Here is a 144,179-nt window from a genome sequence, read left to right as displayed (position 1 = left end):
TGAGGAGGACATGACAACCCCGTCAAGACCACGCCAGGAGACAACACGGCGACCAAGACCGGAGGAAAGCTTCCTCCCAGACAACCTACCATCGCCCGTCGCCTCAAGCACACCCGCTCCCAGAAGACCTACATTCGCTCGCATCGATACGGTGCCCGACATCACCCTGCGCGATCTGCCACCGGCACTCAGGGAGAAGTATAGGGTGATGCATGCTGGTGCACCCCACAAGTATGCCTGTAAGACCATACTGTTGTGCTGAACTGTATTGTACATGTTTTGACCTGCTGTACTTAAATAAAGGAGATGTAGTTGTGTGTTTTTTAACTTGTATTTATACAGAAATGTTTTAACTTGCTGTACACACACACAGGACCTGCACAATTCCAGTCCCTGAGGGCCGCAAACAGACCCGGTTTTCAAGGTTGTCCTGAAAACCAGGCCTGTGTGGTGCCCTCGAGGACTGTACTGGTTGGTGCAGACTGTTTTGCACACCATCCCACTGTATATGTTTTGACTTGCCGTTCTTTAATAAAGGAGATGTTGCGTTTTGTATATTTTATGAATAAAGAATTTGTTTTTATAGCATGTGACTGTAAACCATACTGACTGACTGTAAATGTTTTTACTTTCTGTACATAAATGTTTCCACTAGCAGTAAACCATACACCTGTTGATGTTTTGAATTGCTGTGCACTTAAAATGTTTCTACATTGTACAGTATTTGTAAATAAATGTTTTTGTACTTACTACACCAATAAAAGAACATGTTGATTTTTTTACATTGTTCCATTGGCTCCTTTGCTACTGTAACAAAATACAGTGTTTCTAGAATGCACACTACTGTCCAGGCACACTGTACTGTATACTGTAGGCATGCTCAGTACAAGAGTATTAAAAAAAATAGAAGACACATACTGTACTGTATGTACTGGCACTGTATAGAAGACACAGACTGTATGTACTGTACTGTAATACATGTAGAATAAATGCATAGTTTTTATTTTTTCGGGTTTATTACACAGTATACTGTATATAAAAAAGTATTGTATACTGTACGGCCGGAAAACATCAGCATACTGTTTCAGGTACAGTATTCTATCCTAATCAATAACAACGGCCACTAAACTGAAGACTCCGGTACGTGGGTTTTTAAATCCGATTCAGCAATGTGCAGGCATTGTTACACAAAGCGATATTATCCATCGAAATCCCTTCATTAGCCGTTTTCTTTTCTGAGGAAAAACAAAAAGAAAAGTTTTACTGTAATGGTCAATCGCTTGACTTTTGAATCGCGCCGATATTGATACTGTATTGTCAAAATAAAAAAAACACAGAAAATAATACGGCAACAATACTCACCATAGAATTTCCCATTCAGCTGGCGCCAGTGCCAGGCCACTGCCTGTCCAGCGTTCTTGATCATCCACGTCAATAGTTTGCAGCGGGACTAGTATACCTGTAGTGAGCTGATGAGGCTGGAAATTGCTTAGGTACATGCAAGCTTGATCGAAACTGCACGCGAAATCCGGCTCAGGCTTGCTGGATAGACATAAACAAATAAGGAGACATGGGTATTTGAACCCTAATTATTTTCAGCCTTGTTGTGGAGTGCATGGGGATCTTCTTAGGAGAACCCTTGTCTCCTTATTTGTTTATGTCTGTTATCCCTATCCCCTTTGCACCGGCTGAAATTACACTTTCTATCAATTTATCTACTATTATGGTGAGCGGTATTTCACAAGTTATGTAAATATTGCTGGATAGACAGCAAGGGTTGTCACTGACGGTGGGACCGTTATTGGAAGCCGGTGCTGGTGCTGGTGCATAGCTTGGCAGCGACTGTCGTTTCTTAGTTGGTTTTAACACGACCTTTTGCCTTTTGCCAGCTGCATGATCATAGATACAGGAAAAAGCCGGTGATACACACCAATACCCTCCAACAAATTGTGGCTCAATACGATAAAAACAGGGATTGCTACATAACCTTTTCCTTATTGCACGCTTCCACGTATGAGGAGTTGGCGAAAATTTGTAAAAGTCATAGTTTTCGATAAAATACTGATAAATTTGCACAACTGTTGCCATCTTATCATCTGTTGCATTAATCGCGGCCCATATCAAATACGCGTAACTTCTGTTGAGTTTTTGGAAAACGGGCTGCACTTGAACACTCATGGCGACGGCTCTCTGGAGAATACTGTAACAGAAACTGGTCTTTGTCTTTATTTAATATGAAAAGCCTAAATTGATACATTTTTGCAACCTCTTCCTTCAGTCTCAAGGCCAATTTACAATAGCACACTGTGGTATCTTTTTTTAAACGAAACACCTGCAAGTCGACACATTACTGAAGCGCATGCGCATTACAATTCATGAATATCTGCCATCTGGCGGACACGTGAAGAATTGCAACCTATTAAATCCGAACCATTCTCAATAAACGCATCAACAGTGCGTCAACCGCGCATGACCCGCGCACGACCCGTGGCTGAGAACGCAAAATGAATGCGGCATGCTCCCGGTGAAGTGAGTCGCGTTCCAGGAAAAAGCCACGGAAAAACCGGCGATGTGTTAGAATAAGATGCGCCGCAGCAGTATGTGAAATCTTGGCTCTTCTGGGTGCTCTACTTACAGTGTGTAAGTTTCAATAGGGCCTACCTCCAACTGTGTCTGTGATGTTTTCTTATTATAATGATGCTGGGACTTTACCTCAAGGTAAAGGATTGAGAGTAAACATACTGTTGTGCAGATCAAACATATATTTATAGTCAAAAGCATGTACTCATTGTTCTAACATTTTGTACATGAAAACGGTGCATACGTGTATAAAATACACTGTATATAGTCAATGAGGAAGACTGATGGTATCGCTGTAGAAATGTTTTGGGGTCTGTGCCTCTGTATTGACCAATTAGGAATTGATCTGATCGTGGTGTCTCTCCACTGGTATCCCCCTAGGGCTTCTTCGGTGTCTGACTTCGCCTTGATCGTGTCACTTCCGGTAAGTCTCTAACGCGTCACTTTCGGGTATCGCTCTGATAGTCTCCAGCAGTGTTTCTGCATCCAGTGATGTGGCCTCTGTTTCTCTCAATGACTGGAATCAATCTCAAATCTGTTTTACTGTTAGCACAGCTTCATCAGGATATTTTCACCCAGTTGTTATACTTCATTTTTTCACTTTAGTCAAGTGAAAGTACCATCCAATATCACTTTTGGTGCATACAAAGACATAAGTAAACAAAATTAAATAAAATTAAACATTACTAGTTGTAAACTATTTGGCTTTGGACAATGAATATCCAATATTCACTACACCACCAAACAGTACAATTAAATGTTTTGTACACATCTAATTAAATAGTGAGATGTTTAGTTTGACACAATAAGACTGGTCATACAACAGTTTAAAGGAGAGTCCCGTCCCCTCCTTTGTTTGTTTGTACATGTACAGTATAGGAAGCAGGTGGTCTCCAGAGCTGAACAGCATTAATTTCAGCTCTAGAAACCGCCGGGTTCCCCAGATTCTTACCGGGGAAAGTGTTGCCGGTTTCTCCAGGTAGGTGAAACAAAATAGAAGTCTAAGGGCCTCATGCAGAGAGCAGCGCTATTTACAATCTCGCCATTTTCCGGAGAAAATCGCGCTAAAAATAGCTGAAAATGGCGAGGTAGGAAAAAAGCGCCATTTTTTTTTTCTATTTGAAAATCTCGCCGCGCGGCTGGCGAGAAACTACATCTCGCCAGTCTGAAAAATATCCGAATTCAGAAAGGCGCGCTCGCCATCTAGCGGCTGTTTTTGGCGCGATTTTCTCCAATTTTCTCCGCCAACTAAAGTTGTCAAGAAGCAGCAGCTCGCCGGCTATAGGGAAACAAAAAAAAATGCGCGATTTTTTTTTCCCTTTCAGCTGCGCGCATCTCCTCATTTACAATTCTCCACATGCAGTAATGCTAAAAATAGCGGATTTCGCCCATTTCTGCATATGGAGAATAAAACTCTCCATTAAACCTACTTTTTATTCCCCTCTCCAATTTTAAATAGCGCTGCTCTCTGCATGAGGCCCTCAATCTCCTGCAATTATTATCCGGTGCAGCTTCTTTTGACCAACGTGAAGTGGGGGATTTAAACCTTCATGACTGTAAGCTCCTCGGGGCAGGGACTGCTCTTCCGAAATGTTACTTTTACTGTATGTCTAAAGCACTTATTCCCATGATCTGTTATTTATATTATCTGTTACTTATTTGATTACCACATGTATTACTACTGTGAAGCGCTATGTACACTAATGGCGCTATATAAATAAAGACATACAATACAATACAATGAAGTACCGCACGTTCACTGGTAAGCAGAGGCACAATCAGAATCTCTGATTGGGGCAGGCAGGTAAACACTGCACCCCCCATCGACATAGCGTTATTATGTGATATAGTGACGTCACTGTCACTTGCTACAGAGGCTCTGCTCTTTCCCCCGGAAATCAGTTCATTGCTGTGGGGAAGAGCGCCGGGCCTCTGTAAGCGCTATACGAATTCTTGGTTGGTGCAAATGCACCCTTGCACCCCCCTGGTTGCACTGGTGCTAGTAGGTATACAGGGGATCCCCGGAGCTGAAATGAACGTGGTTCAGCTCCAGGGAGTCCCAGCTTCTTATATATATGTGAAGACTGTTTAAATCTAGAGTCTAGAAAAGGAGAACAAAGAAACAACACTTAATTTCGGTCACTTTACTACTCTTGTTGCCCAGGGCCGGCACCAGATTGCTCTGGCAGTGATGGTATATTACATACATGTTCGTATATCTCAGTGTGCCAGTCACGTTGTTCACAATATTGTGGAAAAATATAAATCAATAAATCACTTAATTATATTCCATAGCCACCTGTTGAGTTAGATCAACTCCAGTCCCCAACAAGTCAGGTTTTAAGGATATCCCAGCTTCAGCACAGGTGGCTCAATCAGTGGCTCAGTTGAAAACTGCACCACCTGTGCTGAAGCAGGGATAGCCTGAAAACCTGACCTGTTGGGGGGAGGGTCTTGAAGAGTGGAGTTGAGCACCACTGCATTAGATAACCGAATACACATAAAAATGTAAAAAAAATCACCTAATCATTATTTGTGGTCAATAAATCCCCAAGTTACTTATTACAATAAGCTGAATAACCATCACTATTCTCCTTGTATAATCTGTATATTAAACATTTTAGGGAAGATGTGGCATACCTTTTTACTGCATTGTAATACCAATACAGCATATTTTGCTAAGGGATTTTGCATTAATCAAGCACCTAAAAAATAGCTGTGTGTGCTGTGCACGCGCATAGTAAGTGAAACTTCTTTGACTTTTGTCGCAGAAATTGACTTATAACGCGCGTGCTCGGCACACATGTGTCAGTCAGTGTATGTGTCAGTCAGTGAGTATGTATGTGCGTGTGTGTCAGTCAGTGTGTGCATGTGTGTCAGTCAGTGTGTGTGTGTGAGTGAGTGTGTGTGTCAGTCAGTGTATGTCTCTCTCTCTGTGTTGTGTGAATGTCTCTCTGTGTCGGTCAGCGTGCGTGTGTGTCAGTCAGCGTGTGTGCGTGTGTGCCAGTCAGTGTGTGTGCCAGTCAGTGTGTGTGCGTGTGTGCCAGTCAGTGTGTGTTCATGTTTGTGTCAGTCAGTGTGTGCGTCAGTCAGCGTGTGTGCATGTGTGTCAGTCAGCGTGTGTGCGCGTGTTTCAGTCAGCGTGTGTGCGCGTGTGTCAGTCAGCGTGTGTGCGCGTGTGCCAGTCAGTGTGTGTGTGCGCGTGTGTCAGTCAGTGTGTGTGCGCGTGTGTCAGTCAGTGTGTGTGTGCGCGTGTGTCAGTCAGTGTGTGTGTGCGCATGTGTGTCAGTCAGTGTGTGTGTGCGCGTGTGTGAGTCAGTGTGTGTGTGCGCGTGTGTGAGTCAGTGTGTGAGTGTGAGTCAGTGTGTGTCAGTGTGTGTGTGTGTGTGTGTGTGTGTGTGTGTGCGTGTGTGTGTCTCTCTCTTTGTGTTGTGTGAATGTCTCTCTGTGTTGTGCCCCCCACCCCTCCTCCTCCCCCCCCTCCCACTACCCCAGGCGGAGCTGCGGACACAGCTGTGTGTCCTGCTGCAGCCAGCCCCCCCGGCAACACGGTGGTCCCGTTACTCCCCTCCTCCCGACTCCCACTACCCCCGGCGGAGCTGCAGACACGGAGCTGCGGACTCCCAGCCCCCCCGGCGACACGGTGGTCCCGTTACCCCCTCCTCCTGTTACCAAAGCAGGAGCGACAGGGCAGGGGGTGGAGCCTCGGCCTCAGATAACTACCCCACCACGGAGCAGCGTACTCCACGGCGGGCAGCACCGCAGAGCCCGTGCCGGATGAGGGGAATTAAGGGACCCCTTAACTGACTGACAGCCCCTCAACCAATCGTCAGCGGCGGGACGCGACAGCCAATCACCGGTTGCCTCGCAGCAGCGCCCTCTGCCAACCACACCACACACACGAAACCTGCCATCCACAACATGGCTATGGACAGAGCCTCTGCGCATGCGTTGAGGACGGCTGCCGGTGTGGAGCAGCGGGTGAGGGAGAGCGGCGCCGCAGCATGTCAGCGGCTGTGAGGGGGATGCGGCGGCAGTTAGATGTCAGCAGGCGCGAGCAGCGGGAGGGGAATGGTGTGTGGGGAATGGTTGGAATGGCGGCCGTTAGGAGCGGCGCCGGCGCCGGCCGCATATGTCATCGGCCGTGTGGGGGGAGCTGTGCCTATTAGGATCGGCGCTGGCGGCTATCGCCGCCGCCGCCGCATGGGATTTGCCAGAACACAGCCCGGCCTTATCTGCCAGCACTGTGACGTCAGCACTTTGACGTCACATCCGTTTCATTTTCTGCCCCTACAATCCATTTTTGTCCCATTAGGGATGAGGTGCCACTAAAGAAGTTTCACTTCAAAAAAATAGTAGTAGATTCCGATATGAGTTAAGTGATTTAACCCTATTTACAGACAGAGAGAAATGCAACCCACCTGGCAGCAACATTATAAAGAGAATGGAATTATTATTATTAATTATTACAAATGGAAAGGTTTTAGGCTCAGCTGTGAATCATTTCATAGTGTTGAACTGGTGGGGAGTGGTGTCTCCTGTTTTGAACGTTTGGAAAGTGGGCTATTTTTAGATAGGGTTACTGTATAAAGCATTACTGAAATAAACTAAGTATGGGAGGATTAGATTGTATTCCCGTCCTAAAGATTAGGAACCGTTTTGATCTTTTCTTGAAAATGAGCCACTGATTAGTGAAGCCAGTTGCTTCCGGCAGATTGTATCTGTCAAAAATACAGATAATGAGGTTGATATACTATGGACATAACGGTGTTGTTTACTTCTGACATGTGAGTTGCATTACAGGGCTCCAAATGCACAAGGATAAGCAGCTAAATGTTTGACTAGGGCACAGGAAACATAAACAACAAAATAGACCAGTGGATTTGAACCTTTTTTTGTTTAAGGAACCCTAGAATTAAATTGTGAAATTCTGGGAAACCCTAGCTCTCCCCCCCCCCCCAACCCATCTCTCTCCCCAGTCTGTCTCTCTCATCCCCCCATTTCTGCCCCCTTTACACTACCCCCTCTCTCTGTTCCCCCTTACGCTCTCTTCCCCCTTACACTCTCGTCTTCCCTTTACACTCCCCTTCTCTTTCCCCCTCACCTTACTCTCTCAGTCACTTACAGTACACTGCCCCTCTCTTCTGCCCTTACACTCCCCCTCTCCCTGTCCTCCCTTACACTCCCTACACCCCCCCCTTATGCTCTCTGTCCCTTACAGTACCCCTCTTTTCCCCTTACACTCTCCCACTTTCCTCTTACACTCCCCATCTCTGTCCCCCCTTACACTCCCTCCCCCTCTATCCTCCCCACTTACTCTCCCCCTCTCTGTTCCCCCTTTACACACTAAGCCCCCCACAAACACAATATCCCACCTCCCCCCATAAAACACATAAACCTCCCACCCCCATAACACACACATACCTCTTAGAGTAGAGCCAGAGGAAATGAAACCATTGCCAACTCTCAGTTCGCTATATTTACATTATAACTGAAAATAATTAAAAACAAAAGGTATTGGTGTCAGTTTGGGGTAAAAGGGCATCAATAACCCAGATGTAACCCCCTAAACTGGCATTTGTAGACCATGTCCTTGGAAGGACTGCCCCTTTGAGAATCATACATGTTCTGTTGCTACGAATATAAAAATCCTATATATCCAGAATACTACAGAAAAAAGGTAAACATATGACAGATTATAGTAAGCTTTTCTGAAAGATGACCAATAGAAACACTTGGTTTTCTAACCAGAAGTTGCTTTTAAGGGTACAATCCCCTCCTAGCTTGTGAAAGAAAACAACCTTACATTAAAAAAAAAGTAACACACTAATTGGTTTCCTTAAACTAATCTAAAAGCAAACATTTGTCTTATTTTGTTTCTCGGGAAATTGATTACAAACAGTATTTCTTATGAGCCTCTAAATGGAGGAGTGTCAATCTAGTGGGTTTGTTTTTACCTTTATCCCACCTAGTCCATATCAGGGAACGAATAAAAGTTAAGTGAAGGGTTCTCTGGCTGCGTAAATACTCATTGAATACGCGGACATCAGACTAAGAGGAAGTAGCCAGAGGTAATGAAACTCCTCCCAGGTCTCCGTTCACTATGTTTAAAAACCAACATTAAAAACTAATTTAAAATACTTATGTATGATACCAGATGTTGGTAACAAAAACATGCAATTACCTAGATGTAGCCCATTAAACACGTTACTGGCGACTTTGTTGAGCCCAGACAACCGAATCAATGTATAACTGATACGGAGGCAGTTTGCGTGAAGTTTGGCTGCCGAGATGTCACAACAGCTCATTGTTTATGGTATTGTGGTAATATCAGGTGGTTTTGGAACAAAACATGACATTATTTAAACAGGTTGCTCCATTTAAAGTTGCCTTTGGATTATAAGGCATTGCTGTTCGGCTGCGTGTAGGATTGCAGGACTCAAATGGATAGCCTGCCCAGGTTTCTGGGAATGAGGAAGTTGGCGGCTCATACCTTAATATTGGTAAATTGGCTATAACCATTCCCACAGACGACAGAGAAGCCCAATGCTACATCCAACATGACAAAAATACACAGTAAAATACTTATATACTCTCTTGAAAAAGGGTCATTTAGTTTAACCCTTTGGCCAAAGCATTGTAAGCCTGCAAGCCACAAGGCATACACCCGTTCGCAAGTCCTAACACTACCAGATAAAATACATATATACCTCTATTAGGATTAAAATTCTCATTTACTACTCTATTAGGAGGGAGAAAGACCACATTGGATCATCTGGTTCCAAGAAATGTCTGACTGCACCTACAGTACACCCTTGTGATGTTTAAAACACGTGTAGAGTGAACCACCAAATGTGTTTCTCTTTGGATGGTAACTGTTCTTTCAGCTACCGTCTTGTTTTGAAAATAACGTGTAGAGTGAAGCCATGTCACATGTAGCCCAACGGTACGTGTCTTTCCAAATAATCTCGGAGGTGAAGTCAATGACATGCAAAGTGTCCCTCAAATAGGATCTTAACTTGACCACATAAGGTTGTAAATAATGGTCTACATATTGGGACACATTCGATGTCATTGAGTCCACCCCCGAGACTATTGGCCTACCAGGAGGATTGTCCAGAGTTTTGTAAATTTTCGGGATATGGTAAGGCAGGCGTTCACGGGTGCTGTAAGTACAAATACTTAAACTCTGACAGGTTAATGATACCCAGCCCCTGTGTGCCCATAAGGAGATCTATAAAAAAAAGTTGGTAATGGTCAACCGGATCATGTTTAAGGGGAGCATAGGAGGCACCGTCACATAACAGGCGATATGTCTCCACCAGGTAGTCAGATCTATCCTGTAGGATACAGAAAGTGAATCCCTGCGCTTCTCCCATAGGGATAGCAATCAATGGGGAATATATATATATATATATGTATGGTGTAAATATCTATAAGAAAAAAGGAGACTTTTGGTATACATCCTTTGATCAAATAATGCCAAGCCTGCTAACCACGTCAAGGCAAGTCTCTTCAGCAGGTCCCTACGCTAAATGCATACTAGTGTTATGTGAAATAAGCCCAGAAGGGGTTAAAATATCAAAGCATATGCTTGTATAACCTAGTGCAATTAAAAACTGGTATATACCAGTACAGATACTCACATGTAAGTGAAGTGGAATAAGGGGACCTTGCTAGGAGATTATATACCTAGAAGAGGAGGGGCTGGCCTGCCACAAACTGCTCAATAAGCAGTTGCAGGTGATTGGCTAAATATATTCAATTACACCATAGTAGTGTTGCCCTCTAGGAGCGTGCTGCAAAGGATTAAAATCGGCCCAACAAATAATGTAAAACAAATATAATCACTGCGCTTCTCCATGTAAAGAGCATGCAGCTAGTGAAGGAAATGGCCATACAAATGTGCAAAACAGAAAGTGAATCCCTGCGCTTCTCCCATAGGGATAGCAATCAATGGGGAATATATATAATCTCCTAGCAAGGTCCCCTTATTCCACTTCACTTACATTCCACTTTGCCATAATCGGACATACCCATCCATGACATGTCTAGTGCCTGGTACCTGCCCATCTTGCCGGGCACACTATTCTAATAAAGTAATCATTAATGCTTAAGTTGTGTCGAATAGAATTGTTCCAGCCTTTTTGTTTGTTTTTGTTTGTAGAATGGGTACTTTGTAGTGATATACTGATAGATGTCAGATAGAGTTAACCTCTTATCTGTACTGTCTTGAATGGCAGAATAAATCATATATGCATAACTGCAGGCCAGTTTAGTACAGTAAGTGCCATGCCATGTACAAACGGACAGAGACAAATTTGTTTAATGCATAGTGTTTTGAGTAAAGTGTGATACTGCTACATTACAGTCATTCTGATGAAAAGTACAAGGTCATTAAACAAAGGAAGGTTGTGTTTAAAGCGAGACATTTCTACATTGTTTCTCGTATTGAGAAACCGGTGGGGTTCCTGGCATGCAAGGGTACAGATACTGTAAAATGTGCAATGTGCCATCTGCCGTATGTAATAAATAAATTCAAAAGCACTTTAGGAACAACATTGTTTTAAGTACTGTATACAGTAATACAGATGTAGCAAGACTTACTATTCTCAGTGCCGCAAACCAAGAAGTGTAAATCCCCAGCAGTTATTTGTAATCTACAGCCCCCTTGCTCCTCCCTTAAGGCTACAGCGTATCAACGGCAAAGATATTCAGTGCGCCAGCTTCTGGCCACACATACTGAACTGCAATAACATAAATAACTGAACAAATTACTATTCCGGCTGACCGTAGTGGAGCCATGGACGAGACGCAGACAACAAAGTGTTCATGCAGATGTCATCTCACACCTTCTAGTGGTCACGGTGGAAGCAAGTCTTACTACATTTGTACATCACCTCTTTTTGTCACGCATCATTGAAATCCTTATCATTATGACTTGTCATTTCTTACATAGCATTTTCTTCTGGTGGGATATCTTGTGATATCATGCCTTGTGTAACAGAAAACTCATTTAGGGTACAGCAATCTTGATATAAATCCATAACCAGTTAATTAAGTAAAAGAATGCTGTGGGTGTTTTTGGTTGTAAGGTTCTACTTTTTGTATAGTGTATACTCTCCCTGGACAGAATCTAAAAATACATGTTACATTTACATCATGTGGAGTAATGAAAAACTATTTCATATCTAACGTTATTAAACTATTCTTATGTTACTTTTTCAGGAAGCATGTCCAAGTATGATTAGTAAAGCTTTATAAACATAAATATCTCACCCATAACTGCATTAGAGATGATAAACTCAACAGACATCACCGTTTCCAGGTTACAGTACCATGTAGACAACCTGACATCTAATATTTTCCCTCATGACTGTTACAATCACAATGCTCTCTATTACAATGAAGGATTCTCATCAATGTCTTCTGCATTAGCCTGGAATGTTGTGAAGGTCTCCATTGCTTGGTTTTTCATCAAGCTGGAATCCCACATTGGTCTCTGCGTAAGGTGACACTTGTTTACTTTCTTCTGCAACGTTATTCCCACAAAGCCTTACGTATAACCTGTAGCCTAGGAGTAAAAGTGTGCTTGTTAAATAAAGTATGCGGTCAAATAGTTTCCATATTGTGTGCCTTCTACTTTATAATTACACCCTCCTGCACTTTTTAATTACAATTAAGTTGGTGCTGCTATCCATAGAACATCCTGGCTCAAAATAACGTTAAGGTGTCACATTTGGATTGTTGAATTCAGGGTTGGGTCATGACTCATACTGTCTATGCCTACATTTGTCTATTAGAAAAATGGATGATATTATAAGTGCTATTAAATTACTTCCACTTTAAATACTGTACATAGAATGATAACTTTGTATTTCTACTTTTATAGTGTATAAATGTTGGAGCTCATAAGACTGCAGAAAAGCAGATTTTCTTTGCAGATTGGAACATCATTTAATATACTAACATAGTTATTGTTTGAAACTTGGTTTTTAAGACCTCCAAAGTGTCTTCTTCAGAAGCCTTTTGAGGTCTCTGAAGTTGGTAAACAAACAAAACGAGCTTATGTTTACTTCTATAAGAAAATAAGGTTTGTAAAGGGGAAAGCTACACACAGAAGGGGGAGCCCCCGCACAGCTGAGAAGTAACAGAGTGAGGTGCTCACTAGGTAAGGTAGAATTGCATACAGGAGAGAGAAAAATAAAAAAGAAACCTAGTATGTGAGCACTCAATCACAGCAAGAGGGTTGTGATAATATTAAAAATATTCTTTATTGTAATCATGGGAGATAATATGACAAGTAATCAGAATCTCATACTGTAGATTAACAGCCTATTATGAAATAGAGTATACGGGGCCAATAATAGGATAAACACTTTACCTGGTGATTCCCCGCATGCTCTTTATGCAGGACAAACACTTTACCTGGTGATTCCCCGCATGCTATTTATGCAGGAGAAACACTTTACCTGGTGATTCCCCGCATGCTCTTTATGCAGGAGAAACACTTTACCTGGTGATTCCCCGCATGCTCTTTATGCAGGAGAAACACTTTACCTGGTGATTCCCCGCATGCTCTTTATGCAGGAGAAACACTTTACCTGGTGATTCCCCGCATGCTCTTTATGCAGGAGAAACACTTTACCTGGTGATTCCCCGCATGCTATTTATGCAGGAGATACACTTTACCTGGTGATTCCCCGCATGCTCTTTATGCAGGAGAAACACTTTACCTGGTGATTCCCCGCATGCTCTTTATGCAGGAGAAACACTTTACCTGGTGATTCCCCGCATGCTCTTTATGCAGGAGAAACACTTTACCTGGTGATTCCCCGCATGCTATTTATGCAGGAGAAACACTTTACCTGGTGATTCCCCGCATGCTCTTTATGCAGGAGAAACACTTTACCTGGTGATTCCCCGCATGCTCTTTATGCAGGAGAAACACTTTACCTGGTGATTCCCCGCATGCTCTTTATGCAGGAGAAACACTTTACCTGGTGATTCCCCGCATGCTATTTATGCAGGAGAAACACTTTACCTGGTGATTCCCCGCATGCTCTTAATGCAGGAGAAACACTTTACCTGGTGATTCCCCGCATGCTCTTTATGCAGGAGAAACACTTTACCTGGTGATTCCCCGCATGCTCTTTATGCAGGAGAAACACTTTACCTGGTGATACCCCGCATGCTCTTAATGCAGGAGAAACACTTTACCTGGTGATTCCCCGCATGCTCTTTATGCAGGAGAAACATTTTACATGGTGATTCCCCGCATGCTATTTATGCAGGAGAAACACTTTACCTGGTGATTCCCCGCATGCTCTTTATGCAGCAGAAACACTTTACCTGGTGATTCCCCGCATGCTATTTATGCAGGAGAAACATTTTACATGGTGATTCCCCGCATGCTATTTATGCAGGAGAAACACTTTACCTGGTGATTCCCCGCATGCTCTTTATGCAGGAGAAACACTTTACCTGGTGATTCCCCGCATGCTCTTTATGCAGGAGAAACACTTTACCTGGTGATTCCCCGCATGCTATTTATGCAGGAGAAACACTTTACCTGGTGATTCCCCGCATGCTCTTTATGCAGGAGAAACACTTTACCTGGTGATTCCCCGCATGCTCTTTATGCAGGAGAAACACTTTACCTGGTGATTCCCCGCATGCTCTTTATGCAGGAGAAACACTTTACCTGGTGATTCCCCGCATGCTCTTTATGCAGGAGAAACACTTTACCTGGTGATTCCCCTCATGCTCTTTATGCAGGAGAAACACTTTACCTGGTGATTCCCCGCATGCTCTTTATGCAGGAGAAACACTTTACCTGGTGATTCCCCGCATGCTCTTTATGCAGGAGAAACACTTTACCTGGTGATTCCCCGCATGCTCTTTATGCAGGAGAAACACTTTACCTGGTGATTCCCCGCAAGCTATTTATGCAGGAGAAACACTTTACCTGGTGATTCCCCGCATGCTCTTTATGCAGGAGAAACACTTTACCTGGTGATTCCCCGCATGCTCTTTATGCAGGAGAAACACTTTACCTGGTGATTCCCCGCATGCTCTTTATGCAGGAGAAACACTTTACCTGGTGATTCCCCGCATGCTCTTTATGCAGGAGAAACACTTTACCTGGTGATTCCCCGCATGCTCTTTATGCAGGAGAAACACTTTACCTGGTGATTCCCCGCATGCTCTTTATGCAGGAGAAACACTTTACCTGGTGATTCCCCGCATGCTCTTTATGCAGCAGAAACACTTTACCTGGTGATTCCCCGCATGCTATTTATGCAGGAGAAACACTTTACCTGGTGATTCCCCGCATGCTATTTATGCAGGAGAAACACTTTACCTGGTGATTCCCCGCATGCTCTTTATGCAGCAGAAACACTTTACCTGGTGATTCCCCGCATGCTATTTATGCAGGAGAAACACTTTACCTGGTGATTCCCCGCATGCTCTTTATGCAGGAGAAACACTTTACCTGGTGATTCCCCGCATGCTCTTTATGCAGCAGAAACACTTTACCTGGTGATTCCCCGCATGCTATTTATGCAGGAGAAACACTTCACCTGGTGATTCCCCGCATGCTCTTTATGCAGGAGAAACACTTTACCTGGTGATTCCCCGCATGCTCTTTATGCAGGAGAAACACTTTACCTGGTGATTCCCCGCATGCTATTTACTGTATGCATAATTCATCTATTCCTTCTGTTAACATCTTGGGTTTTTTTTTGCGGGTAGCCGTCAAGTGTATATATTCACTCTACGGATGTATTCACGAGACCATACATCTGCCGTCGGTCCGCTTCTACTACCAGGTGGGAATTGTCGGGTGATTGGACGTAATCCATAGTTACTCCACGGCACAGCCGCTCACTTACACTGGGCTACGATGCTGCTACATGCAGCAGGGATTTAGCAGATCAAATACATAAGGGCAATATTCTCCTGTAGATACTTACAGCCTCCTTGATTCTGACATATGATTTATACTCTCACATGTCATACCTTCCGCAGCAGTGATTATATCTCTATCCCTGCTGAAGGCACAGCGGCTGTGTGCTCCCACGGAGGGAGACATTCTCTGCTGGGCAGTGCCCAAATATTAATTGGACACTGCACATCTGCCGGATTTGTATCGCCTTACACTCTGAGATGTATCTGCATTTACCATTATTTGTAGCAGTTTCACCTTCTCATTGTAGCTCAGTTACTTAGCTACATTTATATTATATCATTGTTACTACAGGCTTTTGAGGCAGTTAACATACAGCAGTTTCAATTATTGGCCCCGTATACTCTATTTCATAATATGCTGTTAATCTACAGTATGAGATTCTGATTACTTGTCATATTATCTCCCATATGTACAATCAACAGAGCTGGTACAGCAATGTTATTTTGATCACAGTCACAGTCTATGCTGTTTGATCTGATTTTAAACCCCTTTATTTTATATTCATTGCTGACAATAAAAAATATTTTTAATATTATCACAACCCTCTTGCTGTGATTGAGTGCTCACATACTATGTTTCTTTTTTCTCTCCTTTTAAAGGGGAAAGAGAGTTAAGGAGACTGAAGTAAGTGTATCAGTCGTTGCAATACTACAATACAAAGGTTATTCATATTGTACATACAGTATACAGTATTACATTTGGAAAATAAATTTGGGCAGCAATTAATTTGCTTGTTTCCATTGTTGATTACTGTTAACTTACCTCCTAAGAATATGATTGCCACCACAATTTGGAAAATACTGTAGATGAGTGGGAAAGTAAATATCAGATTAAGTTGTTCAGGTGTAAATGAGAGCTGGACTATGGTTGAGCACAGCTGTGTGTTTTGCAAACCAGTTTCCAGTGCCACTGTACGACATCTACAGTAAATCACAAAAATAGGTTAGTTTTTCCATTATGACAGAACACAATATAGAGGAATAAGCCAAATAAAACTGTTGCTGAAATATGCTTACGTGGAAATACTAGAGGCAGCTTGAGGAAGCTTTATATAAAAAGGAATAGAACTCTCTGCTTTTGATTTAACCGATTTAAGCCCCCTGAGCATATCACTATCGCTTAGTGCCTGCAGCCCTACAGGAATGGGACTTGGAAATTTGTACGCTATATGCTATTGTGTGCACTGCAATGTATTCTAAAAAATATTATTAGTATTTGTATTCCACAATATTCTTTGCTAAAGTAATTTGCATTGCTTGATGAATCATTTGGGAATGTGATTTTTGAGATTACTATGATTTTTTAAACTTTATGCTTTAATTGAAGACAACAGGAAAGGGCATTTTTATTTAGGTGCACGTAAATACACACCCTTTTATATCTATTGTTATAATAATAATAGCATGTTCTTGTATAGCGCTGCTAGTTTTACGTAGCGCTTTACAGAGACATTTTGCAGACCCTGCCCTGTGGAGCTTACAATCTATGTTTTTGGTGCCTGAGGAACAGGGAGATAAGGTGACTTGCCCAAGATCACAAGGAGCGACACTGGGGGCCCCTGCTTCAAACTCAGTGCCAGAGTCTTTACTCACTGAGCCACTCCTTCTCTTGTTATTTTACAAGTTGTACTAGTTATTCACTTTTTTGGTTTTATTCATACCTGCACCAGGACAGATTGGATATGCAAGCCAAGGAAAAACCAAAGATGAAACCAATAACTGGGAATATTGACCCTAAAATCCACAACTTTGGTTCAATATTCCAGGATCCTTTATACAGAACTCCACCAATCACAGCTATGAAAACTATGAGAATGGCTCCTGTAATAGAGCCAACCTACAAAATAAAATAACATGAATGTTAACATTAAAAATGAAAGCATTTGTATGGCTAAATAATAATAATAATACAAAAATATGTTGCAATGACATTGGGATTTCAACTGCTATGGCATTAAACATCACATTGCCTAACTATATAGCTAACTAGCTGAGAGACCCGGCGTTGCCCGGGATGTAAATGCGTAATAGGTAGTATTATTTATAAATGGTGGAACAATAGGTGAGTATTTGTTGGAAAGGTTGGATAATAATGTTGAAAAGAAAGATGGAAGAAAATGTAATACGATGTTGTATAAAAATGGTTTATTGTAAACACACCACAGTACAATGTATATTTTGGTGACATAAGTGATGTGAAAATGTGAGGCGTGTGTCCTGCTAGGGTGTGAGCGTGTGTGAGGCGGCGGGTGGGTGTTCAGTACGGGTGGCCGCTCACTCACCCGTCCGGCCGCTCACTCACCCGTCCGGCAGCTCCCACGTGGATATGAGGCGGGAGGCAGCGTGTTGTGGCCGCTCCCCCGCTGTGTCCCTGGCGCGCGCTCACTCACTCCGCTCCCCCGCTGACTGTAGCGGCGCCGGGGGGGGGGGTGTGGAGGGGAAGTGAGTGAGGGAAGGTGAAGGGGGGTAAGGGGGGTGAGGGGAGGTGAAGGCCGCTCACTCACCCGTCTGGCAGCTCCCTCACCCGTCCGGCAGCTCCCTCACCCGTCCGGCAGCTCCCACGTGGAGGGGGGGGGGTGAAAGCGCGGGAAACAGGAAGAGGCGGAGCCTCCGGGACCGGTGGGGAAGACCTAACAAGCTCCTATTGCCATGCTCAGTAGCACTCCTCTGTGACACTCATATGCTTATATATATGTTGTGGTCATTTTGGGGGTTCAATAGGAGCTTGTTAGGTGTCCTGTATGTTTTACAATTCTTGTCCAGCTAGTCATGGCTGATTGGAGGGTGGCAACCTCCTTCCTAATTTAAGCTCACCCCCTCCCACATTTAAATGGTTATGGGCTCACTCCATAGCATCTTCCACTCAGGGGAACTTGCCTGCTTGCAGTTTGGCTGTGACATCTCTAATACAGAGTGCTTTTCCTGGTAATGTACAGGTTAATAAAAGCTTCAGTCAGACTCAGAACTTTGCAACTAATATTGACAGATTTACTATAAATCATTCTTCCTGTTATTACACAGGTTATTAAGAATTTATATTAGCGTTAGGGACCCCTGATATGTGGTCTGCCTTGGCGTTGGCTCAGGGGCTTACAACAATTTTGGCCAAAAATGTCAAACTAAAAGACCATTTACTTATTAGTTATTAGAGATTTATCCATATATATTTAGGCACTGTACCGTGTATGAGTCTCACTAGATGTGCTAAAAACTGAGCTCTGTCTGTGTTTTATGTTATGTCTCTGGTTTTAATGCAAATTGCCATGCTCAGTAGCACTCTTCTGACACTCATATGCTTATATATATGTTGTGGGTATTTTGGGGGTTTAATTGGAGCTTGTTAGGTGTCCAGTATGTTTTACAATTCTTGTCCAGCTAGTCATGGCTGATTGGAGGTTGGCAACCTCCTACTTAATTTAAGCTCACCCCCTCCCACATTTAAATGGTTATGGGCTCACTCCATAGCATCTTCCACTCAGGGGAACTTGCCTGCTTGCAGTTTGGCTGTGACATCTCTAATACAGAGTGCTTTTCCTGGTAATGTACAGGTTAATAAAAGCTTCAGTCAGACAGAACTTTGGCTTGCAGTTTGGCTGTGACATCTCTAATACAGAGTGCTTTTCCTGGTAATGTACAGGTTAATAAAAGCTTCAGTCAGACAGAACTTTACAGCTAATATTGACAGATTTACTATAAATCATTCTTCCTGTTATTAAACAGGTTATTAAGAATTTATATTAGCGTTAGGGAAAAAAAAAAAAAAAAAAAAAAATACATCTTTTTTCTCCCCTGTGCTTTCCCCTTGGTATTAGTTTTATTCATTTTTTGTCCTAGAGACCATTGCATGTGTCTAGGTTTATTATATGATATATTTAGATGTAGTATTCTTTATTTAGCTAGGGTTTTTTTTGCTTTAAGGGTTTTTTTCTGTGTATTTAGTAACTTAGATTTTGTGTAATACTTTAATTATTTGGACACATCATAGTTATTAGATTATCAGTTAGCATTTAATATATATTTTCCAGTGAGTCATTGTCTGTTTATCTTTTGGAGCTGCCATTTGTGTGTTTATGTTTTTAAGGTAGTACTTATTGTTGTTCTATTAATAATATCTTTTTCATTTTCTGCACTTGAGGAGCATCCAGTTCTTTTCAACAACAGTTTTACATTAATATTCTTGTGGTATATTTTAGAGTGCTATTCAAGGGATTGTCTTTGTTCTTCTTTGTGTGTTTTATATATATATATATATATATATATATATATATATATATATATATAAAATGTGTGTGTGTGTGTGTGTATATATATCTACTATATATTTCTGAAAGTGTCATATGTTTCTGTGTCTGTATGTTTCTCCCTGTGTCCCTCCCTGTGTCCCTCGCGGCAATCCCATTGGACCTTGGGCCAGGCCAATGAGATTGCTTCCTTGGCCCGCCCGCCCCCTCACACCTCTCATTGGCCTGAGGCGGAGTGACGGGCCAAAGGTCACACACACACACCACCTCCCCCCCCACGCTCTCTGCGGCTCTCCCCTAACATAGGCCGCTCCCCCAGCTGACCATCCCCGAGAGCACTCCCCACGGCTCTCACCACCCATAGGCCACTCCCTCACCCGGCGCTCTCCCTCCCCCTCCCACCCCCCCGCTCTCCCCCCTGCTCACCCCCCCCCCCCCGTTTACCCCCCGCTCCGCTTATCCCCCCACCCACACACACAGAGCACGCTCTCTGCGGCTTTCCCCTCACACAGGCCGCTCCCCGTCCCAGAGGCCGCTCCTCCGGCTGTCTCCGCCTCTCCCCGCGAAAGGCACAGCACCTCCTCACCGGAGCGTCTCAGCCTCGCCGCTGAGGAGCCCGAGGTGGAGGAGGAGGGCGGCCGGTACCCGGAGGAAGAGGAGGAGCGCGGCCGTGTGCAAGGTGAGGAAACGCAGGGGAATTACCGCGTCCCTGACTCCCCCTGCACTTTGCCCCCCCCTACCCTCCCTTCCCACCTGCCCCTTGCCCTTTGCCCCCTGCCCTTTGCCCCCTGCCCTCCCTCCCCTGCCCCTCCTCCCCCTGCCCCCCAGCCCTTTGCCCCCTGCCTCCCCTGCCCTTTGCCCCCTGCACCCTTTGCCCCCTCCCCTGCCCTTTGCCCCCTGCCCTCCCTCCCCCTGCCCTCACCCTCCCTGCCCTTTGGCCCCCCCCTTTGGCCCCCTCCCTGCCCTTTGGCCCCCTCCACCCCTCCCTGCCCTTTGGCCCCCCCCGCCCCTCCCTGCCCTTTGGCCCCCCCCCCACCCCTCCCTGCCCTTTGGCCCCACCCAGCCCCTCCCTGCCCTTTGGCCCTGCCCTGCCCCTCCCTGCCCTTTGCCCCTCCCTGCCCTTTGCCCCCCCCTGCCCCTCCCTGCCCTTTGCCCCTCCCTGCCCTTTGCCCCTCCCTGCCCTTTGCCCCTCCCTGCCCTTTGCCCCTCCCTGCCCTTTGCCCCTCCCTGCCCTTTGCCCTGCCCCTCCCTGACCTTTGCCCCTCCCTGCCCTTTGCCCCGCCTCTCCCTGCCCCTCCGTCCCCTCCCTGCCCGCACCCCCCCACCCCTCCCTGCCCCCACCCCTCCCTTCCCCCACCCCCCGCCCCCGCCTGGGCAACGCCGGGTATATCAGCTAGTAAAAAAAATATATATATATATATATATATATATATATATATATATAAAGCACACATAACAAAGTGCTACATAACAAATAACAATGTTACATGACAATTGATGCAATGTTACCGGGTTTCCCTTAAAGCGTCATGAACTGATCTTTGTTTTCAATAAGAAATTCGCCAGATTATAGAATAATGATAGGCAGCGCACTGATGGATCGTAAAGCCGGTAGGGAAGGCACCCGCTCCCGGTCTGATGCAGATCGTCAACTTTCTTCTAAAGTTTGGAACGTAAGTTCAACATAGCTCCCACCTCCGATCGTCTCGGCAAGCAAGTACCCACCGCACGTCAGTTGAGGATTGTCTCCGGTTAGGGAATGCACCCGCTCCTGGTCCTCTGCATTAGTCTCCGTGTATCACCGTAGTATGGGTGAAGAGGGAAGACTAGCTCGCCGTCACGTGGATGGAAGAGGGCTGGCTGACCATCACGTAAGTGAAGGATAGTTGGTGCACCGTCACCTAGTAAAAAATGGTTGAAGCTCTCAGACCGCACCACAGCTGTGCATAAAATCAACCTTGTTTTCTAAGTGAACTAAGGGACGACCCTGATGAAGTATTTTTTGATACAAAACGCGTTGAAAAGATTGTGCTGTTTCTCTACATTTTGCTTATATCTATACTTGGCTCTTTATTGGTATTTGAGGCATTTTGTCTCTATTACAAATTATTCAGTCCACTTAGAAAACGAGGTTGATTTTGTGCACAGCTGTGGTGCGGTCTGAGTGCTTCAACCATCTTTCACTACATGATGGTGCACGAATTATCCTTCACCTACACTGGCGACACACTTTATTCGAGCTCGGATAGTCCCACGAATTCGGGTATACCCGGGTGTATTGAGGTTTGTGACTGTTTTCTGCCCGAGTGCATTGAGGTATTTTCCAGGCAGGGATTTAAGCATTTTATTCCCACTGGCTGCAATACTGCACAATATATATATATATACTGCATTACAATTCATGAATTTATGCCATCTGGTAGACACGCGAAGCATTGCAGCCTATTAAATCCTAATCATTATCATTTAACAGATCAGCCGCCCGTCAGCCAGGCATGAACCCAGGCTGGGAAGGCAAACGCAACGGGGCTTGTCAGAGGTGAGGAGTGGCGCATTCCAGGTATCTGCCAGGTACATACTGGGTATTTGCTCGAATAAAGTGTGTCGGTGCAGTACATGACGGTGAGTCGGCCTTCTTCCATCGACGTGACGGTGAGCTAGCTTTCACCCGTACTATGATGATACACGGAAACTAAAGCAGAGGAGCAGTTCCATGTTCTTTTTTTTTTTTTATAGATATCTATATCTCCAGAGTTTTTTTTAACTAAAGTTTATTCTGGAATTCTTGCGCTGGTATCCTCTATTTCACTCATAATATAAAAATACAGTACTAACATCCCTAAGTTGTTCAAAAACATTACTTTGCTGTCATGTATAGTATAAATAATAGTATAAAGTGATGTGACATCAAGTGTGACCCAAATGTATTTCTGAGACCAAGAAAAATGATGTAAAGCATTGAGAAACACCGTGGAGACCACAGATATGATGGTAATGCATATACCATTGGCTGCAAAAAATAATCAATGTACCTGGAGAGACCATCTCCCAAAGATCCAATGCTCGAAATGATTGGTCTACCAGGAGGTCTGATCAGTCTTATGGATCGTTGGGAGATGGTAAAAAATCGGGATCAGTGATGTACATGGTACACATCCCTGCATACCTTATTCCTTGTCTATGTGAACACATGTTTAGGTTCATGTTTTCTAAAGTATTATGTCTTAGCCTTTGTTACTTCAGTTACAGAGTTTATATCCTTTATATCCTTTATTTGCTTTACTATATGTATTTTTAGCATAGGTATCTTGTGTGTGTGATTTTGTCATAATATCTTGTTAAACATACTGGACACCTAACAAGCTCCAATTAAACCCCCAAAATACCCACAACATATATATAAGCATATGAGTGTCAGAAGAGTGCTACTGAGCATGGCAATTTGCATTAAAACCAGAGACATAACATAAAACACAGACAGAGCTCAGTTTTTAGCACATCTAGTGAGACTCATACACGGTACAGTGCCTAAATATATATGGATAAATATCTAATAACTAATAAGTAAATGGTCTTTTAGTTTGACATTTTTGGCCAAAATTGTTGTAAGCCCCTGAGCCAACGCCAAGGCAGACCACATATCAGGGGTCCCTAACGCTAATATAAATTCTTAATAACCTGTGTAATAACAGGAAGAATGATTTATAGTAAATCTGTCAATATTAGTTGCAAAGTTCTGAGTCTGACTGAAGCTTTTATTAACCTGTACATTACCAGGAAAAGCACTCTGTATTAGAGATGTCACAGCCAAACTGCAAGCAGGCAAGTTCCCCTGAGTGGAAGATGCTATGGAGTGAGCCCATAACCATTTAAATGTGGGAGGGGGTGAGCTTAAATTAGGAAGGAGGTTGCCACCCTCCAATCAGCCATGACTAGCTGGACAAGAATTGTAAAACATACTGGACACCTAACAAGCTCCTATTGAACCCCCAAAATGACCACAACATATATATAAGCATATGAGTGTCACAGAGGAGTGCTACTGAGCATGGCAATAGGAGCTTGTTAGGTCTTCCCCACCGGTCCCGGAGGCTCCGCCTCTTCCTGTTTCCCGCGCTTTCACCCCCCCCCCCCTCCACGTGGGAGCTGCCGGACGGGTGAGGGAGCTGCCGGACGGGTGAGGGAGCTGCCAGACGGGTGAGTGAGCGGCCTTCACCTCCCCTCACCCCCCTTACCCCCCTTCACCTTCCCTCACTCACTTCCCCTCCACACACCCCCCCCGGCGCCGCTAGTCAGCGGGGGAGCGGAGTGAGTGAGCGCGCGCCAGGGACACAGCGGGGGAGCGGCCACAACACGCTGCCTCCCGCCTCATATCCACGTGGGAGCTGCCGGACGGGTGAGTGAGCGGCCGGACGGGTGAGTGAGCGGCCACCCGTACTGAACACCCACCCGCCGCCTCACACACGCTCACACCCTAGCAGGACACACGCCTCACATTTTCACATCACTTATGTCACCAAAATATACATTGTACTGTGGTGTGTTTACAATAAACCATTTTTATACAACATCGTATTACATTTTCTTCCATCTTTCTTTTCAACATTATTATCCAACCTTTCCAACAAATACTCACCTATTGTTCCACCATTTATAAATAATACTACCTATTACGCATTTACATCCCGGGCAACGCCGGGTCTCTCAGCTAGTTAGCTATATAGTTAGGCAATGTGATGTTTAATGCCATAGCAGTTGAAATCCCAATGTCATTGCAACATATTTTTGTATTATTATTATTATTTAGCCATACAAATGCTTTCATTTTTAATGTTAACATTCATGTTATTTTATTTTGTAGGTTGGCTCTATTACAGGAGCCATTCTCATAGTTTTCATAGCTGTGATTGGTGGAGTTCTGTATAAAGGATCCTGGAATATTGAACCAAAGTTGTGGATTTTAGGGTCAATATTCCCAGTTATTGGTTTCATCTTTGGTTTTTCCTTGGCTTGCATATCCAATCTGTCCTGGTGCAGGTATGAATAAAACCAAAAAAGTGAATAACTAGTACAACTTGTAAAATAACAAGAGAAGGAGTGGCTCAGTGAGTAAAGACTCTGGCACTGAGTTTGAAGCAGGGGCCCCCAGTGTCGCTCCTTGTGATCTTGGGCAAGTCACCTTATCTCCCTGTTCCTCAGGCACCAAAAACATAGATTGTAAGCTCCACAGGGCAGGGTCTGCAAAATGTCTCTGTAAAGCGCTACGTAAAACTAGCAGCGCTATACAAGAACATGCTATTATTATTATAACAATAGATATAAAAGGGTGTGTATTTACGTGCACCTAAATAAAAATGCCCTTTCCTGTTGTCTTCAATTAAAGCATAAAGTTTAAAAAATCATAGTAATCTCAAAAATCACATTCCCAAATGATTCATCAAGCAATGCAAATTACTTTAGCAAAGAATATTGTGGAATACAAATACTAATAATATTTTTTAGAATACATTGCAGTGCACACAATAGCATATAGCGTACAAATTTCCAAGTCCCATTCCTGTAGGGCTGCAGGCACTAAGCGATAGTGATATGCTCAGGGGGCTTAAATCGGTTAAATCAAAAGCAGAGAGTTCTATTCCTTTTTATATAAAGCTTCCTCAAGCTGCCTCTAGTATTTCCACGTAAGCATATTTCAGCAACAGTTTTATTTGGCTTATTCCTCTATATTGTGTTCTGTCATAATGGAAAAACTAACCTATTTTTGTGATTTACTGTAGATGTCGTACAGTGGCACTGGAAACTGGTTTGCAAAACACACAGCTGTGCTCAACCATAGTCCAGCTCTCATTTACACCTGAACAACTTAATCTGATATTTACTTTCCCACTCATCTACAGTATTTTCCAAATTGTGGTGGCAATCATATTCTTAGGAGGTAAGTTAACAGTAATCAACAATGGAAGCAAGCAAATTAATTGCTGCCCAAATTTATTTTCCAAATGTAATACTGTATACTGTATGTACAATATGAATAACCTTTGTATTGTAGTATTGCAACGACTGATACACTTACTTCAGTCTCCTTAACTCTCTTTCCCCTTTAAAAGGAGAGAAAAAAGAAACATAGTATGTGAGCACTCAATCACAGCAAGAGGGTTGTGATAATATTAAAAATATTTTTTATTGTCAGCAATGAATATAAAATAAAGGGGTTTAAAATCAGATCAAACAGCATAGACTGTGACTGTGATCAAAATAACATTGCTGTACCAGCTCTGTTGATTGTACATATGGGAGATAATATGACAAGTAATCAGAATCTCATACTGTAGATTAACAGCATATTATGAAATAGAGTATACGGGGCCAATAATTGAAACTGCTGTATGTTAACTGCCTCAAAAGCCTGTAGTAACAATGATATAATATAAATGTAGCTAAGTAACTGAGCTACAATGAGAAGGTGAAACTGCTACAAATAATGGTAAATGCAGATACATCTCAGAGTGTAAGGCGATACAAATCCGGCAGATGTGCAGTGTCCAATTAATATTTGGGCACTGCCCAGCAGAGAATGTCTCCCTCCGTGGGAGCACACAGCCGCTGTGCCTTCAGCAGGGATAGAGATATAATCACTGCTGCGGAAGGTATGACATGTGAGAGTATAAATCATATGTCAGAATCAAGGAGGCTGTAAGTATCTACAGGAGAATATTGCCCTTATGTATTTGATCTGCTAAATCCCTGCTGCATGTAGCAGCATCGTAGCCCAGTGTAAGTGAGCGGCTGTGCCGTGGAGTAACTATGGATTACGTCCAATCACCCGACAATTCCCACCTGGTAGTAGAAGCGGACCGACGGCAGATGTATGGTCTCGTGAATACATCCGTAGAGTGAATATATTCACTTGACGGCTACCCGCAAAAAAAAACCCCAAGATGTTAACAGAAGGAATAGATGAATTATGCATACAGTAAATAGCATGCGGGGAATCACCAGGTAAAGTGTTTCTCCTGCATAAAGAGCATGCGGGGAATCACCAGGTAAAGTGTTTCTCCTGCATAAAGAGCATGCGGGGAATCACCAGGTAAAGTGTTTCTCCTGCATAAATAGCATGCGGGGAATCACCAGGTAAAGTGTTTCTGCTGCATAAAGAGCATGCGGGGAATCACCAGGTAAAGTGTTTCTCCTGCATAAAGAGCATGCGGGGAATCACCAGGTAAAGTGTTTCTCCTGCATAAATAGCATGCGGGGAATCACCAGGTAAAGTGTTTCTGCTGCATAAAGAGCATGCGGGGAATCACCAGGTAAAGTGTTTCTCCTGCATAAAGAGCATGCGGGGAATCACCAGGTAAAGTGTTTCTCCTGCATAAAGAGCATGCGGGGAATCACCAGGTAAAGTGTTTCTCCTGCATTAAGAGCATGCGGGGAATCACCAGGTAAAGTGTTTCTCCTGCATAAAGAGCATGCGGGGAATCACCAGGTAAAGTGTTTCTCCTGCATAAAGAGCATGCGGGGAATCACCAGGTAAAGTGTTTCTCCTGCATAAAGAGCATGCGGGGAATCACCAGGTAAAGTGTTTCTCCTGCATAAAGAGCATGCGGGGAATCACCAGGTAAAGTGTTTCTCCTGCATAAATAGCATGCGGGGAATCACCAGGTAAAGTGTTTCTCCTGCATAAAGAGCATGCGGGGAATCACCAGGTAAAGTGTTTCTCCTGCATAAAGAGCATGCGGGGAATCACCAGGTAAAGTGTTTCTCCTGCATAAAGAGCATGCGGGGAATCACCAGGTAAAGTGTTTCTCCTGCATAAAGAGCATGCGGGGAATCACCAGGTAAAGTGTTTCTCCTGCATAAAGAGCATGCGGGGAATCACCAGGTAAAGTGTTTCTCCTGCATAAAGAGCATGCGGGGAATCACCAGGTAAAGTGTTTCTCCTGCATAAATAGCATGCGGGGAATCACCAGGTAAAGTGTTTCTCCTGCATAAAGAGCATGCGGGGAATCACCAGGTAAAGTGTTTCTCCTGCATAAAGAGCATGCGGGGAATCACCAGGTAAAGTGTTTCTCCTGCATAAATAGCATGCGGGGAATCACCATGTAAAATGTTTCTCCTGCATAAAGAGCATGCGGGGAATCACCAGGTAAAGTGTTTCTCCTGCATAAATAGCATGCGGGGAATCACCAGGTAAAGTGTTTCTCCTGCATAAATAGCATGCGGGGAATCACCATGTAAAGTGTTTCTCCTGCATAAAGAGCATGCGGGGAATCACCAGGTAAAGTGTTTCTCCTGCATTAAGAGCATGCGGGGTATCACCAGGTAAAGTGTTTCTCCTGCATAAAGAGCATGCGGGGAATCACCAGGTAAAGTGTTTCTCCTGCATAAAGAGCATGCGGGGAATCACCAGGTAAAGTGTTTCTCCTGCATTAAGAGCATGCGGGGAATCACCAGGTAAAGTGTTTCTCCTGCATAAATAGCATGCGGGGAATCACCAGGTAAAGTGTTTCTCCTGCATAAAGAGCATGCGGGGAATCACCAGGTAAAGTGTTTCTCCTGCATAAAGAGCATGCGGGGAATCACCAGGTAAAGTGTTTCTCCTGCATAAATAGCATGCGGGGAATCACCAGGTAAAGTGTTTCTCCTGCATAAAGAGCATGCGGGGAATCACCAGGTAAAGTGTTTCTCCTGCATAAAGAGCATGCGGGGAATCACCAGGTAAAGTGTTTCTCCTGCATAAAGAGCATGCGGGGAATCACCAGGTAAAGTGTATCTCCTGCATAAATAGCATGCGGGGAATCACCAGGTAAAGTGTTTCTCCTGCATAAAGAGCATGCGGGGAATCACCAGGTAAAGTGTTTCTCCTGCATAAAGAGCATGCGGGGAATCACCAGGTAAAGTGTTTCTCCTGCATAAAGAGCATGCGGGGAATCACCAGGTAAAGTGTTTCTCCTGCATAAAGAGCATGCGGGGAATCACCAGGTAAAGTGTTTCTCCTGCATAAAGAGCATGCGGGGAATCACCAGGTAAAGTGTTTCTCCTGCATAAATAGCATGCGGGGAATCACCAGGTAAAGTGTTTGTCCTGCATAAAGAGCATGCGGGGAATCACCAGGTAAAGTGTTTATCCTATTATTGGCCCCGTATACTCTATTTCATAATAGGCTGTTAATCTACAGTATGAGATTCTGATTACTTGTCATATTATCTCCCATGATTACAATAAAGAATATTTTTAATATTATCACAACCCTCTTGCTGTGATTGAGTGCTCACATACTAGGTTTCTTTTTTATTTTTCTCTCTCCTGTATGCAATTCTACCTTACCTAGTGAGCACCTCACTCTGTTACTTCTCAGCTGTGCGGGGGCTCCCCCTTCTGTGTGTAGCTTTCCCCTTTACAAACCTTATTTTCTTATAGAAGTAAACATAAGCTCGTTTTGTTTGTTTACCAACTTCAGAGACCTCAAAAGGCTTCTGAAGAAGACACTTTGGAGGTCTTAAAAACCAAGTTTCAAACAATAACTATGTTAGTATATTAAATGATGTTCCAATCTGCAAAGAAAATCTGCTTTTCTGCAGTCTTATGAGCTCCAACATTTATACACTATAAAAGTAGAAATACAAAGTTATCATTCTATGTACAGTATTTAAAGTGGAAGTAATTTAATAGCACTTATAATATCATCCATTTTTCTAATAGACAAATGTAGGCATAGACAGTATGAGTCATGACCCAACCCTGAATTCAACAATCCAAATGTGACACCTTAACGTTATTTTGAGCCAGGATGTTCTATGGATAGCAGCACCAACTTAATTGTAATTAAAAAGTGCAGGAGGGTGTAATTATAAAGTAGAAGGCACACAATATGGAAACTATTTGACCGCATACTTTATTTAACAAGCACACTTTTACTCCTAGGCTACAGGTTATACGTAAGGCTTTGTGGGAATAACGTTGCAGAGGAAAGTAAACAAGTGTCACCTTACGCAGAGACCAATGTGGGATTCCAGCTTGATGAAAAACCAAGCAATGGAGACCTTCACAACATTCCAGGCTAATGCAGAAGACATTGATGAGAATCCTTCATTGTAATAGAGAGCATTGTGATTGTAACAGTCATGAGGGAAAATATTAGATGTCAGGTTGTCTACATGGTACTGTAACCTGGAAACGGTGATGTCTGTTGAGTTTATCATCTCTAATGCAGTTATGGGTGAGATATTTATGTTTATAAAGCTTTACTAATCATACTTGGACATGCTTCCTGAAAAAGTAACATAAGAATAGTTTAATAACGTTAGATATGAAATAGTTTTTCATTACTCCACATGATGTAAATGTAACATGTATTTTTAGATTCTGTCCAGGGAGAGTATACACTATACAAAAAGTAGAACCTTACAACCAAAAACACCCACAGCATTCTTTTACTTAATTAACTGGTTATGGATTTATATCAAGATTGCTGTACCCTAAATGAGTTTTCTGTTACACAAGGCATGATATCACAAGATATCCCACCAGAAGAAAATGCTATGTAAGAAATGACAAGTCATAATGATAAGGATTTCAATGATGCGTGACAAAAAGAGGTGATGTACAAATGTAGTAAGACTTGCTTCCACCGTGACCACTAGAAGGTGTGAGATGACATCTGCATGAACACTTTGTTGTCTGCGTCTCGTCCATGGCTCCATTCTAGCATATTCTAGAGTGCTATTCAAGGGATTGTCTTTGTTCTTCTTTGTGTGTTTTATATATTTTCTCCATCCCTCAGCACCAACAGTATTCCTTAAATATTTAATTCCTGACACTTCTCTTGGTTTTATTTTTGATACCCAAGTAATCAGTGATAATTAGGGTCTGGTTTAGCCACTCATTCCTAGTGTGAGCAACATTTCTTTTTTGTGTGTTTGATATATATACATATATATATATATATATATATACATATACACACACACACACAAACAGTTGTTTTTTTTGTTTTGTTTTTTACTAAAGTTTATTATTTGAATTATTGCACTGGTATCCTCCTTTTCACTATTACCTATACTGATGTTTGAAGTCATCAATTCTTACTAGCTGCATTAAATCATTTTAAGAGCCTTAGCTTGGCTTAATATAATATTTTATTATATAATTACACTCTAGAGGTACCACTATTAATATTGAGCGCATCCAGTTTCATTTTTACACAATATTTATATTATGTTTTTTTCATTTTGTGTGCTGTGATGTGGGGTTGATTCTTGCGGCTGCGCTGCTGTGGTTTCCTTGACATAGCCCTCCGATCTTGATTCCACCATGGGGGACAGTGTTTGTGAACACACTGTGGGCGATGCATCCGGCAAGTGATCCACCTATATATGCCGGCATTTTGAGAGGAACCATACTCTTTGACAAAGCGCACGCATGCGCAAAACACGTCAGAGGTTCCTCAGTTCGTGTGATACTATGTTGCGGATGATTCAATAGATTTTTTTCATCCGTTAAAGCGATACAGCCGTCGTAATTTTTATCAGGTGGACTTGCAGTGCACTGCCCAAATTTTTCCCCCATGGGATGTTAATTCCGCAATTTCGACTGAGCAGTGAGTACAATGATTTCAGGACACTAATCAACAAGTTGTCAGTACTTAATTGCCTTTAACTGTTGCTTGGTTCAATATCAGCTGTTTTCTAGTCTAGCACCAGGGGAGAGATATTTAAGATCATTGAGGGGGTCCGAGTGTTCCTCCATCATAGATGACATGGACATCACCTCATATTCCTATTATTTCTATTATCTTTCCATAAAATTGGAGCATCATATGACCTGTTATCCAGCAACTTTCTATTTCATAGCCTGATATCGATATCAACATATTTCTAATACAATGTTGTACATGAATGTACAGTTAGGTCCAGAAATAATTGGATACTGACACCATTTTCATAATTTTGGCTATGTACGCCACCACAATGGATTTGAAATGAAACAACCGAGATGCAATAGAAGTGCAGACTTTCAGCTTTAATTCATGGAGTTGAACAAAAATATCATGAAACGTTTAGGAATTGCAACCATTTTCATACACAGTCCCCTTATTTCAGGGGCTCAAATGTAATTGGACAAATTAACCTAATCATAAATAAAATGTTCATTTTTAATACTTTGTCGAAAATCCTTTGCAGGCAATGACTGCTTGAAGTCTGGAACTCATGGACATCACCAAACGCTGGGTTTCCTCCTTTGTGATGCTTTGCCAGGCCTTTACTGCAGCTGTCTTCAGTTGTTGTTTGTTCGTGGGTCTTTCTGCCTTAAGTTTTGTCTTCAGCAAGTGAAATGCATGCTCGATCGGGTTGAGATCAGGTGATTGACTCGGCCATTGCAGAGTAATCCACTTCTTTGCATTAAAAAACTATTGGGTTGCTTTCACAGTATGTTTTTGGTAATTGTCCATCTGTAAAGTGAAGCGCCATCCAATCAACTTCGCTGAATTTGGCTTAATCTGAGCAGACAATACATCACTTTACACTTCAGAATTCATCCGGCTGCTTCTGTCTTCTGTCACATCATCAATAAACACGTGACCCAGTGCCATTGTAAGCCATGCATGCCCATGCCATCACACTACCTCCCCTGTATTTTACAGATTATATGGTACGATTCGGATCATGAGCCGTTCCAAGCCGTCTCCATACTTTTTTCTTCCCATCAATCTGGTACAGGTTGATTTTGGTTTCATCTGTCCAAAGAATGCTGTTCCAGAAATGGGCTGGCTTTTTAAGATTTTGTTTGGCAAAGTCTAATCTGGCCTTTCTATTCCAGGCTTATGAATGGTTTGCACCTTGTGGTGAACCCTCTGAATGTGCTCTCGTGAAGTCTTCTCTTTATGGTTGACTTGGATAATAATATGCCTACCTCCTGGAGAGTGTTCTTCACTTGGCTGGATGTTGTGAAGGGTTTTTTCTTTACCGTGGAAAGGATCCTACGATCATCCACCACTGTTGTCTTCCTTGGACATCCAGGCCTTCTTGTGTTGCAGAGCTCACCAGTGTGTTCTTTTTTTTCTCAGAATGTACCAAACTGTTGATTTGGTCACTCCTAATGTTCCTGCTATCTCTCTGATGTATTTCCTTTTTTTTTTTGCAGCCGAAGGATGCCCTGTTTCACTTGCATTGAGAGCTCCTTTGACAGCATGTTGTGGGTTCACAGCAACAGCTTCCAAATGCAAATGCCACACCTGGAATCAACTTCAAACCTTTTACCTGCTTAATTGATGATGAAATAACCAAGGATTAGCCCACATCTGTCCATGCAACAGCTTTTGAGTCAATTGTCCAATTACTTTTGGTCCCTTGAAAAAGAGGTGGCTACATATTCAAGAGATGTGATTCCTAAACCCTTCCTCAAATTAAAGCTGATAGACTGCACTTTAAGCCCATATTCATAATTTAACTGTAACTTGAATTTATTTTGGTACACAGCCGAAATAACAAAACTTGTATCAGTGTCCAATTATTTCCGGACCTAACTGTATATCATTCGAATTGTCATACACTGTACATATTCTTCATGAAGCTTTTTGTATGTACACTCTTCAGCATTGCCATAGGAGCCCAGGTGCTCTGATCTTTTCTGCTATTCCCTGGAGTGGTATCTACTAAATGATATTTAGGGGGAGATTCATTCCAAAACTCCCATACAGTGTATCGCATCCCGATCCTGCATTTACCGCTATTCAAGCCAATGGCTATTGATGCGGGACTGAGGTGCGATAACCTACATCGGAGGTGGGTGAATCCCAGCATTGGAATCATGGAAAAACTTGGTAAGCATATCTTAGCCAACCAATATAGCATCTGTCAAAGAAACATACAAACATCTCAATAATATTTTTTACAAAACAAAGAGCCCACCTTATCCTACTCCTAATAATAGGACCATAACAACATGGAAAGGCTGCAAGACAAAACCATGATGGAAAATATGAAAAAAAAAAAAAAACCAGACTAAAAAGTATACATATCAGTGCTGAATTTCATTCTTTAAGTAGCAGTACAAATGTGGCTAAGAAAAGTCAAATTGATTTACATGGTAGAAGTCAAGTAACATTGGTGCAGCAATAGGGGGAATATTGTTTTCTATCTTATTCACTTCTTCCTCCCTCCCACATTTCTTGATTTTACTTTTTTGCCTCGAAACACAGGTCTGGCAGTTACCAGGACTGTTTTTTCTTCATCCCCACTGGAGCTACTGCTCCCGACTTTCTCAAACTTTTTTGGACTGGAGACCTTTTTCTCTTCACTTGTCTTCCTGATTTCCTTGGCAGTGTTTTGGGAAGTGCTTGCGACTTCAGCTTCACGGTCAGATTCATCTGATGAAAATTTGTTTGGAGACAATGCTCCGAGCTCACCATCTATAAATCCTCCTCCACTTACAATGTCATTATGTTCTTGCAACTCTTTTGCAGCCCTTTTTCTCTTTCCACCTTGGGTTTTGGGATCATCCGTTTTTGCATTTCTACCTTTTCTTGGCTTCCGAGCTGTAGATTCCCTCTTCATCAGTGCAGTGGCCTCCTCTGCCTCCTCAGCGTCTCCTCTTTCCTTTCTCTTCATACAGGTCACAGCCCTGCGCAGCCTCTGACTTTTTATAGCTTGAGCCTCATGCTGCTCTATTCTGAAAAAAGAATCTATTCGCTGCTGAGTCTGGGGAAAAATGAAAAATAAAAAATAATACATCAGCAAAGTCAAAACAAATCAAATGTTGGGGAAAAAGAAGAATGGAGAGAATGAGTTTTATTCCAGTTATGCTCAAAAGACAGTCCAACTTTGTGGCATAAAACACCAGTATTTTTGAATTATGCAAAAATGGATAAAAGTACTCAACAAATAAGAATATTTAATCAACATAAATGGAGTGTGAAATGTTGACTTCAGAAGTAAATCTCACCTATAAATAGGAAACGGATAGACTAAAATATCTAAGAAAATTGAATGGTATGAATATCCCCAAGTGACTCACTTGAAAGCAAGCATATTAAGACATGCATATTTTTTAGATTTTCTCAACGTCAAATATTGATTGAGTATGTGGATAAAATCCATGTGTCATTTGAAACTGTAACACAGAGTAGTCATAGTTAAAATGGCCGATTTCTGACTGCCATTATTGCTCAAGATTTATGCATTTCCAAATCTAAAGATCAGTCAACACCAATTCACAATTTGGCATGGAGGCTACAAGAATTCAACTCATGGTGGTTCACAAATCCTTCCCTGCGTGAACATGTGCTACTTTTTGGAGTGAATCTTCTTACCTGGCAGTCCAACATTTCAAAATTACATGGCTACAAATCTCCTTCATGGGAACGCAATTTGCAACGGAAGGCTACTGCGCATGAACACAATCCATTGGGGGTTCGCGCATGCGCAAATACAGCGTGTAGCCGAGTCAGCTCGTAGGTTCTGCGCATGTGCAGAGCAGGCAGCCCGGCGCATGCACAGGAACAGAGGAAGCCTGTCCAACAGCAAAAGAGGCTGCTGGAGGCGGGAGCTGCAAGCTACAGCTCATCTGCCTCTGCATGACTTTGTCTGAGCACAGTCAGCCGGTAGGTCAAGCGCATGTGCAGAGCAGGCCGCTAATACACACACACTCCCTCCCCTTCCCTCAGCACCGTCCCCCTCCCTTCACTCCTGCAGTACTGCAGGGCCCTCCCCTGCGGGCATGCATGGCTGTCCTGGGCTCTGGCCATGCTGTTACAGCAGGCCCATCCAAGGGCCCCAGGTAAGCAAACATGACCCAATTGCCTCTTATACCACCCTCCCAGGCACTTCACCTTCCCCAAGGGCGAGAGGGCTTATTTGTGTGTGTGTCACTGTGTGTGTGTGTGTGTGTGTGTGTGTCACTGTGTATCTTTGTGTGTGTGTGTCACTGTGTATCTGTGTGTGTGTGTGCCACACCACCACAATCACCACACATACACACCTTCACCACAGACACACACACTGAGGGACCTCAGTGACATCTACCTTCACCACACACACACCTCAATGCCATATAACACACACACACACACACACACAGCACCCCAATTTCCCCCGTAGGAATATAAATATAGCTGTGCAAATACCAAAAATGTAATAAATGGTGCATTGTAACTCAAACGTCTTTGTATTTTTTCATTAAAATACTAATATGATTGTTATGATTCTCATTGAATGAAAAACTTTTCCAATTTATGCAAAAAACAAAAACAAAAATGAATACAATCAAATTTTAAAAAAAATTACTAATTACATTTTCAGTGTTAAAGTGACAAAGAAGTTTCACTTACAACGTGCGTGCTCAGCACACACACCCTTTTTATCTTAACAGTCACTGGACTCATTTTTATTTTTTTTAACACAAAAATAAGTTAAAACTGTTAAAAGGACAAGCCATGGAAAGATTTACCTGTTGTGCATTTAATTGCTTTAGTACTGGTAGGAGTACTTCATCAGTCTTTGATCGATACCATCCAAAGCGGCTCACACAGAATGTTAATGCCGTTAAGAAAACAGTCAAACAATTTTCTCAAATTTAAGCTGCAGATGGGGGTCCTTTGTAATTTACTATGCTTAAATGGTAGACAATACTCAATATATCTACGCACACCGAACCATATAAATTATTTTGCCAGTAGTTACAGTACATTTGCTGACACCAATTCATGTCTTCTATCCCCTTCCAAACCTCTTTTCTTTAACACCGTGAGTACTGCATACCCTAACAGTTGGTTAATAGGAGAGGAGCACTTTAAATATTGGGTCAGAGATTGAAGGGGTGTCATGAACATGAAGGCAGTTTCTAAGGTCCTGGGTAGTTATCCTCACCTAACAACTTATACATGTATATAGGTATTCAGCATCATTATAGTGTGCTGCACAATCATTTCTGGAGTAGGTCAAATAATACTTTAAGAGTGATCGCTGCTGTTTGAATCTGCCCACTGCTCATCTAAATGGCAGAAGTCTGATCTCCAAATTACATATACAGCTGTATGTTTAATATATCAAGTATAAAAAAGCAGATACTTTTTCCTACCTCATATTAAAGCATTAAAGCAGCAATCCCGCTTAAAATAAATACATTATTTAACCGCATTGGAACCAGGGGGGACCTATAGAGGACGTTCACGGGATACTTACTAGTGTAATTATCAGCGTTCTCCAAGGGTATTAAAATGGCCATCCAAGGGGTAGCTGCCATAGATGAGGTTACTAAAACTTTTCAAAATGGAAAGAGAACATTGGCAACTACACTGGTAAATAATTACCAAACCGTGAATTCCCCAGAGCTGAAAAGAACAGCTGTTGTTCCAATGATGTGTAAAAAATAAAAAGGATCAATGTTTAATAAATAAATACATAAAATCAAGGCGATGGGACTGCTGCTTTAAATCCTTGTAGTAGTCCAGAGAAAACATTCATATTCAAACATTCATATTTACTTGTTCAGTATATTTTATTGCAGCCCTATCAAAACTATCCTCAGATCTACTACATGTAAAGAAGAAATTTATGAGTAATGAAATGCAACCTATCTACTGGCTAAATCCCTGATGAAGTAGCTACAAAACGTGTTGGATAAGATTGTGTGCTATTTTTCATTTTTGCTATTTCTCCTTGAAAATCACGAGAATGCGACTGCCCACACTTCTGAGACCGGGAGCGGGTGCTTTCCCTACCAGCAGATGCCTGTTTGAATCTGGAACCTACATTTTTTGCTCACTGCTACCTTGGCGGTTCCATCCATGGGACCAATATTAACCCTACGATGTCCGTAGGAGTCCGGTAACCTTGTATCACTGGTGGTTTAAACCTGCATATCTATCATTTCATTGGTATTTTCTATCAGGTGCTTTTTTATACACATATTGTTACTAAAATCAATTTATGAGATTTTTGTGCTTGTCTTGTCTATCTTTATCTATTCCTTGATGTTTTGAGCCATCTGTTTTGACTAGCTGTAACTCAATTGTTTTGAACTTTTTCAACAATAGTTGGTAATTTTTTCACTTTTTCACATTTTTAGGGTCTTTCCCCTCACTATTTCAACACTAGTTGTTTCTAAATATATATTTCACAAGTAGTATAGAGCGCACTATTCGTTTCACAAATCCAAAAAAGGACTGGAAAACATTTGGCCACTAAAACAGACTTGTGAAACCTCTACTCTTTAAAAGGACAAATACAAAAAGATTTTAAAACAAAGTCTGCTAAGCTGTAGCGGGTGAAATATTTGTTAAAAGAACACGTGTTACCTTCGATAATGCAATCTCACCTATACATTGGAAACTGATAGACTACACTAGCTAGGAAAAGGAACTTATTACCCAGTGTCCTAATAGCTTCTACTGCACAGTGCAAACAAACGCAAGTTCCTTATACCACATATTGGATACAAAATTAAATTGTGTAAAAATAGAAGTGTGTAATATGCAAAGGATATTCTCTGATCTGTTCTAGATCTGGTTTGCCCCAGGAGAAAGCTCCATTGGACTCATCCACCACAGGCTTCAGATATGCATCAGCCACAGCCTGGTTTGGAAAGCCCGGATGTAGCTGCAATTCTCGCAGTTTCTTTTTTACTTTGGTGTCATGTGGGTTAGGCCTAATTTTCTTATTCTTCTGAGCTTCTGCCCACCACTCCCTGAAATAGAAAATATCATTTAATACAAAATCACAATGGCAAAAATGTCTAAAAAAAATTTGAAATAATATTGTGAGTGAGCAATTGTGAAACCCATCTTATTTTAGAATTTTGTTTATTAAACATTTTACACTATGGAGCGTGTGTTTATCTTTGTTTTATAGATTTGTCTCTCTGAATGCGATTCATCCATCTAAAGCAGCCCAAGACTCCTACACTACTTGGATATCAAGTTGGTTATTTATAATCTTTTTTTGTCCTCTATGCTGGACTAAATGACTGTTACTCTTTATTTGAATAAGGTTTTTTTAATTGTGTTTTCTTCACTTGATTTTCAGATTGCATTTGGCACTAGCACTTTGAATGTTACTAATTAATTCAGTATATTCTTCTACTTACACTCTCACTAATTGGGTTAGCGCTCATTGCCCTGTTTTTGTTTGAGCTCTATAGCTATATAGATAGATATGTAAATCATCATCTTCTTCAGCCCTTGCCCATCCACTACTGAATGAAGGTTTTTTAAAGGATCTTCCAGGTATTTACAAGCCTCTTGCTCCAACATATTTTCTGATTTCATTCTCCCATCTTAGTTTTGGTCATTGTCTTGGTGTTCTAATTTCCCTTGGAATCCAATGGAGTACCAGCCCTGTCCAACAATGGTTCATTTCATCTTGAGATGTGTCCGGCCCATTGTCAATTTCTTCACCCTTGTGATGAGGTCACAGTTCTGTTTGGATTGAAGTCTATTCATTCTTTTTCAGATCTCTTTGGGCAATACCCAGCATACATCTCTCCATACGCCGAGTTGTCTAAAGCTTCTGCATTTTCTTTGCATTTAAGAGTCCAATTTTCCCGTCTGTATACATGCCATGGGTTGCACCAACATTTCATTGGTCAACTGTTTCTTCTAGTTTTGGGTCATTTGTACATCTGCCCCTTATATGCAACACTTCCCCAAGCAATGTTTTTTATATCCAGGAACTGCCAGGTTCCAAAGATACTTACTGGTGAAGTTCCCATCACTACTTTCCGGGTTTTAATAGGGGATTTAAATGACCATCCAATATTAAGCCGCAACTGATGTTGTTGCATCTTCCTATTGGCCCAAAATTTAGCAGCAATTTGGTTTTCCTTGAAAAGAGACCTCAAAACTGTAAGAATTTAAGTGACCGTGAGGTCCCCAGAACAAAAAAAACAAACCAAAAAAAAATTACATATTGCAGTTAAGATACGGGGGACCTCAGGATCCCATCCTGTAAAGAAATTAGGCAATATGATTTAACCCACACTAAAAAGACACAAGGTTGAAGATAATCATACTTTAGTTCATCCGATTTTTATTGAATGAGGCCTGGGGAAATAGACATGAATGGACATACAAAGAAAACTCACTTGAACATTCGAAGAGGCTCCATGCCTGGTCCTGGGAATTCATTTAGGATTTCCATGGCAGACACATAACCAACAGTTGGAATCCCGTCTGTGTAATCACTCCCCAACAAGTAGGCTAAATTTATTAACCTCGAGCGGTCTAATCCTGCAGATGTTTTTTGCAGAAAGGTGTTTAGTTAGTATTGAAGCGGGTAAACTACACAAAACAAAACACATATATACATATAACACACACACACACACACACCTCTAGATTGCCTATTTTAGTAAACAGTCAGTCACTGATTTAGCAAACATGGGGCATTTTCAAGGAAACAAGTTATCTGGGCAGTGGAAAGCTTAGTTGAGCTCCCTCCAGCAACATCAAATTACTTGACAAGTAACTTAAAGTTCATTGAAAATCTACCTTTACTGCAATACTATTAAAGCAGTCGCAGACCTCAATGTGTTATGCGCACACACTGCATTTTTAATGTCTGAACACATAGTAGAGGTTGGTGACTGCTACTTTATCACAGTGCTCTGACAGCAGCGACAGGCTTTCACTCCTATCTTGCACAGGACAATTCACTTAGTTCTTTGGGACCACTTAATGGTGCTAATAATTACAGTGTTACGCTGCGCATAAAAAAAATACAACAACTATTTTAGTAATGCTTTCAACTGCAAAATCGGATCTGTGCAAAAACACAGTCATGATTTCCGGCAACTCTGGAATTACTGCAGCATAATTTGCTCAATTCAGTATGAAAGACGTTTGAATTATCCTGTGATATTTATTATTGGACTTTGCAAATAAAGTAGCTGCTCATTTCTTTTTTCTCTTTTATTACATGATCTAAACTGGGGTGCCCCCTACAGCCAAACTGAAAGGCTAACCTCCAGGGAACACATTTGTCTGGTACAAACAATATGGAGCAGGGCTGGCCACCAGATTCCTATGGAGAACTATGGTTTTGTTGCTGGTAAAAGCCAGGGTCAGCCACAATGCTGTAGCTTTCTATTGATTACCTATTCAGCCATGTTAAGCGTTTATATCTCACTACGTTCCAGCTCCAGAGGTCTATCCGGTACGAGAGAAATATACAAAAACAGATGACTGTGGCACCCAAAAATAGGAATGGCAAGATATCATACTTGACTTTCTCATGTAATTACAGTAACTAAACAATGTTGCACCCAGACGAGACTTACATTTTCTGAAAGTAGACAAAAGTATCCTGCGATGGGTCACTTTAAACTGTCATACAAACACTGACAATATAGATTGCCCCTTTACATGACAGACAACATAGAAATTGTTAGAATCTTCTACGCTATAGTGTGCACTTTGACAACCGTGTAAATATGGGGATATCCTAAATGAAAGCAAAGCAAAGGTAACCCCATATCTGTAAGTATAAAAATGTTCTTTTGTGCACAGGTATACACTCGTGTGAATTTCTTATCCTCTACACACTTCTTCCATGTGCTGGTTCTTAGCAGTGTCATGCCAACACTCCCATAATAAATAAATAAATATATATATATATATATATATATATATATATATATATATATATATATATATATATCCAAAATATACTCACCGATGGCAAACGCACACAGGGATTGTAGTGCAGATATCTCTGCACAATGATTTGAATAAGGAAAGGGATCTATGCTTATTGCACCACGATTCCTGTGAGCGGTTGACATTTGTGAGCAAGCATAAAAATGTGCCAGTAGGATCTTGTGAAATAGAAGTGTTCAAACACTCCCGAACTGGACAACCCCACACAACACAGTCCTATCTGTACTGATTATCTTTGGGGCAGTGATCACTGCTGTACTCCTGTAGCAGGTGGCTGCATGCTCTCCTGGGGTCTCCTCTCTGTCGGAGTGACGACATTGCTACCCAAAGAACGAGGAACGCAGGGAAACCCGCACAGAGCCCCATGCTAAGAAGAAAATTTAACAGGTGAAACTCCGGCCCCTTTCCTGCTGCAGGAGGGAAGAGGAGGAGGCGGAAGAACGTTTATAAACATTCACAGGGTCATGCATTTGCCAACTTAAGAAAAACGAATTAAGATCTAAGAATAGTAAATGGGTTAAATAACTATTGAAAATTGAGATTACAGCTCTTTTGTGCTGGAGAGGTCAGCTATATACAAGAAATACAGGTCATTTACCATTATCAAATTCTCGGTCAGGGTTTTGCTTACTTAGCACTGCAAGCATATCCGCCTTCAGGAGAAGAGAACATCTTACCCAGCTGATTTTGAAGGTCTATTAACTGGTAATACTCCACATATTTGTTTTGACTGAAAAAATTCTTGTACACATGTCGTGCTCCAAACAGCCAAATATCACTGTCATCTGTGATAGTCCCAGAGGTCTGGTCAGTAAGTTCCAAGACAGCACACTGAGCTTCTGCCTCCATGGGGGCAACAAGGTAAGGAACACCAAAGAGACGCAGGAGCTCCTAGAAAAAGTAACAATGAACTTAAAATCACCAATAACAGCTCGTTTTTGTAACCTGCTCCGAGGGCACAAGGGGGGACGCAGCACCGGCGCTGGGCACAATATCTGCCCGCTGCAGGCCATGTTTGTAATACTGACAGACAGATTTGTATTATAACAAAATCACAGGCTCAAATTTGTTATGCTAATAAAAATTATCTGAAAATGTGAATTTCTAATTAGGAAAACAGATCTTAAAATGTGCAGGTTCTACTTAGCAAGATGCCTTATCAAACCTGGAATGCAATAATGCTTCTGGAATCTCCGTGCCCACTAGCAAAATGCCACTCTCCTCCATTCCCGTCCTTCTGGGAAGCGATAACCATGCTAATTCACTAGCCAAACATCCAATGGAGCAGAACATTTAGGGTCTTATTCTACATACGCTGAAGTGGTAATTCGAGCCATTTTCGGCTGAAAATCTTCCTGAAGTAATGCGGATTTTCAACCCAAAACAGCCTTCAAAAAGAAGGAAGTGTCACTCCCCTCCATTCCCGTCCTTCTGGGAAGTGATAATCATGCTAATTCACTAGCCAAACATCCAATGCTATCCAATTATTGCCTTGAAAATACATTTTCTACAAGATGCAAATAAGTGAAATAAACATTTTAACTATAATATAAAATTACATTGGTAAGGGATTATGCAAAGAATTATATAAACATAGCATAAATGGTCTCCCTTTATGGCACCAACCAGCTTTCCAAAATACCAAGCGATGACATTGACAAACGTATTATTACATTTAAATAAATATGATAATTAAAAAAAAAAAAAAAAAAAACAACGATGGGGTACCCAAGCAATTGGACCATCTCAGTAGGGCTGCCCTGTGGAACAAAAAGATTGAGAGATACCGATATAACCCTTGGGAAAAAAAAAAAGGTGTGGGCCATCAGTTCTTTTTCCAGTGGGCTCTGAAAAATAGGAATTAGCTAGGCTGAGATATAGATGGATACATACATCTATACACATACAAATGCATGCAGTAGGTACTCAAGTGTATGCAAACAGAATTGAAGTCACTTATCTTGTCATGGTGTCCCGTTTGACAGTCGTAATCCGTCTATTTGATCGGAGTATATAAACAAATAGAAATAGTTCTCTGCAGCACTCCTTTTCAGTTAAAAAATATGGTCTTTATTCAATTCATCAGAACATACAGTACAAAAATGACAAGTGGGCTTGATAAAGGACCTTGATGGTCCTAAACATCACCCACTTCATTTTTATACTGTATACACTGATGTATTGAATAAAGACAATATATTTTTTTTTTTACTGAAAAGGAGTGCTGCAGAGAACCATTTCTATATATAATCCGATCACATAGATGGTCCACGTGACACCATAACAAGATAAATGAAAATTCTGTTTGCATACACTTGAGTACCTACTGCACATATTTTTGTATGTATACATACAATATGTTTAGATGATTGGCATGCTATCCTAGGGAGAAAAAAAAAATCAAATAGGCAATCTTACTGCTTTGTTGTCATGAAAACAATGAGAAGACAAACTATAGCATCTCATAGGTTTTTGTTGAAATGTGTAATAATCTAAGGGCAGTACAAAAGCAAAGGAAAGAGTTTACCCAAATTACCCAAAGCAAAGAGCTCTTAAATACTTTTGAAAATATTTTTTTTTTTTATAAGGCTTATATACATATCCTGTATCCACTGAAATTAGACCAACCTGGCTTTCTAGGCACATCTGTCCTGTAACAGTTGCAGCTATACGCTCCTGCTGCTGCCTCTGTGCCTGGAGGGATGTCTGCTCAACAAATAGATTCTTCTCAAGTGTCTCAAGGTCCTCCTACATAAAGACAGTGTACAGAATACATTAACAAACAAATCTCATAACTAACCTTTCATTAACTAAACTTCTGAAATTGGCTCTGGTCGTAATTCAACTACCAGGGCTCAATGCCATGGTCCTATACAGAATCTCATGTGGGTGTGCATCGCACATTAATTGTAGTGAAGAGGAAAGAGAACATGCTTTCTCACTGAAAGGGGAGCTTGGAGCAGCAAGAGATGGGGGAGACAAATACTGAATAACAAAAAAAATGCATGTGGTAAACACAGTAAGGAGTGAACCGAACAAGATAATTAAAACAGATTATATATGGCTACAGTAATTGTGAAAGAAATAGACACAGTATGTAGGTCAACCTTGCATATCAATTTTTGTTTAAGCATTCAGTGCCACTTTCCTATTTTACATTTTTGATGAACAGTTACTGATACATATCGTTAAAGTAACGAGCAACTATTTTTTTTCTCCATAGCGCCATAATCTCCGATTTACAGGAATCAAGGAACACTATGTAAAAAAAGGACACATTTTTTTTAATTAAAATGTAAATGTTCATCACCCATACATTATTGTTGAATCAGCTTAAATAGCGGAGTAGCACATTTTCCATATGAATAGCAGGGTAACAGTCTGAGAGCAGTGAATGAGATGAAAGGATGCCTGAGTAAAGTAGAAAGTAGAATAATGATTGGCTAACATTATTAATACTAAGATGTATTACCAAACTTATATCTTGCCATTCATTCACTGTAGCTTCTTTATCTCCCGAGTCTTCAGCTTCCTGAAATAAAGCCGGCTGGACGTCTTTTCCATCATCATCATCTTTGAAGGAGCTGTGTGTGTTACTGCCAGAGCTGCCTGGGGTGTTACTGGGACTTGCTTCTGCAATGGGTAGTTTAGCAGTAGTTTCCTGGGCCTGGTTTGCCGCTTTAGAAACCTCAAGCTGTGAATTACCAGCGCTCAAATCGTTGTCCACTTCAATGAAACTACCTGTTAATAATAAGACGTTTGCACTGCAATGAAGTCAGATTCAGCATTGCCAATATACAGATATCTATTTTGCCAGATAACAGAGTCCATATATAGTCATGTGCACTTTAAATGTAATATAATCTTATAATGAGCTTTTGAAGCTTGTAAAATAAAGGATTGGCTTTTATCATGTTGAAGCACTATTAAATAATATTTGCTTAGAACATATAGATGCCATTGTTACACAGTAGGATTACCATTGGTAAAAAAAAAAGTGACAAATCTCCACCTGTGAGGCACAGTTTAGAAAATAAATTAAATACATTTACATGTTTTCCATAGGTCCCAAATCCTGCTTTACTGCACTGTCACATGATTAAACTGCAGGTGGGGATTTGGGGTAACGGCATGCAAGGGAGCAGACTGAGTATGTACCATTAACACACAGTCACCAATCTGCAGAGAGAGATTGAAGTGAATGATACATACATTTACTGTACGATGTGACGTAATTTGAGAGCCAGATACACGCTTGTTAGAATGCAAACCAAAGAAACTATAACAACGTTCTAAAACTTACCATCCGAGTCAGATTCCATGTCCTCATTTCTACTGGATTCACCTTCACAAATATCTATGCTTTCTGGAGTCATTGGAACATACATGGTGTCTGCGTCATTGCTGCAAAGTGCTTCAATGTTCTGGGAACGGTTTTCTTTAGGTTCATTGTACTCTGCTGTTTTTGAAGCCAGATTCACTAGATGAGGTTTGCCGCTTTCTAGAATCACACTGGACACTGTACTTTTGGCACTGCTCACCATTATCGAGTCAGAGACATAAGGAGTACTGGCAATACCACTTTCCAGGGATATAAACGGCTGTAGGGAAGTTTCAACTTTGCCAGTTTCTATCTCAACAACGGGTTTCTCAGAAGAGTCTAGTTTACTGGTATCTACTGTGGTAGTGAATACTGTGGAAGAATCTAGATTATTGGTTTTGTTGGTAATAATAGACTTAACAGAAATGTCTGGATTCCTGGTTTCCACTATAAGCCGAGGCATTACGGGAGCTCCTGGGTAAGTGGTCTCCATTGTGACAGCAGATGTGCTAGCAATACTTGAGTGACTGATCACAGATGATGCAACAGTTTTAGCCAAGTCATATAAAAGATCCCCCTTCACACCAGACACACTTTGCTGATTCAGATTTACTCCATCTACTTCTACTGTATCAAATTCTTTAGATGATTCATCCTCCTTTGGATTGGGGATAGCAATGAATACAGATTCCTTATTTCCAGAACTGTTCTGACACAGTGTCGAACTGGCTGTAAATTCAGTGTTTGTTAAAGATAGGTCAGGTGCAATTGCCACTCCACCCTGGATGTCCAAGCCCTTTTCCTCTTCATCTGAACTACTGATAACGATCACTTTAGCCTTAGGATATTCTCTCGCCAACTCCTCCTCTTCATCACTAAGCACATCCATTTTCTTTTTATAACTTGATTGATCTTCAGCAAGAGCTTGATGAATCGCTTGCAGAGTTCTTGGTGATACATTACCTTCTCCCGCAATGACAGATGCAGAAGGCTTCCCGTAGCTATAAAGCACTTGCTTATCGTCTATTTCTTCTTCTAAGCTGTCCTCCATCATGGCTTCTTGTATAGCAAAAAGTGTTCTAGGGGAAGGAGGCGCTGCTTTTGCAGAACGGTCATCTGCTCTCTTAGACTTATGAGCAGAAGCCAACTTTAAATCAAGGTAGGTTTTTGGCGCAATATCATTGCAGCTAGAGGACATTCGTTGTGTAGAAGTTGATTCTTCTTTTTTGTCCTCTTTCTTTGACTGAATTCCTAAATAAATAAAAAATACAATTGGTTTAACATTGCTCATACAGTATTATTTATCAAGTGTTGCCTACAGTTTCTAATTATTTAATAGGAATGTTATAAATGTATAAACACCATTAGATTCTTGCATTTGTGAACTCCCAGCAATGGGTTGTAACTGATGGTGGATGACTGGTATCAAGCCCATCTATGGGCTTGATGAGTGGAAGGTCACTAAAAAGGGGCAGCCCCACATGTATAAAGAATTATTTTGTTATTAATTTGATCTTTAATTGTCTTCCTTAAACAAATCATGCTTAAAGACAACATTTGATTGTTCTCTGCAGATTTTAAGAGAGATGTTCTTTTTAATGGAATTTCAATTGACAGGATGGTGGAGCATTGCAATCAATGTCTTTTTCTACCTTTAGGTCTCACACTTACAGTCATAGAACAAACCAAGAGAAGGGGGAGTAAGAGGCTTGCACAGGATCTCACACAGGTAATAAATACCATCAGGCAAAAGGGAAGCAAATCCAACCCTTCCCACGTTTCAGTCTATAAACAACCTGATTTTTGGTTAAAAAAAAATGTCAACCTGATTTACTCCTTAAGCAGGTGACAGCAATCTGATTGTTCTGATCCTAACCCTATCTGTACATCTGGAGGGTGCCTCTATTTGTAATAGTTTCTTTTTTTATGAGTTTCACTCAATGATCAAAACTTTGGCAAACTTTGAATCCTGTTTTTGTCTTTACTGTGCATTGCTGCTCTGAAAAACAAGCCAACATTATCTGTTCATTTTTTACACAGCTGGTATTGTTCCTACTAAGCAGCTGTAGCCCTGTCTAGTTATACCTTTAATTAGGATGTAATGAGAAGTGTCTTCGGAGACTAGACGGCGAGTTTCCACCTCTTTCATAAATCCTCCTTCTGCTTCAAACTGAGCTTGGACTTCCCCAGAGTACTGCTGGTTCATCTCTTTCCGTACAGTGTCAATGCACCTGCTTAAACTGTTCTTCTTCAGCAGACCTTTCAGCTGATATTGTGAAAAATCATTGGAGTCCTTCAAGAGAACAGACGAATTTCGTTTAATGAACATACCCACACAAAAGGCACCATGCCAACATGCTGTTAGTAGCACTGTCAAATTAAGGAAAACACACACACACACACACACACGTTGGGAACTCCAACATATAAATTAGAAGCAGAGGTGGAGGGGCTTCACCCGATTCATATGGAGCATTTTCCGATTGGATAAAGTTTCGTATGGCGAACCTAAATGCCAAATAAATATTAATCTTCTCTTTCCAAGTGTGTCCCTTCTATCTGAATTACTTCATAAATACACAGATATTTACAGTACACACAGATGTAATTTTTAACTGTTGTATTCTCATGGTCTGCAAGCAATTAGTTAGACTGGTACTGCTCAAAGTCACATACCAAAATACCCAGCAACTTAAGATTCAGCAAAATGTATCACAGAAGAACATTTGCTTCACTACTTAAAAAAAAATAAAAGTTGTTCACCTTTAAACTGGAGCAACAGTTACAGTATATCTAGGTGATTACAATCTTTAAAAAAAAATAATGAGTAGTTTAAGAACATTTAGGGCGGCTTCCTAGCTGTATCGCTGCTTTTATCTTTCCAACAGCCTGTCCCTTTACCTAATTTTCATAATAATAATAATAATTATAATTATAAATAACGAATAATAATAATAGAAATATATTTTTCTGATGGTTTCCTGCTCTTCCTTAAACTAATGCCCTTGACGAAATAATATTGCTGAAATGAAGATACTGTTGATATATTACTGAAATGGATTGGGGGGGGGTCTCTGGAGAAGGATTGAAAGCGATGTTCAGTTTCCATTTTGTAAAGTCAGTTATGTCTTTAGTATCCATTTTGTGTAAAGAAATGTGTGTGTGGTGTGAAGATGGGAGGTTTCGCTTCTAAGTAGATTTACAACGGTGACTAAAGTAACGCCCACATTCTAGTGGAAGTGTGTACCAGGAACCTATTCATAGCTGTTTTGAGGCCAGTTCTAACTAGGTTTAATGAGCTGTAAGATGATTGGTTTAAGAATTAAGGAGTGGTTAGTATAATCTGCCTAGTAACACATTTTGGACAAAGGAAATGAAATGTATAAAGGGCCTGCTTGGATACTCCCTAGCAGAGAGTCTTATAGACTTTTGAATGAGTATGATCATACTTTGCAATAAACTACTTTTTATCAAATGAACCCTGTTTGTCAGTTTGGAACATTGACACCCTGCACAGTGCAGAACCATGCTATATAATCAGAGGCTTTGTAAGGGGAAAAAGGTCAATCAGGACCAATATGCTGCATCACTGTTGAACTGATACTCAAGCAATCAATCCTTCCTGACATAAGTGTTGGGGATTGCTACAGAGTCTCCTTATTTACATTTTGGAAAACCTGGAATATATACCCACAGCTACTTGAAGTTAGCATGCCAATGTAGCTAAATTTAAAATTGTAACAAACTTGTGGCCCTTCCAATCCTAAATGTTTTCTGCTATGCTATGGCCCCTTTGGAGAACTAATTGAAGACCCCTTGTCTATACTCTGTCTACAGCACGAGTCCGACTGCTAAGCCACATTTATTAGGAGCGAATCTAATTCATCTTATTTACTTTCAGGGCTATCCACAATAATGTCTTATATTATTTAATTCAAATGGCTATACTGGGTGACAACTAGCCGGATTCTTGGACATTAACAGCCATGTTGACTAGCACATGTAATTCCAGGTAAAACAAGCCATTACATCCCCATTGCTGATGACACCTTTGTTATGGAGGACTAGGTCACCGCTCTGTTACCCTTCTCTGGGACTGATTCAATATTCTCCAACGTTTTCCACTCAGTGCCAATTTGAAGAATGATGAATCAGCCCCTCCAGCTCTCATAGCAATGTCGGCCTATAGAACAATGATGGGTTTAATTGCAGATACCAAAGTATATATCCAAAACGGAGGCCATTATAAAAATGTGAGGCCCAGAGAGTACCTCACTTTGCTCTGTTCTCAAATACACGTGGTGCATTTTTTTAATTTTTTTTAAACTTCAACCCCCTCCAGTGTCAGAGAGGCATAATCAATGTATCTGCAATGTGGGGCAGGCTTGACAGTGAAGGGGCTAATGTACATTTTTCTTGAATGTAAAGCGTATCTGCAGCCTTACACAATGCATGAGAATACTCTTGGGCCATAAAGCAGAAAAACACCTTGCACTACATACAGACGAGACTACGACTATTCTAAAGCTTGCCTTAAACTAGCCCGGTTACATTCTGGGTATGTGCTGGGCTTGTTTAAGGCAAGTTTAAGGCATTGACTAATGACTCATAGGATTAACACAGCAGGGGTCCCTGGCAGTCCCATTCAGTTTGAATGGGACTGTCAGGGACCCCCGCTGTTAATCTGATGGGCCATTAATCAATGCAGAAATGCTGGGGCTAGTTTAAGGCAAGTTTAAGCCATGTATCCAGAATGTACCTGGGTCTTTTTGGCGATTGCCACTGGTTAGTCTTAGAATAGTCGCAGTCTCTGCTGTATATATATATATATTTTTTTTTTATTCTAAGATTGAATCAGGGGGTCTCAGGAGCTGAACTGTGTTAATTTCAGTTCTTGGGGGACCCTCTGCTTCCAGAGATACCACAGGAAAAGAAGGATCCAACGCTCTACGGTTTTGATTATAATGCTAATTTATTTGTGCCACACAACGTTTCGACCTAAATAGACCTATTTAGGTCGAAACGTTGTGTGGCACAAATAAATTAGCATTATAATCAAAACCGTAGAGCGTTGGATCCTTCTTTTCCTGAGTATTGTCCTGGAATTACTTGGACAGGTACTCCTTGAACCAGCAGCACCGGTAGACTGTATGTATATTTTTTTCATTGTGGTGTGCAGCATACTCCTTTATTTCCAGAGATACCTCGGCAGGGTGTGCAGGTATTTCTGTGGAGTTTAAATGTCCCGGTCATGGGGGCCAATAGGGAGCTGCAAGGGATGACATCACTGCTTCCTACTGGCCCGCGAGATATCTAAACCGCCATTTCGTTAGGCACACACGCTCCCTACCTGCAGAGATACTGGCACCCCCTACGAAGGCAAGAATCTTGGGAAGCAGGGGGTCCCAGAAGCGGAAATGAACACAGTTCAGCTCCTGTAATAATACAAATTACAAAATTGTGCAATGCTACATGTTTTGCTGCTTTAATATTGTATTTACTGTACATGTTTAGTAAAAAAAAATGGAGCCACCTGGTGGTCATTTTATGTAACCAAAACAGCCGCATGAATCATGACAAGCCAACAATGGACAGCCTCATTAGCTTCAATACATTTAGGGCAATATTCACTAACTGGTGCTAAACAGCAAGATACATTTTGGCCCATTTAACACGGGCCATATTAACGATGTGGTGCTAAATTGTTAGGCTGCTTGGGCCACAAGGTGCCTTAAAGCTCATCACCGCTTAGCAATACTTATTCTAATAGCAGTTGCTTCACAAAGCACAAGGAAAACAGATCAGTTCCAAACTCAGTGGCTAATAGAATATGTTATACTGGTGTACGAGACCAGAGATGAATCTGTGATGCAGCACTACAATGCAGATTTGTACATTTGCTTTAACGTTTGCAGGGGCTGCGGGTTATGGATCAGTGAATCCCACATGTAAGGTGCTGAGCGCAGACCTCTTCTATAGTACTTTTGATTCCATTAAAATGTATTTAGTAAACGGCTTCCTTTATGAAGAAAATAGTAGCGATACCACAGGGTGATAATCAGCTCGCCTGCTGTGTTGTTCAGTACTTAAACACAGCCAATCATGTGTGTGTGCAAACAGACAATATACCTCTGGCATTGCTTCAAACAATGTCCTTCTTCTCTTTGTTAACTCCTTCATGTCAGTCAGAATTTCATGCTTTACTTCGGGAGGAAGGCTACTGAACTCCTCAGATTCAATGTCAACAGAATTGGGGTTACTCAAAAACTCATCCTACAGTATAATAAAAAAAAGGGTTAGGGTCCTTCTGGAAATCCTGCAATATATACAGTATGCTGATGGAACAGCATAGTCACATAGGACGGAAAAAGGACTCAATCTAAAAGCTAGTTTGAAAAACAAAGAGGTCACGCTTCATATTTCTGTGTCACTTGAATGAACAACACATCTTCTCAATGTCACACTTCATGAGCTGATGAGTTCAAAAGGTCTTGTATATATAAAGTACACACTGAAATGATACCAGCAGCAAGGAAAACGTCACAGGCATACGATTCAAATGCACGTTTCTTAGCTGGCCCCGGTGGCAACTAATGTGTATAAGGGAAGTCATAAAGTGGACGTGTAATACATTTTGTTCATGTATTCATTTAAATAGTGTGGTAGTACGTCCCAGTCATTAAATTATGTTGGACTTGCAATAGAAATAAAATCAGCCAACAATGCAACATCTGCTTTATAATTTTAAATATACAGGCATACCCCGCATTAACATACGCAATGGGACCGGAGCATGTATGTAAAGCGAAAATGTACTTAAAGTGAAGCACTACCTTTTTCCCACTTATCGATGTATGTACTGTATTGCAATCGTCATATATGTGCATAACTGATGTAAATAACGCATTTGTAACAGGCTCTATAGTCTCCCCGCTTGTGCGCACCTTCGGTACAGGTAGGGAGCCGGTATTGCTGCCGAGGACATGCTGACAGGCGCATGCGCCAGCTGCCATTTGCCTATTGGGCGATATGTCCTTACTCGCGAGTGTACTGAAAGTGAGTGTCCTTAAACCGGGGTATGCCCGTATAAAGGTGTAAACTCCACTTTGTAAAACATGGTGGTGGCAGCACTTTAATGAAAGCAATAAGCAATGTACTTTCTTTATCTGTTCTGCTATATGAATAACAGATCTGCAAAGAAGTAAAAGTCAATGCGGTGACTAGGGCAAAAAATTATATTTGTAGTAATAAAATGCGTGACGGCATCTGACATATCTAGCAGCACCTTAGAAGACAATAAAAAATAGTTATACAGTATGGGTGCAGCTGTATGAATATTCACTTTTTTGTTTTCCATTTGGTCATGAAAGAAACCAGATTCAGAAGTTTGTTTTTGCTCTATGAACCAAAACAGATTTGTTTGAATGGGAACACCATCGGTTTCAGGGTGACTGCCAGAGCTTTCACACCTCCTAATAAAATAGTGAACCGGAGACTAGGGAATAATACACGGTGCCCTTTACCTGCAGTATCTGTTTCTGAGTCATTCTTTCCTCCCATTCTCTTTCTTCGTCCTCTTCAGAGCTTAAAGATCAGAAGCAAAAAAAGTAATAAATAGAATAGTAGAGATGGGTTACAAGAGATGTAAAAAGTACAACAAAAGAGGGCACATTACAGCACTTTGCTGCATTCCAATGAAGGGCAAGGGATCCAACAGAAATCACAGAGGGTAAGGCACACCATAAACGCAGTACATTCTATTTGTGTTTACCAGCACGATAGAATTGGTAGCAATTAAATAACATGTTTATTAGAAAATAAACTGTGGCAAAAGAATCGTATAGAACTCTCTCCAACATAATTTGTAAATTCCCATTTAAAAGATCGTTTCATTGATTTCAATATTAAATTACAAATTGTATAACACCCTGTTCTGAGATGCTGTCCTACTGGAGAAATGTTTATCTGCTAATTTTAAACCATTGGATTCAAAATAGTGTTATGTTGTGAAATGCATTCGCTTGTGAAGGGATTTGTTATCACATGGTGGCCGGTTCATTGGTCAGACAATACCCTAACCTGTAATTTTTGAGAAAGTCCTACAACTTTAATTTCACATAATTATTTTGTAATTCTTTTATATTTGTCCTTTTATTTGTATTGTATGTAACGTCTTAGATATGAAGCACACAGATGTATTTCTTTATATGTCAAAATGTTAAGGTATATATATATATATTTTAGTAGCAGCTGCAAAATTTGTTAATTTTTTTTTGGTGGGGTTGAAAATGAAGCTATATTATTAGTGGCTCAAAACATTAGCCAAGTTTATAGTAGAATAATACATTTAAAAAAGTTGCGGCTTTGACTTTTCTGTACAGTTTAATGTAGCGTGCGCTAGGAGATTCTTTCCATAGTGCTCCAAATCCGCTATAAATTATATAGGAAAAGTATGCCATGAACATCTCTGTGCTAAAATCTATAAAAAGGTTTACATGCTATGGTTGGGTGTCTTTCTAAATAGTGGCTGAAGATAGGATGATTTCAAGCCTAAATATTCATTATGCTATATTCTCTGTATGTATGTATATATGTATATATATATATATATATCCAGCATGTAACTAGTTAAAATAAATAATTGCGTATTTAGTTAGAAATTATATTGGAAAATCATTAGCCGATTCTGCAAAGATAAGCTGAAGACAGCTAGGTGTATACATGTTTTAAAACTTAGTAGGTTTAATGTCTGCTGAGTTGAATAGTATATGATCAAGAGTTTGGATTCAAAGGTTAGTTAAATAGTTAGTAAAAGATAATACAATAGAGATAGGTCTTAAAAGCTTAGGAACATAATTAACTATAGTTACTTAGTGCCAGAACAAAGAAGGGTCTTTCTAAATCACAATAAATATTGCTCAAGAAAGAAACAGTGTTCTAATGATTGATATTAACTAAGAACATTTTGAGCTGACACTTAAACAGGTGATTGCTTTGTTTAGACTGTTTGAGGAAAAATGGAAAGATTGCATTTGGATTTATAGAATTCAGAATCACTTAACACCACCAAGCTAAGAATAACCAAGCTAAGGATTCTCCCCTCTATAACTAAATTCTATATACCTGAATGATGTAACTGACTGAAATGATGCTGTAAAATATGTTTTCTACTGTCTGAATAAATTGAGAAAAGAACCGGACCATGGACTATTTGATACATATTGAAAGGTGGGACATTTATTTGCACCCATCTAATGAAGCAAATCTTCAGTGGCGGCCACAACTTTCCCCTAAACAAGGCGGAGTCATAAGGAAATAAGGCTGCTGCACATACAGTGTGCAGCCAGAACTAAGAGAGCACGTGTTTGAAACTTTATTTTCTGCAAAAGGTTGGTTATCATAATTAAGACTTGCCAAATGTGTGGGAGGCCAAACTAGGACCTTTAAATATGCAATGTAATACATATTTCTTTTCTGTGGACCGTGGGCTGCTTTAGCCCGAAAAGTCAGGTAATGCAGACCTCTGTGTTATTTGAGTCAATAAAGATCGAAACCCAAGAAATTACCATGTATTTTTATTATGAACTGTAGGATATTTAATCGAGCTAGGCGACATCAACAAAAGAAGTGTCCCTACTTATAAACTCCATTCTGTTACAGGGAAAGGCCAGCCCCTCATCAATATAGAATACAAAGTGAGAAAGGTTACGTGTCCCTATAAAAGTAGAGGCCCTTTTTCTATAGACAGCAGCTGCAATTCATAAATACATTTTTTTAATGTCTCCTATGGCACCCAAGTAAATTCTTCTTTACGTAATCTAAAATGTAAAACTGGTGAGATTATATGATGCACCATGATAACCATTTACCTGTTTTTCTCCCTCTCTTCTATGGAAGGTAGCACATATATATCATCAACCTCCTTCCTCTGGACTTGGGGAAGGGTCGGAAGTTCCTCAGTGCTTTAAAACAAATGAACACAAATAGTTAGCAAGCATATATTCCAACTAGTAAAAATAACACAAATAAACATTCTTTCATTTCACTAAAACACTCAGGGGAAAATAAATATTGTGGTAAAACCGTTGTTTATTTCCCGATATGGCTGCCTTAATAGCTTGTCTTTTCAAAAAGGTTCTCAGAAGTTTCTCATTTGTTTTCTTGGCTTCACCAACTGCCACGTCCTTTTTCTGCCTTCTCTTGGCCTGAAGAGAGACAGAATTTGGAGAGGTTACGAAAAGGTGTGTGCCATTATAGTAATGCGGCGCAAGAATGTTTCTTTTTTTTCCGAACCATACAGTGTTTAAGGGATTTATTCACTATCCGCTGAAGCAGCCGATCATGTAGTTACTGGCAAAAATGTACTGTTGAAGTCAATGGGGGAATTTCAGTCAAAAACTGCCCCATTGGCTGCATCAGCGGATATTGAATACACCCCCAAGTTTCCTAAACATGTTACTCAATGTGTGGTGTGCTTTTACCAGCATTCACTTTGTTAAAACAGATGTACTTTCTAATCCATGGTTTGTTTTTATGTTTTGGGAAAATGTAGTTGGGTTGTCATCAATTAATAACCCTGCAAGCAAAGTTTACCTGATAGCTACAAAAGTATTGCTGCAGTTTCTAGAAGCACCTCAAAAAGACTGGAGGTGTTTTACCTCAGAATTGTACCACATGAATGTAGCAAGACCGTCAAAACGGTGAGAGACAGTCTGCAAGTGACATACTGCAAAATGGTTGTTTGCTTTAAAATGTGTGTTAATAAACATTTTTGTTTTTGAAGGATGGTTCAGCTATTTTCCTAGTATGAGGATCAAATATAGATATTTCTACATGTGAGCTTTAAAGAACATAAATCTATCCCTATATCAAGTGACGGTACAGGTTAGCGCACTAAAGCTGTACTGTACTTCACGAATCTGCCCCATAATGCTATGTTACCAAAGATCCAGGATAGCTACAGTATGTGGTCATTCTTATACACAGTTCTCATAATATCCCAGTCTGCAAGAAACCCAGCTGAAGTACTGTTCTACAAATGCTATACTGAACACAAATTCACTTACTAGAGTCTGCCTCTTCAGGGCAGGAGCTTCTCCGTCAAACACAAATATGGGACGGATCCTAAAAAATAAGAGCTTGCAAAGCCGATGAAATAATGTCAGCAGATGGGCATTTTGGATCGCATTCCCCTGACGATCCCGTGCACCTTTCACTGCTTGATTCAGCCAAATACTTATATCTGGAACCATGGTTAATGGAAAAGCAAAATTATTTTGAAAACACATTAACATACACAAAATAAAAAAAAGATTTTCACAAACAATAGATATAAACTTCTGACCTTACTTGGACAGAGCTTTTGTTTGGCACAATCCATATTTTCTGTCTACTTTCAGTTATTATTGTGGAGAGCACTGGATACCCCCACAGCTCTAAAAAAAATGTTAACAGGGTATTCACATTAACCTAGGTGTTATTAGCATCATGAAACCATGCTTGTGTTGTTTTATTGTTTGTCTACAAACAGTTTCATTCTTCAACAACACATAAGAAGCAGTCAGTTTTGGTTTTTTTTAAAACCCTACTTCCATCTACAGCATGTGCATGAACAATTCAACTATAAATTGTACAAACATTATCTAGTTATAATGGAAGAATGCAAATTTAACCCCTTATTCACGATTGCTTGAAAGTTAAATAAATATTGTCTGAGAAAGATTGTCAAACATTGGGACTTTACTCACCCGAATTAATGAATAAAACGTATGCGGTTAAACGCCGAGTGACATTTTACAATTTCTAGTTTTACTCTGCTTTTTACACTGCTAATGAGCTTGGAGGCGACAAAGGTCCCTAGGGACTGCAACATTGGCACCCCATGGCTGTATTTGCAATACATATGCTTTTTATTTGAACCCTTAGTTTGACTTGGAGGAGACTAGACATTATATTGGTAAACCCAGCAGTCAGAGACATTTTGGTTTTAAGGATACCAACAGCAAGAATTTTCCCTTCCAGCGTTTCCGGATTTACAGGTCTCCCTGAACATTCAAGAAGTTGCCAAAGTCCTTGAACTCCCATTGTTCTTCTTCAGGTGCAGCCCAAGATTTACCTGTGGGTACAACTTTAAATGATCAATTTATATATATATATATATATATATATATATATATAAAAAAAAAGATGCATCTATAACTGTATTAAAATCACACAGTATATGAATATAAAATGCTATGCAAATGATAGACCTACTTTCCTAGTTTGCATAACAAATCTCAATGGTATTCAATTTAAAATGTTCATCAGTATTCATGCTGGCCATATTACCCAACAGCTAGATTAACCAATATCAGTCTACCTCTATCGTGAAGCTGCAATACACAGTTGGCTTTGGAAGATTGCATGACATCATATTGAATTTCAAGTTTATCATTTTAAATTCTCCTTTTAAAGTATATTCTGTGGGGGGAAAAAAATTACTTGATTCTTGTAAACATAAGAGGGAAAAATCTTATTCCAGAGGCTTAGCTAGAACACAGAAAATGGCGAGCTATGTATAAGATGTAAATCCAGGGTAATATCAGGGGCTAAAGACCTGCTATAATGCCGAGTAATCACTTACAAAATCACTTCCACACTGATTCTTAGGCTGCGGCCATGCTGGCACTGACCGCGCTCATGCTTGAAAGCGGTGACGTCACCAGCTCTCCAAGCATGTGTGCTCGGCTGTCCTAGCTATATCGCAAGCGTGAGCGGTGGAGGGGGGGGCGTTGCAGGCAAGCTGAGCGCGCTCGAAAGCCAGTTTTGTTTATCTAAGCACGAGCCTGGGTGAGCGTGTGTGCCCGCGCACGAGCGGGGACGGCACAATTTAAATTGCCGAGACTAACCTCGCCAAGCACCGCGCAGTCAGCGGCAGCGTGGCCGCAGCCTTAGGCCTGGGACATAGTCCCACAGACCCTGCTGAGCCGCGCTGAGCAGATGAACTTACCCCCTTCATCTGTGATCAGCGCGGCTTTAGCAGCTGCTTCCGCACGCTTCCGCATGCGTGCGGTGACTGAGAAATTCTGAGGAGACAGGCAAGTTTAAAATTTGCTGCTCAGGGGAGCGGAGGAGCGACCACGTGACCGCTCACATCCAATGGGAGCGAGGGACTAGCCCCGCCTCGCCTCCGTTCCTCCCCGCCCCCAAAGCGCGCTCACTGCCTCGCCTGCCAGGACACAAAAAAGCTCCAGGTTGAGCAGAGGAGGAGCACGGCTAAGCGCGGCCCGAGGCACCATGCCCGAGGCCTTAGGAGGGAATCAGGGAAAAGCAGTCAGTCAGTGTTGCCAACTACAAAGAACACATTTTAGCAAACAGCATACTGTATGAGAAACATATTTATACAAAGTAACAAAACAAAAGTTTTGGAGGGTGAAAAAAAAAAACATTTGCACACCAATCTACTCTTAACTTTTGTTTATTTTTTAAGACAACATTATTTTCCCTTTAATATGTGCATTAATACAATCCACACAATAAGTAATTAGCTAAGTTGCCAATTGATTCATTCTCCAGTGATCTATCGGTTAAGATTCAGCTTGGGGGTTCACTAAATGTCAGTGCAGCAGAAGAGGACCAAAGAAGCAAAGTTCGGTGGGGAAGATCATGTGACCAGGCAGTCACTAGATACAACTGGTGCACTGCTAGAGAGAGGGCAAAAGGGATGTGCCAGAGCCGGTTTCAGAAGAGGAATTTACTTTGTAAATGGTTGCTATAGAAACAAAAAATGATTTTTACATTATAATTTATATTAAAATGTCATTGAGTTGTTCTAAAAAAAAAAAAAAAAAGTATTTTCTCATAGTACAGAACTGATTTAAAAAAAACAACACATGTACGATATTGCTTGGTCTGCAGCTTTAAGAGCCCGAAAGGTAAAGGAGGCAGTTGACAGGAGAATGATATTGATGGTGAATTATTAAAATAAGACATTGTAGAAATTAGTTACGCACACACTAGAAGAAATCGGTGAAGTTTTTAAAGCTCTGTACACTATAATTTCATCCATTAAAATACTCATGTTGGTCTCTTATTAAAGTGAAAAGGTAGTCGTCAGGGGAAAGCACTTAGTCAAGAAAAGTCTGCTCTCAAAATGCGGTGTACAAAAAAAAAAAAAAATATGTATATTCAATATATTAGAAATCCAAAAAATACCGAGGATTTCTCAGGTGTCGGCCCTTTTTGTACTATTCTGAATTACTGTATATGTTATTACTCTGGGGACCTTGTACCATTTATTGAACTTATGCTATATTGAAAAGACATTTTTTAGCAAATCTCATTTTGAGTGCAGACTGTTTTCTTGAGCTTTTCACATGTTAGTGGACCTCCATTTTTGGGGGGTCCCTGTTATGGGACTTTGCATCTTGTATATTTGAAATTATAGTCACGAAGTTGAGACATTAGGGGGTCTGAAGTAAACAGCATTAGGGTCTAAGAAGCCATTTTGTTTGACTACTTTTGTCCGCCATTTTGTCTTGTCTTTGTAAGTCTTGTGTGTTTTTTTTTCTTTGTGAAGAAATGTCAGTGTGAACAAACGTGTGAACCAGACAAAGGAATGTTTTCGCTCCAAGCTGATGTTTTTGTTGATCTTTTCTCGTCCAACCAGCTACAAATGAAAGTGTAAACAGGCCAGAAAATAATGAGAGGCCTTGTTAGCAGTCTAAGATAAGTTCAGATTCTTACAGTGACACTTTTTCTCATACTTAAATGCCAGGTGACAGAATAGAAAACATCACATTTAACCCCATAATGATTTTTAGCTTACGTACATTTATTCAGTTTGTTATGTATTACAAACTTACAGTTTTAGTATTGTTATGTATTACAAAATGATGTAATATTTAGTGACGCGCAAGCCCCCCATAAAGGGGGGGAGCTTTAGTTTTTAGGGGACAAATGTATGTCATACCGTATTATCTGGGGGAGAGCTTTTGTTGTGAAGCTGTCTCCGCTGTGTGCACACTGAATAAACTCATTTGATAACTGAATGTTTTGGTGTAACATTTTTGCAGCTTTCACAATAGTACACATTGATTTGAGGACACCATTAACCTTCCTGACCAAACTGGTCTCTTATACGGCTGAGGCTATGCTAGGCACCCTATTGTAAATATTATTGTCTTGTTTTTTCCCCTTATTTTTCCCTATTCGTTTGTCCTTCCTGTTTACACTATGTTTGATTGCTCTATTATCTTTATGGTTACATTGTACAGTATTTCACTTTTATTCTCATATTTATGAGTAAAATATACTATTTTGAAGTATTTCAGACTTAAGTATTTTTGAGTGCGGGTTTCTATTTGTTTCAATATATATTTTAATTTATTTTATTTATAAAATGTTTTACCAGGAAGTAATACATTGAGAGTTACCTCTCATTTTCAAGTATGTCCTGGGCATAGAGTTAAGATGACAAATAATACATGGTTACAAATACATAGTTACATAAGTGAACAGGGTATACATTATATACAAGACATTGCATGCACAGGTAAATATAATATATGCATATATAGATCGTTTGTGCGCCTTTTTCTTTGGAAGCGGATTGCTCTGACTTGCCACATGGCGTTTTGGTTTGAGTTTTGTATTTTCTTTTCGGCAATACTTCAACTATATTGAATCTGGGATGTCTTCTGGGAAACATAGCCTTCAGAAGCAAGATGTATTGAAGAGGCAGGATACTAGTCATATAGATCAGAGAATATCAGCCAGTGTCTCTAGTTCTCTTGGTCGGAACCAGCCTGGAGCAGAGAGTTAAATCTATTTAGGGAATAGCCTTGCACAGATAAAACTCAAGCCCCAGACAATGACATTAGGGGAACAGAATTATTATTTTTTCTTCAGTTGGTCGTTAAGAGGCTTCTAACAATGTACACAAAACTATACTAAGGGAGTTTAATACATCCCTAATGGGTAACCTGGAAGATGAATAATTGGTTGATGAGGGAACTCACCAGGCCTGGGGCCAAATCACATTTTACTCCCAGCCTGTAGTGTTGATTCTGTATGAAATCACGAGGCCTTACTTTAGAAAGAGGGGAGGGTTGTGTTGAAAGGGTTGCTCTTTCTGTAAATATTAATTAAAAGGCACCCCTTTTGCCTAAATACACCTGTTTATAGAATTCCCTGCCTACTAAACTACATCTGTCCTGCACACCTTTCAGCCAATCAGCTGCTTCCACTGGGCTACCTGAGCACATAGCCACCCAAGAAAGACCTACTGACCTGTACCACACTAATAACTGCCAAAACATATGGTTTTAACAAAAAGGTAAATTTAAGAAATAACAAAAAAAGGGGGGTATTGTGAGTGGCCACAACAGCAGGATGTCCTTTGCTTAATGTTCAAGGGGCTTGAAAAAAAAAAAACCTATTCAATTTGCATGTCACAACAGTATTCAATCAGTTCAGTGCAACTCAATTGTCAAATCTGACTGATTTTTTTTAGTCGGGCTCACTCATTTGGAATCTGTATGATATTAGCATCAGCGGTTTCATGGATGTCAATAAAGTTGATTAGGTCAAAAAAAAAGAATTAAAACAAAAAACTAAATGTATGCATATCTATTTATATAGCGCCAAAAGCTCTACTTGGTGCTTTACAAGAGATACAATACATTACAGGGAATTATAGTACAATAAGATCAGACATTAGGAAAGGAAACCCATGTCCCGGAGAGCTTACAATTTAAGTGGTATGATGGGAAATTTACAGAGACAGCAGGTGACGGATTAAGTGCAGTACATGGCAGTCATTGGTAGTAGTGACTGTAGGTGTGGGACAAAAGCCACGAGTCTAGGCTATTGGAGCACCTCATTTAAGAGGTGAATTTTAAGGTTTGTCTTAAAAGTGGGGGGGAGAAGGAGCTTGGTGTATACTGAGTGTGAGGGAGTTCCACAGATAAGGGACAGTGAGGGGGAAAAAGTTTAAGGTGAGAGAGAGCAGTAGAGGTGAATGGGGTGGAAAGGAGACAGTTGTGCGTGGAATGCAGGAGACAGGCAGGGGCCATAGCGAGAGATCAGAGCTGATATGTAGGGAGGAGCAGATGAGTGGAGAGCCTTGAAGCTAAGGCTGCGCTTATAGTGCCAGCGACGCGAAGCCGCGTCAAAACAAATGCATTGTTGCCGTCGTCTGCGCTTATAGTGCACGTGACAGCGTGACAGCGCTACCATAAATCTGGTAGTCACTGTTATTTGATTTTTTTCAGCGTTGGTCTCTCTTTGTGGCCAATCAGAGAGCTTCTCTGTCCCTCTGCCTTCCCCTTTTATGATGTCACTGGCCTTGTAGCCAGCGACGTCGCCTAAACTTGAATTACAACTAAAGCAATGGCATCGGTCGCGTCGCCGGCACTATAAGCGCAGCCTAAGGAGGAGAACTTTGTAAGTGATCCGAAACTTGATGGGAGCCAGGAGCGGGATTTAAAGATGAGATAAGCGCAGAATGTTTTGGGAGAAAGTGAAATAATTCTAGCAGCAGCATTTTAGATAGATTGCCCAGGAGAACACTGTGAGGCAGGGATAAATATCATGGATATCAATCCTTGGAGGTTGACACCTTTGGTACAATCTGTTTTGTAGCCAGCAGCTCTGTAGAACAGTCCAGCTTCATTCACGCAGAAGGCTGCAAAGGCTCAAACCAGGCAGACCTCTTATGATGGGATGGGATGGGATGGGAGTCTACTGTATCTCAGTGCATTCAGCGTGTATGTCTATTTATATAGCACCAATAATGTATACATATATTGACCAACTATCCTTGTTTATCTTTGAAGCTCCCTGAAATTCTGTCCTGTGTTAGCCAGCATGACACCTATACCTGACCCTCCAACATTTTGCATATAAAATTAGGTACTACTGTAGATGCTTTACTCGTGCTGGATGGAGCTACTTCCAAGCAGTTTCAATGGAAATCCACTAACCCATGCTGGTTACCAAACATTAAATCTTTTATGTTTTAGGCCTCGTTCATAGTGCATGCTCGCACTTGTGACCGCGCACACACAACCTGCACTGCAGGCGGCATCGGGAGGCATGGCAGACGCGTGACCATGACGCTATGTGAGTGGTTCACCCTCATTAGCTGAACCACTCACATGACGCGGCCGCTGTGCGCCTAAATAAAAAAAATCTTCTTGAGGCGCATGCGCGACAACGGACTGAATGGATGCTTAAGTTCATAGCTCCGTTCTCAGCTGACAAGAAATAAAGAATTAATGCACCAAAACCTACAAGATTAACCCCAAAATCATACACAACTCCCGGATACCCTCAGGATGTCGAAAGGGACACGCTCAAAGCGCCCCTCCACGGTTCTTACCGACTATTTTGGGAAGGGAGAACAGGCGCGCGCCAAAAGCCACGAGGGCCCCACGCCAAGCGGATCAGAATCGGAGGAAGACGGGGATAATGATCGGGGGAACCAGATCATGACACGACGAGACATGCAGGAGTTCTGCGCCGACATTAAAAAATGCCTGCAATCAGAGGTCGCTGCCTTGAGAGCAGACATTGGCAGCATTGGAGCCCGCACGGACTCACTAGAAAAGAAGCTGGACTCCACCATCAAGTCCCTACCTAAAACGGACAGGCAGCTGGCTCAGGTCAAAGATACCATTAGAGACCTCCTAGACAAGCAGGAGGACTCAGAGAACCGTGAGCGACGTAATAATGTTAGGATACGGGGGGTCTCAGAGGAAGAACCCGATCCGGAAGACTTTGTGGGTCGGTGGCTGACTCAGCTTATGCCCGACAAGTCAACACAAGAGCTCCAACTAGATCGCTGCCACAGAGCCCTAAGATCTAGGCCACAGCAGGGAGACCCCCCGAGAGACATCATTGCCCGCTTTCATTACTTCAAAATAAAGGAATCCTTTTGCCAAATGACTCGTAACAATCCCATATTTGAATCACACAAAATCCAGGTATTTCAGGATATCTCCCCCACCATCCTGTTGAAAAGGAAGCAACTTACTACTATTACAAAAATCCTCAGGGACGAAGGGGTTAAATATCGCTGGATTTACCCGTTCGGCCTCCTGGTCTCCAGAAACGGGACATCCACGACAATACGGAGGGCGGAGGAAGGAGGGGACTTCCTCACAAAGTTGGGCCTACAGGATAAAATCCCAGAAGAAATGGCGGGCGGCAGATCAGCACCAGACCCATCATGGCGCGAGGCAGGTAGATCTGATAAAAACAGACAGACCCGCAGCCCCCGTTAAAATGACTATCTGGGACACCTTGCTAGCTCACAGTTAAAGTTGACCCCCCCCCCCACCCGAACAGGCCACCCTTTGTGGTCTCCCTTACGACACCCCCAACAGCAACATCCCTATCAGTGTCCTGAGGCGCCCAGGCCCGAACCAAATCCTGCCACACTTACCTGGAAGCCCGACGGCAGCACCCAGAGACTAGCGGCCATCTTGGAGCAGCCCCGGAGTCCAACTGAGAAAGAGGCGGAGACGGATGACGTCGGAGGGGAGGAGACACCACATCTCGCGAGAGGGACAGGAGACCGGAGCAGAGCCACATCCAAGATGGCGACTGCCGCGGACGAACCGGAAGGGGCGGAACCAAGCAGACTAAGGCGGAAATGAAGCGGAAGAGTACCCTGGACGCGACGAGCAGCAGCAAGGGAGGGAGGAGGGACTAAGCTAGGATAAGCTAGGAAGAGAGAAGGGACAAAGGAACCGGCCCTAGTATGGGAGACCTAACAGAGTAGAGGCAGGAGAGGAGAAGGTCAGGCTACAGGGGAGAGGGGGAACAACAAGACGGGAGGTGGGGAGCAGGGGTCAGAAGGAGTAGGGAAGGGGGGGGGGAGGGGAAAGATATTAAAGAGATAGACACGGGAGTTAGATGCAAGACCAGGAGGGGGGGGGAAGAGGAATAAGGGAGCTGGTAAGAGGGAGGGGGAAGACGAGGAAGGGGCTTAGGGGCAGAGAGAGGAGGGATAGGGGAAGAGAGAGTAGAAGGACCCATAAAAAGAGAGAGGTAGAAGGAAATATAGCTAAAGTATGGCGGTGGGCAGCACTAGTAGCAAGGTTCAGAAGGGACAGGGACACACCGTATAGATACGGGGGGAACCAAGGGAACAACATAGGGCAAGAAAATGATCAGCTCTCCCAAATGGCACAGTAGTTAGAAGTTGAAGGGGAGGCAAGGTCACGTTGACGCATCCATAGTTTAAAGGTTAGGTTTGTGCATTAGAGGTTTTTCAATGACTTGTTTATGACTGAATATGTTTACCAATACAGTTTGGACTAATAAAGATAATGAACTGTCGGCTGGGACGGCGGTCCCACAGTCGCCGTGCGCTTCTACTCTCGGGCTGGGGCAGTCGCCCTACATCCTGAGGAAGACCTGGGGAAGAGGTGGATCAAGACGGCCCTGAGGAGGAGGCAGAAGACAGAGGGCGCGACCCAGGGGTCCACCAACCCACAGGCAAGGGAGAGAAAGTGGTTCCATGCCACCGACTACTCTCCCACCCTGCTGTATGTGTTTTATGTGTTCTCTTTCCCCACTGTACCACATGTACCCTGTCTTTCTACCCCACCCCACACCGTCTCCTACACAAGTGGTCCCCCGCTGAAGCCCCACAAAGAGCTGAGTACTGCAGAGGAACAGAAACGGCTCCGTAGAGGTCCGACATACCAGAACGCTGCATTCGGGACGCAAGGTCAGTACCCAGCATCATTATGCCTTTAACTTTTATATCACACAACACTAAGGGCCTAAACTCCCCATGTAAACGTAAGTTAGCACTCACTGACTACAAAAAAAAGGGGGCAGACTTTATACTACTCCAGGAAACACACTTCAGCACCACTACTTCTCCCAAATACTTCGACAAGCAGTATAAACAGGTATTTCTATACTCTGCTACAGAAAAAAAGCGGGGTGTAGCAATCCTGATCCATAATAGAGTAGGACTAGTGGTGGATAAAGTGAAAAAAGATCAGGACGGCAGATTCTTGATGCTCATAGGATCCATAAATGCACAACCAATAACAGTAGCAACGATTTACGCCCCAAGTGTTCACGAGTCAGACTTCTTTACAAAGACGTTCGACGTTCTTAAAAAATTTAGCAAAGGGGCTATAATCCTAGGAGGAGATTTCAATACAGCTCTGAATGCAGCCCTGGACAGATCAGGTCCCCATAGACACAAGACCAAAAACACGACCTTCAGCGCTAGAACAAGAATTAAAAGATCTACAACTAATAGATGCTTGGAGGGAGACACACCCGCTAGAAAGGCTATACACTTTCTACTCGCATCCCCATGACTCATTTAGCAGAATCGATTACTTCTTTGTCTCTAGTAGACTGGTCCCCGCGATCACCCATTCTGGGATCCATGATATTTCATGGTCAGATCACGCACCGATCGAGCTAAGGTGCACTCAGATGGGGCTGGAAAGACCTAGAGCAAATTGGAAATTAAATGATTCCCTCCTAAAGATCCCCGATTTAGAAGGAAAGATCAAAGAGGCGATCAAGTACTTCTTTAGTGAAAATAAAGGTAGCGTTGGCTCACATATAACCCTCTGGGAGGCACATAAAGCAACACTGAGGGGGGTTTTGATTAGCCTGGCGGCCCAAAAGAAAAAGGAAAGCAACGCAAAAATTATTAAAGAGCAAGCAGAGTTAAAGCAGCTTTGGGAACAACATAGACGAGCACCAAATGCGGCGACTCTCCAGCAAATTAAAGACACTCAGATTAAACTGAACCTACTCCTCACCTCCCAGGCCGAGAAATCGTTAAGTTGGTCAAAGAGAAGATTCTTTGAAAAAGCAAACAAACCAGATACCTTGCTGGCTAATATGATTAACTCTAAAACAAATAATTATAATATACAAGCCTTACGGCGGGAATCGGGGGGGGGGTCACGGCCAATCCCAAACAAATTGTAGGGGAATTTAAAGCCTTCTACGCAAAATTGTAGGATGGGGAAAAAGTTTCCCGATCTACCGGGACAACGGAGGCCCTACGGAGTTTCCTGAAAAACGCAAACATACCCGGTTTGAGCAGGTCAGATAGAGAGGTAATAGGTAGAGATTTCACAATGGAGGAATTATCAGAGGTTATTAAAAACCTGAAACCCTCTAAAGCCCCGGGTCCCGACGGATACTCAAATCTTTATTACAAGAAGTTCAGGAAACAACTGTCCCCATATCTCCTCCGTATGTTTAATCAAGTGCTGAACGGGTCCCCCTTCCCTAGCAAGATGCTCCAAGCGTCCATTTCAGTAATACATAAGACAGGGAAAGACCCCCAGGACTGTAAAAGCTACAGACCAATATCCCTGATTAATTCGGACATCAAAATATACGCTAAATTATTGGCCAATAGATTGAGTCTTATCCTACCCAGACTAGTGCATCCAGATCAAGTCGGGTTTATCCAGGGTCGACAAGCATCTGATAATACCCGACGAATCATTGATCTGATAGAGATAGCCAATTCCAAATCTATACCAATTATGGCGCTTAGTCTGGATGCGGAAAAAGCGTTTGATAGGATAGACTGGCCATACCTGGAAGCCACGCTTGGAGCGTTCGGCATGGGAGACAAATTGATAAAAGCTATATTCGCTCTCTATTCAGCCCCGTCGGCAAGGGTTACCCACCAGGGATTCGCTTCGGATCCCTTCCAAATAAAGAGCGGAACGAGACAGGGATGCCCGCTCTCCCCCCTCCTCTTTGCACTGTGTATGGAACCGCTGGCGGCCCAAATACGGGATAGCAAAGACATCACGGGTATTGACATCGGAACCAGTCGCATAAGGTGGCACTATATGCGGATGATGTATTACTGACAATATCCAGGCCCCTTACCTCTCTACCAAACCTGTTTGATCTGCTGGGGCGTTTCAATAGGGTCTCCGGGTTCAAAATTAATCAGGGTAAATCAGAGGCTATTAACATAAATCTCCCCAGACATGTGGAAAAGCTAATTGCCATAAATTTCAACTTCCGCTGGCAACAACACCAAATTAAATATCTAGGGGTTAATATCACCAAGACACATAGCACAATCTATCAGGCAAACTATCCAAGAGTGATGCGGACCCTGAGAGAGGATATCAAGAGGTGGGCTAAACATAAAATCTCATGGATTGGTAAAATCCACTGCGTTAAAATGAATTTGCTCCCTCGCCTACTGTATCTTTTCCAAACCCTCCCAGTGCCAATAGGCTTGAAGGATACTCTCTCACTCCAAGCCGAGATAGATAAATTTATCTGGGGAGGAAAGAAGGCGAGGGTGAGCAAACAAATAATGCGCAAACAAACGGGAGCGGGGGGGCTAGCAGTACCTTGTTTGTTGTCCTATTACAAGGCGGCCCAATTATGTCAAATTGTGCAGTGGCACTCTAACCCAGACTCTAAAAGATGGGTCGCGTTAGAACGAGAGGCATGCTCCCCATTAGAACTGGAGCATCTGATTTGGTACCCCAAAAAGGTGCGTAGAGGCACCAAACTGCCGCTATCCTCAATGACCAACTCGCTCTCGATATGGGAGGGTACTAGGCTCAAATGCGCGCTAACCAGCAGGGCGTCGGGGATGACGCCACTATGGAACAACCCACTCTTTGCTCCGGGCCAGTCCAGTACGGAATTCACTATCTGGAAACTAAAAAACATCAAGAGATTGGTAGATCTGGAGGGGAGACAAGGCATACAAATATTCGAAATACTTAAATCTGACCATAATATCCCTAATGCCGAGATCTTTAGATACCTCCAGATCAGGGCGTTCTATCAAAAAGTTCAGCCACAGACCCCCATGACAAATTTCGAAAAGCTCTGTCGATCAGGGACATCCACGGCGGGACTCACATCGCAGATGTACAAAGAAGTGACCGGTTCTAGCACGACGGTGACGGACAAGACAAGATACATGACTAATTGGGAGACAGACCTATGAGAGGAATTAGAGGTTGAGGAATGGACAAAAATAGTGACGGCAACCTCCAAAAGTTCTATATGCACAACCTTAAGGGAGAACGCATATAAGGTAATGATGCGCTGGTACCACACTCCCACAAAACTAGCTAAATTCCTGCCCAGTTACTCCCCATTGTGCCCGAGACAATGCGGACAGCAGGCAGATCTGTTACATGTGCTGTGGTCATGCCCCAAAATCGTCCCAGTCTGGGATTCAATTAAAGACTGGTTGAATAAGATTACAGGTAAACCCGTCCCATTAGACCCATGGCTGTTCCTCCTGAACAGACCAGCAGATGGGTTCACCAAAGGAGAAAACAAACTGATAGCTCACTTTGCTATGGCGGTTAGGGGGGAGATCGCAGCACGATGGAAACAGAATATAATCCCGCCAATTACGAACATTAGGAATCGAATTTGGTCAGTATGCCAGATGGAGAAGTTGACAAGTTTGGTCAATGACACTGGTGAAAATGTTCAAAAAGTCTGGCTGGTTAGCCCAAACAGACATCCTGGGAGTGGAACGGGCCACAATTTGGCTTTAATAGGGGAAAATGCGTTCTCCCATGAGGGAGCGCCCAAGAGCGACACCCAGGACATAAATTGACAACCCCCACTTGGATCCCCAGGTAGGACCTATAGGAGGGCAAATAGGGCCTAGAGGCTGATATGTGGCCGTCCTACGGGGTACGCAATGATTCCCCAGACGCAGAGAACCAGCGAAGGTGAGGCAGAGGCGGAACCACAAGAGGAGAAACTCATCCCCCAGCCCCACCCCCCTCCTATTTTTCCCTTCCCCCCGTCCCGAGGTTCCCCCGTCTGTACGTGTCTAACCGTTCACAAACGGGAGCAGCACATACAGTAGTCCGAGCTTGTACTACGCCGTTACCATACTCACTGTATGTATACTATCAATTGAACAAAATAAAAAATTTAAGTTGAAAAAAAAAAAAAAAAATCTTCTTGAGAAACGCTCTCACCGCGCGCGAACTATGTAAAGCTGCATTGAATTACATTAAATTGTTCCGGTGTCACGCACATGCGCCCCGCAAGTATAATCACAGCCTTATAGGTAGAGCTGGGCTTACAAGACACAAACACATGTACTGTATCTGATAAATAGGTACAGTTGGAGGGTATGATATACCTGTCAACTTTGTCTTTTAAATTCTTCTGAACCTTATGGGGTCACGCACGTGAGCTTTGATGGAGGCACTAAGTAAAGAACGCTCAGGCCAACCCAAGGAAGAGAGCAAACTCTCAAAAGCTTGTCCTAAAATATCAATTATTAGTCCCACTCCAAATAAAAAAAGGTATCACCGAATACTCATTTATTTTGCAACTGGACTAACACGGCTACTTCTATTTAATTCTCTCATACACACAAAGACTCTCATATACAAACATCTGCACAAAGATACCTTATCAGATTGCCACCCCACCTGAGTGCTCCCAGGTACAGGGCTGCAAAGGGTTTCTCTGGGTCAAACCCAGGATGGCAATAAATCCAGGTGCACATAAAGTGCTTCACTTGCCTCTTCCTGAGATGTCCTCGGTTTGCTTCTCACCGATTGGCTGTATAGAATCCTGTGATGTTTGTTGCCGGAAAGACTTCTGGGAACTGTAGTTCTACTTCAGGCAAAACATCATACAGAGGGCTGCTCAGAACACCACAACTCCCAGAACTCTCTCTGTTCGCATTTCTTTAAAGTGCCAAAGACAAAAAAAAAATAGAAAGAAAATGTGGAGAAAGGAAAAGAGAGTGAAAGAAAATAAAACTTATTAGAAAGAGAGAAAAAGAGTATGAAAGAAACATACCCGCTCCTACTCTACAGCCTAGGCTAGCGCTTTAGTCATGACGTAATCAGTGCACCCTGCAGACCGAGCGGCAGGCAGTCACTGGCCAGCCTTGCAGTTGTGACCACCCCCCAGCCCGTCCTTAGCCACGCCCCCAGCCCGTCCATAGCCACGCCCCTCAGTGACAAATGAACCTACTCCTGATAAGCTCTTTATTCATCGAGAACATTTGAACCTGCAGCCAGAGTGCAATCACCCACACTGTCCATAGGGAGATTCAGGGGACTCAGAGGAAGCTTGTCCTGTTAACAACAGCTGTATGCAAGGCTGACATGGGAGAAGAAGTGAAGATATTGGATGGAGGGTTAGCTACTGAGCTGGAGGCTGCTGGTTTTCTGCTGCAGGTATCTGATACAGTGATGTCCTTTCCCCTGCTGTTTAGTTAGTTATAATAAAACCAACACCCCTTTATAGAGTTGAAGAGGAGTATATTTGTGCAGATGTGGCTGTGCTTCACTTTATGCCACTTCCCAGCAGGATTATTCCCAATAAGTAGATACACGATGCTTACATTAATAGTTCCTCATTACTGTAGGGCAATAAGCCAATAACTTTATTCTGGGGTAATGGCTGGGAAAAAAAGGAACACACGTTTTAAAGCTGGTGTGCACACATTTCTGATTTGAAGAGGGGCATATGATATCATTAGTATGATAGGTTGTCAGCTAAGTTACATATACTTTTATTTTATTTAGCGCTTTAGTGAAAGCACCTCACAATTACAATATAGAGTGTGGTACATAGAATTGTACAGGTACAGCCCCTGGCCAGAGGAGCTCACAGTCTATGTTGTGCCTGATGCACAGGGACTTGTCCAAGGTCCTGACTTTCTCGAGCTCACACTGGGATTTGAACTAGGCTTCACTGCTTCAAAAAAGTGAATGATCGATGCCGCAGCCTCTCCAAAAACACAGGGACTCACCAGATAAAAATAAAACTGAAGTTTATTCGAGTTACATTAAAAAGGGGGAACACTCGGGACAGACAAAAATAGAACAACCTCCTCCCACGTGTTTCGGGCATGCACTGCCCTTTCTCAAGGAGCTTCTCAAGTTGCTTCAAAACTAATGTAGTTCCCCTCTGTGGACTACTAGTTAGTATAAGGGGTTAATGGCCTTAATGAGTTAACTGTGTGGGATCACTCCGCATAATTTCTTCCCCATCATGTGATGTAAGATGACTATGCAGAAAGGATAACCCTTTCCCAGTATATCCTTTGACCTGTGAGGTCACCATCGGAGGGTAGATATAGCTTCATCCGATATTCTAGAAGAAGGTTCCTTAGCGTTTTAGCGAGAGTGCCTCACCGTGAGCAATGTATATATGTTTAAGCATATAGTTATGTGCAGTGGTTGATAAATCACCAAAAAATCTACTCGCCACACAAAAAAATCTACTCGCCACCTAGTACCAAACGTGTGCTGCTTGGGCCAATATTTACTCGCCCGGGCGTTAAATCCACTCGCCCGGGGCGAGCAAATGTATAGGTTTGTCGAACACTGGTTATGTGTATTAAGGAAGTCCTGTCGCCTTTTTTTTTTTTTAGTTAAGGAATGTACCCTATTTAGTTAGCAGCCATAGTAATGGTCCAAGATTGCTCTCTTGCCAGAAGAGGAGTGAGCATGTGCTCAGCAGGGAGTTTTCCGAGTAGACGTTCTGGAGCCTAATCGGATTGGACACACCTGAAGGTCCTTGGTAAACTTCTGATCCGATAGATAAAGAATGCCGTATACAGTAACGGGATAATGGTCTCAGAGAATAGTGTGTCTCCCAACAGGGCCCATCTGCAATAGGACATTATGGACGCTATGCAGGAGATTGCCAGTCTAACCAATACAAAGGGAAACAAGCATAAGTACCTCCCCAGCGTAGAAGTGAGATCTGCCAGGGGAAGAAGCACAGAGTTCCTGGCGCCCATCATTATTGTATCTGCATATCCCCACCCAGCCTGCACCTACCCAGAATATATATATATATATATATATATATATATATATATATATATATATATATATATATATATATATATATATATATATATATATATAGTTCTTCAGTATTCGGTGATACCTTTTTTATTGGACTAACAATTTATGTCATAGGACAAGCTTTCGAGAGTTCTCCTCTCTTCTTCAGGTCGAGCAATACTGATATACAAAAAAGGTATCACGGAATACTGAAGAACTCATTTATTCTGCACTATCGCAACTGGACTAACACGGCTATTTTCTGCTATATATATATATATATATATATATATAAGACAAGAAGAGAGAGCGCACGCCCCATAGCATAATAAAGTAAATTTAATAATGGTAAAAAATATGTTTTGATTGGATTTGGTTGATCCTCCAGAGAGCTGCAATATATACCACCCTTACTGGAATATAATACACATCATTGGATGGACTATACTTAAGCACTGGTTCTTATATTCATTCTTTATTCATTGTTTGTCATTGTTTATTTGTCACATTAATTTATATTATTGATTGAACCATGGTTTGATCACTCTAATATTAGTTCACTTTAATAATTTTCATATTTGTGTTTTGGCGCTACTATACATCTGTTTGTTTTTTATATATATATATATATATATATATATATATATATATATATATATATATATATATATATATATATATATCCAACTACATGTAAACTCCTTTAGAGCCGGGCTTACACTAGTGTCATTGTTTTCAGTTATCTTCTTGTCTTTAGCCCCTAATGCCATATTTATTTCAAATTTTACTGATGGGAAGATAATTTTGGATATTTTACATGTGGGAAACAGCAGTAGTTGTATCAAGTCCAAAAAGGACAATTGTCAGTAAGCACATTTTAGCAAATTAAGTAATAGTGTATATTTGTGAGTGCACATAACATAGGTAGATTAAAGAGATTATACTTCATCCAACGCAAGGCACTGGAGAAGACAAGGCACATTCTGTTAAGTGGTCAAAAATAGTATATGTGCACAAAAATAGAAATGCCAACATTTTGGTTCTACTAAGGAATCTTCAACACCATGGAACCTTCATCAGAGTGGTGATTAAGGTTCCTTCGAACCGTTAGAATTTCTATTTTTGTGGTAGGTGGCACACAGAGGGAACAGCGGGGGCAGGAGGGAGAGAGACAGGGGCATGGGTGCAGGAAGCAGAGAGCAAGATGGACAGAGGGTGCATGAGGGAGAGCGAAAGGGACATTAAGAGTGGGGGGCAGAGGATGCAAGAGGTAGGGAGAGCAAGAGAGAGAATATTCCAGGAGTGAGAGAGATGGAGACAGTGGGTGCAGGGCAGATACAGGGGGGCTGAGAGTACAGGAGGTAGAGAGTGAGGAACAGGAGAGAGGCTGTGGTTTTTGCAGGGCTGGTCTTAGCCTATGCGGAGTCCAAGGCGGCACTCCTGTGAAAAAAGTGATGGGGACTTACCTTAAAGAGCGACCCTCCGGCGGCATCCTGTGATGTCACGTTACCATGGCAACGCATAGTCATATGACGTTGAAGCGTAATTTGACATCCGTCTCCATGGCAACGCGCCGCCACAGGAGACGGCCTGCTGTGGAGGTTAGACCCCCATCAAAGAAAAAAAAAACACACACAAACACACACACCTACCTTGGTGAGAAGCAACCCGGCCAGTCCGGGGGTCTCGCGCTTCCTCCTCCAGCTTCCCCCTCCGGTCAGGGGCGGAAGATGGAACCCGGCACTGACAGGAGGGGGATGTGCGGGGCTCACAGCGACCGGCTTGCTTGCTTTGCCCTAAGGCCAGGCCTCTGAGGACTACAGTTCCCTCCTTCTCCACAAGGTAAAGATTACAGCACTCATTGAGAGTTGCTTGTCATGTGACCTCCCTGGCTTTCACTCAAGGTATTCTGAGCTATGGTTTTTAGCATTGGATCAAGAGCTGGACTACAACTCCCTGAAGCCCCTATACAGGTGGGAGGTGACCATGAACGACAGGAGAAGCACTATGCTACAGGACGCTTGAGTACGGGGCCTCTGAAAGCATAGGGCCCAGTACAAGCATGGGGACCTGCTAAAACCTGTCTGAGTTTCAATATACCATTTCACCCTTTATATTATGTAACACCTCTATTCCCCCCCCCCCCCCCCCCCGCGGCAGGAGATAGGGTGTTACTGGCATAATTTGGGTGGTGTGGTTGTAATAGTCTCTAATAGTCTTTTGGTAATCTCTATATACTCTCCTTTGACGGAGTTTAGACCTTCTCATAGTGTGTTTGCTCTGCAGGTTTTACCTTTATCTTCTCAGGGTCTCTTTTCCTTGTGGGTTCAGGCCAGGGCTGTAAGAGTAATAAAGTAGTTGATAGGGCGCCAGGAACTTTTCAACAGGATACTTTATTGGGGTGCACCACGCTTTCCAGCATACATTACAGATCCCTGCATGCATCTCCCACTACCCCCATGGGTAGGACTGAACTGCTTGTATCCTTCCCCCATTGGGGAAGTCTGGCACTACCCTCACCCCTTGGCTATGGCGGGACCAGGACTACACCCTCACCCCCCCTATGGGGTGAGGCAGGAAGACAGTAACTGGGCAGAATCAAATGTAACAAGGCCCTCATCCTGTCCCAGCAGCTCACAGGCCCCGCAGTGCCTGTAAGTTGCTGCAATATGGAGACAAGAAGGAATGTAATCTCACCAGGTTGCTACTATTAACCCTAGCACTGTCTGCTATTACCACAATTGCTACAATTATAAAATAAATTTTAACAAATGTATTACAGGCCAAGTATTTTTATTCTATTAAAATTGTCATAAACAAGACTATTGGACTCCCATTTTTGTGTAACTATCAGGAGTATGGAACCCTCTGAGGTAACACGGATCCCCAAAAACAACAGGAGACTGATATGAGTGAAATAATGATTGTTTAATGTTCACGCGAGGTCCAGCGTGATGGCGGTGCTATCGGTGCCACTGCACTGACCCCCGCGGTTGCAGAAGCCCTGTGCCCTTCCCCACAACAATTAAACTGCTTGCTGGGTGAGAGCGTGGGGCCTCTGTAACTCTCTAACCTTCTCCTTTGTGATCTCCTCCTGTCAGTGTCCCTCATCATGGTGCCGCAACGTCAAATTGTCACGTTGTCATGGCAACGCCGTGCCACAGTGTGCGGTGTTGCCATGACAACGTGACGTCCTGTTGTCATGGCAACGCACCGCCATTTGACGTTGCAGCGCCATGATGAGGGACACTTGCAGGAAGTGATCGTGAAGGAGAAGGTAAGAGGCCCCGCACCACGGTCCTGCATTGAACCACACAATTTTCCTAGCCGGTCCTGGTTCACACCAAGGTAGTTAATGAAAAAGGGATAACACAAAGATACCTATAATGTCTGCAGCGCTAGATGCATGGTAATGGCAGACAGGAAAAGAAAGAGAGGGGGCAAGAGAATAGTCAGACTGCTGCTCAAGCAACAACTAGCAGGCTTAGGCCATGAGCATGGTCAGCGCTTAGCCGCAGAGCCGCGCTCACGCTTGCCAGTGAGCCCTTGCAGCCGCAATGAGAGCGGCTTTAGCAGGGGCTCGCACAGGCGTGCGGAGGCGTAGCACTTAAAAATGTTTTAGTTTGCGCGCTGAGGGGAACAGAGGGCCGGTCACATGAGCGGTTCGCCCAATGAGGGCGAACCAGCTCTGTGACGTCACTGGCCCGCCCCCAGATGGCGCGTGTAGTAAGGCCAGGCGTCTCTATAAACTCAGCCTTAGGGTGACTGTATTTGTTCCAGGAAAAACAAATGTTGCACATGTGAGGATAACCAGGATATTCTGTGAAATGTTACTTTTTAATTAGTATAAATAAGAAAAAAGTCAAGTGCTACATACACTCAGACAAATAATACACTCTGAGATAATTATCATTCACATTTTTAGATGCATGTTTGCTTTACTCAATTGTAAATAGTATACTGTTATTACTATTGAGATCTTTTCTCTTAAGTAAACTAATTAAAAGTAACATTTTACCTAACATCCTGATCCATCAGGATATCGGCAACAAACTCATTTGGAGAGAGATTTGTCTAAGCTGAGTGCACCACCAAAAGGATTTCTTTGTATCTCATGATCTCGCCTAAGGCTGCGGCCACGCTGCCACTGAGCTCGCTCATGCCTGAGAGCGGTGACTCACCAACTCTCCAAGCATGAGTGATCGCTGTCCTGCAATAATTTTAGAGCAGAGGGGGCGTGGCTATAGAGGGAGGGGGCATGTCATTGGCTGGATCAGGTCTGTGTGTGTGTGTGTGTGTCACTCCATTCTCTCCCCCCCCCTTCTCCTCTCTCCCCCTCCCACCCTTCTCTCCTTTCTCGACTTCCCCCCTTCTCTCACCCCTTTCCCCTTACCTCCCCTCTCTTCCCGCCCCCTTCCACCTCTTCCGCCCCCCCGCCCCCCTTCCACCTCTCTCCGCTCAGCCTATACTGCCTCTCTCTCCCCATTTGTCACAGCAGGGTCATGTGCAGTGCTTTGGAGTCTGCTGGAAAGTGGGTGTCTTGGTTTAAATAACACCCAATGTTTTTCTGATCTGACATCTTGCAAGTGCTATTTATTCACTGTATATACATGATTATTAGTAAACAGTTACACTCTATTTTTTGTTTTCTTTATCAGATTTAGAGGAGGCATTGTCCCTTTCGGGGACCTTTTGCGCAGGAAAAGATTGGGACAGCTTGCGAGCTGTGTATTAACCCTTGTCCCGTACGCAGGTCACGTGCTCACAGGTGTGACAGATATAGTCGGAGGAAATCGTCTTCTTTTATTCCTTTTTGTGTCTTTTCTATTTTAGGGAGATCCACTTTGGAGTGCGAGGCTTCTTCAGACCTGTCCTCAAGCCATAAAGGATGTACACAGGAGGTAAAAACATCTCAAGGGAAATCAGGACTGCTTCACTAATTAGTGAGAAGAGCAGTGCTGGGATTATCCACAGGACTAATATACTAGCTTTCACTATACTATACACAATTTGTGTTTAGTGTTTATTTACATGCGCAGCTTTTGTGTACACCTATAAACATGTTTTTATGGGAAATACCAAAAAGGGATGGTGTGGTGTATCAAATTAAGCATCAGCAACAAACCTATAATCCGTATGTCCGGTAACTCCATTAACATTGACCTTGTTGATTGGCTTGCTGACAATAAATTGCTGGTCACTGTCACGGGAGACCCGGACTTTTGACACTTATTTATATTTAAACCGGGATCAATCACTAGGTAAAACAAGGTAGTAAAAACAAAATTCAGTTTATTCGGGTAAACCCACGTACGACACAAAGAATACACAAAATACAAATAAAAGCACACTGTCTTGGGGTGAAATCTAGGCTCTACTAGGTGCAGTGTGCCTGCTTCGGTAGGCTTACCCTGACCAGGATATACACCCGGGCTTCCTGGTCCTCTTTTCGGCTTCAGTTCCTAGCCGTGACCGCCACGTTCAAAAACGAGAACTTGGACTTCGCGTCTGACTTAACCTCTGCAGGGCAGACTTTCGTAGCTTCAAAACGAAGCCGGTCGCTCTGCTATTCGTGACAGAGCAACTTTGAAAAGTCGTTCTAGCTTCATCGACTCAAGCCACTAGATCGTCTGGTTCTCTGACTGGGGCATCTCCTTACATACACTCCGCTAAGCTATCCTTAGCATGGAGGTAGGAGGAGCGTCAAGCAGAGTGTGGGAACCCTATACCACTAGCCAATAGAAACGGGGGCTCGTCTCTTGGCTGACGTCAGAGGAGGGGGCATGCCAAGCCGGCTCGGTATGCCCCGTGGGCAGGACATATGAATTGGCCAATGGGATACGCGCCGACATTCTGCCGCTTCCCCCAGTCAACACATTGCCACCTATTGGGCAGGCTCCACTGAGTCTGGCAGACCAGAGTGTCTCTGTTCTCTGGACCCAGTACTCCGCCCTGCCCCAGCCACTTAGCACCCCAACACCTCTCAACATCCTGTCTCCTCTTTGAACTCCAATGTCTATCCAGACTTCCCGGCACCTATATGGATGCCCGGGCTGACTGAATAGACATTTATAATAAAAGCACAAATGAAATAAAATATACTTTAATACATGGGAACACTTGGGGAGACTCATATTTGTAAGGGAAATAGGACTGGGATATCTGGGCTCTAAAACCAGGAGTCTGGGGGACACTGGGCCGCCCCGGTGTAATTTAGCCCGCATAACGGCAAATCATGCCTGCACGCCGGGGAGAATTAGGGGACTACCGGTATCTTTGGTCCCCGAACTCCTGCAAACAAAACCACTACATTTCTACCCAAATATCCCACCCAAAACTTACACTTAGAAAGTTTCATGAGTCTGGGGCACAGGGAACATGAAAAATAGAAAAGCAGGGGACACTTTACTTTTGCATGTTATGTCACCTGGCCCCTGGCTTATGGTGCTATGTAGCTGCCAGGGACCCCAAGGTTTCAGGGGTAACCAGATGGGCGTAACCTTTATTGTATAGCCTGGTTACCCCGTCCCGTCACAGTCACCACTTTTGACTTTAACTTCTTTTTATTATGAATTCCTTGTGCAACCAGTATCCTCCTAGTAGAATGATCTGTGTGACATCAGGACACTCCTTTTTTGGAATATGTGAATAAAAAAAATAAAAGAAGTGGGATGCTTGTTTCATGTCAATCTAACATGCCTTTATTTAATTAAAATTGTAATCTTGTAAAAAATAGGCCACAACAAAGAACTAGCCAATGCATTTCTATCTATCCATGATCTGTAGGCTTCCTCTCTACCTATGTGTCTATCTGTGTACAGCGGCGGCAACCAGCCATACCGCACACTGCTCACATGTGGTTGTATCACACAACAGTGTGATACACATAGCAGGTTCTGAATACACCTCGTTTAAAATGTCCATATCAAATGTTAAGAAGCCCTTTTCTACAGAAATTATATTCAATTCAAATTGTACACCTGTCTGTCCCATTTTCCATGTTCTGTGCACATGAGACTTCAAACTAATGAAAAAAGTTGGCTGAGCTGCACCTTACAAAAACATCACTATATAAGGGACATTGATAACATGAGGATTTGAATCCCCTTGGAAAATAAAGGGAATTTATTGCAAACAAATACATAGCCTCTCCAACTTCTCAATCTTTAAAATATACAGAGCACTGCTATGCCTGAAATGTTAATTTTGCGTGCTGCTGAACACTGCTGTCCTCTCTAAGGCCTTGACCCCGCTGCCTACTACAGCGTCCGCTATGGCGGACGCTGCACGGACGAGAGCCCTCCCCTCAATGGCGCCGGGCCCGCTGCGAGGGGGGGGCGCAGCGTTGGGGCGAGAGCTGCTCCTGCTCTCAATAGAATTGAGAGCAGGACTCGCGTCGAGCGATACGGCACGCCTTCCGGTGGTTCAGCCAATGAGGGCGAATCTGCCGGGTGACGTCATGGCCGCGCCCCGTCACTCCCCCGCCACGCCCTCCCCCGGTCTCTCTTCCTGCAGTGAGCTGCAGACCAGGTAATCGGCTGCACGTGCCGCCAATCTCGCGGGCGCGCGTTGCAGCGGAGATACCGGGGCCTTAGCCTAAGGTTTGTAATATAGTGTGTGCGGCTGTGCGCGTGCCTGTGCGAACGCACGTGCCGCACACTTTTTGTGTGTATGATGTGAGCGAGTGAGGTACTGTGTGTATGTGTGTGTATGTGTTATAAATACGTTTGTAATAAATAAATACGTTAATAAATTATTAACATTGTACACACACACACACACACATATACATAAAAGAAATTCCTCATCTTACCCCTTGTCGGCCGGCTCCACTCTCGCTGCTGTGGGTGCGCGTGGCACCATTATAGAAAGACTGACTAACCTCAGCCAACTATAACTGCAAGCAAGCGCACCCTCTATAGAACAGCCCTAACCCACAGTACTGTACTGCATTTTCTCCATTGGCACTGGAGGGGAAGTGGGGGTTTGAAATGAGGGTAACCAATTAATATTTTTAGATTACACAATATTTCTGGAGTCTCAGTCTGTACTGTACATTAAAGAAGGTTTATTTAGCCTGTTGTACATTTTGCTCAGTATTGCTTTATATTTGCTGCTTATTAATTTTCAGGGGGTAGATCCAAAAATGATTCACTTGTAAGAAATTGTGTCTGCAAACGGTTACAGGTGATTTCAGGATCAGTGAAGGATTTGTCTTTCTCAGATCAAATCGTTGTCATTTTAGTTTCCTCAGGAGTGGTGCAGATGTCCTGACTACAGCAACCTATCAGGCAAGCATTGAAGGCTTTCATAAATACATGGGGCTGAACGTAGATGAAGCGGCTGGATTTCTTCATGTGGGAGTCAGACTAGCTAAAGAAGCTGCGGAGGAGTTTAATGTTCAATCCCCAGGTAATATGTCTTAAACAATAGCAGTGCCAACATAGCCACCTCACCCCAGCTACAGGGCGCTGGGCATTTCACTGCTGAAAAAAATAGTTCTTTCCCTTCTAACTACAAACAAGTTTGCAATGAATGTGAATAAAAAGTAGTTAAAGAAGTGACTCGGGTCTATGTATTAAGAGCCTCAAAAGGCTTTTTTTGGCGCACAATTGTCACAGGGAAATCTCATTTTAAATTGGGCTTGTGTGCGCGCCTGACATTTTTCCAGCTGCATCAAAACTTGGGTAAGCCCTAGAAAGACTCCTATAAATGTTAGCACAGACTTAAGTTGCTATGTGTCAACCCAAAGATTTATTTGACGCAGCAGGGATGTTTAATTATATAGGTTACTAAAATGTTTACCAAAGCGATAACCTATGCACCTCAACCTAGTACAATCAATCATATGATTGCAAAGATACCTCGTTCAGGATGCAAGTAGGAAACATTGAGCATTTTTACAAAAAGACCCAAGAGGGTCCAAAAAGATCATACAATATGCACTCACTGTGTATTTAACAATAATGACCATAAGAGTCCTAGAGATATAATATCTCGATCACTAATAGTGATAGAATGAACTAATTCATACACAATCTCCTATGCAGTTCATGTAAGGATCGCTATGAATTTTTTATTAAACCATCATATTAAAAATGCATGTGATTATATACAGTAGAAAATGACTGAGGCGCTCCCTCCAGTAAAAAAACAAATACAAATAACAATAGATAATCATAGAAACATGCACAGATAAACCAAATGGGGTAATACTGGCCCTGTAGTATTCTGCTGCTCAACCAAAAAGAATCCTCCCTTGATCCTCATAGAGTGGTGTAAGTAAGTGGCAGTGAGCGCAAGAAAAGATACCTACCTATTTATTGTATTGAGGGTAGGATTGGAGCGGGTTACTGTATCTACCCTCTGATTGTTACTAACTTATACAATGGGTCTTTGTACCAATTGATGGTAACTCCCTGAATGTTTGTGGAAACAGGATACACCCGCTCTCTTGTGTGTATATATACTCGCTACATGCTATTTGAAGCATGGACATTCTGCAGTTTATCCCACATGCCTATCTTGTGACCATTACCTACAAGTGTTGATTTGTATGCTTATCAGGTTACCATCCTACTTAGCTCTAGCTGGCCGCCACCCCCCATCATGGAGGATTTTTTAATCATTCACTGTATATAATCACATGCATTTTTAATATGATGGTTTAATAAAACGTTATTATATTTCGTTGCGATCCTTACATGAACTGCATAGGGGGTTGTGCATGAATTAGTTCATTCTATCACTATTAGTGATCGAGATATTATTATATATCTAGGACTCATATTGTCATTATTGATAAATCCACAGTGAGTGCATATTGTGGCATCTTTTTGGACACTCTTGGGTCTTTTTGTAAAAATACTAAAATGTTTCCTAGTATGGATATTATAAATAACATTACAGTAATATTTTATATTTACTAATGCTAGTTAAAAAAAAATACACAATTCTACTTGAATTGAAATGGTGTCAATCAGGTATTCAACATAAGGAATTTATACAAGAGGAGTAATCAGTGCGCAACCATAAACAGTGGGGTGAAGTGTGTGAAAGTGCACTAAAATAATATTAGTGATAACAAGTATACAAAATTATACGTGAACTGGTGAAAGCGCGTCTGCAGCTGAATGAGGGGTGGCTCAACACCACCAGGAGCTAAAACAGAGAAACAAAAAGAAAACAGCGCACAACGCTCATAGTGAAGTAAATCAAGGATAAAAATGTATTAAATATCCAAGGATAGGTAATGTGCATACATCAGGGAAATAGTAAAACAGCATTTCATGGGACAAGTTACCCATACACCACACCAACATGAAGATCTGGACAATCACGGATCATCAGTCATCAGGCTCCACAGGTAAGGACAATCACAGGTCACCACAGTGATGAAGCTGGTCCACAGGTGGGGTGCGGTGAGGGCAGCAATCAAGTCCCAAATATCAAAGTCCCTCAGAGGCAAGTCTTAGTCCATCTCTACCACGGCAAACTGACTCGACGTGTAGCTCTGGGTCTTCCGTCGGTGCTCGAGTGACGTCACTAAGGGGCGTCGCACCGAAATAGACGGATCCTCAAGGGAGAGCAGGGTGGAATGATAGGAGCTTGGGGGACTAGATGTAAACTCAGTATCTTGAATAAAAAGCTAATTCCAACATGTTTTAAGGCTCTAAATTCCTCTTCATCAGACGGAAGCGCCAGAGCTACACGTGGAGTCAGTTTGCCGTGGTAGAGATGGACTGAGACTTGCCTCTGGGGGACTTTGATATTTGGGACTTGATTGCTGCCCTCACCGCACCCCACCTGTGGACCAGTTTCATCACTGTGGTGACCTGTGATTGTCCTTACCTGTGGAGCCTGATGACTGATGATCCGTGATTGTCCAGATCTTCATGTTGGTGTGGTGTATGGGTAACTTGTCCCATGAAATGCTGTTTTACTATTTCCCTGATGTACGCACATTACCTATCCTTGGATATTTAATAAATTTTTATCCTTGATTTACTTCACTATGAGCGTTGTGCGCTGTTTTCTTTTTGTTTCTCTGATTCAACATAAGGACAGGCTTCAAAAATGATTTAAAACGACAAATTAACCAACATGTTTGAAGTGTTGCATACACCGCTTATTTTTTGAAGGTTTGTAATCCTTTTAGGACTAAAAGTGGCCGCAAAAAAAAATAGTAAAATAAAATATTAGCACATTATATATGTATTCACTAAACTCTGGCACAAATTACCTGTATGTCAAGTCTTTCAACCAATCCAGTGGTGTATAAGCATGCACATTGGAGAGGAAGTATCTTTTTATTGCAACTGATCTATTTCCTTCTTTGGTCCATGCAGTTTTCCCATTGAATGTCCTTATTGCCTTAAGCAGTTTTGAAAATGATATTGAATCTCATATTCACTTGATAATTTTCAGATGGCTTTACAATGCTTACTTCAGTTTATGCTTTGTGTTACAGTGAGAATATGTTGAGAAATTGGTATTTTTTCGTGCTACCACTGCAATGCAGAGGCTTAACAGTACGCAAATAGAGAATTGGAGTACGCTGTATCACTTAACTGATACCTGTGTTTTTTGTTTTAGATAAGAGAAACGTTCTAATAGCTGGTTCAGTATGCCCTTACGGTGCATTCCTCCATGATGGCTCAGAGTACACGGGAAACTATGTGCGCAACATGAGTACCGAGGTATGGGCTTGATAGTGCTGCTCCACTCTGAATACTCTTCCTTGATTTGGTACTCAGTCCCCATTTACTATACTGCTAAAGCCTCTTCCAGCTCCAATTCATTCTATTTCCTTGTTACTTGCACAAACTGGTGAGACCCATCATTTCAGAATTTGCACCTATTCTCTGTAAAATCAAAAGGGAAGCAACATTACTAGAAAAACAAGGACGGGAATGCCCCCCTCATGCTATGCTTTGCCATAAGTTATTGGTTACTGCTGCAGCTAGTGTACTTCATGAGTGCGCCTCTCTGGAACAAGATGGCTCCTAGCTGTAAAACAGGGTTATGGAGACATCAGTTCATGTAACATTGAAGAGAAAATGGATTTGGGATGGTAATACCTGCTATTCGTGTTTTATTGTTATATCACATCGCAATGATTAATAATACAATAATACATCCCACAGCTCACTTACGTACCCTTCTTCAAGTCATTTGTTAGTCCGATCTGAGGTATGTTTTTATTAAGTGAAAAGGATCATGGGAAGTGCTGATCAACCACTTTCCTTCCTTATGTTGCGTAAACCTAAACATGCTTAAACAATATAATATGCTAACGTGCACTCCTAAAATCTCCAAAAAACATCTCTTGGAATCCTTTCATCTATAAATCATAATCTATTACTATTTAACCCCTTATTTGCCAGAGTGGCCTGAGACGCAAATACAATGTGTTGTTGCTTTTATTTTTATTTTTAAACTGGGCTGCTGATATTTGAACTCCTCACTCCCAGACAACTTGCCATGCATTTTGTTACCGGCCCCTTCCCCAGCTAAAGTGCTAAGGGTTATTATTGGATCCATACCGCTTGGGTATCGCATTTGAATTTGACATGTTGTTTTTCCCCTTAATAACACTACTGAACAGCCTTCCGTTTATTTTGCATTCCGTTTTGTAAATTGAAGATGCGTATCTAATGCTTAAATACACGAATATTGTCTTTATGGTAACCTGTAACTCACAGACATGTGTTCTATTGGAGCAGGAACTGAAAGACTGGCATCGGCAGCAGATGCAGTGCTTGGCCTCTGCTGGGGTGGACCTGTTTGCCCTGGAGACAGTCCCGAGTCAAAAGGAGGCTGAAGCCCTCGTGAAACTGCTCAGGGAGTTTCCAAATACCAAAGCATGGCTGTCCTACTCATGTAAGGTGAGTGGTAGGTGTAAGATGTATGTATGCACGTACATACGTGTATATGTATGTATGTATGTATGTATGTATGTATGTATGTATGTATATATAAAATGTACTTAAATGACTTGCCTAGGCGCCACAGTTCCCTATTAAATACACAGTATTGTGATAAAATTCAAACAATAAAATACAATAAAATAAATGGTGTTACCCAACAGGATACTTCTCAAACCTTCCAGGGAAATATGCTTTGATTTCCCACAGGTACAGTCGTGGTTTGTTGTGGAAAGTGAGCGACCCCGTCAGGAATACAACATGTAAATAAAAAACATATAAAGCAATAATTGTGCAGTATTGTGATTATTCTTTGGCTTGTTTAAGAATCTTGGCTCTTGGGGAGAACCTACTTACAGCAACAGTGTAGAAAATTCGCATTTGTCTGACTCTGTCAGATAGTAGAGAAATGATGAGGTTTCTTTAAGGTGTACTTATATCCCCACTCGGTCTTGACACATGTGGATTAGCTCAGAGATGGTGAGACTCAAATTCCCATATGGTATATGTGGACAAAGAGCAGAAAAACAGACCGATGGTGTAGGTTGCAGAACAGGATTTATAAATAGCAAGGTTAAAGGACATGTACTCACACTCTGTACACATGTGTAATGCACATAAAGGTATCTTTAGCGCTAGATGCGCCCGCTATCGCGTCTCCCCGTCCTCCTCTATCCCCAGTCTTGCCGCCGGCAATGGCGTCTGACGTCACTTCCCTCTAAGCGTCTGTTCGCATCCAATGGAGGTAGGCTGTGACGCGCTGGGAGAGGAACCGCGGGTGTATTCAAACGGCTGGAGTCTGGAGTCTTCTCTTCAAAGCAGCTGCAGCTTGATGAGTTGGCTCTACGCGACGAAGCTGTATGCCACAGCGAAACGCGTAGAGCCAACTCATCAAGCTGCAGCTGCTTTGAAGAGAAGACTCCAGACTCCAGCCGTTTGAATACACCCGCGGTTCCTCTCCCAGCGCGTCACAGCCTACCTCCATTGGATGCGAACAGACGCTTAGAGGGAAGTGACGTCAGACGCCATTGCCGGCGGCAAGACTGGGGATAGAGGAGGACGGGGAGACGCGATAGCGGGCGCATCTAGCGCTAAAGATACCTTTATGTGCATTACACATGTGTACAGAGTGTGAGTACATGTCCTTTAACCTTGCTATTTATAAATCCTGTTCTGCAACCTACACCATCGGTCTGTTTTTCTGCTCTTTGTCCACATATACCATATGGGAATTTGAGTCTCACCATCTCTGAGCTAATCCACATGTGTCAAGACCGAGTGGGGATATAAGTACACCTTAAAGAAACCTCATCATTTCTCTACTATCTGACAGAGTCAGACAAATGCGAATTTTCTTCACTGTTGCTGTAAGTAGGTTCTCCCCAAGAGCCAAGATTCTTAAACAAGCCAAAGAATAATCACAATACTGCACAATTATTGCTTTATATGTTTTTTATTTACATGTTGTATTCCTGACGGGGTCGCTCACTTTCCACAACAAACCACGACTGTATGTATATATACACACATTTTAAGTTATGGTGGGTGAAAAAGGCAACAAAAAACCTTCACTGTTAGCATATAGCCAATAAAGAATATCACTTGTGAGCACATTCACATGTCTTAGACAGATCTGCAACCCTGCCTTTCAACCATTATCACCTCGCATACAGTGCTCCCACTGCAGCAAGGGATTCTGGGAAATGACATGCAAATGTGCACACAAGGTATCACTTTTTTGCCTGAAAAGCCATTTACATGGAGCCCATATAAGCAAATGCATCAGTGTGAAGTTGGTTGTACTGACTTTGGAAAAACAAAAATATATATATATGTATGTGTATATGTGTGTATATATGTATTGTGTGTATATATATATACATAATGTGTATGGATAATGATAACATAGGATGTGCAAGTTTAATTTGTACATGCAGTCAGAGAAATATTAACACTTCCAGTTGCGTAAATACACACACTTTTTTTTTTTTTTTAATCTGCTTTATCACTTATATGCTGACAAGCTGCTGTTTTTTCCCCCTTTTGTGTTTTTATGTCAATTACAAATATTATGCCCTGGAATGATCTTCCCAACTAAACTGAGTTGTTAAGCAACACAGCTAGCTGGCAACATTTTTGCCAAAATCAAGACCTCACTGCTGCATTGTACAAAGGTGCTATTAATACAGTAACAATGTATTCAACTTGACCTGGATACTTACATGAAAAGTACGATATTTCAGAGCTTGTCTTCCACCTGCTATGGAGATAGATTTGAGGACGCAGTGAAGGTCGCCGTTGAATCAAAACAGGTGATAGCTGTGGGCTTGAATTGCTGCTCTCCTGATTTGGTTTCTCCGATGCTGGCTTCTGTCAACAAAAGCCGAGGTCTGGATATTGGATGGATTGTTTATCCCAACAGTGGAGAAGACTGGGATCACAGTGTGGGGTCAGTACTTTGAAATGGAGAGAATTGCAGGCCAAGTGTATCTGCCAAATAATGTAGTGTTTTTGCACATGTTTTATAAAAATGCAGTTTCCCCCCCAAAAAATGAAATTGAAACCAAACTCTGTGTGATGCCTTTTAAAGCATAATGTCAAGGTCGTTTAGAGTTTATCCTAGTTTATTTATTTTTTCATTTTTACTTATAAAGGCAACTTCTGCTGCTTATTCTGACTTGTATTACTTCTCCGGGCTAGAATTTTATTTCCATGCTTAATTCCAAAGTGACAATTAGATAAACTGCCTTACCCTAAACCTAGCAGATGCGCTTTTTAAAATTCAAATAAAGTCCCAAAGTGGGAGACATATTGCAGCCATGAGCTATTCTGGCTCATTTTGTAAGAATAAAACAAGTTGCTTATCAATCAGTGAGCAAATAGAAAAACAAAGTGAAAACAGATGCCCTATTCTCCTATTCTATAATATGATGAAGAAACCTTTAACAAATAATAATAATAATAAAGCATGTCTTTATATGTGTAATATGTGTTTACCAGGGAAGAATCAATTTCAATAGTATTGCCATGGGAGGAAGCCACAACCTCCATGTTAATGAACAATTGGTTAACTGAGGAAGAAGTTCATAGGCGGCTTGAAAAAATTAAAGTAAATAAGGCACCTGGCCCCGATGGCATACATCCAAGAGTTCTCAAGGAGTTAAGCTCAGTAATAGCCAAACCCTTACATTTAATATTCATGGACTCCATTTCCACAGGCTTGGTACCACAAGATTGGCGTAAAGCAGATGTGGTGCCTATATTTAAAAAGGGAGCTAGATCACATCCAGGGAATTACAGACCTGTAAGCCTGATTTCAATAGTGGGGAAACTACTTGAAGGTTTAATACGGGATAATATTCAGGAATACCTACTGGAAAACAAAATGATTAATAATAGCATGGATTTATGAAGGATAGATCATGCCAAACTAACCTTATTAGTTTCTTTGAGGACGTTAGTAGGAATTTAGACTAGGGTAATGCAGTTGATTTGGTCTACTTAGATTTTGCAAAGGCTTTTGATACGGTTCCACACAAGATGTTGTTGGTGTACAAAATAAAGAAAATTGGACTCTAAAAATATTTGCACCTGGATTGAAAACTCGTTGAAAGATAGACCACAGAGGGTTGTCATAAATGGAACTTTTTCAGGTTGGGCTAAAGTTGTGAACAGATAAACAAGCGCAAATAACACCACTTTAAAACCAATAACATTTGAATAGTATACTGTCCTTAGAGAGTGCAGCTCCCGACACAGGATTCAGACCAAATCCAACCAGCAATCGAAGAAGAAACAGGTGCGCAAATCACATCAGGACATGGAAAGAAAGTAGAGGCACAAAATAGTGCAATATTGTCAACCCCAACAGATGAAATCAGTGTTGAAAGCTCTATAAAATTTGCACTCACGTGTACAACGTGATAGTAAGGCATTGTGGTTATTAGAAGTTACCAACTTATGTTTCCAGATGGGTACTCCAGATCCATAGAAAAGGAAGGGAAATCCATATACAAAAAAGGAAAAAGCAAAATAGTATAGTACTGCTTTTAATATTAAAAACACAAAGTATTCCACTTACATAAGTGCCTTTGTTTGTGAGCATTCAGACCACCCTGGGTCATATGGACAGACAGTTGTATTCACAGCAACAGCATCTGCTCCGCGGCCGTCACAGCATACACTGGGCTGAATGAAGTCGTCTTCCACTCTGGATGTCACCAACAAAGTGCCACTCTGTACTCAATGATTCACCCAACGCGCGTTTCCACTTTAAAAGTCTTCCTAATCAGAGATTATCCCGAGGAAGACTTTTAAAGTGGAAAAAGTGTAGTGAAGAAAATATAAAGAACTTGTGATGCTTGTAAAAGGAAACTAGTTAAGCTGTCTGACCATATATTACCCAGCGTACTCCCTTTGGTTCCAGAACAGTAAAAACAGATTCTACAGTGGCGGCCAGCATAAATCTAATGCGGCTGCCTCAGCGTAATTTCGCCGCTCCCTGTTCAAACGCGTGCTTTTTTTTTTTTTGGCGCCTCCATTGTTCAGCACATTAGCGCTGAATGGAGAAACGGGGCCGCGCAAGATGCGGCTGGCGCGCAGGCAATTCCGGCGGGAAAATTCAAATAGCAGCGAAAAATGTGGTCAAGCTTTAGATTAAGCTTGGCCGCAGCAGTATATACCTTGAGGACAGCATAGTAGCCACTGCTTACAGCCTTTAGACAGAAACCTGCATCAGCTTTAAACAGCAAGTAGCTTACACAGCTTCTGCAGCAGTACAAGCAAGCAGTTTACACTGCACACAGAGCCAAGCAGTCTTTACACAAGGCAGCAGCACTGCAATCAGACAAGTGCATTATACACAGAACTTTGATTGCTCTTTCTGTTTTTGAGTTCACCCTCTGCGCAGCTTCACAATGAGGAGTTACCATCTCACCTACCCCTGTACCACGTTCCACGGCTAGTGCCACCAAGGGCCACGCTACCGGACACCGCCAGGACATGGTTCAGAGTCACCGGACACCTGTAAGTACAGATACCCCTACGCTTACCGCAGCAGGACACCTACCGGCACTATCTGAGGCAGTCACCCATCGCTGATGCAGGTAAACAGACCGCACGCCACACGCACTGGCTAAAGGCCTACACACACCTGCAGCATGGCAGAACTCAGATCTCCACCATGGCAGAACTCAGATCTCCACCAGACACCACGCAGGAGAGTGACCACTCAGACACAGAGACCGCCGCACAACTGCCACAGGCGCAGGCAGACGCAAGACCTAAACGGACAGTCACTCTTACACAAATGGCCCGCGAAAAATATGAGGCTGACATTGAAGCACACTACGCCAAGTTAGAAAAGGCCTGGGAAAAAAACGCACTAGAGTTACGCAGTGTTGCTAGCATTGGCGATAATGCACAACAGCTCGGGCAGGCAATTATTCAAATAAAATCTAACCACTCGTGCTACCAAGGGCTGTCAGAGACATACATCACCTACTTGACCAGAGCCAACACCGGCGAAAGCCTGCAAGAAAGAGACTTACAAAATAACATTGACCTTACACGTGACAGCCGTGTGCGGACCGCTATCGCAGATGCGCAAAGCGTGAGAAAAGAGCTCCTCCTGGAGACCGCATCGCAGCGCTCCAACACATCCAGGCATTCATCAAGGTCATAGAACAAAAAACAAAGCTGGGGCGCTCCCTACCTTGTGTGACGTGTGGAAGTGTAACACCGGTGGGCTAGTGTAGAAACCAAAGAAGTATGTATATAGTAGCCCTTGTCGTAGTTCTGCAGCTTGACCAAGAAGAAGATGGAACCCGGAATCTTCTTATAACGGAAATGGATACAGAGTGGCGGTCAGCGCAAGATGTTAATCTCGAAAGAATAAAAAGACAATGATAAACACAGATAATTAGTGCATGTATTGAATGAACACAATACGTCCTCTTGTGAATGGGGGAAGGGGAGGGGGAGGGGGAAGGGGAAAAGGTGACTTGTTGTATACAACAAAAATATATATATCTCAATAACTCACACGGCCTAGTGTGAGACCCTTCCCTCAGACGATCACACAAACGATCACAAGAACTTGGACCTCGGGACAGGGACACCTCCCATACAGCGGAGTCTGAGGATAAGCTAGAATCTCAAAACAGACGCATTCACATTCCAGGCGTCCATCGAAGAAAAACCCTACATCCGACGCGGGGTCCTGTCCATGGTTAATAGTCTTTATGACCCGCTGGGATTCATGGCTCCAGTCGCCATACAAGGGAAGTCTCTTCTCAGAGAAATGTCCTTCGAGAAGCAGGACTGGGACACCCCACTACCTCCAGAAAGACGGAAAGAGTGGGAAACGTGGAAGAATTCTATGAAGATCCTAGAGCAGCTTAAGATCCCACGCCCCTTCTCACCCACATCTCTCACTGCTGCACACAGTAAAGAGCTTTGCGTGTTCCAAGGCGCCTCTACAAAGGCCATAGCAGCGGTAGCCTACTTAAAAACCACGGATGCGGATGGAGGTGACCATGTCAGGTTCATCCTCGGCAAGGCTAAAGTGGCGCCACAACGCGACCACATTATACCCAGACTTGAGCCATGTGGCGCAGTATCAGCGGTAGAATTGGCAGAACTCTTCAAAAACGAAATGAACTGCAAACCAGATGCTGTCAGGCTCTACACAGATAACAAGGTGGAACTGGGTTGCATTAGCAACGAGAAAAGAAGATTCCACGCATACGTCGCTAACCGTGTAGAAAGAATCAGGAAGTCAAGCCAACCAGAACAATGGTACCATGTACCCACAGACCAAAATCCTGCAGACCATGCCACCAGATCAATGCCCACAGCACAGCTACAGAACACGTTGTGGCTCACAGGACCAACGTTTCCAACGCAGCACGCGGAAACGCCATCAGCCCCAGTTAACGACTTTGAACTTGTGGCTCCAGAGGAGGACATGGAGACAAGGCCTCAAGTATCCGTGTTACTCACCAATATACGGTCCAGAAACGCCCTGAGAAGATTCTTTGCCATCAGAGGACCAGCCAGACAAATATGCTCCAACTATGGAACCAATTTCGTTGGGGCACGTGTAGGATTACAAATAGGCACTAAACAGACTTTTGCACAAAGACATTGTGGTGCAACCAGCTAACCTGGAGCGGTGCATCCACCTGGCCTCCCTTACCAGAAGATTTTGGCCAAAGGACTTTCATGCCAGTGGTACCGGCCGGTATCGCCTCGCCATGTGGACATGGACTTTTGCATTGTTATGTTATGTTTGCATTGCACATATGTTCCACATATTCTATTATATAGTGGTATCTCCAGATACCAGACGGGGAGTGTCATGGAACAAGAATCATAGTTATGTTCCTTTTTTGCAGCTCTGCCTGCTGGCCCTTTATGCAGTTGTACTTTCCCTGCAGTTATTATTCCCAGTGCAGGTGAAAAAGGATACATTAGTTTATTTCTCTATCTCCTAGCCCTGGTAGTGGTTGCTATGACAACCCCTGTTATTCCCCTGGCATAGTGGACTGTTCCATTACTCCCTGCTTGTATTCACAGTTTCCTTAGCCCAGGCTCTGTTCCTGTGAGGCACCCTCCATTTTGCTTCCTTTTCACCTCAGCAGGCTAGCAAGCACTACCTATGCCTCTCAGCTCTCGGTAAGAAGTATCGTTTTTACTTTTTGTCCCTACTATCAAGCACTATTACTGCAGAAACTCGCTCTCACTACACCATCTACAAGTAACTTTGTTATCTGCTGCTTTTCAATAAAGTGAAGAAAATATAAAGAACTTGTGGTGCTTGTAAAAGGAAACTAGTTAAGCTGTCTGACCATACATTACCCAGTGTACTCCCTTTGGTTCCAGAACAGTAAGGTTATGCATTTGGGAAGCAAGAATAAACAGGCAACTTGCAAATTAAATGGGGATAAATTGGGGGTATCCTTGATGGAGAAGGATTTAGGAGTGCTTGTAGACAGCAAGCTTAACAATAGTGCCCCAAGTCATGCAGTAGCGGCAAAGGCAAACAAGATCTTATCTTGCATTAAACGGGCAATGGATGGAAGTGAAGTAAACATAATTATGCCCCTTTACAAAGCGTTAGTAAGACCACACCTTGAATATGGAGTACAATTTTGGGCACCACTCCTTATAAAAGACATTATAGAACTAGAGAGAGTGCAGAAAAGAGCCACTAAATTAATAAAGGGGATGGACAATCTAACTTATGAGGAGAGGCTAGCTAAATTAGATTTATTTACATTAGAAAATAGGCGTCTAAGAGGGGATATGATAACTATATACAAATATATTCAAGGACAGTACAAGGAGCTTTCAAAAGAACTATTCATCCCAAGGGCAGTACAAAGGACTCGGGGTCATCCCTTAAGGTTGGAGGAAAGGAGATTTCACCAGCAACAAAGGAAAGGGTTCTTTACAGTAAGGGCAGTTAAAATGTGGAATTCATTACCCATGGAGACTGTGATGGCAGGTACAATAGATTTGTTTTAAAAAGGTTGGGCATTTTTTAGAAAGGAAAGGTATACAGGGATATACCAAATAAGTAAACATGGGAAGGATGTTGACCAGGGAGTAATCCGATTGCCAATTCTTGGAGCCAGGGAGGAATTTATTTTTCTCCTTATGAGATATCATTGAATGATATGACACTGGGGTTTTCTGTTTGCCTTCCTCTGGATCAATGAGTAAGTATAGATATAAGGTAAAAGTTTCTGTTGTTTGAATGTAGCATAGGATGAACTTGATGGCCGCATGTCTTTTTTCAACCTCATCTAATATGTAACTATGTATATGGTGGGTTTTTTTTTTAATAGGAATGTCTTTAAAATACCTTTTCCCAACGTCAGTCACCTATATTGAACCTATTAATCCTTTAGGTGCCGAAAGGGCCACGGCGCCCCTCTGGCACTCGCGATCACATGACCGCTCCACCACTAATGACGGAACAGAAGAGGAGTTGCTCCCGGATACGATCTCCCCTAGAAAAACGGCTTTGTTTGACGTAGCTACTACATCATGGGGCCCATGGGGTGCCAGACCCATGATGTAGTAGCTACATTCCAGGGTACCCAAAAGGGTTAAACATGCTGCTGCCATTTGTTCACTTTGTTTAAAAGGGGAAGGCCCTTTTTAAGAGCAAAGAAGCGTCTTGGCAAAAGCATGCTCTTAACTTGTTGCAAACCGATTGGGCACTTTTTGAGCATGAAAGAACCACACTGGCACTGTATTCCTCCACAATCCTCACGGAACAACCATATATGTGTAGCCCTCTTTCCCCCTGGCTAAAGGGACTACCAGTGCTGTATTACCTGAGTGGCGTACAGGAGGCCTGATCCTCCGCCGCTGGGAGCCTGGGGTGATCACGTTCGTGGTTACACAGCGCCTCCACCCGTGAGAGATCCTAACACAGTAGGATAGCCTCTCCCAGTAACCCAATGCAGACAATAATTACACACAACCGGGTATATACAACAATATTTACTGACACATAGCAAGACACAACAATATATATATGGCCATACAATATGCTACCACCCAAAGTAACACCTCCCTGGCAGAACCCCCAAAGTACTGGAGTGCCTGGGCACTTAACCCGTTAGTGTCCACAGACCAGCCCCTCCCCAAAGAGCGTGTGTGGGATAGCGCTACCCACAGTGTGTTGTTCCGTTGGTGCAAATGTAGGTAATACCTCCCTGGTCTCAGTCCAGACAGGTCAATTGAGCAGCTGAGTCCGTGGATCCGCAACATGGTCCCACGAATTCTCTCCCGCTCTGATCCGCAGGCGATTGCCTCTGGGGGGGTTTCCCGATGCAGTGTGCGCCAATAAAATCGTCTCTGGTGATGTATGCCTTGATCTGGTCCCAGACCGCAGGCTATGCTTCACAGTGTGGTGTAATAACTGTATCACTGACACTGTACAATACTGGAGAAGCGTCTCTGCCTATGGGCTTTCCCTGCAGCAACCTCAAGCTGAGTCTGAGTGGGGACTCTCTGTGACCCAAAGGGAATAATCTGGCCTAATCTGGGTGCCACTGACACCCAGACCCTACCTACCCCTTCTCTGTCCTGGCTCCAACTGTCTCCAACCGTCCTGTCAGCATGTGCTTCGCGCCAAACTGCCTCTCTCCCCTCACCCTGAATGCAGCAGCCCTTTTGGCTGAGCTGTGCCGCGTGATCGGGCCGCCATAGGGGATCCTGGGAGTCCCCTGCATAGCAAACACAGAAGATGGCTGCCGCTCTCTCTTCCCCTCTGCACATGCGCGCCTATCTCTAATAGCCGCCGGACGTTGAGGGCTCTTCTGCACATGCGTGAACCGCCTGTGCGCATGCACTGGATCAAACATGGCAGCGCCCTTAGTGGCTCCAACAGCTCCCTGCGCCCTATTGGCAGACCCTCTCTTCCCCCCCCCCCCCCACCGCAGCCATTCCAGAGGCAAGAGAGAAGCTCCGACCGCAGCCGCATTAGCCCCCCCTTCCCCGAGCCCGCATTGGAGGTAAGTGGGGGGGGGGGGGGGGGAGGTGCAGGGGGACACGGCTACATATGTATTCCCTGAAATTGATGGTGTTGTAGAGCATGTTATGGTTAGTGGATAAAGAGTAGAATACAGGCAGTCCTCGGTTATCGAGCGTTATCCGTTCTGGAAGTAGCGTTAGATAGTGAAACCGTTGTAAAGTGAGTCCCATGTTAATCAGTGGTGGTGAGCGGTGGATAACGTGTTCAGATGTCGAAAAATGGTGCATAGGGTTGCATTGTAAAGCGTTGGATATGCCATTCATTGTAAAGTGAAACGTTGGATAGCAAGGACTACAGTACCTGTATTTGTCAAATTCGTGGAAGAGGCTATGTTTCACCACTTTTAGATTTCGAAACCTACAATAAATGCATCTACTATTAAGAACATATCCACACTAATTCATCTCAAACTACTGTATATACCACATTCAGCACTCTTACACTATTATAACATTGTTTAACCCTTTACGTGCCCCAAGACATAGCTAGCACATGTGGGTACCCAATGGTAGTAGCTATGTTAAAAAAAAAAAAAAAATATGTTCGGGGTCTTCGGGGAGATCACGTCCGGAGCACAGGATGATGTCTGTAATGATGGTGGACAGAAGGGGGGTGACTGCTTCTGTTCCATCATCATTTACAGAGCCATAATGTGACTGCTTCGGAGAGTGGTCACGTGATCATGTGTGCAAAAGGGGCATCGACCCCCCCTCCCCCTAAACCGCAAGCAACAAGTAATATTTAACCCTTTCACTGCCAAATGCCTGTAAAGCATTACCGTCCCCTCTGGCAGCGAAGGCGTTAATTAAGAAATGTTCCCTGACTTGTATTTCTTTATCTGTTTGTTTTCATGCAGCTGGCACGGTGGTAACATGGAGAAGCCTCTCTCTGCATATGCTCTAGAATGGGTTCAGCTGGGTGCTAAATGGATTGGTGAGTATAAATGTGGCTTCTGTCCCACAACTAAATAGATGATTAGGGTTGTGTGATGCAGTATAATGGATACATGTCAGTGTGTATAGTTTAAAAAAAAAAAAAACACATTTTGTGTGTATGTAAATTAGGGTTGCTACATTTAGGTTTTTATAATACGAGACGCCGAAATCCAGTATGAAAGTGTGATGTCGTAATGAGCGATGAATGATTTGCACATGCTTCCAAAATGTAATGAAATCTCCCGCTATATTCTTTTGGTCTCTGCAGTTGACCGGTCAGAGAAAGATGTGCACTGATCCAGCCGAAAGGGAGGGGGGTGGGGGAGAGAGAAAGTGAGGGGGGTGGGGGAGAAAGAAAGTGAGGGGGGTGGGGGAGAGAGAAAGTAACGCCTATAGGAGTGGGTGTCATGGTATTATATGACCAGGCAGTATCCTAACTTTATTATTTTAATAATTTAGTAAGGCGACATTTATCAGAAAAAGCAACTATAAACACAAGAAAAAAATTGATTTCGTTTTTATGACTGAGTTCATTAGTCATTTTTTGTTCTGGCATTTCACCTAAAGGCACTAAAATATAGGACAATCGTCCGTCCCCACAGACCTTTCCGGGACAACAGATAAGTCAATAAAAAAAGGGACAATCCAGTAAATATGGCAACGTGTGTGTTCAAAATCCCTGATTCAGCACAGGATGTTCAACGATGTTTTGACTAAACCACCTATGCAGAATCAGGATGTCCTTTAAAACCTGGACGGTTGTGGGATCTTGAGGACTGGAGTTTGGAACTCCTGTTTTTTAACACTGGCTTCCTGGAGTTTGGAAGACCTTTTCAAAATCCCATATATTTTGGAATTGTTTAGAAATCGTTATAATATGTGAACATTTCTAGGTGGCTGCTGTCGGACAACACCTGCTGATATTGCACGTTTACACCAGATTTTGCGACCCAGCAGATATATACAGTAATTTAGTGGATGTCGCTTGAAGATGAAGGGCGGAATATAAGTATGAATAATATGAAGAAAAATAAAGATTGTTGGGTAACCCTTTTTGTGCTACCACGGCATTTATTCATTTGCGTTGCATTTGTCTGTGTAAAACTTAATAAAAGCAGTGTTATTTTTTTTATATGTGAGAATGTATTTGCTAAAGTAATTGGTTGGATTGTCATCTATTTTACTAAATGTCAAAGGACAGGCATACTATTGATGTTTTTCTTCACTGGACAAATCGGAGTACAAGGATTACATCTCTTTTTCAAGAAAAGTAGAACAACATTATCTGTACTGAAATATTTCCATTTGTCACTGCCTCACATTTTGGTAGTCTTGCTGTATTTACTTCGTATTGCTGAGCCATATGTACAGTATACAGTATTAAACTGGTAAGGTTAACAAAAAGCAATGGAGGATTTAGTTAAAGGAAAATTACTTATTTAAAAAAAAAAAAACTAATTCGACCTCCTTTATCAGCAAACATATGAAATATTGGGGAAGATATTATGTAGAGAAGCTTAACGCCCTTATTGAATAAGCACGCACAACCCCTGCAAACTAAGAACCCAAACACATATATATATATATATATATAGATATATATACACACACACACACACACACATTGTGACCTAATGTACTCTATACAATAAGACAAAAAGCCCCAATGTTACATCAAATATTATAATTATGAGAAGACATAAGTATATAACTGTATGTGTCATTTAGTCAAATTCTGTGGCCAAAGGTAACCACATCAATATATGCCCTGTTTACAGGTCCTAACACGATCTGCAAGCGTTTTCTTATTGAATAAGGCCAGAAGGGGGTACAATCGGCCACATGTGACCCCTTTTGAATAAAGCCATTTGTCCTCCAGGCACATGGGGATTTATAAAACCTGCGCTAGAGCCGATTGGGTCACTATCACAGAAACTCACATTGAAGTCAATGGTAGTTTCCATGTGACAATGCCCTGATTGGCACTACTGCAGTTTAATGACTAGCTCCCTCCATAGAGTAGTACAGCAGTACATGGATTTAATTACACAAGATTCATACTCTTTAAAGTGCCGCTCTTACTAGGCTAAAATAGAGCAGTGTGTGTAGTGGTGAGGTACTAGTGTGTATTGCCAGCTCCCTTTCCCAATACAGGCCAGAGTGATCACCAGGCTCCAGCTCATTAGGGCTTGGGTTTACATATCTCATTCCAGTACATGCAGTCTCAACTGCAACAAGGCCTATAAAGTATTATATATTTCTTCTATCACTCAACTGGAGGTACTCTGACTTAGTTGCTCTAAGTAGGTATGGAAATCAGCCCCCCCCCCCCCCCCCCCGGCTCTCCAGATCAATCATCGGTGTTACTTTGATTATTCTGGGCCCCTATGAAAATCCTGGTGGGTCGCTTATTACTTGACCCAGTACCTTTTTGCCTATTTAGAACTGCCACTTCCATACAGGCTGCTGAGGAATATTAGTGCTGATCCATCAGCACCTGGGAGCCCTCTCATGAGGCCCAATTCTTTTTACTGAACTGTTCAGGACTCCATTCCTTTATGGGTTTTTAACTTAAGGTACACTGTCCCTATCTGTAACACAACAGGGGGGCTTGGTCTATGCTATTATAGAATAGTCCCTCCTTAAATACCCCTGCATGGTGACACTGCTATTAACCCCTTGGGGGTGGGGGGGGGGGGGGGGATGTTGCATACATATACAACTGAATTTGTAGCGTAAGTTGCAGAATTGCAGTTTGGTTTTCATTTTATTACGAAACCCGTGGGGGACCCCTTACAAATTGTTGCAGTCACAGCGCTGTTCAGCTCTGATCTTATTACATGTAGATGTTTATGGTCATAGTTGGTAGGTGGGTTGTATTATTTTGTCGGTTTGATACCCAGGAATCATACCATCATGTGTACTAAAACTGAAGGCTGTGGCCACAGGAACAGTAAAATGAGGACTACTACAAAGAAAATGTAGTCAGCTGAAAATACAAACACTGATGGACTTTGGTATCTTATTTTTTTTATTGTGTAGAGAAAAACAAATAATGAAACAGAAAATAGAAGCAGGTGCACTGATGAATAGAACTATAAAAGTAGAAAAAAAAGTTTTTACTAGTCAACAAACTCATTTAAAAGTCTTCAATTCTGCAAAGTATCATTTCAGTAATAATTTTCTTACACCATAAGACACCTATGTACAATTTTGTAAATGTTAGAATATTAAAGAATAGTGATGTACATTTCAATTCCTCACAAGTGTTAAAAATAAAAAAAAAAACACAATTGCCCATACAAATCTGCACTGGCATGGTGAAAAATATATACACCCTATTACTACTAGATCAGAGGTGGGCAACCTATTTTTCAATGTAGCCACAGGTGTGGCAAATGAGAAGTGAAAATCACCACACCATGTAAAAACTGAGAAATTAGGTTGCTCAATCGAACATTTAAAAGCACACACTGTTTGTCTGCTTCACTCACATCAGCACTATCACCTGCTGCTGGGTCATTCACAAAGCAGAAACCAGCACACACCGTCAGGAAAAAGTTTATTTTACTGTGGGAGCTGGCAAACTCATTCGCCACACTTTCATGGCCGATTCGCCACTTGTGACGATTGGCGACAGGATTGCCCACCTCGGCAGTAGATGATTCTCAGTGTAAAGTTTTCACCAACAGTGGAGGGTTTTAATAACTAAAGCGACAAATCATTTAGAAACTACTAACCTCTCCCCAGCATAGTATGCACAACCTCTGCCTTGAAATGTACTCAATCAAATGGCATGCTAGCTTTCTTTACATATTTCTCATTGTTTTACTTATTGGATTATAGCTTTTATATACCTCAACCAATGTGTGTTAAATACAATTCACATGCCTTTACCAAAAAAGCAATAATGTTCCTGTGTGTGTGTATTTAGACAGACTGGATTTCAAACAGTGGTGTGTAATGCTTTAAAAATAAAAAATAAAAAAAGGATTAATATACTCACAGTGAACTGTTGGCTAACATAACACCCCATCTGTAGCTGCAGCACTTTTTCAATCCCAGCGAGTTTTTAAAAAGGTGCTTGCCCAAAGTTAACCCCTTCCTTGCCAGGAGCTGCGATGTATGCAACACATTAAAGGCTCATCCGGCAACAACAGGGTTAACTTTGGGCAAGCACCTGTTCATTTAACCACAGCTGGTGCCTTATGCGGTCATCTTTGTTTTGGAGCAATACATTGTCCATATATGCAACAGGTGCTTAACGCCAGTCCTCACGGGCCACCAACAGATCAGGTTTAAAAGGATATCCCTGCTTCAGCACAAGTGGCTCAATCAAAATGCCTGAGCCACCTGTGCTGAAACAGGGATATCATTAAAACCTGATCTGTTGGGGGCTCGAGCACCGAGTTGACAACCATTGACCATTCATATAATTTGGAACAATGAGTTAATCGGGCCAGTCACTCTTTCCTCGTGCTGGATGTTGATGCTTTTAGGCTTTTTTTCCCCCTGCAAGTCAGAAACGTTATTTTGTGAAAGGAGATGTTTCAATAATTTGTTCTTCTTTTCTATCAGTTAGATATTCACATTCTATTTACCTGCTGTGTCAGTGAAGAAAGGCTACACCACACCTGCCTAGCACTATAGACCCACACTTCTGTCCTGAGATTTGACTTCATTTCTAAATCACGTCTTATTTTGTACATTTCAGCCACGTTACTGGTGTAATCAGAAAATATATATCCCTTCAATTTGTTAAGTTGTTTTTTTCTGTAACTGTCCATGCCTTTGTTTTTCTTTGACTGACATCAAAATGGTAGAAGGCACTGGCTGAAATAATTAATTAGGAATGATAGAAAATACAGTTGCATCTTTTTAATATCAGTATGCCCACGAATATATTTAAAAAACAAAATCATGAATGTGTCCTACATTTAAAGCAATAGAATCATTTGCACACCGAGTACTGAGGAGTTTAATTCAGCACAAGTGGAAGGTGCCACAAATCCCATAACAAAATTACTAACATCTGCCTGGTATAGTCACAGTTTAATCATTGCCTTCACAGTCTGTATCGCTTTCAGGTGACCCACTGCTCCTCCTCTCATAAATATTGCACATCCTTTTCCAAGAAAACTCTTGCTGAAAGCTAGCACTGAACGACCTTCCCAAGCGCCCGTGCTGTTTCTTGGAGACATTGTCTTCGCTTTCAGATTTAGGGATTCCCCGGGCTTGTACAGGAGGTTGGGATTCAGGTTTTAGGCTTCCAAGCTGTAAGGTCCACGGACCGAATCTTTGCCAGCTGAGTCTCTGAAAAGCTATAAGGCAGTGAAGATTTCCTCCAATCTGAAAGATAAAAGCGTTATGATATTATGCTGTACAAAAGACTGGAGTAGGAAGGCCGCACTGCAAAAGGTAATCATTAGAAGTACAATTACAGTAGTCATTTGAAAACAAGTGCTTGAGATAGGAAATTCAGCATCTAAACATACAGGGCCCGCGTGCCGAAGATCGGCGCCTGAGGCGAGTGCAGAGCAGCTGTCCCCAAGAAAGTGCGGCGCCTCTAACCTTGTCCAGCACCTCCTCCTGCTAAGTGAGGCCATGTGATAGCAGGAAGAGATGCCAGAGCTTACAGAGGCATCGCCATCAGCTGGCCCTAGGATGGCATTTTCTATGCCTCCTTTTGTTCCTGGTATTGTACCAGAAACAAAAAGAGGCACAGAAAATGCAGCCTGAGCCCATCGCCTATTTTTCTCATCCCTGGCACCGGCCCTCTGAACTAATGCATTAAAAATCTACATTGGTTACACACGAGTGAGATTACTTCCTGAGAAAGTTGCATAATAGATGCATCACAGTGATCCATTTTAGTAATAACATTGCCTGGCTCATATAAATGTGTTTTTTTTCTCGCTTTTTCTTTGTAGAAGCAATGCAAGATCTACTTGTGCTAGGTGGTGTTTCACAGAGTAGCATCACTAATACATGTGCAGTCATCTCAGACAGACCTACAAAGTCTGGAGCAAGTTGTAAATCTTCAATACAGGCATACCCCACATTAACGTACGCAATGGGTCCAGGGCATGTATGTAAAGCGAAAATGTACTTAAAGTGAAGCACTACCTTTTCCCCCACTTATCGATGCATGTACTGTACTGCAATCGTCATATACGTGCATAACTGATGTAAATAACGCATTTGTAACAGCCTCTATAGTCTCCCCGCTTGCGCACAGCTTCGGTATAGGTAGGGAGCCGGTATTGCTGTTCAGGACGTGCCGACAGGTGCATGCGTGACCTGCCGTTTGCCTATTGGGCGATATGTACTTACTCGCGAGTGTACTTAAAGTGAGTGTCCTTAAACCGGGGTATGCCTGTACAGTACTTATTTTCGTGACGTTTTGGCCGTAGCAAAGAGGGGTTGTGACTATTTGCTACTTTATGTACAAATATACAGTACAAATGTATATTTTGTATGGTATAACTGAAATTCATATGACCATACAACATAAAACAAATCTCACCTTCTTTGTTTTCCTGTACTGTATACCCCTTTCAGTGTGTCGAATATCAAAGTATTCTGGATTTTGAGTATTTAGGTCAGTAACAATGTCTGCCCACCTGCAAGATAAATTGAAACTGTTGTAAAGCAATAACAAATTATGCAAACATCAGCCAATGTGATTTTAGTACAACATGTCAATGGGCTAGACTGTGTGGATTTGCAAGTGTAACTCCTTATCCAACAACACTAAAAGTGACTATTGATAAGGCAAGACAATACGGAGATAGAAAACAGCAAGTATAGGGATGTAAAACAGAGTGGTACAAGCAGCATAGAATATAAAAAGCAATATCATGAAGACACAGTAGATACTGTACACTGCTCCAATTCTATGTTCTTCAGACAGCACTCATTGGTTTGTCCTCGGGAATGTTCAAATTGTACTTTTTATTCATCCAATATGTAAAAAACGGCAACAATTATTTTTGATCACACAAGGATGGAGGGAAGAGTTTGGCAGGTGGTCAGGGAGCTGGGGAGCCACTGGCTGCTGCTGGTGGGGAGTCACAGCACCGGCCCACCTGGGCAATATACCCATGCTTACGTCAGTCTACTCCAATGGTATTCAAACAGGTTCATGGACCATAACAGGGTTCCTGTAGTTTTTCTATCGTAACCAGCAAATCTGTGCTAAAGGTTGCTATGCGGGTACTTACATTCAGTTACATTTCCACTATTCAAATAATATGCAGGTATAGACGTAGTAAATATATTGGATGGACAGAATACATAGTGTTGTGATCCTCCACATGATTGACAGTAAAGCGATTCATGGTTAGGTAATATTTGAGAATATGGTTTATAATAATCTTTTTGCAGCAGGGCCCTTAGTGTGAGCTTCATCATTAATATGGCAGTACATAATATTATTTAGTGCATATGTTAACTGGTAGAAATTAATTATATGCAAGTATAATCATCGAGTGCATACACAGTAGCAGATCCACACTTTACCATAGGGTCAATAACATACTTTTTACAGTGAATTGTAGGATGCTTTCTGCTTGGCTCGCCAATTAATATCCAATATTCTACTTCATGTTGGAGGTGTGGACCCCTGCAAAACGCAACACATTTTTTATTTACATTTATGCCATCCTGTAATGTTTGTACAGTCTCTGCAGTTGATTTGAATGGCAGATTTTGCTTTGATCTGCAGTTTTTGTTCCCAGGGGGACCGTCCTCAGAAACTCTTTAGGAATGTGTACAAGCAAATACAGTTGAAGTGAATATAGTAAAATAATTCAAGAATGCCTGGAATATATACTTAAAACTATTTTCCATTACCAACAGAATAGAACCCTAGTTGCCATTAAGGTAGTGTGATGACGCAGGACTGCATATTATTTAAGGCATGCCAAAATGTGCATGGTACTGTAATTGTGTAAGAATGATTCCAAGAACTGAATTAAAATATGTCCGACATGGTGAGATCAGTGAACCCTCTCTGGAATTACTGTGATTTTCATGAGGTGTTCTCTAAATCTGATCTACGTTCTTAGTACTGTATTTCTAGCGTTGGACAACAATTGGCATGCACAGCTCCACAAAACTGAATTAAAGCAGCAACCCCCCTTACCCGTCACCCGCCAACTTTACAAAAAAAAATTAACAGCAGTAGAAAATATGAAACAAAAATTGACTGATTTTCAAAGGGGACTTATGATGTCTCTTACACACCAAAAAAAAAAAAAAAAAAAAAAGGGGGGGGGGGGTTACCTAAAAATCGCCAGCGCCTAACCTAAAAATCATAGCTTCAAAATGACCTAACATCAGTGATAAGTAGAACTGAATCTTTATGAGAGAAAACATTGATTGATGTCATAATAATGGTTTACATTGATCACAGTGTATCTACATCGATTTATCCATGCAGATAAGAGGGTTTAGAAGCATATAATTATGTGATAATATCTTGGAATGATTTTTGGTACCAGGTGTTACAGCAAAAGTGCAATTCTATTGCATTAGGGGGAGGGGGAGGTGAGGCGAGGCGTTATTAGAGGGTAAGAAACTGAATTAACAATGCTTTGAAGTTTAGTACTGTCACTGCATAGCAATCATTAAATCCGCAATCCCATCTTCACAGATCTGCTGTTTTTGCATTACCTTTTCTCATCCTGATCACAATATTCACTGTACAATCTTACAGAAGTTGTTTGATATGTGGTAGTGTCCTTTCTACAGTTAGTCTTCCAGGCCCAAAACTGCACAGCTACTAAATATACTGGTAACAATGAAACAACCATTAACAATTGTTGCATTGCCAAGTCCTTTCACTTAGTTGTTATTCAAACATACTTTGTTGGTAGAAATTAATTATAAAAAAAAAAATGCATGTCAGGCCCTTCTTGCAGTGACCGAGTTCAAGGTTAACAACTAGGACAACAAGTTTGCAATCACAGTGTATGCACACTAATGTATGTTTACTGGTGGTACTGCAGACACATTCTGCTTACCTATATGCTCTACAAGCCTTCACAGGAGTGGCTTCAAATCCAATAGGGCAAAAATAATGATTCTGGCAATGATAAATGTAAGCCATGGATTCATCTTTCAGACCTTGTGTTAACTTTGCCAAAGCTCCAACAGCTAGAAAGCACACAAAATGGAAGTTTAGACGGGTATAACATACGTTAGGACAACAGAAAAGCCCTCAGACACACACAAAATGAGGTGTCAGTGCATTTGCAGGGGAGTTGACCATTTGAAGACCTTTGAAGACTCAAGTCACATTTAGATTGTTAAAAAATATTTTTTTACAAACATTTCCATTAATACATTTTTTGCAATGTCTCTTAAAAATGCCTTATGGCTCAGTTACAGCAATGTTAAAATCCCGTAGGTTACCTCATTTGGATGTGGTTTCGTTTTTTTTGTTGCAGTTTGAGTATACTTATGAAAAGCCATTTAAAAAAAAAAAAAAAAAACAGTATGGTCTCAACCTTGGACGTTTTTTTTACATTTGTATCTAGTTATGAAGCAAGGGGTCTCCAGAATTAAACATTAAGTTTATCTCCAGTGGACCCTCTGCTTCCAGAGATACTTCCCTCCACAGAGTATTCCGGCGGTGGCCATGGCTGTGTGAAGAATATGGAAGTTTAAATGTGCATGGGAGCCAATAGGAAGTCGCAACAATCTGTGGTGGCTTTCTATTGGTCTGCATGATGCAGGATGCAGGAGCTTTTAACCACCATGAGATACTGGCAGGACCTTCGGAAGTATGTTTCTCGGGTAGGAGGAAGTCTCCAGAGATTAAATGAACGCAGTTCAGCTCCAGAAACATCCTGCTCCATATCAATTTAAAAAAATAAATAAAAAAAATAGTTGTCCTTTAATTAACTTATCCTATGATATGAATACAATGTGTCACATGACCCAAACCTCAAATCAATTACAAATAATTATGTGTTGAGAATATATATATATAATCAAAAAATAAATAGATGATACCGTTCTGTGGCTAACAGAACGGTATCATCTATTTATTTTTTCATTATTGAAGCTCGGCTAACACGGTACTGATACCTCCACACATACATACATACATGATAGAAGGTCACTGGCACTCCTGTAGGTAATCAGTAGTGGGCTGGTGCATGTCCCATAGAATTAATAAAAGCATACATTACCATGAAGCGGCAACAAGGCGACAGCACTTAGTCAGTTTGAAGCAGTATTATGTATTAAACATATAGCACATATCTCCAACGTTTCGATCCCACAGGGGGATCTTCCTCGGGGGGGGGGGGGGGGGGGCGAAGATCTCCCTGTGGGATCGAAACGTTGGAGATATGTGCTATATGTTTAATACATAATACTGCTTCAAACTGTCTGAGTGCTGTCGTCTTGTTGCCGCTTCATGGTAATGTATGTATGTATGTATGTATATTATATTATATATACATACACACTATATAGTACTCTGTATATAGTATTAGTACTGTAGTATAGTACTGTTTATAATATTCTGTAAATTCGTGTAAAACTACTAAAAGATGGAGCCATTGATTTTTTTTCTCTCTGGATTCTGCAAGTTCCACTGCATTCTCGCACTGCAGGAGCGGTCAATACAAAAACTAGGTTTGTAAGAGTACAGTACAGCCAGCAGTTTCAAATGGTCCCAAAAGAAAAATACTAAAAATCTTTAATAAGCAGCATAGATACCTGCTTAACATGATCCCCATGTGTGCACTTACCAGATTCACCTGCTGTCTTGTTCTTCCCATGAGGTTTATATAGGACATATGAACACCCTTTCACGTGGAAATGGTCGTTGATTTGTCTGAACCATCTGATGAGAAAAATCCTCCTTTCATTAAAATTTTAAGTAATATGCTAGCAAAGCATTCATTTTAAATTAATATTACTATGTCAATATCTTTTGGAATTACGTTTGTTGTTTAGCAGACTTTGGTCAGTAACTTGAACACGGAGCCGATTCTCTAAAACCAGAATAGTTTAAGCTACATGAATAGCCAAACACATATTCCATATACTTTGTGTAGGTTTAGTCACATACTGTAGACATACTCTTAACTTCAAATTATTTTGATATTTGTTCAGGATACAGACTAATACCGGCAAAGCTGCATTTGTATTGTAAAACTGGATAAATTAGGCCCCCAGTAATTACTCTACATAGGATCAATCTACAAACGTACATTATTTTAAGTTTTGCCCATGTATAGCATGATGACTGATGAATATTAGCTGGATGGCAGAAAAATTTGCAACAAACATTTCCCAGTGTATTTGTGGGTTCTACGGTTAGGAAACAGTTGTGCACGTATAAAAGGCGTTTTTCCAAATTATATATTTTGGTTCTTCAGTTAAATAATCCCTTCAATGGCAAACAAAATTTGATTGATAGCTCCCAAATTTACAGAACTGAACTCCATAAGCAACTTTAATATCAATACGGATTTGAAACCACACTTCTGTTGACTTCAGGTGCACTTAACGTCAGGATTAAATTGAGAAAACAGATAATCCCTTTACTCAGAGAGGTAAAGCATCGCAAATAGCTTAAAATACAACCTTTCTGCTTAAAATCTCAGTACAATATGTTACAAAGTTGGGGAGTGAAGGGCGTATTCTCACTCTTTTCTGAGTAGCCTATATACAGTATAGACTCTGAACCCCAAACTCAAAGTATTTAACAAATACAATAAAAAAAACATCAATAAATCCTACATCCATTCTCTAACACTCATTTTCTTATAGGGGTAGTGCCACCAAGGACAAAAGCAACACGTCTATCACTAGCTTCAATTTAGATGAGACACACACACACCTCAATATTTCAGTATAAAATGATAAATTAAGAACGTGCCGTCATTAATACAGTGATACCATACCACACATAGTATCTATATTACAGGCACATTCCCTTATGTTTTTAAAAAGTGTGGTTGCATTCCAGACAGATTCTCTTATAATTTGTAGGAGTTTGAAGGACTAGCCTTCTTATTGTAGAGAGTAATAGTTTTGATTGATTAACATATCACTCAACTTCAAATAACTCCCACCTCTCCCCTTGTAAAATGGAGGCCATGTATTTCTAATATTCTAATGTTAACAAAAAGAACATTGTGGGGATTGACAATAAGGAAATTGCGCTGCTTCATATAACTATCCCAGGAGGAATTTAAGGGTCGGGACGGACTTACCTCATTAAAGTTGTATTCCCAGTAAAGGGACCAAACCGAATCTCTTCAAAGGGTGGTTGAAAACCCAAGATATGTAAAGCTTCCTCTTGAGTAATTGGTGGGAGACTGTGACAAACAAAAGTATTATTGGAATGTAACGGTTTGGTTTTAGATGGGTACATTTTTTCAGATTTGCATTTGAGATATTTGTTTCCATCGAGTTTCTAAGGACTTTGGAAATTCCCAGGCTCATTTAATACTGTACTATCCAAGCAAGAACTCGACGGCTACTTGCAGTCTAATTCTTTAGTGTGAGAAACTCAGACTCAACGATGAGACCACTGCAGGAATTGGTCTGAATAGAATCTAGCTGTAAAGAAACTAGCCTTTATAGATCCTCATATACTAATTCCTTTCTGCCAGACATCCTTAATACAGTGTGTGCAAACTACAAGTACTGTCTGCAGTGATACACAATCTCTGGCTCAGGGATCTACAGTATTTATCCTAAATACAAATGCATTGCCGCCGTTGTGTGCACGTATAGTAAGCGTGACGCGACAGCATGGTCGTGATCGCTGGATGTCATATCAATTTGATTTTCCAGCGACCATCGCGTCGCCGGCACTATAAGCGTAGCCTAATAAGCAAAAGATTTCATTTAATGACCCAGTCCAAACACAGGAACTAATGAAACTTCTAAATTGTAAGCTCGCCGTGGCAGGGACCTCTTTCCTATATATACACTACTATCATACCATATTGTCCTCCCTGACCCATTGTACTGTGCTGTGGTTTTAGGTTGGCCTCATACAAATAAAATATAACATCAGTAATATGTTTAAAGCAGCAATACGGATTTAAAAAAAAAAATTATATATATTTTTTTTTTTTTTTTAAAGTTATTACAGATTTGAAGCAGGTGGTCTCCAGAGCTGAACACCACCATTCATTTCAGCCCGTGGACCCCCTGCTTCCAGAGATATTTACCTCCGTAGCAGTGCTGGTATCAACCAGACAGACAATCTGTGATCCTTAATCTAATTGCGGCTTAAAAATGTCCCACGTCATGCAGGCCAATAGGAAGCCGTGACATCACCTGGTGCGGCTTCTAATTGGCCCGCACCTTTAAACTCAGCAGAGATACCGGCACCTACTATGGAGTTAAGTATCTCTGTAAGCAGGGTGTCCCGAGAGCTGAAATGATGTGTTCAGGCAACAAGAAACCTCCACCGTATTGCATATAGCAAATAAAAAGATCACTTGTGAGCACATTCACATGTCTTAGGCAGGTCTGCAACCCTGCCTTTCACTGGGAAATGACATGCAAATGAGCACAAAATGTGTCACCTTTTGTCTGAAATATAACAATGGTTTTTCAGACAAAAGGCGACACATTGTGTGCTCATTTGCATGTCATTTTCCAGAATCCCTTGCTGCAGTAGAAGCACTGTATGCAAGGTGGTAATGGTTGAAAGGCAGGGGTGCAGACCTGCCTAAGACATGTGAATGTGCTCACAGGTGATTGTGATTATATATATATATATATATATATATATATATATATATATAATCAAAACAAATGTCCCACTTATGATGCAAAAAAATTGTATTGAAAAAACAACAGGCACAAACAAATCCATTTGTTTGTGCCTGTTGTTTTTCCAATACAATTTTTTTGCATCATAACTTGAGTGCTGTTCTTGTCTCCCAGTGGGACACTTGTTTTGCTATTGATCTCTATAGAACATGCACCTGCCTTACTAAAGCCTTGGAAGTGCCTGCTGCTATCAATATAATATAATATATATAAGATTTTGGATTTGGTAAAATAAAAATGACCCAGATGTAACCCACTAAACAGGTCACTGGCATTAGTAAAATGTTGGTCCTAGAAAAGACTGTTCATTTAAGCTACTCCAACCTGCACGTATTCTAACCTGTGAAAAAAGCTCTCGTATTGGTTACTATTACTGTGGGTGGGAGGTCAGCATGGAGAGGGCACCACATCAAATCTGCAATGCAGACATTGTTACAGTCCGTAGATCAGCGCGTCTTCACATATCATTTGTGTACGGAAGATGTTGGCAAAAAACGAGATTTTAAAAAAATATTTTTTTTAAAAATCAGGTCGATACATAAAATATGAAAAATACTATAAAATCACAGATTTGTCTAATACAGGAATGTCCAACTCCAGTCATCAAGGGCCACCAACAGGCCAGGTTTCAAGGACATATCTGCTTCAGCACAGGTGGCTCAGTCACTGAAGCAGGCATATCCCTAATACCTAGCTTGTTCGTGGCCCTTGAGCACCCCATGTCTAATACAAAGACTGCTAGAAACTTCTGAGACATTTACCTTCCTCCTCCCAGTGTACTGTAAAGGAAGTTCCAGCACGATACCAGAGAGGAAACGCCACAAGAGGTCTTGTACTGGGGCCGGCTGATACAATACCTGTGGGAACAAAGTCAACAGACATCTACAAGTCTATGCTACATAGATATTTAAAAAGAAAATAAATAGCGATTTATAGATTTACACAACCTGTTCTGCTTGCTCATCTCAAAGATGCACTTTTGAGAATTATAAATGCCATAAACTTTTTGCTTGTGCACAAAAGGTAACCGGGCGCTATCTAAAATAAACTGATCACCTTTAATAAAGTGGATGGAAATATGAATGGAAAAGAGTCACACGCCTTCCCCTTAACTGCTGGTAAGCACACGGATCCTCAGGATATTCAATTACCTCCAAAGTGAGAGGAACCAAAGATAGGAGTCAGTATATACACTGATGAAAACTGATAAGGGGATATTAGATAATCTCCATGGAGACAGTGAATGAATATAGATATATAATAACAGATACTCACCATGGAGAATCTCCATGGTGAAAGCGACTGGCCCGTGTGAGTATCTGTTATTATATATGTATATTCATTCACTGTCTCGTGCGAGTACTTGGAGTAATTTACTTATTCCACTTTACCATCTTTGACCCTCAGTCATTTATAGAGTGTATTGTTCCCACCTGCATACTGTTTTTTGCTGATCTGCGCTCACCTTGTTTCTCTATTTTCTCATAAACTTTTTGCTGCCTAGTACTCAACAAATATGTTTTACACGGTCATCTGTGATAATCTGTATATGAAGCACTATACACATAAAAAGTCACAAAAATAAACCAATATGGTTTGCAGACAACATAGGATGTAAAGTGCAGAAATTATGAAATCACTGTCAATTACCTGCACTTAAGTGATTGAACATGTGTGTTTTATTATAGCTGTGGCCCTTCCAAGTAAAGATATATTATTTTTATATGAAACTGTAGTCTTATCCCAGCCACAGCTTGCTCACATATTAAAACGGTCTACTTAATGTAAGCCATGTACATTTGAGCTACTTCTCGTAAAACGAAGGCCGAGTCCCCACTGGTGCTGACCGCGCTCATGCTCGAGTGTGGTGACATCATCAACTCTTCGAGCATGAGCGTTCTGCTGTCCTGCACTAATTTTAGTGTGACTGTGAAGGGAGGTGTGTGTGTTACAATGCCTAGTGACCCAGAGCAGAGTCTCTGCAATAAAACACATTGTAACACCAGAGCCTGTGCTTCCACCTCTCTCCGCTCAGCTCCCCCCCCCCCCTTCCACCTCTCTGCTCAGCCTATACTGCCTCTCTACCCCCATTGGTCAGAGCAGGGTCATGTGATCCTGCTCTGCGCTCCAAACTCAAACTGAATTGTCTCCCCACGCATGCCGCGTGAGCGGAGACGTGACAATTCACATTGCAGGAACTAAACTCGGCAAGCGCCGCGTGCTCAGCACTAGTGTGGACGCAGCCTAATATTGAAGTTGACAGTAAATTTAAACTCCTGCACCGCAAGTCATAGCGGTCAAGTTAAAATTTGTCATGTACGGCAGTGCTTGCCAGATGCCACAAGATGTGTGTATTGTTACAATCTACTTTACCAAAATAAGAATGGGCAAAGTAAGTACTACTTAGTGCACACTTACAAAACATTAAACAATCAATCATGCAATGGTCATGCACACTTGCAAAGCAGTAGTCACTAAGGGAGTAGCACTATGGTCAGTTGCAGGATAACACACCAAATCTATCGTTAACAGCTATTGATTTGAATGACAATCAATACAGGATTAGCACTGGGACTGTGAGCGCCTTGGGACACGGACTACTTTAATTCTCTTGTTTTATTGTGTACCTTTTATCTCTTCAATATGCGTGGTGTAACAGATTAAGTGTTGTGCACATGGTCAGCACATACATACTGTACAAAACACATAACTAAGCTTGGCTATCTCTGAAACATTTCACTTTGGAAAGGACTGTCCTTGGATTACTCTTTAATGGATGCTATGCTTATCCCTATAGCATCTAATGTTAAGCCTGCATGCTGCAGTACCATCTCCTGAGGTCTAGCACTTTCCGTTGCTTAACATCATCCATGATGGATTGCTGGGGACACTCCCTGAGTGGTTTCACTTTGTCAATTCTTTTCTTTGGAGCGGGTTTCTTAGCAACACCTGCATAAAAACAAAGTAGTAGACTGGACATTAAAAGAAATACGGACGTGTTAGAGAGTTCATAAATCAAACAATGTATTACCACAGAGATAGAAAATATATCACTGTATTGTTAAGAAAGCATAACTACGCAGTGAGTAATACAATATGCATTTATATTTTATATACTGTAGTGCAAACTTGAAGTAGCAATAATAGACCTGGGAGGGGTGTACATTTGTATTAGATTGTGACCAACAAGTGATTTCTCCATACAGTAGGTCTCTAAGTTTGTACAGAGATTCTGAAACACAACACGTGTATATTCATGCACCATTTTACAAGCCCTTTTTGAAAAGTGCAATATAAATACAATGATTACTCTCCTCAAAGAATTTACAATTAAAAGGAACATTAGATCCAAGTCCATTTTTAGATAACTTTTTCAGCTGTCCCATGCAGTTAAATATACTGCTACTTTAAATTAAAAGGAAACATACACTGTATTAATCCAGACTGGATGCATTTTTACATGCTTTAGCTTTTGTAACCTACAGCTTTTCTGGGACGGAGACTATACAAAATAAATAATAATAAAAAAGACAGTATCATCTAGAACAGTAAGTGACACCCCAGTATCTGAGCTAAAAACATATTAAAATTTAGTCTTTGAGTATTATGTATAAAGGTTCCCGGGCTTGGTGCTTAGGCTTCAAATTGATGTTAACCACATTTTTTAACCTCAATTTTGTATTTACTTCGCTTTGATTTCACCGACTTTGGTCCAGCCAAATACAGAAGCAATAAGCATAAATAGTGGCGATCAGATTATTTCACCTGGTCTGCTTTTTACATTTGGTGCCATAGTGTTGAAGTCTGATGTATCAATTTCCCAGGCAAGGGGAAGTGTCCCAAGATCACTCGATAAAGAATCCAGGCTTGTATCCTCATTGTAAATACTATCCGACCCACTAGGCTGAAGGTCAATATATGTTAGTGTGTTGTTTAAGGCAGCTTTGTCTTGCGCACTTGAACTTCTGACAGAACCAGGGGCTTTACACACAGTTGTCGCTGGGTTTAAAAAAGCATAGTCCGGACAGACAGTATAGAATTTTTCCCTTGTGTGAGTGACTGGACATCCCCAAGGATACTGCCCATCTCCACTAGACCCAATGTCTGCAGTGGGAGCACCCGCCACACTAAAGGATTTCACAGCATCATGAAGATCGTCCTTTGGACACTTTCTCATGGATTTGTGCTCAGAACCATTTGCTCCTCTGTCAGTTTCTACGTTAGGCATTGAATGAAGCTGCAAGATGTAGTTGTGCGAGTGCCGCCAGGAGAAATCCACCAATATTTATCCAGTGCAAGACTTCTAATATTTCATCTAAGGAGCTGCATCCTGCAAATGAGACCTGAAAAGTAAAGTAAAAAAAAAATATGTCACAGACCCATTGTAAATGTTATGGACTTAATACTGTACAGTAAGGCCAAATTTCTATATACACAACAGTGAGTAATAACATACACAATGAAAGCACTGGTATTAGTGTGCAGTGATAGAGATATAATAATAATAATAATAATAATAATGTTTTCCGTGCACATCATCCAGTCCAGCTCATTATAAAACTCCACCAAAATAAATGTGAGAAGTGAAAGCAGAAGAGGAATCAACTCTCTAAAATGGAAATAGTTTAAGAAGTGCATCTTCTATACCATAAGACAACGCCCGGCGCTGGAACACACCTCACGGCCCATTCATCTGAATAGGATGGCTCCTAGTATTGCTATCAGCTGTGGGACTCATTCCTGTTTTACCAACAGCTCGTCCAGTGCAATGTTTTTCAACCACGGTTCCTAGTAATCCTTGGGTTACCCAGGCATCCCTAAAAGGGATCCCTGTAAATGTTCAGGTCATTTTAAAATTGTACCAAATACAGATGAATTTACAATGCATCTGATCTCAGACACAGTATTAGAGTCGGGGTTCTTCAGAATGTCACATAGGGTTCCTTACAGAGGTCCCCGCGCTCTTCCCCAAAGCATTTAAATTAAATGCCGGGAAGTGTACAAGGCCTCTGTAACGGACTTACCTAGGCCGGTTCCTAAGTTAAGGGGGGGGGGGGGGGGGGGCGCGAGCACTGGGGCTGAAAAGACGGGGGCCAGCACAGAAAGTTTGAGCACGTAAAAGAAGCTAACTTCAGCATCATAAAACTATCAAATTAACACTGAAAATAGTAAGGGGGGGAGGGGTTAAATGTAATTTTACCAGATAGCCCTATGTAATAAGACACATTACAGCCTATATACTGTACACAGTTAGGCAGTTTATGATATAGCATCAATTAGGGGGTCATTGTATATTATTCAAGGTGAACGTTTGGGCCGAAAATTCCCATAGCCACTTGAGACAATATAGAATAAAGCCCTTATTTTATTTATTTATAAAATATTTTACCAGGAAGTAATACATAGAGAGTTACCTCTCGTTTTCAAGTATGTCCTGGGCACAGAGTAAAACAAATAATACATGGTTACAAATATAGTTACATAAATGAACAGGGTATACATTATATACAAGACATTGCGTGCAGTTAAAGAAAATATATATTATGAGCGTATGAAACAGTTACAGACCAGATTAAAATGAGAGACAGCCTTAGATGTGAAAGAACTTAAACTGGTGGTGGATTTGAGAGTCTCTGGTAGCTTGTTCCAGTTTTGGGGTGCACGGTAAGAGAAGGAGGAGCGGCCGATACTTTGTTGAGCCTTGGGACCATGAACAGTCTGTCACTGCACTGCAAGTCTCATACATTTAATAGGTGGGACTGCAATTTTAAAGATGCAACGTCCCTACTATTTGTTTTGCATATAACCAAAAAAAAAAGAAAAAAAAAAAAGACAATGATTAAAGTCTTTATTCCAGACTCCCCTGACATGTCAGTCGCTTGCAGCTTTGAATGGATAAGCAGTTCTGCTTTCATCATGGACAGGCCAGTGCTATTCACTGCTGAAAAGATTCAGAGTAATATAGAAATACTATAACAATTTATAGGCGGGTAGGAAATAGAAAGATCAAATGACAGGCATTGATCGCAATGAGCCTTTAAGGCCTGTGGTGGCAGCAGCACCAAGACAACCAAGTCACTCAACACAACACAACACAGCAGCAACAGCAGCAGCAGCAGCAGCATCATCATCATAAGCCTGATTCAGCCTAGCAGGCTCCATGCACTGCGGAGAGCAGTCTGATGGGAGGACCATTGCAAGCCCAAACTGTGCCCCCCTTCCGCCCTCAAACCTTACAATCCCCGCAGATGTTAGGGAGGTATACATGCATTCACTTCTTCCTCTCCAGCTTACCTCCCACGGAAATTATTTAGAGGAGAGCATGGACAGTGACTGCTGGGCTTGTTTTCTGTGCAATGTCAGGTGGGATTTGCAGCGAGAGCAGCCTCCTCCTCTCCCATGCCCTCTATCTACTCTTCTTCACCACTCCCCTAGTAGCAGTAATCAAATGCCTACACTAATCTAAATTAAATGACCGCCACCTACTGTAGGGAAGACTTCATTGTTTAACCCCTTCAGCGCTGTAGGGACCTGCAATGTGTTCTTATTGTACAGAGTTGCACACTGGATAAAAATATCATTAGATATAGGTCACATACAATAAAAGTAAATTGTATCCATAGAGCAAACTGACAATTGATATTGTTTTAATAAGGCTCAAGACTTATTCCCATTATGTAATACATCTCATATTATTTAGTTGTGTTCGTTTCTACTGAGAAGTGATATGTACATGGATGATGCTGTACGAATATATATATTTATTTTTTTCCCATCGTTTATTAAAATTGCTTGGTCAACAGGTTTTCCATTTGAACGTTATAATATCTTTGTAGATAATGTTATAGAGAAGATAACAAACCCAAAACTAGGCTTACTTTTGGTGGTATTGTTCAGCATGGCTTTAGGTTGGAAAAACATTTTTTCCACTTTGTTCCTTAAGTTCAAGTTCTCGCAAGCAAATGGAAATGAATGGAAAATTAAGACATTTCTAACACCCGACTTAGGCTACAGCCCAGTGGTCACGGCTGCATGTGCGCCGGAGTGTCTCGCGACACCTGCATATGTTTTAGGAGATCATACGAAGGGGGGGGCAGCCATGACATCACGTGGCTGGTTCGCCCTCATTGGCTGAACTACGGCCGTGAAGTGGCCAATGCTCGGCCACCGCACCAAAAGACAAAAATATTGCCTTTTAGCCAAGGCGGTGCGCATGACGCCTTCTGCACACACGTCGACTGGGATATAATGATGATGAGGGTCACTGGGGGACATATGATGATGATGAGGGTCACTGGGGGACATATAATGATGATGAGGGTCACTGGGGGACATATAATGATGATGATGATGATGATGGTGGTGGTCTCTGAGACATACATATGTACAGTAAAGTGCAATATTATGTAAATGTTCCATCTGGTACAGTATGTAGGAAACAATACCAGATATAGAAATTCCAATGGTTAATAACAGTTATACTCTGTCTCCGAACAGGAACAGGACTGGCATAGAGGGGGTTATAATAGAGCAGTAGTGGATGAATCAAGCCTTCGATGAATGGGTTTTACAAGACAACCAATCAGATCACAGGTTGCAAGAGCAGCTCAGGGGGCGGGATCTGGCAGCAGCTTGCAATGGGGAATGGCTGAGATTTCATGTCTTTTTGTTGTTGTTGCTGCTGGCTCATGCAAACCTTTGCTGAACCTGATCACTCCTTCCAACGGCAATGGTTCCCAATCCGAGTCCTTTGTGTAGACAAGAAAGGACATGGACAGCAGAAAACAATAAGTATAAAGAGATCTACTGCCAGTGAAGAGACATGTAACATTGTATCCCTAAATCATTGGAAGTTGTTCTGCATCCTGTAGCGTTCCTCCCACATCCTCTGCAGACTTCCAGAGCATCTGGAGAAGTAGACAGTAGTTCCTACTTTATTGGCATGTTGGCAGCAGCATCATGATCAGCAGAAGCAGCAGCAGACAGCCTCAGTGCTAGAGCCAGTACACGTCCCATGGTTTAGCTTTTGCTCACGTGTTGCCTGGGGAAAGTGAGCGTTGCCAATGTTTTGGCAGGTCTTGTTTGTTGCAGCAGTAACAGCCCCCTTGCCCAGTGTGGCAGTGCTCAATGTGAGCGCAGAGCATAGCCAGGTATGGGGCCCCGGGCTCAGGGCACAGACTGTGCTCCCTGCACGTTACTTCTACATCCAGGCTGTGGACTTGCAGGGTCACAAGTAAGTAGACACACTGTATCCACCCTTTGGCTGCCTTGCTTGTTCTCGTTTCTATTGGTGATGCCAGAGACTTCTTACCAGAGGCACTACAGGTAGAGGTGGCATGAAAAAGCAATGGTCCTGGGTTAGATTTCGGGAGGACACAAAGGGGTACTTCTTTAGAAAAGCACGTTGTGTTTGTTTGTTTTAATGTAAAGAACAGAAAAAAAAGTATTTTTTTAAACATATATTTTGGGGGAGGTTAACGTGTATTACTAAAAAAAAAAAAAAACAAGTGGCACAGTACTTCCTTTAACTATTTGATAACGTTCCTGAATGCAAAATTAAATGTTGGCATTTACACAAAGTTAAATAAGTACGAGTTCATTTTCCGTTTCTACTGTTATACTTTTCATAGTTTGGTTTTGTGATCTACAAAGTTGTCTGGATTTGTACATCTACATGGTTTGGAAGATGCCACCCTTTTATTTGAATAACTGCATAGAGTAGAGGAGAGGAGGTTCCTTGTAATGAGAGAGTCAAGCTGAAGTAGTTTTGAATAGCCCTGCAGGAAGTGATGTCCATGGTAGAGGTGGACACATTATCCACCAAAATTTGACTTTGCACAAATGTGCGTGGCTTGGTTTATAAAACGGATATTCGAAATGTATGCAATACAGACGGCCGTCACCATTCGCACATCCAAACTGAAATTCAATTCGCCAGGGGGGAAGAGAGTCCCATTTAAACAGACAGAAACCGCATACACACCTAATAATTACTAGGGTATTTATAGAACCATAATCTAATCTCTATAATAGAGAGAAACAGGTCGGTGCTCTGAGACAGGGATAAATAGAATACAGAAAAGACACGGAAAGTCTCAAAAATGAGCACTCAAAAAATCCCCCCAAAAATTATACTTTAATGTCCTCAATTGTAACAAACTAAAACATGATAAAAACACAAAGCAGAACCCTGAAATAGACAAAGTGATTACATATAACATATGGCCCATACAAAAAGTCTAACCCTATACACAAATATCAGGCTAATGCAAGAAAAGTGTCAGGTGAGATCCCAGGGAAACTAGTTCCCTGGATCAACAACGTCATCTACCTGACTTTTTGTGATCCTCTGTCCCTATGTTCAGGCTGGTGTGACTAATTGTCTTTCTTTTATTTCCTCCTGGATGTACCAGCGCTACCTCAAACCCAACATGTGTGTATGAATTAATGACTTCCCACTGAAAATAGATAACTCCACTATCTTCTTTATACCACACATCCAGCACTTCACGAATTCCTCAGAACCCACCTCTTTAAAGAGGCCTACCCTCCTGAAAAGCCTACGGTGAATACCATGCTGAATGGTCTTATACCCCCTATGCTTTTGTCATAACTCCCATTCCTATTAGATTGTAAGCTTCTCAGAGCAGGGAGTTAATTACCTATTTTGTCTTTATGTGTAAAGTTGTATGAATGTAATGTTTTTACCCTCATGTTGTGCTGTGCTGTCTTATAAAGGTTTCTTACCTTTTCAGTACAGCATGAATTTGGGTACGTGGCTGCACAGTTTGTGGGCATACCTCCCTGGAACTAAGAGTTTAGAGAAAAATGACACAGTGGAAGCACACCATAAATGTTTTGCCCTTGGAGAGGCTGCTGAGTGCACTTCAAATTCCTCTAGTATTTTACATGTGTCACAGTGATATTTCATTTTCCCATTAGGTTAGTTTCTTCTCCAGGACAGAATATCTTCCAAGTACACATTACGGCACCTGCGGAACAATATACCAGAGTTGGAGTCCAAGTACTGGACAGAAAAGATGGCTCCTTTATCGTAAGGTACAGGATGTATGCCAGCTACACAGAGCTACGGATAGAGGTTCAAGTCCAGGGCAGACATGTTTCAAATTCTCCATATATTCTGAAAGGTAAAGATCCTTTCTTCATCTCGATATATACTTGCACATAATTATGAATATTATCATTTGAAAAAATTTCCAGGTCATTATCCCTGTATATTTACAGTGACAAAAGAATGGCCCATTAAGTCTGTCCATTCCTATTAAACCTTGGCATTGAGTGTCACTCATGTGGTATGTGAATGAACTGCATGTATTCACTATCTAGCGTTTCTAGAGGCTTGGAGCTACTTTGGATGGAAGAATTAATAAAAAATGTCAAAAACACTCTGAAAATGGGTTAATTGCTGATATTGAGAGCGGAAAAGTATTTGAAATGCTCTAGGACATTTGGTTGTGGCTGTTTTGCTGTGAGAAAATCTCTGCCGGCGTTTTGCCACCACTCGCCTCTCCACAAGGACATCTCACCGCCGGCTGCTTCGCTGCCAAGGTAAGCCCCTAACCTTACCCCTTACCATAACAACCCTAATCTTAACCCCTAAGAAAAATTATACCCCCCTCCCTACCCTAAAAACCTTAACCCTTTAACCTAAAATCTAACCCCTTACCCTAAAACACCTATCCTTAATCCCTTACCCTAACCGCTAAAAAAAACATTAAATTAACTTACCTTATTGGCAAAACAGCCGGCAGCGGAGCAGCTGCGGCAAAGGGTCACTCGGCAGCCAAATGCCGACGGAGCCTTGGTTGCAGCAAGACGGCCATGACCAAATGTCCAATCCAGAGCTACTATATCAGGCGTGTTTTGCCAAGCCGGCACAAAGTACAGTATGTATCGAGTATTGTTGACAAGTCTCCTCTAAATTGTACATGACTAAGAACCTTCACTGAGCCATCTGCTGTTCTTCACATTTCCGATCCTTATCTCCATTGTTTGAAACAAGTTGCAGGGAAACTTTCCAGATGAAGAGAGTCCAGTACTGTATCTTAACTGTTCCTCCTTGATTCTGATAACTGCTGGGATCAGTGTCATTGAGAAGTGTCCCCTGCTATGCTATTAGTAACATAAATGTATCATTCAATGGCTTCCCATTTCCCAGTAAATATTTGTCTTATGCCAATATGGTGAAAGATTAGCTCTTAAAGCAAATATACATTTGTGTTTGTTTTGTAGGAGTTAAACAATTGTTTACAACTCTGTAGAATTAAAAGATCAGCAAGTTCAAAGAAAAAATTGATTTCCAAACAAACATTTTAAAGCTTCAGTTCAAGCTTTTTTCATTCAATATGTGCATCCATACAATGTACACACTGACAAGTGATTAGCTAACTTGCTGATCGATCCGTTCGCCTATAATCGATTGCTGAAATTCGGCTGGGGGTTAACCAAATGCATCCTGGGTAATCTGCTGAATTGACGGCCAAAGTTCTGTGAGGAAGATCATGTGACCAGGCAGGCACATGGTGCAATTGGATCACTGCTAGAGAGAGGGCAGGGCTCAAAAAGGTGATGCTGTTTCAGAAGGGGAAGGGGGTGTGACTTTGTATATGGTTGCTATAGGAACAAAAATGCCTGTTACATTAGAATACATTAAAAATGTCTTTAAAACTGTTTATTTTTTTAAATGCTGCAAGTATTTTCTCATAGTACAGAACTGATTTATTTATATTAAAAAAACCAAATGTAGGATATTGCTTGAACCGTAGCTTTAAAAGAGAGGCGACATATTTTATACAGCATGTAAACAGACTATACATAATGTCAAAGACAACCCAGGTATTGGTAACAACAGCTGATTTATTCAAACCTATTTAATTCATTTGTGCAGTGGATGATACTTATATTTGTAAATCTTGTGAGAAGGAACAGTGTTCTGTGTTCAAGATCATTTATGTGTTGATGAGATAAGAAACGATTTGCTGTCTCTTCAGGTCCGGTTTACCATGAGGGCTGTTACTGTCCTGAGACCAACAGCAACATCTGGTTGGAACACATGGCTTGTAATCCGTCCTTTCCACAAATTCATCGTGACCTGGAACATTTCCCAACAGTTGACCCTGACAGAATTGCTGTGGAAATACCTGAAAGATTTGGCCAGCGCCAGAGTTTGTGCCATTATACCATCCAGGATAACAAGGTATGTTCTGTCACCACATATTGGGTAACCAGAAGAAAATGATACAAAACTGTGTTAATTCAATGATCCACCTACAAATCACAGGTGAAGTTGAGCCTTCTCAGCGGATAGTGGAGGTGCGATGCTCCCCAAATTCTGGCTCAATTTTAACTCTCCCACTCGGATCGAATCCTTCCTTCCATCATCTGTAACCTGGTTGCTTTCACTACTCCATCCGTGAGGGCATGAGCAGGGCCGCCGCCAGGTTTCCTGGGGCCCAGGACTAGACCCAGATAATGCCCCCCCCCCCCCCCCCCCCCCCCCCCCACACACACACAATACCCACATAATTTCCCCTCCACACAATACACACAATTTTAACTTGGGGTGGAAGCCTCCAGTCCTGCGCAGATGCGGAAGTTGGGCCTGACTTCCGGCTGGGGAATGTAGAGGCTGGGTGCAGCAACAGCTAGTGAGGCTGGGTGCAGCAGCAGCTAGTGAGGCTGGGTGCAGCAACAGCAGCTGGGGAGGCTGGGTGCAGCAACAGCAGCTGGGGAGGCTGGGTGCAGCAACAGCAGCTGGGGAGGCTGGGTGCAGCAACAGCTAGTGAGGCTGGGTGCAGCAACAGCAGCTGGGGAGGCTGGGTGCAGCAACAGCAGCTGGGGAGGCTGGGTGCAGCAACAGCAGCTGGGGAGGCTGGGTGCAGCAACAGCAGCTGGGGAGGCTGGGTGCAGCAGAGGCTGGGTGCACTAACAGCAGCTGGGGAGGCTGGGTGCACCAACAGCAGCTGGGGAGGCTGGGTGCAGCAGCAGCAGTTGGGGAGGCTGGGTTCAGCAGCAGCTGGGGAGGCTGGGTTCAGCAGCAGCTGGGGAGGCTGGGTTCAGCAGCAGCTGGGGAGGCTGGGTTCAGCAGCAGTAGCTGGGGAGGCTGGGTTCAGCAGCAGCTGGGGAGGCTGGGTTCAGCAGCAGCTGGGGAGGCTGGGTGCAGCAGCAGCTGGGGAGGCTGGGTTCAGCAGCAGCTGGGGAGGCTGGGTGCAGCAGTACCTGGGGAGGCTGGGTTCAGCAGCAGCTGGGGAGGCTGGGTTCAGCAGCAGCTGGGGAGGCTGGGTGCAGCAGTACCTGGGGAGGCTGGGTGCAGAAGCAGCTGGAGAGGCTGGGTGCAGCAGTAGCTGGGGTGGCTGGGTGCAGCAGCAGCAGTTGGGGAGGCTGGGTTCAGCAGCAGCTGGGGAGGCTGGGTTCAGCAGCAGCTGGGGAGGCTGGGTTCAGCAGCAGCTGGGGAGGCTGGGTGCAGCAGTACCTGGGGAGGCTGGGTGCAGAAGCAGCTGGAGAGGCTGGGTGCAGCAGTAGCTGGGGTGGCTGGGTGCAGCAGCTGGGGAGGCTGGGTGCAGCAGTTGCTGGGGAGGCTGGGTGCAGCAGTAGCTGGGGAGGCTGGATGCAGCAGTAGCTGGGGAGGCTGGGTGCAGCAGTAGCTGGGGAGGCTGGATGCAGCAGCAGCTGGGGAGGCTGGGTGCAGCAGTAGCTGGGGAGGCTGGGTGCAGCAGCAGCTGGGGAGGCTGGATGCAGCAGCAGCTGGGGAGGCTGGGTGTAGCAGCAGCTGGGGAGGCTGGGTGCAGCAGCAGCTGGGGAGGCTGGGTGCAGCAGTAGCTGGGGAGGCTGGGTGCAGCAGTAGCTGGGGAGGCTGGGTGCAGCAGTAGCTGGGGAGGCTGGGTTCAGCAGCAGTAGCTGGGGAGGCTGGGTGCAGCAGCAGTAGCTGGGGAGGCTGGGTGCAGCAGTTGCTGGGGAGGCTGGGTGCAGCAGTAACTGGGGAGGCTGGGTGCAGCAGTAGCTGGGGAGGCTGGGTGCAGCAGTAACTGGGGAGGCTGGGTGCAGCAGTAGCTGGGGAGGCTGGGTGCAGCAGTAGCTGGGGAGGCTGGGTTCAGCATCAGTAGCTGGGGAGGCTGGGTGCAGCAGTAGCTGGGGAGGCTGGGTGCAGCAGTAGCTGGGGAGGCTGGGTGCAGCAGTAGCTGGGGAGGCTGGACACAGCAATAGCTTGGAGGCTGGGTGCACCAACAGCAGCTGGGGAGGCTGGGTTCAGCAGCAGCAGTTGGGGAGGCTGGGTGCAGCAGCAGCAGTTGGGGAGGCTGGGTTCAGCAGCAGCTGGGGAGGCTGGGTTCAGCAGCAGCTGGGGAGGCTGGGTTCAGCAGCAGCTGGGGAGGCTGGGTTCAGCAGCAGCTGGGGAGGCTGGGTGCAGCAGTAGCTGGGGAGTCTGGGTGCAGCAGTAGCTGGGGAGGCTGGGTGTAGCAGTAGCTGGGGAGGCTGGGTGCAGCAGTAGCTGGGGAGGCTGGGTGCAGCAGTAGCTGGGGAGGCTGGGTGTAGCAGTAGCTGGGGAGGCTGGGTGCAGCAGTAGCTGGGGAGGCTGGGTGCAGCAGTAGCTGGGGAGGCTGGGTGCAGCAGTAGCTGGGGAGGCTGGGTGTAGCAGTAGCTGGGGAGGCTGGGTGTAGCAGTAGCTGGGGAGGCTGGGTTCAGCAGCAGTAGCTGGGTAGGCTGGGTGCAGCAGCAGCTGGGGAGGCTGGGTGCAGCAGCAGCTGGGGAGGCTGGGTGCAGAAGCAGCTGGGGAGGCTGGGTGCAGCAGTACCTGGGGAGGCTGGGTGCAGAAGCAGCTGGAGAGGCTGGGTGCAGCAGTAGCTGGGGTGGCTGGGTGCAGCAGCTGGGGAGGCTGGGTGCAGCAGTAACTGGGGAGGCTGGGTGCAGCAGTAGCTGGGGAGGCTGGGTGCAGCAGTAACTGGGGAGGCTGGGTGCAGCAGTAGCTGGGGAGGCTGGGTGCAGCAGTAGCTGGGGAGGCTGGGTGCAGCAGTAGCTGGGGTGGCTGGGTGTAGCAGTAGCTGGGGAGGCTGGGTGCAGCAGTAGCTGGGGAGGCTGGGTGCAGCAGTAGCTGGGGTGGCTGGGTGCAGCAGTAGCTGGGGAGCCTGGGTGTAGAAGCAGCTGGGGAGGCTGGGTGCAGCAGCAGCTGGGGAGGCTGGGTGCAGCAGTAGCTGGGGAGGCTGGGTGTAGCAGTAGCTGGGGAGGCTGGATGCAGCAGTAGCTGGGGAGGCTGGGTGCAGCAGTAGCTGGGGAGGCTGGGTGCAGCAGTAGCTGGGGAGGCTGGGTGCAGCAGTAGCTGGGGAGGCTGGGTGCAGCAGTAGCTGGGGAGGCTGGGTGCAGCAGTAGCTGGGGAGGCTGGGTGTAGCAGTAGCAGGGGTGGCTGGGTGCAGCAGTAGCTGGGGAGCCTGGGTGTAGAAGCAGCTGGGGAGGCTGGGTGCAGCAGCAGCTGGGGAGACTGGGTGTAGCAGTAGCTGGGGAGGCTGGGTGCAGCAGCAGCTGGTGAGGCTGGGTGCAGCAGTAGCTGGGGAGGCTGGGTGCAGCAGTAGCTGGGGAGGCTGGGTGTAGCAGTAGCTGGGGAGGCTGGGTGTAGCAGTAGCTGGGGAGGCTGGGTGCAGCAGCAGCTGGTGAGGCTGGGTGTAGAAGCAGCTGGGGAGGCTGGATGCAGCAGCAGCTGTGGAGGCTGGGTGTAGCAGTAGCTGGGGAGGCTGGGTGCAGCAGTAGCTGGGGAGGCTGGGTGCAGCAGCAGCTGGTGAGGCTGGGTGTAGCAGTAGCTGGGGAGGCTGGGTGCAGCAGCAGCTGGGGAGGCTGGGTGCAGCAGTAGCTGGGGAGGCTGGGTGTAGCAGTAGCTGGGGAGGCTGGGTGCAGCAGCAGCTGGTGAGGCTGGGTGTAGCAGCAGCTGGGGAGGCTGGGTGTAGCAGCAGCTGGGGAGGCTGGGTGCAGCAGCAGCTGGGGAGGCTGGGTGCAGCAGTAGCTGGGGAGGCTGGGTGCAGCAGTAGCTGGGGAGGCTGGGTGCAGCAGTAGCTGGGGAGGCTGGGTGCAGCAGTAGCTGGGGAGGCTGGGTTCAGCAGCAGTAGCTGGGGAGGCTGGGTGCAGCAGTAGCTGGGGAGGCTGGGTTCAGCAGCAGTAGCTGGGGAGGCTGGGTTCAGCAGCAGTAGCTGGGGAGGCTGGGTGTAGCAGTAGCTGGGGAGGCTGGGTGCAGCAGCAGCTGGTGAGGCTGGGTGTAGCAGCAGCTGGGGAGGCTGGGTGCAGCAGCAGCTGGGGAGGCTGGGTGCAGCAGTAGCTGGGGAGGCTGGGTGCAGCAGTAGCTGGGGAGGCTGGGTGCAGCAGTAACTGGGGAGGCTGGGTGCAGCAGTAGCTGGGGAGGCTGGGTGCAGCAGTAGCTGGGGAGGCGGGGTGCAGCAGTAGCTGGGGAGGCTGGGTGCAGCAGTAGCTGGGAGGCTGGGTGCAGCAGTAGCTGGGGAGGCTGGGTGCAGCAGTAGCTGGGGAGGCTGGGTGCAGCAGTAGCTGGGGAGGCTGGGTGCAGCAGTAACTGGGGAGGCTGGGTGCAGCAGTAGCTGGGGAGGCTGGGTGCAGCAGTAGCTGGGGAGGCTGGGTGCAGCAGTAGCTGGGGAGGCTGGGTGCAGCAGTAGCTGGGGAGGCTGGGTGCAGCAGTAGCTGGGGAGGCTGGGTGCAGCAGTAGCTGGGGAGGCTGGGTGCAGCAGTAGCTGGGGAGGCTGGGTGCAGCAGTAGCTGGGGAGGCTGGGTTCAGCAGCAGTAGCTGGGGAGGCTGGGTGCAGCAGTAGCTGGGGAGGCTGGGTGCAGCAGTAGCTGGGGAGGCTGGACAGAGCAATAGCTTGGAGGCTGGAACAGTAGCAGCAGCTTGGGATGCTGGGTGCAGCAGTTGCTGGGGAGGCTGGGTGCAGCAGTTGCTGGGGAGGCTGGGTGCAGGAGTAGCTGGGGAGGCTGGATGTAGCAGTAGCTGGGGAGGCTGGGTGCAGCAGTAGCTGGGGAGGCTGGGTGCAGCAGTAGCTGGGGAGGCTGGGTGCAGCAGTAGCTGGGGAGGCTGGGTGCAGCAGTAGCTGGGGAGGCTGGGTGCAGCAGTAGCTGGGGAGGCTGGGTGCAGCAGCAGGTGGGGAGGCTGGGTGCAGCAGTAGCTGGGGAGGCTGGGTGCAGCAGTAGCTGGGGAGGCTGGGTGCAGCAGTTGCTGGGGAGGCTGGGTGCAGCAGTAGCTGGGGAGGCTGGGTGCAGCAGTAGCTGGGGAGGCTGGGTGCAGCAGTAGCTGGGGAGGCTGGGTGCAGCAGCAGCTGGGGAGGCTGGGTGCAGCAGTAGCTGGGGAGGCGGGGTGCAGCAGTAGCTGGGGAGGCTGGGTGCAGCAGTAGCTGGGGAGGCTGGGTGCAGCAGTAGCTGGGGAGGCTGGGTGCAGCAGTAGCTGGGCAGGCTGGGTGCAGCAGTAGCTGGGGAGGCTGGGTGCAGCAGTTGCTGGGGAGGCTGGGTGCAGCAGTTGCTGGGGAGGCTGGGTGCAGCAGTAGCTGGGGAGGCTGGGTGCAGCAGTAGCTGGGGAGGCTGGGTGCAGCAGTAGCTGGGGAGGCTGGGTGCAGCAGCTGGGGAGGCTGGGTGCAGCAGTAGCTGTGGAGGCTGGGTGCAGCAGTAGCTGGGGAGGCTGGGTTCAGCAGCAGTAGCTGGGGAGGCTGGGTGCAGCAGCAGTAGCTGGGGAGGCTGGGTGCAGCAGCAGTAGCTGGGGAGGCTGGGTGCAGCAGCAGTAGCTGGGGAGGCTGGGTGCAGCAGCAGTAGCTGGGGAGGCTGGGTTCAGCAGCAGTAGCTGGGGAGGCTGGGTGCAGCAGTAGCTGGGGAGGCTGGGTGCAGCAGTAGCTCGGGAGGCTGGGTTCAGCAGCAGTAGCTGGGGAGGCTGGGTGCAGCAGTAGCTGGGGAGGCTGGGTTCAGCAGCAGTAGCTGGGGAGGCTGGGTTCAGCAGCAGTAGCTGGGGAGGCTGGGTTCAGCAGCAGTAGCTGGGGAGGCTGGGTGCAGCAGCAGTAGCTGGGGAGGCTGGGTTCAGCAGCAGTAGCTGGGGAGGCTGGGTTCAGCAGCAGTAGCTGGGGAGGCTGGGTGCAGCAGCAGTAGCTGGGGAGGCTGGGTGCAGCAGCAGTAGCTGGGGAGGCTGGGTTCAGCAGCAGTAGCTGGGGAGGCTGGGTGCAGCAGCAGTAGCTGGGGAGGCTGGGTTCAGCAGCAGTAGCTGGGGAGGCTGGGTTCAGCATCAGTAGCTGGGGAGGCTGGGTGCAGCAGCAGTAGCTGGGGAGGCTGGGTGCAGCAGCAGTAGCTGGGGAGGCTGGGTTCAGCAGCAGTAGCTGGGGAGGCTGGGTGCAGCAGCAGTAGCTGGGGAGGCTGGGTTCAGCAGCAGTAGCTGGGGAGGCTGGGTTCAGCATCAGTAGCTGGGGAGGCTGGGTGCAGCAGCAGTAGCTGGGGAGGCTGGGTTCAGCAGCAGTAGCTGGGGAGGCTGGGTTCAGCAGCAGTAGCTGGGGAGGCTGGGTTCAGCAGCAGTAGCTGGGGAGGCTGGGTGCAGCAGCAGTAGCTGGGGAGGCTGGGTTCAGCAGCAGTAGCTGGGGAGGCTGGGTTCAGCAGCAGTAGCTGGGGAGGCTGGGTGCAGCAGCAGTAGCTGGGGAGGCTGGGTTCAGCAGCAGTAGCTGGGGAGGCTGGGTTCAGCATCAGTAGCTGGGGAGGCTGGGTGCAGCAGCAGTAGCTGGGGAGGCTGGGTTCAGCAGTAGCTGGGGAGGCTGGGTGCAGCAGTAGCTGGGGAGGCTGGGTTCAGCAGTCGCTGGGGAGGCTGGGTTCAACAGCAGTAGCTGGGGAGGCTGGGTGCAGCAGCAGCTGGGGAGGCTGGGTTCAGCAGCAGTAGCTAGGGAGGCTGGGTGCAGCAATAGCTGGGGAGGCAGGGTGCAGCAGTAGCTGGGGAGGCTGGGTGCAGCAGCAGTAGCTGGGGAGGCTGGGTGCAGCAGCAGTTGCTGGGGAGGCTGGGTTCAGCAGCAGTAGCTGGGGAGGCTGGGTGCAGCAGTAGCTGGGGAGGCTTGGTGCAGCAGTAGCTGGGGAGGCTGGGTTCAGCAGTCGCTGGGGAGGCTGGGTTCAACAGCAGTAGCTGGGGAGGCTGGGTGCAGCAGCAGCTGGGGAGGCTGGGTTCAGCAGCAGTAGCTAGGGAGGCTGGGTGCAGCAATAGCTGGGGAGGCAGGGTGCAGCAGTAGCTGGGGAGGCTGGGTGCAGCAGCAGTTGCTGGGGAGGCTGGGTTCAGCAGCAGTAGCTGGGGAGGCTGGGTGCAGCAATAGCTGGGGAGGCTGGGTGCAGCAGCAGTAGCTGGGGAGGCTGGGTGTAGCAGTAGCTGGGGTGGCTGGGTGCAGCAGTAGCTGGGGAGGCTGGGTGCAGCAGTAGCTGGGGAGGCTGGGTGCAGCAGTAGCAGGGGAGGCTGGGATGCAGCAGTAGCTGGGGAGGCTGGGTGCAGCAGTAGCTGGGGAGGCTGGGTTCAGCAGCAGTAGCTGGGGAGGCTGGGTGCAGCAGTAGCTGGGGAGGCTTGGTTCAGCAGCAGTAGCTGGGGAGGCTGGGTGCAGCAGTAGCTGGGGAGGCTGGGTGCAGCAGTAGCTGGGAGGCTGGGTGCAGCAGTAGCTGGGGAGGCTGGGTGCAGTAGTAGCTGGGGAGGCTGGGTGCAGCAGCAGCTGGGGAGGCTGGGTGCAGCAGCAGCTGGGGAGGCTGGGTTCAGCAGCAGTAGCTGGGGAGGCTGGGTGCAGCAGTAGCTGGGGAGGCTGGGTGCAGCAGTAGCTGGGGAGGCTGGGTTCAGCAGCAGTAGCTGGGGAGGCTGGGTGCAGCAGTAGCTGGGGAGGCTGGGTGCAGCAGTAGCTGGGGAGGCTGGGTGCAGCAGTAGCTGGGGAGGCTGGGTGCAGCAGTAGCTGGGGAGGCTGGGTGTAGCAGTAGCTGGGGAGGCTGGGTGCAGCAGCAGTAGCTCGGGAGGCTGGGTGTAGCAGTAGCTGGGGAGGCTGGGTGCAGCAGTAGCTGGGGAGGCTGGGTTCAGCAGCAGTAGCTGGGGAGGCTGGGTGCAGCAGTAGCTGGGGAGGCTGGGTGCAGCAGTAGCTGGGGAGGCTGGGTGCAGCAGTAGCTGGGGAGGCTGGGTGCAGCAGTAGCTGGGGAGGCTGGGTGCAGCAGTAGCTGGGGAGGCTGGGTGCAGCAGTAGCTGGGGAGGCTGGGTGCAGCAGTAGCTGGGGAGGCTGGGTGCAGCAGTAGCTGAGGAGGCTGGGTGCAGCAGTAGCTGGGGAGGCTGGGTGCAGCAGTAGCTAGGGAGGCTGGGTTCAGCAGCAGTAGCTGGGGAGGCTGGACAGAGCAATAGCTTGGAGGCTGGCACAGTAGCAGCAGCTTGGGAGGCTGGGCGCTGCATTAGCTGGGGAGGCTGGGTGCAGCAGTTGCTGGGGAGGCTGGGTGCAGCAGTTGCTTTGGAGGCTGGGTGCAGCAGCAGCTGCGAGGCTGGGTGCAGCAGTTGCTGGGGAGGCTGGGTGCAGCAGTTGCTTGGGAGGCTGGGTGCAGCAGCAGCTGGGGAGGCTGGGTGCAGCAGTTGCTGGGGAGGCTGGGTGCAGCAGTTGCTTGGGAGGCTGGGTGCAGCAGCAGCTGGGGAGGCTGGGTGCAGCAGTTGCTGGGGAGGCTGGGCGCTGTAGTTGCTGGGGAGGCTGGGTGCAGCAGTTGCTGGGGAGGCTGGGTGCAGCAGTTGCTTGGGAGTCTGGGTGCAGCAGTTGCTTGGGAGGCTGGGTGCAGCAGCAGCTGGGGAGGCTGGGTGCAGCAGTTGCTTGGGAGGCTGGGTGCAGCAGTTGCTGGGGAGGCTGGAACAATAGCAGCAGCTGGGGAGAGCCGCTGCCTGGTAGCAATCAGGGACCTAGCAGCCGGACGCAGAAGTTGGGCCCGACCTCTGGCCACCTGCAGCCGATGGACTATGGACAGTTGTCCCAGCTCTCTCCCCCGGTGGGTGGCCCTGAGCATGACCAGTGTAGCTAATAAGGGAATTGGGGTAATTGAGAGAAGTAAACATAAAAAAAATCTAATCTATATATATCAAAAAAGATGCAACATACTTGGAGTGCTTATTGAAACATCTGAGACTCATCCCCACCACTGGCAATACATTAAGTGCAATACATTAAGTGTTGTGCCATGAGGCACAATTGTATGCCCGCAAATCAGTGGGAAGCATTGACTGATAGGTGATACAGTCCCTGAAAATAACATTTTTCTTTGTGGTCTTGTAAAAAACAAGCTGTTACATAGTTTACATTATTGTCTGCATCATTTGTTTTAACAATTCTATTTTATGGCACTATGGGCCACACTAACATGCCACCACATTTTTACAAGGGACTGAGAAGCCGCTCTCTGCACGCAATCATTCAACCCAGAATACATGTTTAGTTTATATGTTATCATACGTAAAACATCACTTGTGGTGCATTATGCATGTCTCAGACAGGTCTGCAACACTGTCTTTCCCCATTATTGCTTAGCCCAGCGGTGCGCAAACTGAGGGGCGCGCCGAGATTGTCTGCGGGCGGCGCGGGGTTTACAGAGGCCCCACGCGCTTCCCGAAGGCACTTAAATTAAGTGCCCGGGAAGTGGCGAAGGCCTCTGTAAACTGCACTTACCTTGCTCCTGGGGATGCATCGCCACGGCAACGTGATGTCATGTTGCCTAAGGTAAGTGGGGGGGAGAGGGGGTGAAGAGAGGGGAAGAGCCAGCAGGGGGGCGCAGGGAAAAAAAGATTGCGCTCACCTGGCTTAGCCAACACTACTTCCACTGCAGCCAGGGATTCTGGGTAATGACAGGAAAATGAGCACAGTGTGTCACTCTTTACTTCTGATCCATTTTAACATGGACCCCTAGAAACTTTTCTCTTCTGTATTACACAGCTTTTCGGCACAGCCTGGGTTAAAGAAGTCCATAGCCAGTAAACCTACATTTTTGTACTGTATTAGTGACATGCATGGATATCGTATTGCATTAGTGAAGCTAATGACCATTTTACTACATCCAAATTAGATTTGTTCTCGTTTTCTTTGCTGTCCTATATTAAAAAAGTGTATCCATCAAATAACTCACGTGTTATTTTATTTAAAATATATATATATATTTATTTTTAAATTATTATTTATTATTTTATTATTATGTGATGGTTTTGTGTTTGTGACATTAAGGCCCATATTTTCTAAGCTTTGTTCTGCTTAGTAAATATACCTCTAAATATCTACATGATAATATTTCAAAGCAGGCAGGTTATATAATTCACTCAATAAGCAGATTTGACAGTGTTGCCGTGGAATCGAACCCCCAAGAATGAGTGAAAATATTGGCATACGAAAGCGCAGGAACGATATGTATAAAAAAAATATATATTATATTCAGCATAAAAAAGGTAACCTGTCACTTTTCTGTGCATTATATAATACATATATTGTATTCTAATTCTAATCATGGAAATATAATTGGTCTTGCAGTTTTTTTTTGTCTTTCTTATTCTCCCATCTATTCAATCAAACATGCTTTTGATTATTCAAATATAGTCACAAATCCTTTCTTCGTGGCAAAAGTCTGTCTCTATCCCAGTTACACCAAAAATGAAAAGTCTGCTTTTGTTATGCTGCAGAAAACGACAGGAAAAAAAGAAATGCGCAAAATACCCTGATGAACGGCTAGGTGTGAGATCACAAATACGTGACAAAATAGTCAGCTTGCAAGGGAGTAGAAATACAGGGAAAAGTGTAGTGAATAACCAAAAAAATTATAAGTAACTAGCTGATATACCCGGCGTTCCCCAGGATTTACCCCCCTTCACAGCTGGCTGGCCCCCACGTCCACAACTCTGTTCCCCTTCACAGCTCCGCCCCCCCTCTTCACAGCTCCGTCTCTCCCACCCCTCCACAGCTGCGGTCTCCCCTTCCTGCCCACCCCCTGGCCCCCACATAACTCCCCCCCCCTTGCACGTCACATAACTCTCCCCCCTTGCACATCACATGACTCTCCCCCCCTTTGCACCTCACATCGCTCTCTCCCCCCTTGCACCTCACATCGCTCTAGCCCCCCTTGCACCTCACATCACTCTCCCCCCTTGCACCTCACATCACTCCCCCCCTTGCACTTCACATCACTGTACCCTCCCTTGCACCTCACATTACTGCCCCCCCCTGCATCACCCCCCAGCCCCCACCACACAGACTGTCTCCCATATACACACACACAGTGTCTCCCATACACACACAGACAGACTGGAGTAAGAGGCGCAAGTTTGGAGGTGAGTGCCGGTGGGGAGAGGAGGGGGGTTGGGAGGAGGAAAGGCGGCGATCGTAGCAGGAGGCTCCCCATCTCCCCTCACCGCCCGCCCCAGGGGACAGTCAGCCGCGCCCACTATGTCCCTGCTCCCCCCTCTCCCCCTCCCACCCCCCCGCGGCCATCTCCCAGGGGCAAGGGCGCAGCGAGGGGGAAGGGCGTGCCGAGGGGCAAGGTAGCGCCGAGGGGGAATGGACCGTCCGCCCCAGTGGACAGTCAGCCGCGCCGCTCCGCTACTGCCCTGCTCCCTCCTCCCCCCACCCATCTCCCGCCCCCGGTGAAGCAGCGTGGTACCACAACGCGTGGGGAGTGTGTGAGGCGGCGGGTTGGGTGGAGGGCGGCGGTGGCGGGTGTGGATGGTACCTGGAGGCTCACGAACGGTGTGTGGCTCTCGAGGAGAGTGAGTCACCAAATGGAGAGTGAGTCGAAGAGGCGCACACGGTGTGAGGGTGTTGTCACTGTCACGCCCTGCGTAGGCGTGGCCGTGATGTCAGGCCAACCCGCAGGCCAATGAGGTGAGGGTGCAAACAGACATACAAACATTTTTTCAGTCTTATATATGTAGATATCTATCACCCTAAAGGAAAATGCTGCTTTTTCAAAAAGATGTTTGCCAACATCCAAACCACAGTACAGCGATGATTGTTGCGCGCAAAACCCTCCAGGGTATATGTGAAAATAAGATTAGAGCATGCATAGTGCAACAGTGTCACAAATAGAAAAAGTTCCACGTGTAAAAGTGAGAGGTATCACACTCGCATGTTGTAAGCGGATTTCAAGCATTTTCAGATACAAATAGCATGAATCATCTGGGTATGTCACCTCTGAAGGTTATCCAATATGAATCCAAGTGTATGAATACTTGGGACAAAGAAGGTCTTGGACATAGTATACTAAAGGTATAAGATAAAAACAACTGTGATAATGCACTCACATACTCCACAATACTGTATATATAATATGTGAGTGCATTAGCACAGTGGTTTTTACTTTTTATGCTGCACAGAGACGGCATAATTGGATGCAGTGGAACATGCACTTCTTTACATGGGGCTCTGCATAGGGAAGGTTCCAGTTTCTCTGCCGTCATTTCTTCGCTGAATTCTCTTATTCATTTGTCGATAGGTCTATATAAAGACTTACGGAGAGCATGTCGGATTCAGGATTTTCATGGACTCCATTCTTCTTTCGTTAACTAGAAAAGTAAGTTCCCATTCAACATGGTAGGAGATTGAGCCCATTCATCTCACAGACATGATACAATTGGTGTATCAACCACAGCTGTTACAACCGTGTGCGCTGAGTATGTTGTTTTGCAGCGAATAAGAAGAGTTCCTTTGCACCAGAGCTTGTAAGTAAGTTAAATCATATGGGCGGACATGGAACGATCTATCAATGGTAGGCCTATTATAGTTCATTGCAGACTAAACTGATTTGCCCCTTCACACTTCTGTCCAGCCATAAATCCTTTAAAAAAAAATACAGAAAGTGACAAACTAAGATAAATGGTTAACATTTTTGAGAGGTCAAGAAAGGTTGGGAGGGTGTGAAACTGTAAGCTGGTATAAATGGTAAATCATTTGGGGGGAAAAAAATTATTTCATGCCCTGGGCATTTAGTCATTTGTCAGCATGAATAGTTTTCGTATCAGATTGATTGCATTCAGGTTAAAAATATTGGTGTGAGGATACTGAATGTTTATATTATTTGCCTTGTTTTGTATAGTGCTTATGATGTACATATCATGTTGGCAGGTTCAGTGAAAGCTGCACAGAAGAGCTTGTAATCTAACAGTTTGTGTTTAAAGCACAAGGGATACGGTGACTTGCCCAGGGTCATATGCGTAGCTGGGTTAATCTGTTGGTGAAGCAATGTTATTACTTTAAATGTATTCATTCACTCCTGCATTGCTTACAGTATGTGTTTTGTTCAGTAACTTCAAAGACAAATAGTTTGTGACTGGAAAAAATCACATACTGTATTTACAGTTTGACATTAAAAATGCACTGCAGGGTTTTGTGAACGTTTTCTTTAGATCTGCAATATCATTAAATATGTTGATGACAAGTTTCATACAGAACACACATTTGTACTCCCAGTTCCACCCCCTTAAACAAATAAAAGAAAACATGTTTGTGGTCGTAATCTGGATAATAATGAATCAATGAACTATGTACATATAAGCATGTGTGATTCTTACAAAGTTCATTTTATCACTTAAAGATATCTGTTTAGAGCATAACAGTGCATACCAAATACCCTTTCACTAATCTATACCCAGTATCATGGAATTACTGCCATTAGTGCTCTACAACAAACATGAAATCAACAAGAAACTCTGCTTTAAATGCTTTTCCGCTCCTAAAATCCAACGCCATTTTGTATTTGTGCTAAGCTTGCCCAACTGTCAACTTCATTCATTACATCCAGAAACAGTACGTTAGAACACCAAGAGAGGAGCAGGGGACCTCAGCTCTTTTATTTATGTAGCCTAGTCCTCCGGCTACTATCTTTCTTCTGGCCCATACAGTATAAGTCCTGTTAGGCACTGTGAGGGATACACTCTCTAATGAAGGCCTAGCTTGTTGTTGCAACCTGGATACAGTTACTGTATGCAGGGGCAGGCCTAACAACAACCAGAGGGTGTGATCCTTGGGGAGGATACAGGCTGGGTCACATGTCCATGATGTGATGCCTGTAGCTATCGAACCTGCCCTGTTATGGGGCAGGGTTACAAGCCACTCCCCTGGGGTACATAAGCTAACACTCTCCCAGAAGTCAGGGCTCTCTCCCCTCCCCTGTGGAGTGGGAGCATCTTACCCTTTATCCCATCAGGGGGTGAAGGATCTGAGGAGAGGTCTACCGGGCTTCAAGCCTTGTGGGTACTGCTCCAGGCAATGCACCTGCTTTGAAAATCAGTATGTGGTTAATAAAGACTCAGTTGAACTATACTTTTTTGCTACTTGACTGGGCCATTATCTGAGTTGCCAGTGTGGACCATCTTGGCTGCACCAGGATCTATACCGGCTGGAGGCGCTGCACTATGGATGATCATCTCTGAGAACCTGTCCTGATGCCTCCTCACACCACCACGCATTTCTTAAGACCTCATGTTCCACCTCACAGTTATGCTCCGCACCAGAATACATCGGTAGCGACACAATTTCCCTTAGGGTGGGGGAAAGGGTGCTACAGATGGGGGCACTGCTGAGATAGCACCAGGACAGATTTTTGCAACAGGACCAGGAGACAGGATCCTATGTCACCCAGTACATACTCGTTTAGTGTGTGCATGAACTGTACTTTATTACTAAGAAGAGGTGCAGGGCCAGTGTTCCCAGCGGCTTCACCAAAGGGGACTGTGGCCTGCGCCATGCCGTTGGATTTCTGACCTATGTTATGTATACATGGGCAGGTATCTTAGGAGGTGCGCTTGATCTGCAAGTAGCCAAGAATCTCTGCTTGACGAGCTGCAGCAGAAGTTCCCCCGTGGGGGCTGCCGTGCGGCAATTCACCACTAAGAAGTGGTGCGGGAGCGGTACCCCCTAGGCTTCCCCGGGGGTGAGCTGCGATCCACACCGTGCTATTATATCCTAAGAAGAGGAGTGGGGGGTAGTTCCTCGAGGTTTCACTGAGGAGACTAGAGACCACCTGTGCTATTAACCATGAAGAAGGCGGGGGCAGTTCCTCGAAGCGTCATCAGGGAGACTACTGCCCGACCGTATTACCCATGAAGAGGAGTGATGGTAGTTTCCTGAAGCATCACTGGGGAGACTACAGCCCACCCATGCTTCCCTATTCTGTATGAGCGTGCAGGTATTTGAGGAGGGGCTTTCGTTTGGATTACGGTATCTTGGACATTTTTAGCGCCGGGAACTTTTATTTTGTATTTGCATTTGAGGAGGGGCGCCTGATCCACAGATGATCAGAACCTCTGCTTGAGGAGCTGCAGCCATGCACAACGTGGCTCCCGAAAAGGGAGCTACATAATGTACTTTCGCCAATGCAAAATGGCGCTTCCCGCTGAGAATGGGGACCGCGTGTCAGTTTGCAAAAAGCTTTGCAAGCTCTTACTATCACCAGCCTCCAGGATTGGCACGAAACGCAGAAACCACGCCTCTTTCTCCCTCCTGCATGGGGTGCCTGGATTCACCAGGAGGAGGAGACTGGGCATGGCTCGCACTGGACTGCACGGATGTGAGGAGCTCAGACACATGTGGGACTCTACTGCTTATAGACGTGTGCGGGGCTGCTCCAGTATCCTACCTAAAATGGCTGATCAACTTGGGTCCATCTATGATCTCACCGGCGGGGTTCTAGTAATCCCACAAGATGGAGAAAATATACTCCTGGGGATTGCCCCTTATCTGACTGCCCTGTACAAGAGATGCGATCGATGGCTAAATGTGACCTATGCAACGTGGCCTACCTCCGGCCTAAAGAGAAGGGGCTTGCACTTCCCACTACTGACCTGGACACAGAGGAGCTAAAAAGCCTCTATGCTCTGGTGCAGAAATTATCAACGCTGGCCCAAGGATTATCGGGCGATGCGCAAACTCATTACATGGCCTTGGTCTATGAGTTATTTCATCCGGAGCACTGTGAGTCGAGACTCTGGGGTAGACTCTCTGCGCAGAGTAGGATGGAGAGGATGTTCCCTTTCCGGCCCTGCCGTGTGGATCCAGGCTCTCATGGACTTACCTGCTGCCCTGCCGGAGTCATCTGCTGTCTCGCCTGGAGTGAGGTCGAAGCCGTCTGTTACGCCGGTGCTGCCCGCAGACCAGACCCGTCCCCAGAGCTGAAGGGGGAAGTGGTAATACACGCACCCGCAGCGAAGGGAGCGTGTCCGGAGTGTGGTATGAAGCGTTGCCAGACCAGGTGTAGTAAGGTAGACAATACTTGCCGGTACCGGTTGTAGAGATAGAGTGAAGGATGCCTCGCCGAAGTCAGGGAGTGGAGAGTGGAGATAGGTCGTTGTCCAAGCCGTGTTCAAGGGGTTACCAGAGTGAGCGTTGTCCAAGGAGTGCCGAGATCGAGAGCCAGAGGGGGTAGTCGTATGACTCGCGTCAGAACCTGTGAAAACACTGAGAGAATCCTGAAGTACTTCCATACAGAGACTATGTCGAGCAAAGACTGAGAGCAAAGAGGAGCTAGATAAAGCAGGAAGGTCCAATTAGGAACGGAGGCGGGCCAGGAAGAGCTACAGGGAGACACTGCAGATTGGTGCAGGCATAACAGGCCAGGTGAGTCTTGTTAGTAACCTGAGTATGCCCGTGCAGTGTGCGGGGGCAGAGCCTGAGGTCCGGGGGACGGGAATAAGAGTGTGCAGACTGAGCGTGCTCCGTAACTCGTGTACGCGTGTGAACCGAGCCAGTGGATGGTGCAGGTGTGCGTGCAGGAGGGCGTGGGCGCGCCCGGCGCTGAGCAGAGGAATCGCCGAGGGGAGTGATCCCGCGACGGCGGCAGGGGCGAGGAGCCGTGGAGGCCGGTAAGGCAGGATTGTTTTGTGTGTCCAGGGGCTCCCTGCGGGAGTGAGGAGAACGCCGATTCCTGACAGAACCCCCCTCTTCAGGAACGGCCTCAGGACGATCCAAGAACGGTTTCTCTGGAAACTTCTTCCTGAAGGACTTAAGAAGGGCCGGGGCATGAATGTCCTTTGAAGTTACCCAGGATCTCTCTTCAGGGCCAAAGCCCTTCCACTGCACCAAGAACTGGAGCTGACCCCTGGATAGGCGAGAATCCAAAAGAGAGTGAACTTCGTATTCCTCGTTATTTTGTACAGTAATGGGATCCGGTTTACGAGTCTGATCCGGAAAGAAGTGACTGGAGATAAATGGTTTTAAGAGGGACACATGAAAGACATTGGGAATCTTCATACTGGGTGGTAGTTGGAGCCGGAATGCCACGGGATTGATTTGTTCACAAATAGGGAAGGGACCCAGGAACTTAGGTGCCAGTTTAGGAGATGGTACCTTGAGGTGGATATTCTTAGAGGAGAGCCATACCAAATCCCCTGGTTTGTAACTGGGCGCCGAACGATCTGCGGGATTCGATCTGCGGGAGGAGTTGAGAAGGGTAGACTGAATCCTGGACCATGCGGTTTGGAGGGAAGAAATGCGTTCATCTACGACTGGTACTCCAGAAGGAATGTTGGGGATGGGAAGACAGGGAGGGTGGAACCCATCATTTATAAAGAAGGGTGACTCCCGGGTGGACTCGTTTTTTGCAGAATTGACGGCATACTGTGCCCAAGAGAGGAGTTGAGCCCAATCATCCTGGAAATCGGATATAAAACATCTCAGGTACTTCTCCAGGGATTGATTGATTCTCTCCGTTTGTCCATTGGACTGAGGATGATAGGCGGAAGAGAAAGAAGAAGAGATGCCCAATCTCTTTGTGAAAGCTCTCCAAAATTTGGATACAAACTGAGAACCTCTGTCAGAAACAATGGACGAAGGGATCCCATGAATCCGGAAAATCTGCTCCATAAAGATATCAGCAAGGGCGGGGGAGGTGGGTAATACTTTAAGTGGAATGAAATGGGACATCTTCGAGAACCTGTCCACGACCACCAAGATAGTGTTCATTCCTCTGGACCTGGGCAACTCCACGATGAAGTCCATAGAAATGTGGGACCAGGGGCGGTCGGGAACTGGAAGGGGTAACAGAAAACCCTGAGGCTTTTGACGGAGAGTCTTGCTTTGAGCGCACGTGGGGCATGCGCGGGTAAACTCCAGAATATCTTGAGACATCCTTGGCCACCAGAAATTCCGACGAATGAGATCAGTAGTCTTCTTAAAACCTGAATGACCTGCAGATTTAGAGGAGTGACCCCAAGACAGGACCTCTGGAACAAATTTGGATGGTACAAAGAGTTTGTTGTCGGGAACGACCAAGTCCTTGGGAATGCGTCTCTGGGAGTGCAAAATCTTGTCAAGATTCTTGAAAGAAGACGTGGCGAGAATCCTCTCATGTGGAAGGATAGTCTCCAAAGATTCCTCTGGCCTCTCTTCAGAAGAATGTATTCGGGAGAGTGGGTCTGCCTTTACGTTCTTGGTCCCGGGAATATAGGACAGGTGAAAATTGAATCGAGAAAAAAAAAAAGAGCCCAACAAGCCTGTCGTGGACCAAGGCGTCGAGCGTTCTCTATGTAAAGAAGGTTCTTGTGGTCCGTGAGAATAGTAAACGGCTCTTTCGACCCCTCTAGCAGGTGTCTCCACTCTTGAAGAGCCATCTTCACGGCCAGAAGTTCCCTGTTACCCACGTCATAGTTCCTCTCGGCAGACGAGAATTTCTTGGAAAAATATGCACAGGGATGTAACTTATCTTGGGGCGTGGGTCTCTGAGAAAGAACGGCACCAGCGCCGCAATCAGAAGCATCTACCTCCAGGACGAAGGGAAGTTCAATGTTGGGATGACGGAGAATAGGTGCGGATATAAAGGCTTCCTTGAGTGTCTCGAAGGCGGAGATGGCCTCGGATGACCAAGCAGAAGGATCAGCTCCTTTTTTGGTGAGCACAGTGAGGGGTGCCACAATGGTGGAAAAACTCTGTATAAACTTACGATAATAATTAGCGAACCCTAAAAAATGTTGTTTGGCCTTGAGAGAGTTGGGTCTTGGCCATTCAGTGACTGCTTGAAGTTTACCGGAGTCCATCATAAACCCCTCATCGGAAATGATGTACCCAGGAACGGAGTAGAGGTCTGATGAAAGGTGCACTTCTCCAGTTTGGCGTACAAATGGTGTTCACGGAGACGGGAAAGGACGTAGGAGGTGTGGCGTATATGGTCCTGGAGATCTTTGGAAAAAATCAGGATATCATCCAAGTATACAATAACAAAAATATTGAGTACCTTACGAAAGACGCCGTTGATGAAATCCTGGAAGACAGCGGTAGCATTACATAAACCGAAAGGCATTACCAGATATTCGTAGTGTCCACTACGCGTGTTGAAGGCCGTCTTCCATTCATCCCCCTTCCTGATGCGCACCAGGTTATAGGCACCACGTAGATCCAACTTGGAAAAAATCTTGGCCCCATGTAATTTATCGAACAGTTCGGTAATAAGGGGAAGGGGGTAACGATTTTTAATAGTTATGTGGTTTAAACCCCTGTAGTCGATGCAAGGCCTCAACGACCCGTCCTTTTTCTTAACAAAGAAAAACCCAGCCCCTGCTGGGGAATTGGAGTGACGAATAAAGCTTTCTTGAGATTCTCCTGGATATATTCATCCATTGCGTGAGATTCTGGTAATGACAAGGCCTTCCAAAGGAAGGAGAGATGGAGCACAGCTGGTGACAAATAAACTACTAAGGAGAGTGGGACCCAGATAAAAATTGTTTGTTTAATGGATTAGTGCAAAATTACAAAAAACGGAGCCCTCAGGCCCCCACAAACGCGTTTCGAGCTCGTGGCTCTTTCTCAAGGTGCATTTGAGAAAGAGCCACGAGCTCGAAACGCGTTGGTGGGGGCCTGAGGGCTCCGTTTTTTCTAATTTTGCACTGATCCATTAAACAATTTTTATCTGGGTCCCACTCTCCTTAGTAGTTTATTTGTCAGCAGCTGTGCTCCATCTCTCCTTCCTTTGGATGTCCGGTCATTGTGGAGTAACGGCAGCACGCACCCACGGAGGAAATTCCATTGAAGACCCCACAAATGTGAGTTACTCCAACCTGTTTACCTGTATGTACCTATACTTACCCAACCGATGTTTTTGTCTGGTCACTAGCCAGTGAAAGTCCCACATCATTCCAGTTGGATTTTTTCCAGCTATTCGGTATCTAGTGGAAGTGGTTTTATTGCAGGGTTGGAGTGGTTTGGTCTGGACTGTCTGGGACCTCCAGGGTTACTATATGATGTGTTCATATCCTTGGGCTATATAGCCAGTGGCTCACGTTGGAGCACCATACAGCTTTTTGTGACTGTTTGGTAATGACAAGGGGTAGGTCTTGGACTTGGGTAGGGAGTAACCTGGAACTAGATCGATCGGACAATCGTAAGTCCTGTGTGGCGGCAA

At 43.8% G+C, this 144,179-nt stretch overlaps 4 protein-coding genes and 2 long non-coding RNA genes across 13 annotated transcripts in view; 3 read left to right on the top strand and 3 right to left on the bottom strand.

Annotated features, from left to right (window-relative positions):
• Positions 1 to 10,888: 10,888 nt before the first annotated feature.
• On the bottom strand, positions 10,889 to 17,385 carry LOC142491063 (uncharacterized). The gene is made up of 3 exons (XR_012800251.1): positions 17,214 to 17,385; positions 16,316 to 16,473; positions 10,889 to 12,154 (listed from the first exon to the last, which is right to left on the bottom strand). It is a non-coding gene; the product is annotated as an uncharacterized LOC142491063 (long non-coding RNA).
• Positions 17,386 to 24,658: 7,273 nt separating this feature from the next.
• LOC142489638 (uncharacterized) lies at positions 24,659 to 30,414 on the top strand. The gene is made up of 3 exons (XR_012799900.1): positions 24,659 to 24,830; positions 25,571 to 25,728; positions 29,715 to 30,414. It is a non-coding gene; the product is annotated as an uncharacterized LOC142489638 (long non-coding RNA).
• Positions 30,415 to 33,801: 3,387 nt separating this feature from the next.
• ERCC5 (ERCC excision repair 5, endonuclease) lies at positions 33,802 to 71,677 on the bottom strand. Of its 6 annotated transcripts, none has more exons than XM_075590743.1 (18): positions 71,576 to 71,677; positions 71,179 to 71,460; positions 64,782 to 64,996; positions 57,760 to 57,878; positions 56,830 to 57,005; positions 55,847 to 55,968; positions 55,633 to 55,725; positions 53,287 to 53,347; positions 51,893 to 52,036; positions 47,849 to 48,056; positions 45,746 to 47,014; positions 44,915 to 45,183; positions 44,071 to 44,190; positions 42,120 to 42,333; positions 39,870 to 40,014; positions 38,274 to 38,474; positions 36,237 to 36,321; positions 33,802 to 34,489 (listed from the first exon to the last, which is right to left on the bottom strand). In XM_075590743.1, exons 4-18 carry the CDS (start codon positions 57,845 to 57,847, stop codon positions 33,935 to 33,937), a joined length of 3,750 nt encoding a protein of 1,249 aa, XP_075446858.1. In that variant the 5' UTR covers positions 57,848 to 57,878; positions 64,782 to 64,996; positions 71,179 to 71,460; positions 71,576 to 71,677; the 3' UTR covers positions 33,802 to 33,934. The 6 variants fall into 6 exon arrangements, with proteins under 6 accessions (XP_075446858.1, XP_075446860.1, XP_075446856.1 ...); XM_075590745.1 differs by having other exon boundaries at positions 71,200 to 71,460; XM_075590741.1 differs by lacking the exon at positions 64,782 to 64,996.
• Positions 71,678 to 71,723: 46 nt separating this feature from the next.
• Positions 71,724 to 101,258, top strand: LOC142489637 (uncharacterized). Its single transcript, XM_075590749.1, has 8 exons — positions 71,724 to 71,958; positions 78,415 to 78,482; positions 81,827 to 81,993; positions 85,177 to 85,280; positions 86,307 to 86,468; positions 88,751 to 88,956; positions 97,916 to 97,992; positions 98,888 to 101,258. The coding sequence occupies exons 1-8, from the start codon at positions 71,887 to 71,889 to the stop codon at positions 98,962 to 98,964; spliced, it is 933 nt and encodes a 310-aa protein (XP_075446864.1). The 5' UTR covers positions 71,724 to 71,886; the 3' UTR covers positions 98,965 to 101,258.
• Positions 101,259 to 103,029: 1,771 nt separating this feature from the next.
• Positions 103,030 to 118,238, bottom strand: BIVM (basic, immunoglobulin-like variable motif containing). The gene is made up of 10 exons (XM_075590748.1): positions 118,107 to 118,238; positions 115,578 to 116,155; positions 114,641 to 114,761; positions 112,574 to 112,669; positions 110,234 to 110,338; positions 108,761 to 108,855; positions 107,021 to 107,153; positions 105,535 to 105,618; positions 104,521 to 104,617; positions 103,030 to 103,343 (listed from the first exon to the last, which is right to left on the bottom strand). Exons 2-10 carry the CDS (start codon positions 116,038 to 116,040, stop codon positions 103,047 to 103,049), a joined length of 1,491 nt encoding a protein of 496 aa, XP_075446863.1. The 5' UTR covers positions 116,041 to 116,155; positions 118,107 to 118,238; the 3' UTR covers positions 103,030 to 103,046.
• Positions 118,239 to 119,433: 1,195 nt separating this feature from the next.
• POGLUT2 (protein O-glucosyltransferase 2) overlaps positions 119,434 to 144,179 on the top strand; it is an 86,693-nt gene continuing 61,947 nt past the window's right edge. For 2 of the 3 annotated variants that reach the window (XM_075590740.1, XM_075590737.1), the window contains exons 1-4: positions 119,434 to 120,045; positions 121,755 to 121,960; positions 123,824 to 124,029; positions 136,287 to 136,364. In XM_075590740.1, the coding sequence (XP_075446855.1) occupies positions 119,876 to 120,045; positions 121,755 to 121,960; positions 123,824 to 124,029; positions 136,287 to 136,364 (660 nt within the window). In that variant the 5' untranslated portion in view covers positions 119,434 to 119,875. The remainder of the gene's footprint in view (positions 120,046 to 121,754; positions 121,961 to 123,823; positions 124,030 to 136,286; positions 136,365 to 144,179) is intronic. The other variant, XM_075590738.1, reaches the window with a different exon arrangement.

This window comes from Ascaphus truei, chromosome 3 (assembly GCF_040206685.1).
Source record: "Ascaphus truei isolate aAscTru1 chromosome 3, aAscTru1.hap1, whole genome shotgun sequence".
NCBI lineage: Eukaryota > Metazoa > Chordata > Amphibia > Anura > Ascaphidae > Ascaphus > Ascaphus truei.
Note: the sequence above shows the minus strand (reverse complement) of the source record. Positions and strands in the feature narration are given on the sequence as shown.

Excerpts from the sequence above, each read along its gene's own strand:
- LOC142489637 (XM_075590749.1), top strand. The coding sequence starts at position 71,887 with ATGGGAGAAGAAGTGAAGATATTGGATGGAGGGTTAGCTACTGAGCTG. Across the intron at positions 81,994-85,176 it reads GTTTAATGTTCAATCCCCAG|ATAAGAGAAACGTTCTAATA; the intron begins GTAATATGTCTT and ends TTTTTGTTTTAG. Across the intron at positions 97,993-98,887 it reads GCTGGGTGCTAAATGGATTG|GTGGCTGCTGTCGGACAACA; the intron begins GTGAGTATAAAT and ends GAACATTTCTAG.
- BIVM (XM_075590748.1), bottom strand. The coding sequence starts at position 116,040 with ATGCCTAACGTAGAAACTGACAGAGGAGCAAATGGTTCTGAGCACAAA. Across the intron at positions 110,339-112,573 it reads AGTACACTGGGAGGAGGAAG|TCTCCCACCAATTACTCAAG; the intron begins GTAAATGTCTCA and ends TGTTTGTCACAG. Across the intron at positions 105,619-107,020 it reads AAGGCTTGTAGAGCATATAG|GGGTCCACACCTCCAACATG; the intron begins GTAAGCAGAATG and ends TGCGTTTTGCAG.
- ERCC5 (XM_075590743.1), bottom strand. The coding sequence starts at position 57,847 with ATGGGAGTTCAAGGACTTTGGCAACTTCTTGAATGTTCAGGGAGACCT. Across the intron at positions 57,006-57,759 it reads AGGGAAAATTCTTGCTGTTG|ATATAAGTATTTGGCTGAAT; the intron begins GTATCCTTAAAA and ends CCATGGTTCCAG. Across the intron at positions 55,726-55,846 it reads ATATCGGGAAATAAACAACG|CACTGAGGAACTTCCGACCC; the intron begins GTTTTACCACAA and ends TTTGTTTTAAAG.